The 122,100-nt window shown below is 39.6% G+C and overlaps 1 protein-coding gene across 4 annotated transcripts; it reads left to right on the top strand.

Moving 5' to 3' along the window:
* Nucleotides 1-28,686: 28,686 nt before the first annotated feature.
* DPY19L1 (dpy-19 like C-mannosyltransferase 1) lies at nucleotides 28,687-120,302 on the top strand (the record flags this gene model as incomplete). 4 transcript variants are annotated; one of them, XM_080818197.1, is made up of 23 exons in its annotated part: nucleotides 28,687-28,984; nucleotides 47,397-47,421; nucleotides 48,053-48,140; nucleotides 51,750-51,887; nucleotides 53,839-53,959; nucleotides 54,683-54,776; nucleotides 70,164-70,221; nucleotides 77,950-78,041; nucleotides 79,940-80,039; nucleotides 82,408-82,485; nucleotides 89,650-89,736; nucleotides 91,860-91,919; nucleotides 92,465-92,545; nucleotides 98,363-98,464; nucleotides 102,895-102,966; nucleotides 105,141-105,190; nucleotides 107,619-107,643; nucleotides 108,606-108,725; nucleotides 110,115-110,289; nucleotides 111,049-111,148; nucleotides 112,255-112,380; nucleotides 117,485-117,658; nucleotides 119,046-120,296. In XM_080818197.1, 22 exons carry the CDS (start codon nucleotides 28,687-28,689, stop codon nucleotides 117,639-117,641), a joined length of 2,247 nt encoding a protein of 748 aa, XP_080674323.1. In that variant the 3' UTR covers nucleotides 117,642-117,658; nucleotides 119,046-120,296. The 4 variants fall into 4 exon arrangements, with proteins under 4 accessions (XP_080674323.1, XP_080674322.1, XP_080674321.1 ...); XM_080818196.1 differs by having other exon boundaries at nucleotides 117,485-117,666; XM_080818195.1 differs by having other exon boundaries at nucleotides 117,485-120,302.
* Between the last annotated feature and the right edge of the window lie 1,798 nt (nucleotides 120,303-122,100).

The following is a 122,100-nucleotide window of genomic DNA, read 5'->3' as shown; positions in this document are numbered from 1 at the left end:
AGATGTGAAAAAGTTTTACAGAGACTATTTTAATGGCTACCTAATGGGGGAGGCGACCCTACTGAGCGATTTCCATATTTGCTACTGCATGTATGTGTATGTAGAACAACACTACAATGGATATCTTAGTGCAGTAAGATTTTTAAATTTTCAGATTATTTCCTTAGGATTGTTTCCATAAAGTTAAATTTCATTTAAAAAATGTGGATACCGTTAAAGCCTACAATGCAGTTTACCTCAAATTACCTTTGCAAAAGGATTATACACACCACCCGAAGTCCATGTATGACAATGCTCATTTCACAACACCCTCATTAACATTGGTCAGGCTTATTAAAATTATTTCTTGCTAATTTGTGACACTCAGAGTTATTCATTATTATTTTAATTTACATTTGTTCCATGGCTTCTGAGGTTGGGTACCTATTCACGTCTGTTAAATGGCTGCATTTCCTTTTGTGTATTGCCTCTTTGCATTCATCTGCATTTATATGTGTCTAGCCCAGCGCAGAGATTGTCTGTGTTACAGACACTGATTTTTAGTGAGTCTGTCTTGTCATTGTTTAGTAATGTTGAAGTTGCCGTGTGAGTTAGGTTATTCTTACTACTATGTAGGCTGGAGATTATACTTAAGCTAAAATAGTTTATAATTTGTACCATATTCAATATGTCATATTTAATATTAAATACAAGTCTCAAAGTCTCAGTGCCTTACCTGTTTATTTTATTTTTATTTATTTTTTAAGATTTTATTTATTTATTTGACAAAGACACTGCAAGAGAGGGAACACAGCAGGGGGAGTGAGAGAGGGAGAAACAGGCCTCCCTCTGAGAAGGGAGCCTGATGGGGGCTCGATCCCAGGACCCTGGAATCATGACCTGAGCCAAAGGCAGATGCTTAATGACTGAGCCACCCAGGGGCCCCACCTCACCTGTTTAAATAGATTCAGTGATCATAATTCACGGCCGGATACTGTCAACTTTGTAAGTTATGTATGAAATTTCTTAAACCATTTTATTACTCTAAACTGGGTTGCTTTTTATAGCACATAGAAAGCTGGATTAGTAAATTTTTAACAGTTTTGGCCTCATGTGAACTAGTGGAGTTTCATGTCCAATAAAAACTCCCTATGTTCTTAATCTTTAGAAAGTATATTCTCTGTAGCTCTGTTCATATTCTTTGATAAATCCATTGAGTCTCCTCAAAAGAGGGAGGGTTAGAGATAAGGGGAAGAAAAATCTCTTTTTGAAAATTCCTTTTTAACCATGAGAAGCAAAAGGAAGATTTGAAAAGAATAGGTAAGTATGTAACTTAATGCATAAAAATAAAATTTAGATGGGTCAAGAACTTAGAACTTCTAAAACTTAACTTTGAAGGAAATGGGGAAATGCAATTTAAAACCATATGACAAAATGTATGAGTCTGATAGTAATTGGTGAGAACAGGGAGCAACAGGAACTCATGAAACTGTAGTAGGAGGACAAATTGACACAGCTCTCTTGGAAAATAATTTGTTATTACCTAATTTTAAAAATACGTAGTCCCTGCAACCAACAATTTTACCCTAAAGAAATGCTTGTACAAATATGCAAGGGAAAACAGTTACAGGAATAGTTATGGAAACTGGGTGCCTGGGTGGATCAGTCAGTTAAGTGTCAAACTCTTGATTTTGGCTCAGGTCATGATCGTGGGGTCATGGGATCAGGCTCTGCCTAGGGCTCCACACTCAGCACGAAGTCTGCTTGTCCCTCTCCTTCTGCTCCTCCCCACTGTTCATGCTCCTTCTCTCCTTCTCCCCCTCTCACAAATAAATAAGTAAACATTTTAAATCTTTAAAAAAGAATATTTATAGAGCATTGTTTTTATCTTGGGAGGACAAAAGCTGAAAACAGCCTAAAGGGCCACCAATAGAACAAATAGAGTGGAATATTATACAGGAGTGAAAATAATCTATTCATGTATCAGGAACACTGAATCTCAAATACAGTGTTAAGAATAAAAAACTTAAAAAAAACTAAAAACTTAAAAAAATAAAAAACTAGGTTATCAGGCATGGGACATGTGTGTAAATATGTACACCGCTTATATACAGCCTAAAAGCAAAGATTGATGTATGGCAAAACAAAAACACAGGCATGATTAATGCAGAGCATAGGCTAGTGATCACTTCTAGCAGAGAACGCAATCCAGGAGGGACCCCAGGTGCTTCGACAATCCTGTTCAAGTTCTTGACTGGATGTTAAGTAGGTAAGTGTTCATTTTATAGTTCTTTAAGATCTACATATGCTTCATAATGTTTAATATATTTTATACCCTTCAAAGTAGGGCTCTGATATCACATCAATGGTTCTTAAACATCAGATTCTCTTTCAGTAGCCCTTGTGTGCTTAAACAAGCATCAGGAGTTGTTCTGATGACTGAGGTCTAGCTAGCCAAGCATCGTCAGACTGTAGATTTCATTGAGCTTCCACTCGTGTGTTTTACTAGTCTTGAAATAGCAGATGGTGTGACAGCGTGTGACAGTGCCTTTATTGAACAGCACAAACCTAATAGAAATTTTGATAGAAATTTGATTATTTAAAAGTTTTTTCTATGAAAGGAATTCACGTGCACTAAGGAAAAGTTGGAAAAATCCTGAATAGTAGTGAAAAGAAAATAGATGATTTTCTAATACAGCTTTTTTAAAATTGCCACATCATGGTTCATTGGACTTTGAAGACAGACAGCATTCATAGAAATTTTACTACAATTCATTATTCATTTTGTTGTCAAGACGAGCGATATAATGGCTTTGTCGTGGCCTTAAAATAGCCTCCATAGGATGAGAACTCTGTATTTGCAACCGAGCACAGTGGATTTGATAGCCTATGTCTATTAGACACCCATGTTCTATAATATATAGGAACATTACAAATTGGATTTTTTTTTAATGTCAAGATTTTTACTGTTCAACTTGAAGATGGTACATTGATTAGGACTTCAAATTAGGCTCCCTGTTTCTCTTGAATCATGTTAAATTATTTTTTTACCTCTTCTGGTGATTAAATACCAAAATTAGAAAGAAATACAAAATGTACCTACTTAATAACACACCCATAAAGAGATGTTTTTTTCCAAAAGAAAAAAATTTCTAGCCTGGGTTTCAGTAATATTGAACAGGAGACATTGCTTTTCTTTGAAATGAGGCCTAATCAAGTATCCAGTTTTGAGCTTAGATGCTAACTGATGATAACCATCTCTGACGGACCCCCTGGCACGACCGAAGGGACAGTTGAGCAGACCGTGTCACTTCACAGAAGACTTTCCTCCCACAGATGCTGCTTGATCTGCATCTTAAAGGGAAGGTAAGAAGTAACCAACTCAATGGGATGGGGGAGGGAGAAGGCACCTTTCCAGGAAGGCGAAGCAGCACGTGCAAGAGCCCAGAACCACTGAGGCCCATGGCTCAGTCCAGGACGTGCACTTTGGTTCCGTGAAAGCACGGGCATGCTGAGGTGCCTCCTGTAAACCGGACAGAGACAAGCAGCTCATGCAAGTGGCAGGGTTTAAGGGAAATCCGCCTCCGCCATGGGAAGATGGAGCCCACGCCCTTACTCTCCGGTCTGGCAGCTCCGAGACTCCATTACTCCGGAAACTTTATAATACCTTCCTCCTGGAATCGTGAGGATCCAGCAAGAAACCCCATGTGGGAGTGGGTCATCCAGTAGCATATATAGGGTCCATCTTAACTCCTGAAGACTTCGAGGCAACTTCGAATTGGACGTGCACAGGAGGCGTCTCTGAGAGGTATTAGTAATCCCAAGGGCAAATCACAAGATCCTTTTCATTTGGCTTCGAATCATGTTAGAGGAGCTTTTTCAAACAGAAACAAAGAGAACTCACTTATTAGGCTTAGCTGAGATTAAAATTCATTTGTACCCTTTGAAGGCGTATAGACAATGGCTCTTATTTTTAAAATTCTTCGGAACAGCTGGGCTAACGCATCGATAGATACTGAGATGACTCAGATGAAGCAGCAAAGGCCCTTCATGGAAGACGCTAACTGATTCGAGCCCCAAGGATGTAGGAACTGGCATCTATAGAAAAATCACTCCTCCGCTGCGGGGGGGAAAAGAAAAGCTTAGTCACACAGTGTCATCGGAGAGGCCCAGCGGATACAAAGGGGATCTTAATAAGTCTTTTTAAACTAGTGTTGTGTGGCAGCCACAAAGGCACATCACTGTTGGGACAGTCCTCCAGGGAGGAACTTACTGTCCAGTGGCCGGAGTAGAGTTCACCGACCATCCCCAACCCGAGCCCCGGCAGCTTCTGGCCTGGCCTCAAAGAGGCCCCACTCTTCTGAGCAGTCCTGAGGGGTGACAGCACGGCAGGTGCCAGGGCCTGGCCATTTCCACCCAGGGCTGGACTCCCCAAACAAGGCAGCCTCTTCTTTGGAGCTCCTCACTGAGTCAGCACAGACGTATTCAGGTATCCCTTGCTCCTCCTCTCTGGGGTCTGGGATGGGCCTCGCAGCTGTCAGGCTTCCTCACCCAACTCACTTCCTCTCAGGGCCGTATCTGCCATCAAGCCTCTTGCCCTCCTTTCTCCATCTCAGCTTCTGTTTCCTGGAGGACATTGTTAGGTCCGTGATCAAAGGAGCAAGACTGATAAAAAGCAAAGGTCAAGCAAAGCTTTATTTCACGCCAAGCATCGAGAATTAAACCGACCATTTGGGGCTGCCTCTTAAAGAGAGGGCAACCACCCCCGGCCTCACAGACTAACTTTTATAGAGCAAAGGCCATGTGGTTGGGCCTGGTCACACACAGGTGGCAAATGAGATTGTAACACACAGAGAAAGCTGCACAGTCATGCTAGGTCACACACGGACGGCCAATTGAATTACAATTCACCCCATAGTAGCTATTTGAACTAGCCTATCACCTTGGTCAGAATTGGCGCCCAAAAGGCAGGGCCCACACTCCTTGGTAGCTAGGGAGACAGTACGTGCGCCCCACTGATTGGATGTCTCCACCTGGCCCGACTCATCCCTGCATCCCGGCTCTGTTATCTCCACCTGACCTGACCCACCCTTGTATTTGGGCTCTGTTACCTGGGACTGGTGGACCATATTATACTAGTTTCCCGGACTTGCTTTTAAGTAAGTCCCCTGGGGGGAGGCAGGGTCAGTTTAAGTTTTCTGCATAAACAACAAAATGGCTGTTTAATCCAAGATGGAATTGCTCTGGCTAAATAGGCCCTTACAGACATGAGCTCATCTAGGCAGATTGCTGGCCCACATCCTAGGCAGAGCAAGTTCGGACTTCTGTTTCAGTCTGGCAGGGTGTCTGAGAGATTCTGTCCCTCCCTGTGTATGTGGGGTTTACAAATACAGAGAACCTTACCGGCTGCAGAAAGCCTACTTTCACTCATGCTATTTGGCCATGAATTTTCCTGACCATTCAGAGATGGTGCCACCGAGGAAACGCCTCTCTTTTTAGAACCCTGCTGGGGTGCCCAGGGTAATTCCTAGGAGCTTTTTCACACTGCAGCTATTGTCAAGAGAGGGGACCAGACCTTACGCCTATGCGATGCCCATCTTTTCTCACAGTTCTGGATCCTCATCAGATCTCAGGGTACTCCAAATGGAGAAAAGTCATTTGAGAAAGGTAGAGGCCAGACATTCAAGCCATTAAGGCACAGTACATTCACACTGTGCAGATGAAGAGTTAAATGCTGAAATTTGGTCAGGGTATTAATCTAGCCTAGTCCAGTTATTTTAAATGACGAGCTGGGCTTTGTTAGACTCTCTTTACAATATTGTGAAAAGAAAAACTATCTTAATCTGAAATACAGACTTGTTCCCAACACTTTTCAAAAGGTTTACTGTATTATGAAAACTGGATTAATTTTTTTTAATAAAACCCATTAAAAGTGTGCAGAAACTCATTTTATATATACTTAGTGCCATCTGCTGGCTGTGATGTATCATAACATCTGTCATGAAATTGTTAAGCAGCTAGTTTGCATTTGTTTTAACAAATAACAGGAGAAATTCAGAGAGAAACAGAGAACTCACAGACAGGAATTGCACTTTTAGTTGTGATTGTGTCGGCAAACGGTGATAGAACAGCCATTCCAGGCTCTTCTTTGCCCTACCCCGTGTGCACTATGACTTCGTCTCTCTCCCTCCGCCTCCTGCTTCTGGAGCTTCTCTTTCACTTTCACCCTTGCCTCCCTGTCCAAGAGCACGGGTGCTGCCAACATCACACATTTCACTCCGTGATAACGAACTGTAGAAATCTCCAGCATTTCTTTGTCCCACCTGGGCTCACATCGTCCCTTCAATCTAATAAGGTCTCCCCTGTCCTCTGGCTTCCTCTTGCTGCTCATCTGTCACCTCTCTGCCCAGAAGTCCCTTCCTCTTGGAAGTGGGTCCTGCCCAGCTCCTCCATAGTGTGCTAATACCACGCCACTTGCCATGTTGTCTGATTGCTTAAAAATTATCTGTTTCCCTTCGGAAGCCTCTTATTGAGCTACGCACCACTTACAGGATGTGTGTCTCATTTACTTCTAGGTTCCCCCACCCAGCACCGTACCCAGAACATACGAGATGCTCAGTAAATGTTGCATGAAGTCATAATGTGGAAAATGGTCAGGTTAAAGGGAAAAACAGAGATAGGGTGGTTGGTGATCCCCTTGGATCATTTTTCTTCTATTTTCTGTCTGTACTACATGGCTAACTTATCCAAAAATCATTCAATATATTCTTAATTATTCCTTAGGTAGCCAGCACCATATTGGATGTTCTGAGGAACAAATACAAAATATTAGGATGTGGATTAAGACTGGGTTTGAATTCCTGCTCTATCACTTACTAACTGAGCTATTCATTTGACACTTAAAATTTTTCTCTGTACACACTAAAGGTATTAAGGGGTATCCCTCAAAATGATCTTTTGAAGTAAAAAATGAGATAATACCTATAAAACATATAAAATAGAGTACGTGCCCAGCAGGCTACTTTCTGTTTTTCTTTTTGTCCTTGTTCTTGCTAAAGTCAGATCAGCACAGAGCACCTGCTGACTGGGTTGGGTTTCCAGTCTCCACTCAATACTTTGTTAATTCTTCAGGGACCGTCCGTTCCCTGTAAAGTCTACTACCAACACCTCATGAGGCCAATTAGGGAAGCTTTGCAATGGTGGTGTTTCTCTGATGAGGGCTAACTTAGATCTTTAATTTGAAGAAGCCATTATGCTAGACTCAGAAAATGTACACAGCCTAAATATATGACTATAGCTTATCTGGCAAAACAGCGGATGGCTATAGTATAGTGGTATTTTAAGTTTTAAAATAACTTTGATTTTTCTCAGGTAGTCTTTCCCTCCAAGTATAAAATAAGAAACACGACAACACAACCTTTGGAGTTTGGCTTCTGACAAACTCCTCACCAGTAAAGGCAAAGCAAATTGAAAAAGATAAATGACTGTTTCTCAATCGGAAATGAATCTAAATACTGTCGAGGGAGTTGAGGTTCTGTGCACAAATTTTACCTTATGTCACAGCCTAGTTGCGTGGAGGATGGGGGGAGGTGGCTGTCTCTGTTTACTGTTGGCGGGACTTTGTAAATGCTTCTCTAAATTTCTGTTTTTTACAGCAGATGATTTTACCGTCACAGAATCAGTAAACAAGAAGGCAAACAAAGGCACAGTTTTGTGCCTTGGTTCATTTTCTTAAAAAGATTTTATTTATTTATTTGAAAGAGAGGGAGTGAGAGAGAGAGAGAGAGAGAGCATGAGCAGGGGGAGGGGAGAAGATTTCCCTGCCAAGCAAGGAGTCCTACCTGGGGCTCGGTCCCAGGACCCACTCAGGCGCCCCAGGCTTGGTTCTTTAATAAGTGGTTCTGTTGCTCTTTTTCCTACCTCCTACTCCCACTGCCTGAAACAAGGCGAGAGGGGGAGGAATGCTGAAGAGAGAAGATGTGGAGGGAAAGGGAGGGAAGTGGTGGTTGGCAGACGGTAGGTGTCTGGGTTGTGCCATGTTGGAACAGCTTCCCAGAACCTCTTATTGGGTAGAGCCACGATGCGGACATTTCTAGTAGGACACTTGGGGTTTAAGATCAATCTTTCAGATCATCCACATAGGTTGGAGAGTCAGTCTAGCCTGCCTCAGATTTTCTGCATTCTGCTCTCTGTATTGACCATGGCTTTTACTTACCATAACAGGTGATTCTCTCTGGACAGTATTTTCCCACTACTATCACCACCCAAGAAAAAACAAACTTAAATATCAATTTCAGAATATTTTAGCTAATGCCATGTCTCATATTAGGTGGTTTATAATTATGGATTCACATACACTGCTATAACATAAAATATTCTATGTCAAATACCTTCATACTTTTAAATCTTCACACACACACACACACACACACACACACACACACACATGCCCATACTTCTATTCAATAGGTCCACAGTATGCCAGAAGCAGGGCCATAGAGAAGTAGGAAGAGACCCTCCATGAAGAGACTTTTTGTCAACACCGTTCCCTCCTGCGGGAAAATTAATATAGTCACCATAGTAAAGGCAAGAAATTTGGTGTTATAACAATTTTCTCAACTGAGTCTCTAGATACATCAGACATTAGAAGATAAATATGAGAGTATAGCAAAAGTATAGAGACTCTCTACAACGTCCCCTATTTTGTTCTCCAGATCAGAAAAATAGGCAGGAAGAAAATTTCTGCTTTCTGTTTTAGGTCCCCACTATGCTGATAAAGACTCCCATTGCAGAATCGATGGCATTTTGATGTCTTTACTCTCTACTTACTTTCATTTTCCTTGAGGGTATGAAGTGCGCCTTAATAGGAAAGCAATTTCTTGGCATGCCTGAGACCCAGTTCAATGCCTGGCTTCTCACAAGTACTTGGTAAATGTTTTCAGAATAAATTTCTCATTTCAAACAGATCCCACATGCATGGTTCCCATGGAGAACCAGAACTGGGCAAATAAGGGAAATCAGTGGGGGTCTTGGAATTAAAAGAAGAAAGTAGCTGAGCGTCTTACGGTGTTGCTCTGATGGAGTCCACTCTTTGAGGACACATATCTATCTTTCCTGTTGGCAGCTGCTTCTCTCCTGCCTGACCAGCAGAACACCTTTCTTGCAAGCAACTCGCTCTAGTTTGGATTTCTAAGGGCCTTTCGGCTCTAAAAAAGCCCGTGTTCTGTGTGTGACTCATTGGCACCGACGCTTTTCCTTCAGGGGAGGGGGGAGAGAAGAGAAGCAGCTAAAAACACACAAAAAATGTCAAAATGACCAAAGCTTTTGGATTGGGGGTGGGAAATAATGTGAGCCCTGGAGTTCCAGAGAGGTCTATCAGCACAAGAAATTTGAGGACATAGGTGAAATAATGAAAATACTTATGGTTGATAAATATAAGCAAAAATGGGTAGCAAAGAGACTGGAGGACAGCGTAGGCATCATTTGAAAAGTAGGGAAGTTTCCATTCAGTGTTTTTTCAAGGAAGCTCCAGAAGCTGAAGTGGGTGATTTCTTGACAACACATTCAGACCCCCAATTCAGTCGAGTTTAACTCGGTGAAGTGCTTTGTGAGTACCTCTCACACAGCCAGTGAAAGAAGGAGCAGTGGTAAAGACAGCCTATTAACCACGATTTTTATTTCCTGTATTTTGGCACTTTGATATCGGGGCACCTGCTGACCCTGGAAGGACAGCCGCTCTCCAGGTGAGCTAATTCCTGGAGATGACAGGCATCTACAAGGGCACCTTTCATGTACACACTAACCAATCCCTAGGCCCCCTCCCCAACCACCCACTTTATATGCTCCCACATTCCAGGCCATCACCCACCTGCTCTAACCACCAGAGCCAGGGATCAGGCAACTAGGGACAGCCCCTTTACCCCATGACTGGCTGCAATTATTCAAACTACCAATTCCAAACTTACTTACATTTGCTTACCCATTTCCTCCCATAGAAACCACAGTAAAGCCCCCTTTGCCCACATTTCCCACCACTTTCCTCCACCTCCTGATTGGCCTCGGTACTTCCCATGCAGCGTGGCATGGGGTGCCCCCTCCTCTGGGGAGCCGTGAGCTTTCTTCCTGAAAGTCATCGCCATGGCCGCGTGTCTTCCTGTGCACAGTTAAAAGGAATCCGGAGGCCCAGATATGGGACACTGACCACCGGGTGGGGAAGGAAATGAACAAGGAAGAGCTGGCTGAGAACGAAGGCACTGGCACTCCTGTGATAACTCACAGAAATGGCTAATCGGCAGGGACCTGCAGAGATGTTCACGGAGTCCTGCAGCTCACTGGCCCGGGGCGGGCTCACCAGCAAAGAAGAGGATCCTGCTTCCCGCCCAATGAGCTCAGGTCTCTGCTCTCCAGACTACGGGGATTCCCTGTAACCTCGGCCCCTCTGCCGCCTTGCGTGAAGCCCGAGTCCATGGCCCGGGCTTCTGAAGTGCTTTTTGTTTACAGGCACCCATTTGCTGGAATTTAAGATTCTCTGGAGGAAATCAAACTCCTATCTGAAGCAATTTGGTGACAGTGTGAGCTCTGTGTGTGTGTGTGATTCAGTGTAGTTCCTGAGGGTGTGGAGATGTTCCCAGAGATGTGATAAATGTCTCATTCAGCCAGACAGGGCAGGTGCTCAATTTGGAACATGCAGGTGAATGGCTGATGTGACATCTTGCTGGTACCTCTCGGATGCAGAGCTCCCCAAGTATGGAAAAGCCTTGGAAAATAACATGAAATTGCCTTGCCTGCACTCACACACCAGTAGAATGTAACAGTAGAATGTAAATGCTTTTTTTTTTTACTTAAAAAAACAACAACCACACACACCAATTGAAAGCTTTTGTTCCACCATAGAATGGAAATGCTACAGCAGCGCCGAGCCCAGTGATGTCGGTGAAGCATGGCGCTCCGTGTGCTTGGTTATTAATGCAGTCATAGACACTGAGGAAGGCAGAAAACGTATTCTTAAATGATGTCTTCATGCAAAAGTAAAAGCGAATGACTTGTGAAGGTCTATTGAGCTGTGCCCTATGCAGCTGAGGGAAATTGAAATCAGAACTGCCATTATGAGTCTGGGTTCACTCAGATTCTCCATTTCAGTTTCTTCATGGTGATTAATAATTGTGGGTTGAAGGGAAAGACAACGGACTTCCCGCTGCTTTAGTTTACCTGTCTCTGAAGTAGCCAAGATTCACGGGGACCCTCTCCCGCTCGCTCCAGGACGCTCATGGTTGTGAAGTGTTGACCCTCTCAGGGATGAGCCACTGTCGTCCCAGGCCAGTTCTCAGGGACGCATGGTATATTGTTGTTAGCGGACAGTTTAACAAAACCAGAAAAATACCACTCACTGGCATCACTCATGATGCCAAGAATCAGGAAGTCAATTTTAAGGCAAAGTCAGACAATTAAAAATATTTTTACAATCACATTTCTGCTATGTGCCAGAGACTGGAAGAAGCCTAGAAGGCAGATAAAAATTCTCTGCCCTCAAGGAACCTCTAGGAGGAAACAGACTTACAAACCAACGACACTAAGTATTACGGTTAATGATTGTAGGAGCATAGGGTATGTTTCCAGTATGGGAACCTAAAACTGAGACCCTGGATCATTATGATTCCTGAAAGGTTGAAAGCTACCAGTATGCAAATGAGTCACATGCGGGCTAACAAACAAAGCAAATCATATTCCCTCAAAGTCTCTAAAATCCCCACATAACCAGCATTCCTAATCCAAGTTGTATATAGAATTCACTGTTAGATGTCGAATAGTACTGAGGCTGGCTTCTCTGGCCAAGATGAAGTGAGCCCTCAGCCTATTTTTCCCACAAACTGTAGCTAAAAGCCAATACAAAATACCCCAACTCCTTAAGGAATCTGAAAAGCAAACAGTGGAAGGTAAGTTGGAGAGGAATGATAAAATTTAAGAAAAACCAGTATTGGGATATTTGGGGTTATTTTTCCTCTTTCATGTCACTGTTTTGACCTAATCGTGGCCCCAGTTAATGGAATGGCACACAGGCACAGACATCAGAATTCTGAGAGAAAACTCCTTTCTTGACCAGAGCAGGAAAGGGTCCCCATGAGCTGAAGAGTGTGCCACACACGGACTTTTTTGCTTTTTTTCCCCCTCCCACCTCTCACACAGGAGTGGCCCCAGTCTGGAACTTCACCGCAGTGGCTCTGGGCCTGAGCCCTAAAGCACCGAGGAAAGACTAATCTCTCTTGTCAGAGGAATCTGGCAGAAGGGTGTCCAGTGATCCAAAGAGTATGGAAGAAGTCTCCGTTATTGTTTTCACTCTTTTTTCCCCCTCACCATTTTGCCCAGAATGCAGCACCAGTCATTACAAATTGGATAACAGAGTGGCCTGAATAAGTTCTCAGAAGAACTTGTCCTTCTGGTCAGAAGAACCAGGTACAAGTATTCCTGGGGACCTGAGAGTGGGAGGGAAATCCGGGAGAGGTTAGAATTGGAGGAGGGAAAGGTCTAGTTCTGTGTACAAACCAACACGATGCCTGGGCTAGTGACGAAGCTGCATATGCATGGAAACAGACCCAAAGCAGCGTGACCACCACTCAGATCTGAAGCCTCCGTCCCACAGAACTGATCTGTGTCTAACTAGGCTGATTGCTGCTGAAGCAAGCAAACACACAAAACCAACATTCTCTGGATTTCTCTCTGGAGGAAAAAAAAAAAAAAATCCAACAATTTCTGAAGGATTTTAACAGGACCCAGAGTCTTACAACATCATAATAAGCTGTTTAGAATACAATCAAAAGTGAGTTAGCAAAGAACCAAGAAAATGTGGCCAGTTCTCAAGGGAAAATCTATCAGCCAAAGCCAATCTACTCTAAAACAGCAAAATTCATGTTCTTTTAAAGTGCCTAGATAGGTCAAGTTCTAAGACATTAAATAAACCTTAGATTTTTTTTTAAATTGAAAGCATACCAAGTGTGTTGATAATAATACATATGACTATAACAGAATTAGAAAGAAAAGAAAACAAGAACAGAAAGATATCTAGGACATACCCAAACATTTGCAAATTAAACAAGGCAATTCTAAATAGCCTTCTGGTTATCTAGTGGAAAGAAGTCTCAAGGTAAATAAAGTATTTTTAAATGAATAACAGTGAAAACACAGCTTATTGACCATTGTAGGAAGTGCTTAGAGAAAAAAATACAGCACAAAATGCTCATATTAAAAAAGAAAGTCTCAAATCAATAATCTAAGCTTACATATTAAGAGACTAGAAAAGAATCAACTAAGTAGATAATAAGTAGAAGCAAGAAAATAATGAAGATAAGAGCAAAAATCAATGAAAGAGGAATCAAGAAAGGGAGAGAGAGAGCGAGAGAGAGAGCGCGCCTGTGTGCATGCTCATCAGCTAGCAGTATCAGGAATGAAAGAGAAGATACCGCTAAGAGAAGGAATACCAGGAGACCCTAGTCCTCAGGGGCTGGGTCCCTTAGAGAAACTAGAGGTTCCTTGGAGGAGATTATCAGGACTTTAGACCTCAGGATAAAGAGACACACTCAAGGAGGGGCTGTGGGTAGTTAACTGCAGGCTCAGAATGGTGCCAGAGTGAAGAAAGGGCAGAGCCAGGGTCTGGGGTCAGTTTAAAGGCCATGTAGGAGGAACAAACATGGTGACCAGAACTGTGTTGTCCTGAGTCATGTTCAGCCTAGCTCTTGAGGGCGTTCTACTGTTTCTCATGACACCATGAGGCATGAGTGTTTATAAGCAGAGATTCCCTCAGGGGACACAGAGACAGAGAGTCTATGAGAAGCATGACCTGATTTGGCCAGAGCTGGGTTGGAGGCCAGGAAGAAGTCAGCTCTTGCCACCCCTTTCTTTCTAAGGGGGATCCTAGTATAGTTAGGAGAGAAGGTAGCTACCACAATGGCTGGCATTTAGAAAGTGCTCACGATACACTGGTTTCCTCCCTCCCTCCTCAGCAGCCAAGCTACCTAAGGCCATGTGTCAGAAACATGGCTGAAAGAACCACAGCCCAGCAGGAGCCAGCAGAACCCATGGCCGCCATGGTGGCCAGTCCCTTGAGGAGGACGAGATTTTGAAGAGGTACTCCACAGAACAGGCTGGAAGTGGGGGGAGACGAGTGGACTGGCGGGCAGCCCCGCAGCAGCCTGTTTGCACTCGGGGAAGAACCTCCTAGAGAGGACGCAGGCGAGGCCCACCATGGGGCTCTCTGTAGAGAGCCGCCAAGACCCCCAGGGGAGAAGACCTCTCAAGAGAAGGGGTATGAGGGCAATGAGCTGAGCCCAGTAACAAAGTCTTCACTGCTGAAGGAAGTGGGGATTCCAAGTTCAGGGTGGAGGCATTCACATACCCCTGGCCCAGCCCAGTCTCTGGGAAGTAGGTTCTTGTCTGTTTCCTCTGAAGAGGAAAGACACTATATGTTTCTTTAAAGGGTAGTTCTGTCTGTAAATTTTAACTCAGGGCGGGGGTCACAAGCCAGCCTGGTTGGCATTCCTCCAACAGCCAGTCATGCAGCGCTGGTCCTTCTCTCCCTGTGCCTGAGTGTCACAGGGGGAGCACGGCCCCATTCTCTAGACATCTGCAGGTGGGAGGCAGAAAGGCTGTACCTCCCACCAGAGGAGCTTCTCCGGCCGGGACGGCCTTGCAGACAGGGCTTTCTGGTGACGGACAGGACATATGCAGGCCTGCAGGGCGCAGACAGCAGCCTGATGCTTACCCGTCTGTGACACACCTTCTGGAGTTTCCCAGAAACACTGGGCTGCAACTCACAGGTGGAGGCGGTGTGAAGGTCCTGCAGATGGCGGCCAAGCAGCCAGTGGGTGAAATTTAAATTGTCCTGCTAGTTTGAACTCATTTTTATCTGCTTGGTGGAGAAACCTTGGAAAGATAAGGCAAGAACAGTAATGACCAGTAGTTATCATTCATGGAGCCACTATCTTGGGCCAGAACTATGCTTAATGTTCTAACCATGTTATTTAGTCCTCATCACAATCCTGAAACTCTGCCTCTTTCTTCCCCTCCTCCTCCTCCTTCTTCCTTCCTACATGTACATGCCTTGATTAAAGGAAACCTAGAAAGCAGAAATATAAATTTGGCAATGATTCTTTTCATTGGACTTGGATATTGCAACAGGCAAAAATAAGCAGGTTCTCATTAAAAAAAAAACTATTTAAAAAAGTGAACACCTGGTAAATATTTGTCAGTTCAATTCATGAAACACATAGATGTTAAATGAAAATGCATATGCCCCAGAAATGAAAAAGATGACTTATTTTTGCCTAGCACACAGTACCGCAGCAAGGCTATATCCCAGGTGGCGCCATGCCCATGCTGTTTTTTTTTTAAATTTAAGTGGCGCCCCCTACAGGACAGCCTTGGAACACTAACTGAGGGCAGGCCACCCAGCAGCCCTCAGTTCATTATAAGTGAAAAATGATTTTTATATTTTTATGCCTTTTTACCAATCTCTTTGGAAGAAGCAGATGAACATTTACAATTTTAACAGAGAATGTTTATTTTAGAACAGAGAAGCTCGATTAAAAGATCAGCTGAGGCCCAGAACACACATATTTTTTCTGTAGATGCAGCCAAATGTGAGACCGGGGCCTGCGGCTAATTATCAGAGCCAAGCAACACTCTGCAGGCAGGATGCAGGGCACCCACCTACCTTTGCAACACTGCCTGCTTTCAAATGCAAACACAGCCAGCCAACTCCTCAGAGGAGGCCCAGAGGACTGGAGGGAAAGCCAAGCTGGCAGCAGACTTGACCACTCTTGGAGCCAGAAGCCACCCGCACACGGCGTAGTGCAGAGGAATAGCCATCATGCCCTGGAGCCATTTTCTTCTAGAAACCAGTTGTGGTGGGGCTCACCCCCAGGCGGTCAGAGCTCCTGTGAGGATGAGCTGGAAGGAGGAGGGCCAGATCGTGGAGGGCTGGGGTGGTGCTTTAGTCTTCTGGGCCCCCAGGGCTCACCGCTGTCTGGTGACTACTCCCATTGAATGGAATGCGCTGATTCGAGCCCCAGCTTCACTGGGAGGTTCCTGAAGGATCTGGGAAAGTGACTTCTCTTGGAACCTGCTGAACGACAAACCACCCCAAGCTTAGTAGCATAAAATGAAAATAAGCATTTATATCTTTCATGGTTTGGGTGTCCACAGGGCCCTGCCGGGGAGATTTGGGTCCTTCTGCAATTATCATTACACGGTGGCTGGGCTAGGGTTCTCACGAAAACCTTTCCACTCGCAGGTCTGCTGTCCGGCCTGGTGTGTCCTAAAGAGCTGGGGCTGGAACATCTCGGGCTTGTGGGACACCCATCCCTAGCACAGTGGGGTCCCTCTGTGTGGGCTCTCCCGCACCGTGGCTTCAGGGCAGCTGCACCTCTTACACAAAGGGTGCTTCTTACACAAGGGCACTCGTCCCTGGAGAGAAGCAGGTGGACGGCGGCCGTCTTTTGTGACCCGGCCTCACGGGCCACACAGTGACCGGTCCACGACACTGTTTTCCTGGAGGCCTTTGAAAGTCCTGCTTATGTTCCAGGGGAGGGAATGTAGATCCTGCTTCTTGATGGGAAGAATGTTGAAGAATTTACAGAGATGTTTTGAAAGCTCCACAGAGCCTCAGTTTATCCACGTTAAATAGGATACTATTACTCCTTGGAATAGATCTTTGGGAGGAGGAATGGGAGGATAAAGGGGGCGAATGCAGATTAACTCAGGTGGCAAAAGTTAAGGCACTGTCCAAACAAAGAAGATGAACAATTAGAAAAAGCTGTCTGGTGTTACTAATTTTCAAATTGGACCATATTATAATATTTCAAAGGCTGAAAAGCAAACATAGTTTTCTCACTGACATTCTTCTCTTCAATAAACAGATCACCTAAGCCAAAAGAATATAATTTCTTCCATAGGATCAACAACAAAGCCATTTTGAATGAAAGAGAAATATAGCCTGTAAGCATTTGTGCTTTTTCCTGAATTTGCCCTTGATCAAAATAAGGTTGCCCAACATTGCTATGCATCTTGTTAACCCCATTGTCAAGCTCAATGTCTTGCAAATATGTTGCTGCTGAGTATGAGTGTTTATAAAGGAAAGAATTTAAAAACAAAAACAGAACGGTCATCGGCCTGTTTTTCATGAAATATGATTGTTATTTTTATTCTACATGTAGCAGTAAGACAAGTAAAAAGTTTTCCCTTGATGCAGACGGGCTGAGCCTGAGGACCCAGGGGGTGTCCCTCAGGACCAGCCAAGAGGGCTCTTGGCTTCACACAGGATAGAAATCAAATGCAAGCTGGAGAAAGTGCAAGCATGAGCGACAGAAGAGCAGACAGAGTGTCTGGGAAACTCCGAAAGGAAAGGAGAATGAGTCTCACTCTTGCTTGGGGTTGGGATTTATGTTGAAAGGGGTCTAGTGTATGTGTTCCTCCAGGAATCCAGGGTAGGGTCCAACCAAAGGCAAATGTCAAGTGAACAACAGGTGTTGTTCCTTAAGTCACTGAAGGTAGGACTGTTGACACCAGTGTCAGCCGGGTTGGTTAGCAGAGAACGTGCTGGATCGTGTTTGGGATCCAGCTCTTTCTCGATGTTATCAGGTGTTGGGGGCCTAGGACAGAAGTTAGAGAATGATTCACTTTCTTGCTTCCCCCTTGAAGTGGGAACGCAGCTTCTTTGGCTTATTCAGGGGCAAAATATAGAACACAAGTAAATGGGGCCTGGCAGAAAACCAGCGGAGACAGAGCCATTCTAACACGGAGTCTGCTCTGCTTTCTTACCTCACCTTCGCCCATTTCGGTTGTCATATTAATGACAATCCACTCATTTAGGAGTTAGAACTCTTGGTTGTAAGCATTTAAAAAAAAAAAAAAATGCGAGCAGACGTCACAGAAAGAAGAACTGCAGGGCGCCTACCGCTCCGGAGCCTTGGAACGTGGCCGGCCTTCAGGCAGGGTCTGCGAGCAGCGACTGGTGGGAAGCATGGTTCTTCAGGACCCATTCACTCCTCCATACTCCCCCCCCCCCCGCCCGTTCTCGCACTGTCTGTTGCATTCCGCTCTTCCCGCAGATTGATATCCGTCCTACTTCTCAGTTGACACGAAAAGCAGAAGGAGGCTGCTCCGTCATTTTCTATTTCGAGTCCTCCATTCAGCGGACTTGTCCAAACTAAATTAGACGGAATTTTCGGTGGAGAGGCTATGCTTGGTCCCGTGTAGGTCAACATCCATTCACCTGGGGCAAAGGGTCAAGTCACAGAATGCAGCTGCAAGCTTGCAGGTGTAGGTGGGGGCAGTGGGCATCCCCCATTCTGGTGTACAAGCAATGTGTGCTTTAGAGTCTGTGGGCCAGAGCCAGACTAGCAGGACTTTGCAAAATCTCTTCACTGGAAATGAAAAAGAAAACAACACCGAGGTGGATTACTGGGAGAAGACTGAAGGCAGGAGGAGAATATGCAGTGAAAATCTAGCATTCAAGCTAACCATTCTCAAAGGGAATCAAAAGTCTGCACCAGTCTCATTTTAATCAAATCAACACAGGGTTCTGAGTAAGAAGGGACTTCAGGAAGCACGCATTTTGTACTTTCACAGTAATATTCAGTGACTTGACCAAAGTCACCTCGCTGACCCGAAGCATCGAGGGAGCAAGACATTCGGGCATGCGGACGTCCTGGGAGAAGTGGTTCATTCTTCCCCCAGAGCCTGCCGTTTGCTGTTTTCAAAGGGGAGAACTCTGAGCCAGCAGCGATTTAATCTTACGCAATAAAAGCTGCGGCTTCTGGGACTTGTGTCCTGTAGTCTTGGCAGGCAGCAGGATGGCCTGAAGCTTATCTCTGCAGCTCAACTGCAACACCGTGACGTTTGCTCTTCTGCCAGCTACTTTCCTTGCCCACTTTTCCAGAAAGGCACGAAGCTGGGAGCTCTGACGCAAACTGCTGCTATCTAGTTTCATGCATCTTCCAGCTACCTTTTCCAACTCAGTCATATAAATATCCTTCCATTTAGGTCTATTCGCCAGCCTGGTGCTTCCCAAAATGGTGGTGTTGCAATTCCACACACCCCCCACTCGCCCCCGGGGGTTGCAATGGGCTGTCAGCAGTAAAGCAAGTCATGTCTTACCAAAAATAGAGTCCCAAAGTCTACACACAACTTACTTTACAATACATGAATTAAAGAGAACTCAAGTTAATCCCTGTGATATGTCACACTCAGTCACCCTGAACATACTTTCTTGTGAAAGCCCATAATTGTTGGATGGGTGTGTATAGGCTTTATTTTCAAGGAAGCAATTTTTAGCTCTGAAGGGAAACCACAACTCATGGTGCCTTTCATGAACATTCCTCTTCAAAGAGAGAACAGACTTAAGGATTGCGCAGAGAGTGCCCCCTCCCACCCCCCCCCCCCACAGGTTCATATCCCGGTTCCACCTCTAACCAGCTGCCTGACCTTGGGCAAGTTACTGAGCCTCTCTCTGCTTTCCCCCTAGTAAGCTGGAGAGAATAAAAGTATGCAACTTGCAAGTTGTTGTGAGGATTAAATAATTTGTATGAAAGACACAGAACAGTGCCCAGGATCTGGTAAAGGCAAGTTTTAGAGTAACTGTTGCTATTTATTATTGGGAGGCTTTTGCTTTTCTGAGGATTTTCCTTGATATTTTACCAGTAGTTTGGTCTCTGGGCATGATGAACAAATACATCACACCTGCGCTGAATACTGCCCGCACATAACTTACATAGGGTGCCTCCACCCGGATTTCTTTAGTTTTCAGTATACTTCAAATCCCATGGGCCTCTTCCTCGGCTACCTCCAGAAATATGTCTTGGGCTTGGGTCGCTCCAGGAAAACTGAGATCTGGCACAAGGAGCTGTTCTTCTAAATATTTCGTGACTCTCTTCATTGGCTGCTCACACTCGTACCTTGATTCATTTCTCCTTCCCTACATCCATCACTGGATATTTCTGGCTATTCTGGGAAGGGGGTAGAGAGGAGATTCCTGCTCCGGGCTTTCCAAGCTGTGGCAAAGCTGGGTCTGGGCCAGGGAGAGGAAAAGGAGTCTAGGAGGCAAATCCCTGGCACTCCAAGTTGAAGTTCCCAACTACTTCCCAACCAGCGTGGTGTACTACTGTGTGCTGTGGATTAAGCTGGTGTCTGTGACCAGGTCTAAGTGTTGGAGAGACTGCAGAAGAGAGACTCAAATAGAGATGGTGTCCTGGACAGAAGCCTGCCTCTGATGTGAGAAAGCCACTCTTGGCTTTGAACGGAGTGACATCTTGCATTTCTTCCTACCTCATTGGTTTTTTTGTTTTTTGTTTTTTTCCTTTTACCACAGAGACCCTACGGAAAATAAATTAATATATGTTGAAAGTCTATCATGTAACCAAGGAATACACATAATTTCTTTCTTCCCAAAGGTTGAGGGGTCTCAGTCTCACCATTTGGCAGAATCACCTGGGAGCTTCTAAGAGCTCTGGCCTCTCTTTCTGATTTCATGATTTGGGGTGAGGTCTGGGCACTGGCATTTCTTAAAGGCTCCCCGGTAGTGTTAATGTTGCCAGAGCTCCAGGGATGGGAGCTGGCTGAACTGTGGTATTCACTGAGCGGCTGTGGCCATTCCCCCACGCCTTCTTCCCCCCACCCTTCAGGGTCAGGTGACACCAAAGACATCTCCCACAGAACTCAAAATCATATATCTGTGTAACCTTTTAACAAAGTTTTATAAATAGTACGTGGTCTATTGTTATCTACCTCAGTTTTTTTTTTTTTTGGCAGTATTTTCAAGACCTGTTTCCAAGATCCATCTTAAACTACTAAAGAAGAATTATTAGGGACATTCAAGAGCTATTTCTCCAAAATATGACTCAAAAAAAAAAAAAAGAATGAAGGGTAAACTTTGTGAAAATGTATTTCTATTGCTTTTTCCATTTTTTTTTTCCTACTGGCAAACTCTGTATGCTTCTCCTGAATGTCTCCTTCACAAATGTACAGGTTATTAATAATAAAAGAGGAATTTGAGAAAAATGTTTGTCTTCAAAAAATGAAAAATGGAAGCAAAATCTAGAATAGGTGCCTGTGGTGCGTCAGGCCCTGAGACACCACCACCTGGTGTGGACATGGGTGCCGTGTGTAATGGGGGGTGGGGGGCGGGCGGAGAGGTTGGGGTGGAGGCTGCTGAGGGTTTATTGTTGAGCCTGTCTTCAGGAATTGGGGGATTGTCCTTGGGTGTGCACACTCCATGGAGCTGCCTTGCTCAGTTTTCCCTGTCCCCTCCCCACTGTAAGCAGCTAGCATCCATAGTTGCTGATGTGCGATCAAAGGCTTGTGTCCCTGGCCGCAATCTGGGATGATCTGGAAGGGCCATCCCAGCTCCAGAGCTCCCTGTTGGGCTGGCTGAGGCCTTCACTGCACCTGCGCTGTGGCTCAATTCCTCTTCTGCCCAGTCGAGCTTTCCTCCCTCCCTGCTCCCTTACAGGTTCTGTTCTTGAGAACGCCCCCCAACAAACCACTGGCATGTGCCCTCTCACCTCTGAGTCCACTTCCTGGGCAACGGGACCTACTACAGAGCTTTCCTTCAAGAGACGTATAGTCTAACAGAGAAGGTGGAGCAATAAACAGGCAGAGACTGTGTGGTAAGTAATAGGAAAGAAGGGAGTCTAGGTTACTGGATGTATAGCCCAGGGGGCGGGGAGGGAGGGGGAGGAAAGCTGCTGCAGGAACTGGTTTCTAAGTGAGGTGTGAAGGATGAGTCAGTTGTTCTGGAGAACTGCTAGGGGCTGGGTAGGCAGGAGTGGGACAGTTCAAGAGAAGAGCACATGCATAGGTCCAGGGGGATTGAGGGCAGAGTGTTGGGACAAGGCGGGGATGGGGCTGGAGAAGAAACAGAGGTGGGAGAGCACAGTGTGGCACAGATCATGATGGCCTGCTACGTCATGCTGAGGAATTTGGGAGGGCTGAGTTTTTTACCTTTTTTGTTTTGTTTTTAAGAAGCAACATTGCCAAATTTGCATACTGCATTCTCCGGACGATTGATGGGCAGCAAGAGAAGATGCAAAATCATTAATTTAGGAAGTGCTGCTGAAGGCCATGTGAAAAAGAGTGGTGGATCATGGCCATAAGGATGGAAAGAAAGGAATTTATTTGGGAGACATTCATGAGACAAATCAGTGGGATTCTGTGATTGATGGGATGATGGAAGTGAGAGAGAAGAAATAAGAATGACTTCCTCGATAGGAGGATAGAGGGAATTGTGGTGCCATTTACTGAGATTAGGACACTAGAAATGAAACAGGTTTGGATTTTTTTTTTTTTAAAGATTATTTATTTATTTATTTATTTGGCAGACAGAGATCACAAGTGGGCAGAGAGACAGGCAGAGAGAGAGGGGGAAGCAGGCTCCCTGCTGAGCAGAGACCCTGATGCGGGGCTCGATCCCAGGACCCTGAGACCATGACCTGAGCTGAAGGCAGAGGCTTTAACACACTGAGCCACCCAGGTGTCCCGGGATTTGGGATTTTAAGGTGCCAAAAAGACATGCCAGAGTGATATCGAATGTGCAGTTGTGTATAGGGATCTGAGATTCTGGGAGGAGATCTGGGCTGGAGATGGAAATATTCATCAGAGAGCAGTGAAAATGTTCAGGGAACGTATGTAGTGTAAAAAGGGGGAGAAGTTGGTTTTTGAACCTGGGGGAGATCAACATTTAGTGAATAAGAGGGAATTTTAAGGGAGATTGGAAAAGAACAGCCAAAGAGACACAAAAACCAAGTGTGTGGGTCAGAGAAACCAAAGGAAGGGTGTGGTCAGATGGCAAGATGGAGACTGGGTGGCCTATAAACAACAGAAATTCATTTCTCACAGTTGGAAGCTGGGAAGTCCAAGATCAAGACTCTGATAGGTTTGGTGTCTGGTGAGAGTCTCTTTCCTGGTTTAACAGACACCCTTCTTTACAGCATGTCCTTACATGGAGGAAGATGGAGGAGGAGCATGCTAAGACTCTTTAATAAGGGCACTAATCCCATCCCCAAGGTCTCCGCCCTCATGATCTAACCTCCCAAAGGTCCCACCTCCAAACGCCACCACACTGGGGACTAGGTTTCAATATGTGAATTCTGTTTTAGGGACACTCCTTTGCATTAGTGAACTTTTGCTGCACCTGCTCTGGAAAATGGGACCAGAAGAATATGGAAGGATTTCAGGAAGCACTTAGGGTCCAGCTGCTGAGGGAAACTATGAAATCTAGGGATTACTGCCTTCCACATTGTGGGATTTCTCCAGTGTTCTTCAGCAGCACTGTGTGCAGATCTGAAATTGGACAGTACCATTTTGCCAGGTTGGTGGGAGAGGAGGACATGCAGTAGGGTGGAGATCTTGGCAGACAGAGCTGCAGGGATAGGCCTTGGCACTTGAAATGGAATAACCAAGAGACTTAGAGTCCTTGGAGGTTGGGTTGTTTGAATTTTAAACGTAGAGCAAAGCCAGTCAGGGTGATCACAAGGATCCGGAAGAGCCTTAAGAGTGGGTGGATGACACGGAGTAGGAGTGCAGCTCACCAGAGAGGATGTTGGGGAGCTGAGGGGCTGGGTGTTGTTAGACAGGTGGTGTAGTCCCTCAGAGCACTGGAAGGAACTGAGCAGATTGGAGCCAGCGCTAGAGTAATGCCCATGGAGGACAGCTATGACGAAGGGTAGAGCTGCCTTGGGGTTCGGAGAAGCTCTCCAGGAGGCAGAAAGGAGCTCTGGGGAGAGAAGGGGCGGCCTTGTCAGGAATAAACCTGTTGCAGAAGGGGCCTCTGGAAACAGTGGGAGGTGGAGACTACTGAGAAGAACGGAGTGTATCAGGGATGGACTGATGGCCTCAGGGAGCACAAGGTAAGGTTGGGTAGAGGCAACAGTTTAGGGGTGAAAGGCAAAACTGTGCAATGCATCCAGGTGCTTCCCCTGGAGCCTTGAGACAGGAGTCTAGGTCAGTCCCCTATCTGATTCGTGGCTGGAGGCAGGTGAGAGACTCAATGTTCTGGCTAGGGGTCACCAGAGGCCTGCCAGACGAGAGTAACTCCTGGCCCAAATCAGAGCCTGGGGGTGGAATTCATTGGCTCGCAGTATTTCTAAGGCCCCTGGGTGTGAGGGTTGCTTAGCATCCTTCAGGGAGGAGCCTGGTTGGGTCTAAATAGATCTATGGGGCTTTGAGAGCCAGGAGCCATGTTGGGGTGCTCTGGGCATGTCATACTCTAATCATTACTTCATTTATTCACTCTTTAATCCGTTTATTTATTCCTGATACTTACATTAGCTGTTTCTTCCCTTTCTCACTCTGAAAGGTATTAAGATGTTCCTATTAGTACCTACTATACAGCATATCAGCCACATAGGGTTTCAAAACACGCTATTCCCCACCTGTAATGCCTTCTCCGTGTTTCCTTCTGTTCAAACAAAATCCATTATTCCCACAAGGCCTAGACCCAGTTTCTCCTCCTCCCTGCGAACTCCCCAGTCATGTCAGCCATGGGCTCTTCTCTTTGGAGCTCTTTCAGTACTTACACTCTGGATCACGTACTTTCCTACAGAACTACATTTCGTTCTAGCTTACCCTGTGTCTCTGACTAAGCTGTAAACCCTTTGGGGATGGAGACTTAGTATATGAATTTTTAGTGTCTGTAATATCTACTAAAGCACCGAGGACACAGCAAGCCCTTACCAACAGGACCTGCAGTTTAGGGAAACATGCACCTCAGAGCCCGAGTGGTTCTCCACGATGCCCGGTAAGTAGAACTAATAATGCGCTCCCTAAGTTTCCCGGGAACACTCCATTTGAGCAGAAACAGTTAAAATTACAAGGTCAGCTACCAGAAAGAGGGAAGATAAAATCTGAAAAACAATAAAGTAGCAATTTACATTTGTTCTCCCCAGAGACTAAAGAAATATATTATAACACACTGACAAGTTAATGTTGGAGCTTTGCTGAAAGTTGACTGTTACACAGACTTTGTTGCACCCACCCATTTTAGGCTTCTGGGAAAGTGGGCTGTGATTTCACAGGTTCTTCCTGTTAGGAGCTACTGCTGAGAAATCTAGAACTTGCCCCCAAGACACTTCTCCAGTAAAGAGAGAAGTGACCTAGTCCAAGAAAATGAGAAATAGAGGCCATAGTCAAGATTCTCCCTTTGCTTCACTCTGTGGGCAAGAGAGCAAGTGGGAGGAAATGGGGGAAATCGGAAAGTTTTAAAGGGCCTTTAAAATACCAATGTAGAGATTTAAGGAAACTGGTTCTCAGCATAGTCTTCCCTTGACCAAATTTTTCTTTTCATTGCTTATTTAACAATGTTACCCTGGTTGCTTATTTTAATATTGTTAAGCTTTATTTTAGGGCATTTACTTGTCTTTCTCTTTTATGCTCATTTCCCCTTTTTAATTTCCTCTCTCTCCATCCCCAAAGTCTTTATAAATTATTTTTTTAAGTAAAAGATTTTATTTCAAATGCCCAAAGTGTAGCTTCTAGTGAGAAAGGGACTGGGTTTGCATCCTGGGGACCAGACTGGGGATTCTTCATGAATGGCTGCTCTGTTGGAATCTGTCTGCCTTGGCTCAGTATTTCTATAATGTCCCATAAGGAAGTACCTTCCTGCTGCATCTGTAACTCTTAAAAAGAAAAGCACATTAAAGGTGGCCACTGACTATAAAGCTTAATCCATATTCATTACAATCATGAATTGATTCACGGGATCATCTGTGCACAACAATTTTTAAAATGCAACTTTCAGTTTCTTTTTTTTTTTTATTAAAGCATCCACCACTATGTGGCAGGCACTGGCCTAAAGATACAAATATGAATACAGTGCATTCCGGGCTCTTGTGATAAATGCAAAATGAAATCTGGCATGTAACCTTCCATGACTGTTCTGGTTTCTGCTCTACCACCCACCCTGTGTGAAATATACTTTTTTGGGGGTTGAGATCGAGGGAGGAAGAGCAAGAGGATATGCCTACTGTTTTATCCAGGTTTAATGCCCCACCAATTGGCATCATTTGTAGAGCATGTGTGGAAGCAGGAACCTCAGGGAAGGTCAGCTGCTCAGGTAGCTTAGAAGCTGGAATCACATCCCGTGTACAGCTGGTCCAAAGAGCACACAGCTGTCCTTGCTCTTCTGTGATGTACTCCCCTACCTCCTCACACCCATCGGAAACTGTCAGCCTCTGGGAGGGCAGAGGACCTACCACCCTCCTTACTCACCATCCATTGCTTTGAACACTTACAGACCAATTACTCTGATGGAAGTAATTGTTAGATACTTTACATACATTCTCTAATTTAATTTTTTACAAACCTGTAGGATAGATGTTTTCATTACCCCCATTTTAGGGATGAGGAAATTGGCCAACGCCATAGAGCTGGCACATTTCAGACCAAAGGCTGGAACTTTGGCCTAAAATCACCAGGTTTTCGACCAATATCCCACACTGTGCCTCTCTGGGATTCTCTACATGGTCTCTAAGCAAAGAAGAGGTCTCATCAGCCATGGTGGACTTGATCAAAATCCACTGGCTGGGTCTTAAATATAGGTGTCCTCCATTAATTCAATTCAACAAACTTCCATAGTCAGGCTCTGGGTTAGGTTCTGCAGGTTAGGTTCTATTCAATATGAAATTGAATAGAAAAGACTGTCCTCTAGAAATCTGAGACTGTAGGAGAGAGCTAGAACAAGGTGATTTCAACTGCACTACAGAACACAGGGTTTTGAATCATCATTTGATTATATCATTTCCTGCATTCATTTACTCATTCATTCATTCAACATGTATTTTCTTGGGTGAAATGGTACCAGTTGAAGGGAGGCAGTTCCTGAATCCAGCCTACCAAGTATAGGAGACAGACAAGCAATCCTGTTGTTCAAATACCAAACTTCCTTTTCCAGGTGTTTTTCCAATCATTAAAAACAGTTAGTCAAGAATTATTTGTATTACCTTTAACAGACACTGTAGTAGGGTACTTTTAATCTAATCGATCATCAATTCAAAATTAATCCAAGAGGACAACACTGGATCCATCTGACACATTGTTTCAGAATTCAAGTATTTAAAAAAAAAAAGAATTCAAGTATTCCTTGATTTCACTTGCAATCACTTTTTTGAAAAAGTGTCTAAAAATAGTTGTTCCCTGTTCCAATAAAAACAACAGCTGTAAATCCTAATTCACAAAATACAAAGTATAAGGGATTACCAATTAGCATGGCAACGTTTTTTTTTTCCCCTTTACAAAAGAATTCTCTGTCGCTTAAAAAGGCGTTAACAGCGAATGGATGACTGTATTAACTTCCCTAATAAAGACGTCGCTCAGTGGAGCAACTTAACGGTAGGACCCATAGCCACGTGAAGCCTCTGGAATTATAATGGAAATAATCAAAAGTGACTTGATTTACAAAATTGGGATTTAAAGACAACTTTCTGGAACAAGCCCACTGGACACCGCAAGGTAGGAAAACTTTTAGTTAACCCATAAAGCTGTGGGGCTTTGTGCAAAGAATTTGGGAGTGCGGTGGAATAGAGGGAGGAGGGAAACCGGGGTTTGCCCGGTTTTCTTAACCTTGCTGGGCTTCCTTTACTCACGAATTCCGTGCTCTGTCAGAGAAAATACGTTCTCACTGAAGTTTTGTATTTTATCAGTAAATAAAGTTTCTCTGCTTTAAGTCACGAGATCACAGCAACTTACAGAACATACTTGTTGATAATCTTTTCTTCTCGGGCCGTTCAGTTTGATCACCTTCAACCTGGGTTCCCACCATGGTTTTCACTTTAGGATTGCAACGTCAGGCACACACTTACTTGTGCCTCCACGCTTATCACTTTCCCAGAGATACTCTGCTGCCATTTTAAATCGGGCTGCACCGTCGGTCGCGTAGGTGGAGGGAACTGCCCTGGGCAGCGTCCCCTAGCAGCGAGACCACACACTGTGGAGTCTGCGAGACCACTGACTTTTCTCCGTTCGCCTCCCAGCGGAGGGGCCCCGGAGGCTGCAGAGCGCCGGCACAGCGCCCCCCGTGGTCGTTCCCGAGCGCCTCCTCCCCCGCCCGGTCCACTCCCGCCACGAGCCGCCAGGGCCACGCGGGCTTCGCGGGGCTCCACGCGCACCCTGAATGGGGTCCGAAACTTCGCCGACAGCCCCCGCCCCGAGACGGCCCTTGCTTCCTCCCAACCACTCCCACGGGGAGGGGCGGCCGCTCCCGGAAGGCGTTCAGCGCCCGATCCCCGACAGAATCCCACGCGGGCCCCGAGCAGGGCGGGGGTCGCGGGGCCGCCGCCAGGTCTTACCCCGCCCGCGCCGGAAGTCCGCGCGTGCGCGCTGGCCGGCCGGGAGCGCGCGTCCGGCGCGGAGGGGCGGCGGGGGCGGGGCCGTGGCCGCTCACGGGGTGTCCCCGCCCCCGCCCCCCGGCGTTCCGCGGTCGCCGTGACAACCGGAGCGGCGGCAACGGCGGCGGGCGCGCGAGTCCGGCGCCGCCTCCCGGCCGTACCGCCAAAGCAAGCAGCCGCCGCCCGGCCTTGCTGCTCTCCCCGCCTCCCGGCCCGCGGGGAGGGAACGGCCCGCCCTCCGCCCGCCCGCCGGAGAGTGAGCGGCGCCCGGGCCGCCCCGCCAGCCCGCCGTTCCCCGGCCGCCGTCCGGGCGCGCGCAGCGAGCGGGCGCGACTATGCCAAGATGGTCCTGCAGGCGCGGAACAAGCACCGAGAGGCGGCCCCCAAGCCGCCCCAGCCGCCCCGCGCCTCTCAGTCGCCACTGAGGGGGGCGCCGGACGCCGGCGCCGGGGAGCCCGGGCCCGAGCGCGCGCCCCGGTCCCCCGGGCGCAAGGGCGCCGCGGGCAGGAAGGGGCCCCGAGCCGAGCCAGCCGCGCCGTCCGCCGGGGGCGGGCTCGGGGGGCGCCTGGTGGCCGGGCTGCGCGGGGCGCTGGGCCTGCGGCGCGCGGGGCGCGGCCGGACCTGGACCACGCTCCTGCTAGGTGAGCAGCCCCAGAGCGCGGGCGCCGCCGGGACGCGGAACTTTGAGGCGCGGGCCCCTTTCCCCCTCCCCTAGACTCTCCTCCCACTTCCGCGCCGCCGAGCCCCGCCGCCCGGTCCCCGCCAGTTTGCAGCCCTCTCCGACTTTTCCTGGGACGTCCTCACCTCCTCTTCCCCTCCCCCTTCTCCTGGCTCAGCCTTCCCCGCTCCTTTTCCGTCCGCTTTCCGTCTCCGTTTAAAAAAAAAAAAAAATGGCCCCGAGATCAACAGCTGCCCGGCCTGGCGGCGAACTGACAGGTCTGCGCTAACGAGACTTGGGCGCCGCTGATTGGCGCGGACCGGCCGCTTTCCCGTTATCTCGGCCCCTGCCCGGAGGATGGTTTGCTTTTGGTTGGAAGCGATTCCGTGGAGCTCAAAGCAGAAGCACGTTCCCTGTCCTAGAAAGTTGCTAAACTTATAATTAAATTTTAGCGTGCTTTTTTCTTCTTGGCCGCAAACACCGTCGGTGGTACTTAGTGATTCCTCTCGGCACGTCACTTTCCAGGTTGTGTTGTGTTTTGGGCACTGGAGCTCTAATCCTCTCTGCTGACCTGGGAACATTTGGTGTGAAGGACTTACCTCCTTTTCCGTTGCCATGCACCAAATGGATGATGTGCAGCGATGTGCTGGAAAAAAAAAATAAAGTTGAAACAGTCACAGGTTGTGGACCGACTTTAGGTTTCCTTTGTTTCCTGATTGACATTCCGATAAGGCGAGTTGTAGCAGTTTGGGTAATGGGCCTAATTTTTCTAAGCCAGTAAAATGTAATACTGCCTTTACTATATAATACCATTAATGGACTTTGGCTACTGCATTATTTAACTATTGGTGATTTATGCCTAATTATCCTTTCAAATTCCCTTAGTGGCCCAAAAGAATTTGGATTTCAATATAGGCGAAGGATTAGGACTCAGCAATTCGGCTTCCCCTGACATAACATCCACCACTAGAAGCCGCTCAGTCATAAAAGGCCAGTCATCTCCGTGTGTGTGTGTGTTTTAATGGGCTCAGAAAGGTTGATACTGTTATTTGGATACTTTTATGTATAGTAGATTCAAGCCAAGAAAATTCAGTATTTTCAGTATATTCCTTCTCTTTTCAGTAGCGAGCCTGAAAAACCTTACCAGTGTGCAGGTTAGATAAGTTCACCTTGGGGAGGCAGCATGGTACAATGGATGAGACAAGCTCCAAATCCGGTGCAGAGTGGTGGTTTGGTTTAAGTTTCAAATTATTTCCTCTGTGAGTCCTTCCATCTCTGTGACCTGAGATTATCACCTCCCCTACTTACTGAGTAGAACTAAAAGGGGGTGGCTAATATATGGGAAGGCATTCTGTGTCTAAAACCCTTAAGTTTTAATTGCTGTTATAAAAGCACATGCATAATACTGATTTGTGACAGAATGAAGCTGTATTTTTGTTGAGTGGCTAGTATAAACATTAACCACTTCATAGTGAAATATGGAAGGGGACCACTTCTTTTTCAGGGAGGTTACAGTAACACCCATAGGATAATCGTCTTGCAGTTTCCTTATAATTGCATTTACTTTGAATCTTTTATTGGATGGCTTAGCTTTGGATTTAGTAAGCATTATATTTAATGCTTATACCTAAATGCAGTTTTGTATTAATAGAACATTGTGGCACTTTACTTGACTTCCCTTTTGGGTATTGGTAAGAGGTACAGGGAAGGCGCTGTCTCACATTTTTGGGTATACTGTGGACACTGGTCGTTGGATGGAGGTTGGATGATTTTCTACATTTACAAAAGGCCATCTACCGGATTCTGGAGAATGAACGGACATAGGATGTTTGGTTCTTCCTCTGGCCTTGTACCCTTGGGTCCTGCAGAAAGGAGCAGAGCTTAGACATTTTTGAAAGCTTCCTCATTCCCTCTCTTCTTGCCCTTTGCAGAATGAGTGTGAATTGAGTTGACACCATGCAAGTCTTTAGTGTAGGATTTTGCTATCACAAAAAAGGCTTCATTTCTGTTTGGGAAGAAATTTTACAACTTGAAGCTCCCTGATAGCACACATACTTAAGTGTTAGAAACTGACTAGAGGTTCTCGGTTCGGTTTCTTTCATCTCCTCCATATGTACTAAGCACTGATGAACTCACTGCCTACCACAATGACCCTTTCTGCTGTTGGGCAGTGTTAAGCACTGTTAAAAAAATCTACTTAACAGACACACATGTTTTTCTTATTTTTAGACCTTATTTCTATTTATTTAGTGGTTACAGTCATAAAGAATTATTTTTCAAATGTTTGTGTTTTGAAGTGTCACTCTAATAGCTCCCTTCATCGGTCAAGGGGAGCAGCAATATAGTAAAGAAAAACCATGATGCTGTTTCTCCAACGTTATTGACCATAACTCACAGTAAGCAATACAATGTACATTAAACCTGCTCACACTTCTGGAAGTACAACCCAGTACATATATGCATGTGTCTGTTATTCCATTTAGGTATGTCGGTGTCCTGGTAGGAAACAGATTTAATAAATAGGCTGTTTTCAGAAGTGAACAGTTTTAAGGAACCCATAAAAGACACTGAAACATCCCTGCCTGTCAGCAGTCAGAAGGTGCTACCGCCTCTGGGCCTCCAGGGGAAGGGATGCTTCATCAGGAGCTGACCCCGGGGAGGGCTGTGCTATGGGAGCAGGATCTTCCAGGAAGAGGGACCCCAGATCCTCTCCTCCCACCCTCTGCTCTCCTGCTCATGCCCCTCACTGGCTGACCAACTGGAACCCCTCTGGCAACGGACCCAGCTGAAGCATTCTGTAGGCCTCGGAATAAGGCAGAGAAGGGAGGAGAATGGATTTAGAGAAACAGAAATGTGCGTATACTTGAAACAAGTGTCGTGTAACAATACTTACTTCTGTAATGTGAGGTATACTCTGATTTCCTGTTCTGTCGTTTTTTAAAAAGAAATGCCGTTTACTACTCTTGAGTTTTATGACATAGTATTATAACTTACGGTTTGAAAACACTGCCTTAGAATAACTGTTTTCTGATTCTATACCTGTTTTAAACTAGTTAGGGGCCTGAGGAAAGCGTTTAGCTTCCCTGAGCCTCAGTTTGTGTATAAGTAAAAATGGAAGGTCTGGATTAGACTGGTGGCTCTCAATCTTAGCAAAACTGGACTAGAGTCACCTGGAAGCTTTTAAAAAAAATCCCGATAGCCAAGCCACGCATCAGACCAGTTAAGTCAGAATCTGGGGTAGGGTTAGGTGGAGGGAAGTGTCAGTAATTTTAAAGTCCTATGTCCTGCCTCTACTTAGAAGCAGACTGTCCAGCATCACGGGGCTGACATTCCTACATATCAGCGACCCCCTAGTACTAAGTGCTTCTTGCTTCCCGTCTTTTATTTATTTTTTTAATTTATTTATTTTTAAGATTTCATTTATTGATGACAGAGAGAGATATTGAGAGAGGGAACACAAGCAAGTGGGGAGATGGAGAAGGAGATGGAGAGGGAGAAGCAGGCTCCCTGCTGAGCAGGGAGCCCGATATGGGGCTTGATCTCAGGACTCTGGGATCATGACCTGAGCCAAAGGCAGACGCTTAACTGACAGAACCACCCAGGTGCCCCCCTCTTTTATTTATTGTTTTATTTTATTTTATTTTTTTAAATTAAAAAAAAAAGATTTTATTTATTCATTTGACACAGAGAGTGGTAGGCAGAGAGAGAGGGAGAAGCAGGCTTCCCTCTGAGCAGGGAACCCAGTGCAGGGCTCGATTCCAGAACCCTGGGATCATGACCTGAGCCAAAGACAGATGCTTAACCGAGGGAGCCACCCAGGTGCCCCTCCCCTCTTTTAAGGCAGGGGCACAGACAGTCCAGTTTGCCCATTTCTCCTAGTCTCTGTTGTTTTCCCAAACCTGGGGCTGTAAGTTGCCATTCTTCGTCTGATCTGGCTGTTAGTTTAGAGTTTCTTGTGTCCATGTCTATTATCAAAAGAGGGTAGTAAAAAGGATAGCTGGAGAGGGCTCTGAGAGAAATGGAAGGAGTCCTTTCTTTGGTGGAATTGAAGAATATGCATGTTAAGCACGCAAATAAAGCATGCCTGTGGCGAAAGACTACAAGGTAAGATGTCATCTACAAAACATAATAAAATTGTAACCTGAATACGGAAGTGACAGATAATGAAAACTATTGTTTTTTTCCCCCTCACCTCTGTCCTACTTGACTCATTTGTTACCCGTCTGGTTCCTAAGGTCAGTGGCACCTTCACCCTACTGTAAATGGGTCCTTTATTGGCAAGGCTTCTCATATGCACTGTAAGGACGTTTTGGATTGAGTAATTCTTTGTTTGGATGGAGGCAGGGGAAGCTCTTCTGTGCATTGTGGGGAAGGTTAGCGGCATCACTGGCTTTGAAGTAGCATAGACATTTCCGTACTGACCTGCATCTGAATCTTGTTTCTACACGTAAAAGCTATAGGTCCTTTAATATTTTCTGACTCTTGGCTGCCTCATCTTTAAAATGGGGATGATAAAGGCCCCACATGGTTATGGTAAAGAATAAATAATATATGTAAACTGTAGCTTTACTCGTGTTTACCAATTATTGAATACCTACTACGTCTGATGCTTGTTTAGGGGGATAAGATGGAAGAAAAGACAGCTGTAGCCTCTGTCTCCATGGAACTCCATTCTAAAAGGGTCAGGGACAAATAAAAGTAATAGTACCTTGCAGTAAGTCCAGTGAAGGAAAGAAAAAATGGCTGAGATAGAAAAAAAAACAGGAGACACCTGCTTAAGAATCAGAAAAGTCTTTGGGGAGGTAGCCTTGAAAGTGAGCCCTATAGGCAGAGAAGAAGCGCACTGTCCAGAGGAAGAGAAAGGGCAATGTGGATGTGGCACACAGCATTTGCTGTGGTAGGCCACAGCTTAGCCTATCCAACATGGCAGGGGCACGGACCGGGTCTCCTTAAGGAGCTTGGGTTTTATTCCTCGTATGATGGGAAGCCACTGAGGAGTGTTGAATAGGAGAGTAGCATGATTTAATTTTTGTTTTGAGAAATCTACTCTTGGGAAAATGGGTTGTGGAGCAGAGAGAAACCAGGCAGGGGAGGCTCTGGTGGGGATCTATAAGAGAATCATTGGCTATGATGAAGGGGAGGAGATTTGAAATCTGTTTTGGAGAGAGAAATGGTAGGATTTGCTGATGAATTGGACTTGTATTGAAGGAAAGGGAAGAGTTATAAATCATTTCTAGGTTTTGGTTGCTGTAACCGGGAAAACAAGGTGGCATTCACTGAGATCATGAAGATGAGGGGCATGGGTGAGGGCATAGGTTTGAGAGGAAACTTTGAGAATTCTATCCTGGCTATGGTACCTTTGAGACATTTTGTGAAGTGTCCAAGTAGAACTGTCAAGTGGGCCGTGGGACATAAGAGAAGATGTCAGAATGGAAACACGATAGGGCATTACCAGCAACTGGGTGGTATTAAATTAATGGGAATTGATAATAGCATCTTTTACTGATCCCGGATTTACTCTGTGCCAGGCATAACTCTGAGTGCTTTAGATTAACACATTTATCTTAAACTCATTTCATTGCTAACTCAGTCCTGACCATGACTTTGTGATCCTCATACCCGTTTTATCAGATAGGAGATCTGAGGCACACAGATGTTAAATAACCTGGCCAAGATCATCCCTAGAATGTGGAAGGGTTGGGATTTGAACCCAGGCAATGTGGCTTCAGAGTCCATGCTCTTAACTGCTATGCTGTATTTCACCTTCTCTAGGGTGAGTATAGCAAAAGAAGAAATGAAGCCCCAGGACTCAGTTCAGAGAAACCACCAACTTTAGTGTTCAATAAGTGTTAGCTTTCTTGTTCCTTCCTAGGGGAAATAAAGAAAAGAGGGATCATGCATAGAGATATGGGAATAAGAAGTGGAAAGAGGGCATATTGGGGTGGCATAAGGGGCAAGAAAAACTGAGGAACTATGAAGACACAGGGACCACTGGCCATCTTAGTGGGATGACTTTCAAACAAACACTTAGATACAACAGAGCATCAGCTCTAAGGGTGAAGTAATACATAGATGTTGGGCCAGTACATTTCCCTGGAAAGCCAGTGAATGAAATGGGAATTTGGGATTTAAAGAGTTTCTTCAATGTTTAAAACCAGTTTTTTCTTTCTGAGATAGACTTCTGGTTAACACTAAGGAACTATTTATAATCATTTAAACAGCTTTATTATTAAACTAAACAATTAGAAGAGTTTTGAATATGTTATATTCATGTGTGCTCAAATAATGAATGTAATGAGTTGAGATTGTGTAAATATAAGGATACATGACCAATTTGTGATTGATTTTTGGCCTATAATATGGCATCAATACTAAAAGCAGGTAAAACTTTATTATACACATGCATATTTAGATGTTGCTAAAATTTGAACTATAGCTGTTTTTATAAGTTCTGTACACTTAGCCTGTTAGGCTGTATTAATGTTTCTTGAAGTTTATCTTAATGAGATTTACATTATCATAGAGACTGTAAGTCTGTGTGCCTGTTTCTAAGCCGGGTAGCTTTAGGCTTTATAATTTACATCTTTAGTTCTAAATTCCTGCTTTGCTAGTTTATCTTTTGCCATCAGATTATACTTACCCAAACTGTTAGAACAGTACTCTTCCAGGGATGAGTTTGCTAGTTTTCTTTGGTTACCGTTCTAAAGAGTATTAATCATTGAAGTTGGTAAAAATTACATCTATTTCTAGGTCAAGACCTTTATGCTGCTGTTTAATTCCATAAAAGGCAGTCTCATTTCGTAGGAAAGATCAGTTCTCCATGGATGATCTTTCATAATTCAAGAATCATTGAATAGGAATAAATTTAAAAGTGGAAGAATTGATTTTTAGAGTACATAAATTTACAACTATTGTTAACTTTTTTTCCTGCTTCAGTACTGTTTTTTTTTTAAATTTTTTCAGCATTGTTATTTTTCCCCCCTGAATACATTTCCCCCCGAATACATTCTCCCCTGAATACATAAATGAGCAGCTCACACATCTTCACATTTGTCGGGCATATTCCTTCATGTTTGACTTCCTTTCCAAAGTAACCAATTGCTGGGTGTGTTTTTCAAGTCTGTCACTGCACATGATAATGCTTGGGCAGCATTTTGTAATTTTAACTTCTAGCAGCAAATGTTAACATAATAACCTAGTCACCAAGATCACTCACAGAAGTTCTATTGTGATTCATTGTACTGACCAAGGATGGGGTGAGTTTTTCTTCTAGTTTACGGTAGTACCAACTGTATTTTAAACACAGTTTATAAATTACTCGGCCAATTACTTTTGAAAACTTGCTACCTTGACAAATTTTTAACTTGGGAAGTTTGTTATAATTGAGAAGAGTGAGGCTTTAGTCATATTTTTATACAACTCAACTCAAATTTGCCTAAAATGCTACTGCTCTGCACTGGATTTGTCTATTACTTCCTAACAGTAATCACTGCTTTTTGTAATGCAGCTTTTCAGCGCTTCAGTTGTCAAACCTCAATCTTTTCTCCACATTTTAATAATAATCATAAAGAACTTATATAACTAGCACAGTGCCACTGTTTTCTACTACATTTAAAAGTGGTTTTTTTTTTTAATAAGACTTTATTTCTCATTCTTTTGTCATCTTTGATCTCCATGGAAATATCATTAAAAATCTACAACTGAAATGTTAGTTACTGGAATTTTACATGTGAAGAAAGTAAAGCAGGCCAGGTGAGTGGCCTGACATCATTAGTGAGTTCGCAGGGGGAAGTCTGAGATCGAAGTTAAGGTCTCTTGGCTAGTTGAGCATATCTGTCAAATTGTAGGTTTCAGATCTATAGTTTTAGGCAACTGTCAAAAAACTATCAAAGATACATTAATGCAGGGTGCCTGGGGGTGCTGTCATTTGAGGGTCTGGCTCTTGGTTTCAGCCGGAAATCTCAGGGTCCCCAAGATGAAACCCTGCCTCCGGCTCCGCCCTCAGTGCCTTGTCTGCTTAGGATTCCTCTGCCCTGGTGCCCCCAAACCCCTCCTCTCAAATGAATAAATCAATCTTTTTTTTTTTTTTAAATTAAAGATATACTAATGGGAAGATGACCTCCTATATTCTAAGACCTGATAACTCTCTTGGCAAGAACACTACTTTGCTGGCTTCTGCTTATTTGGGGGAATCACTCTTATATCCTTATGGCCAACCTCTTAGTTTCCATTTTGTTTTTCCTAACTATTTTTTAAAACAACTAGATTCTGAATTATTTTGGATTGGTTGGTTGTTTGGCATTAGTATAAAACAGAGTAAAATAGTAACCAGTGGTATCATGGTTTTCTTAACCATTAAGGAATAGGGTATTTGGGATATCCAAGGGCAGTTTGCAATTTGTGGGGGACTCTATAACCTGAAGATTGGAATGATTTCTTGATTTTTGTTTTTTAAAGATTTTATTTATTTATTTAACACAGAGAGAGATGACCAGTAGGCAGAGAGGCAGGCAGAGAGAGAGGGGGAAGCAAGCTTCTGGTGAGCAGAAAGCCCAATGCGGGTACGATCCCAGGACCCTGAGATCATGACCTGAGCCGAAGGCAGAGGCTTAACCCACTGAGCCACCCAGGTGCCCCGGAATGATTTCTTGATTAATGAACTTGTTAAAATCTCTTGCCTAATGTGATAGAAAAAAAAAAAAAATCTCTTCTAAAGAAGAGATGCAGCTTCTACACTTTTTCCATTAGGTTCACTAAAGTATTGCAGTTTTGCTGTGATTACTCAGAAGCATTTAATGGCCTAGCATTATTTTGGGTCTATATTTATCTAGCTACTTGTACTTAAAACACGGAAATGCCTTTCTTTCAATAAAGAGAAAGCTACTTTGTGAAAATTAGTAATGTAGGTTACTATTTGATTTAGAAATATTTGTGTTCACATTATGTGAGGATAAGATTTTAAAGGAAGTTAGAGTTTATTGCTGTAAAAACCCATACGCTGGGTAATTGTTCTATTAAGTATTCCCTACTTTAATATATGTACATGCATAAATGTTTAAAAATGTGAAAATTTACTTTGTATATTTCTCTGTTTAGAAGCCTAATTATATTCTTTTTGAGGGTGGTGATATACATTTTCTATGCTCTGTTTTCATATATTCATTTTAAAATAAGACTTTGTCCTTGATTTTTAAATTATTTCTAAAGAATTTCCTTCCGTGTGTAAATGCATTCTTTTGGTTAAATGTGCTTATTAACATTTTCATGCCCAAGCTTCTAGTTCAAAGGACATCAGTGGTCAGAGTCACAGAATCCAGGCTTTCCTCCAGGTAATAGTGTGTCCCAATCATGTGACCTTGCACCTCCTAGGAAAATAAGAGTCATATTAGACTCATGAGGACTCCCAGATCATTTTACTTAATATGTGAAAGTGTTCTGTAAACTGCAACTGAAAAACAGATATTAGACATTGTCATTGTAATTGAGAGCTTCCTAGTTTTTTCCATGTGTAAGGTACTGTTTTGGTTAATGCCAAATATATGGAGGAGATTCAAATGAACTAAAAGTCAGCCTTGCAGCCATAATCACATAGACCCCTGAGTTCTAGAACTTAGTAGTAGTGTCTTCATACATGACTGAATTTTAAAGCAGTCATGGTCCTTGGGACTCAATGTCTCTAGTAACAAATTGAGTGCATTTCTTTTTTTCTCCATTGAAAAGAGAAAACAAATTAAAAGGGCCAAACCTGCAAAGACTTTTAGTTTAGGGAGCAGGAAGATCAAAATGAAAACAGAAAATAACCAGGCAGGCATCTTGGAGAGTGTGAAGTCCGATGTATTAGTAGTAATTGTAGCTATACGAGGTCTTTAAGTGCGAGGGAGAGAGATAACAGAGGAAAGAACGCTTATTCGCATTTGGTAAAAATGAGGCTCAGAGAGGCTAAATAACTTATAAGTCTTAAAAAAATACAGGGACCTATTTCTTTTAAGAGTGACTTTCTTGCCAGGGGCAGTAAAGAAGGATTTGATTTTTAGTTTTAATTTTTTCCCTTTCTTTTTTTTTTTTAAATATTTTATTTATTTATTTGATAGAGAGAGATCACAGTAGACAGAGAGGCAGGCAGAGAGAGAGGGAGAGAGGGAAGCAGGCTCCCTGCTGAGCAGAGAGCCCGATGCGGGACTTGATCCCAGGACCCTGAGATTATGACCTGAGCCGAAGGCAGTGGCTTAACACACTGAGCCACCCAGGCGCCCCAATTTTTTCCCTTTCTTAATCATTGTTTTCTGCTCTAGGATTTTGACAATTTCTCCTTCGGAGTATCTTTTTAACTAATATTTGCCTTTTCCTAATAAAAATTGCCAAAAGTGTAGATTTCCAAGCCCCAATTGAAAGCTTTTGAGTCGGGTGTCTTTGAGAGTGGGGGCCCACAAATGCAGTCTTAATATGCCTCTCCTAGATAAACACTCTCAACCCTAGTTGAGAACATTAGAATCACCCCCTGTGCCAAACCTAGCAAATGTTCAAAGCTCCCAGGTGATTTCATTGTGCTGTCAATGTTGACACATTGTCCTTAAAAGAGCTTCTGTATCATCTGAGGGGCCTTGTTAAAATGTACATTTGGAGTCAGGCTTCTGGGATGGGACCCGAGAGTCTGCATTTCTAACAAGCTCTCAGGTGATACAATTACTGCTGGACGACACTTGGAAGACAAAGAGCCAATCTCACATTAAATTTTGTGAACTACCACCTACATTTTGTTCTAGTCATTTTTGTACCAGTGATAATTAACCTTGACTATACACCAGAATCACTTGTGAATTTAAAAAAAAAAAAAAAAAAATTCCTGGGACATGTGGGTGGCTCAGTCCGTTAATCTCTGCCTTCAGCTCAGGTCATGATCCCAGCGTCCTGGGATTGAGCCCTGCATGGGGCTCCCAGCTCAGCGGTGAGTCTGTTTCTCCCTCTCCCTCTGCCCCTCTGCCTGCTCATGCTCTCTCGCTCTCTTGCTCTCTCTCAAATACATAAATAAAATCTTTTAAAAAAGTCCCTGGAGTTTCAGATATAGGGGCTCTGGGTTAATACTCAAGTATCTCTAGTTTTATTTAGTGCCACTGATGATTCTAATGCAATCTCAGGGTTTAGACCACTATGACTCCGTATTACTGCATGGTGATGTAATCTCTGAAACTTGCTTTGGTTCTTTATTGAGTGACTCAGTGCTTCCCAACCTTTTTCATATCATGGCACACATGGAAAATAAGAGTATTTGTGTGGTATGGAGAGGGGAAGTGGTGTCTTCAAAGCCTGGAGGTTCTTGGCCCCCAGGGACCCTAGTTCTCTCATCCTTAGCACTCCAGGCCCCTCTGGTTGAGAAGCTTTGTAAACTGCGTTCCTGGTATTCATGGAGCTCTGAGAGCCCAGCACGCACACTATATATGTATATATGTGTGTGTGTGTATGTGTGTGTGTAGTGAGTAGACCCTCAGTAAATGTTTTCTTGTTATTGTCTTTATCATTTATATTCTGTACTGTGTATTAGTTATGGGAGTTTTTGTTTGTTTGTTTGTTTTGGTTTGGTTTGGTTTTGTTTTTTTTTTTTCCCCATGTTGGAGTCCAGGCCACATGCGGCTTTCCTGTAGCTGTCTTCTTTTCTGGCTACCCACCATAAATCCTCACCTAGATGGTAATCATGTCTTGAGCCCTGTCCCTCCCTCCCATCCCACTTTAATAGACCCTGCCTTGAGAAGGTCACTACTAATCTGCCTTTTCAGATTTTTTACATTTCGTAGACTTTGTGCCCTTTGTTTCAGTGCCTAATGTGTTCTCTCATTATTTTATGTACCTAAATCTTATCTCTCAAAGGTTTTATTTTTAATGTTGGCTAATATTTCTTTAATGTTGTTGGTTTCTAGGAAAATGCGTTATGCATCTAGTTGGCATTTAGATGCTTGTTGACTTTAGAGCACTTATAACTCTCAAAAATTCTGGGTCCTAGAAAGAAGACGGGAGCTGAGCTTGTGTATACATGACTGTTTTCCCTTTTTAAACTGGGTCCTACAGAATGTCTTTTCACTTGTTGCTTCACTACACAGAAACTGGCCTCTGTTTAATTCTAGATACTATAGACTGAAAATATGATTTCTTCGAATATTAATTTTATTGTAACATATATACCTTCATGTAATGTGAACCCTTTGAGCAGTTTGCAATGCTTAGATATTATCTTTAGGAATGTACATTTTTATTTAGTTGAGTACATTCTGTAGTTTCTCTTACACAATGATCATCATTTAACATTTCAACCCAGTGAGGTGCCAGGCATAATGCTAAGGGTGTCGATATTAAGATGAATTAAACACAAGCTCAGCCACAAGGCCTTTGCATTCTAGCAGAGGAAGCTGTTGTGTGCATGAGTAGCTATTTAGGTGCTATAATAAAGGTATTTTAGTTAGGGTGGCAGGATAAGCTTCACAGAATGCCAAGTTTGAATTCCTGTGACTTTGAAGGATGAAATAGTTTACCGGCAGAAGCAAAGGCGTAGCCTCATAAAACACATGGTGTTTTAGGGAATGGTTGTCCAGTGCAGAGGGCAGGAAGGGTGTGTGGTGCGGATTAACTGGAAGCTGACTAGAAAGTGGGCTCCATGGTCTGAGCTATGGAAAGCCATGGAACTTTTCAAAGAGAGGAATGAGACACTTAAACCTGTACACTTAGAAATTGACTTCATTCTCCAGGATGGATTTTTGATGGGGAACAAGGAGACTATTTACTGGTGTCTTTTCCACTTGGAAAGAAACTTTTAGACTCTGAATAGATCCTTGAGAAATAAGAAATGACTAGTAATATTAGGAAGAGGTTGAGTATAGAACTTGTCAAGGTTGACTTGGAAACCTTGTCCAGTAGATTTAAGGGGAGGATCCTTAACCTCTTTTTGTCATTTGTCACTTGAGGGTTAGAAAGGCTAAAACTCTTCAGAATGCTTTAAGTATGGATTAACCTCAATTTAGGAATAAATTATATTAAATTTTGCAAGTCATTTTGGACTTAGAATATGTATTTCCATATAAATATTGTTACAAGATGAGGTCATCAAATGGCCATGTGGGAGAGGAGGCAGTTCTTCCCCAGTGGAAAAAAATGGAGGTTTTGAATTAGAACCATCTGCCTCCAGGTGGTTCTTGCCATTTATTAGCTTTGTGCCTTTGGGGGAAATGACCTCTCAAAGGCCCAGTTTTCCATTTGTAAAATAGGAATAAATACCCCCAAGGCTGTGTGAGAATCAAATGAGAGAGTTGGTGAAGATGCTCTGAATTTCAAGTCAAATACTGGTTAGGAAGTACACACATAAGGACAAAACGTAACCTGGATGGGATAGTGTGGTCCTTATCAGGAATGCCTGTTGCTGGCTGCAGTTGCGGGCGAGTCTCCTCTGGGGTTACCACAGAAGGGCAAAGGGAGAGGCAGCCCCCCTTGGTTTTGTGATTCTTGCTTTCCTCCCTTGAGGAGGAGAAAGGGCAGTGGGTCTCTAGCCCTAGAGTGCATGAAACTGAGTTGGGTATCTTAAAAATGTAAATCACAGGGGGCTCTACTTTCCAGCAATCCTGATGGCAGTGTGCAGGTTATCCACAAAGAAGCCCAAGACTTCAGAGTCATCTTCTTAGGAGGGGCAACTTGAGGGAAGGGAGGATGCTGGGAGAGGAAGTGAATGCAGGCAGGGTTTGGGTGCTAGGTGGAGAGGGAATAAGGTTTAGGAGCCCCTGAAGATGAGTGGAACCTATGGAAAAGCCCCCTCTCCCACTTCTTTACTGTTCCTCCTGTCTTCCCTCCTGCTGCTGACCACTGTGGGCCAGGCATTGGGGTAGGGGCAGGAGGCATCCCCTCCCTATTCTCTCAATGCACTGTACTTGCTGGTGTGGGGCCATCCAGAGGAAAAGAACAAAGGGCAAGACTGGCCTTAGAGAGCTGCAGCTAGAAGGAGGGGTGTCAAAGGGAACTGAGCTGGGGTGGACCTTGGGGACCTCACCTTGGGACGTTGGTCCCACCCTACTGCCAGCTACTGTGCTGGAAGCTGGAAGTTTAGGCACCAGGCTGCTTGGGTAGGGTGGGGGGGGGGTGTCTAATTTGGACTAAGTAAGTGGAGACTTGATTTTGGGGGGAATCCCACAAATCTATTACATACATACAAGTGTGTGTATGTGTATCCATCAATCAAAGCACATTCACCTTGGTTATGTAGACATGATTTAGATTATTTCATTTTCCTCCTTAATTTTATCAGGTTGTATCCATTAATTCAGCAAACATTTGAATTGAGCTCTGTGCTCAGCTTTGTGCTAAATACTGTAGTATAACTTTCCATTAAATATTGTTTCTGTCCTCAGGAAGTTACATTCTAGTTTGTTTAAAGGAGATTCTAATAACAGGAAGAAAACAATTTTCAGTGGAGAGGCTGTTCATCCCATGAAACTGAAAATCGATACATTGTGACATATAATCTGGTACAAATTTCTTTAATCAAAAAGTGGAAGGAGTGTCTGGCTTAGTTTCAGAGTGTTGGTAATTTAGGGGCTTCCAGCAAAAGGTAAGAACCTTTCAGAAATCTCAGCCATAGGATTGCAATCTTTTGAATTAGATTACAGAGCAAACCTTCTTTCCTTGAATGCTTTTTTCTTATGGGATAGGCTTAGATTTTTCAAATTTTGGTGTTGGTTTTTTGTTTTTGTTTTTGGGTTTTTTTTTGTAATGTTCTGATTAAAACAAACAAACAAAAAACATGCTATATTTACCACAGTCCCTTAGAATGACAAAAAATAGCATATGTATTAAAATGGAAAAAGGGATTATCAATTTTATGACACTCACAAAAGACTAGACGGGGTTGATAATCACTGGACTAAATTTAGAGAAAATCGTTTATAATCTTTTCTGTAGGCAAGGAAGCAAGAAAAGCTCTAGGGGTGCCGTTAGGAGTTTTTTGTCATTTTATGTCTTTATGCTTCAATTATATGCTCACAAGGCTGTATCTGCTTTACTGGGGCTTTCGTTTCCAAATGACATATAGATATACACACATGTACTTACTTCAATTTTGAATTAATTAAAGCGTAACTAATACGTTTTTCTCTTTGAGGGGGCAGGGAGAGAGGAGAAGCAGGGCAAAGGGAGAGAGAGAGAATCTTCAGCAGGCTCCATGCTCAGCACGGAGTCCTGTACAGGGCTTGATCTCATGACTCTGAGATCATGACCTGACTCAAAATCTAGAGTAGGACGCTTAACAGACTGAGCCACTCAGGCGCCCCATAACTCCACTTTCTCTCTCTCTCTTTTTTTTTTTTAGAGAGAGAGCATGAGCTGGGGGTAGCAGAGGGAGAAGCAGAATCCCTGCTGAACAGGGAGCCGGATGTGGCACTCAGTCCCAACACCCTGGGGTCATGACCTGAGCTGAAGGCAGACGCTTAACTGACTGAGCCACTGGGGCGCCCCTTTACATTTATATATAAAAACTAGTAGTTTCTGTAAAACATACTGTTTATGTCAATAGATGAATTGCAACTTTCCCTCCCTTTTATCTTAAGGGGGTGGGGAAGAAGGAGGGGAATAAGACACTTTAAGGTAAGGGGAAGCCTGGCTTTTGTCTTACCACCGCCCCCCACCCACCCCATTCTCCTCAAGGGCCCATGCAGTGTAAGGCTTTCTTGTAAGAGTTCTTGTCCTCAACTTCCCTTTCTCTGTCTGCTCACTTTGCTTACACAAGTTAACTCAAGTTAGTTCTGGTAAAGTACTTAAAAAGTATCTGAGATGTAATAAGAATGCAAATGTTAGCTGCTTTATTGTTATTACTACTAAATTGAATGAACAAAGAAATTAAAACTACTGGGCAGGTTATGAATTGACCCTGGAGGTGGTGAAAAAGCCCGGAACTCTGAGAATTGTTTAGTGCTTGACCTATTGAATTAAAGGAAGGCACCAAAAGCCGCTTGGTACCTTTGTTCTTCTGCAGAATTGTGGTATTCTGAGGAACTACAGAGGTGATGGCCTTGAGAAATCCTATTTATCACTCTAGAATTGTGAAGGTTAAAGTCTAATTTAAAAGCATATGTGAAATGCATTGCCCTTGAATTCAGTAGAAGACCTGATGCATTCAGAATTACTTAGTATTATTCTAGAAATGTATTATTGTTTTCAAATGAGAAGAAACCAACAGCAAAATTATAAAATAGGAGCAAAATTATCATTTTTAAATAATGTTCAAAATAGAGGATTGAAGATGATAAACCAAAAAACTGTAAGAATTAATGATAGTTTAGTAAACGGGTAAAACAAGTACATTGCAAAATAAGTACACTTCAAAAATAAATACATTAGCAACTTCTAATAAAGTATAAAAAAAGATTTTATGGATCTTAGTAGAAAAAACGTTAATTAAGCTTACAAGAAAGACTTAAGAAATATGAATTAACTGTAATAACTATATTAATTCTACTGATAAGATTTTTGTCAAGGCAATGGAAAAAGAAGTTGAATAATTGAAGGTATATACCATGTTTATGGTTATATGGATTCATACTGTCAAGTGTAGATTCTTTCCAAATTAATTTATAAATGAAGTCCCAATTATAATCTCAAAAGAATTACCAAAGTATTTGTGTCAAGTGTTATGTATGATAAAGATGGCATTTACATTCTATGAGAGGAGAATGATTTATTCAGAACAGGATAGATTACTGAGAAAATAAAGCCCAAACTTCATTATTGCAGAGTTAAGTCTTTAAAGGCAGAAACCAAAAAGGAAATGGATGGTAAATTTGTCAACAACAACAACAAAAAAAATCAAAATTTTGAAAGCTCAAAGTACCATATATAAGCAAATGTCAAATGACAAACATGGTTAAATATTTGCAGTTGTAGTGATCTAGAAAGAGTAACTTTTGTCTTGTATAACCATTAAGATCTCTTAGGTAGAGTGTATTTTTTAATTTTTAAAAATATAAATACTTCTTGGGCTGCCTGGGTGGCTCAGTGGGTTAATACTTCTGCCTTTGGCTCAGGTCATGATCCCAGGGTTCTGGGATCAGCCCTGCATCAGGCTCTCTGCTCAGCAGGGAGCCTGCTTCTCAGTTCTCTCTCTGCCTGCCTCTCTACCTACTTGTGATCTCTGTCTGTCAAATAAATAAATAAAATCTTTAAAAAAATACATAAATACTTCTTTAAGAATAAGGTAATAAGTTCCAGACTGGTTTTCATTTCTAAGAGCATTTTCATAGTTCAGTTCCTTATTAGTTATTTAATCAGAAGCCTGCAATAAGATGAATCTTGTGGCATAAGAAAATTGGTATTTTCTGGATTATTCTTAGTACATTCTTTTTACTTGGACAGAAAGCAACTATTGATTTTCCTATGAGACTGATTTTATTATTACCTTGTTTTCTCTTCCTTACCTTTTCTTTCTTCCTTTTACCCTGATAAGAGAAAAAACTCTAAGGGCCTGAGATATAAGGGAAGTCATTTTAGATTTCTTTCTAAGTCAGCATGACTATACATAAACTTGGTTTAAACCAAAAGCCTGATTTATGGCCTGCCACGCATACATTATACACCTGCTTTGTAAATGAGTAGCCTAAAGGAAAACCATCTTGTCTTTAAGATATTGATCAGTGCTCCTACTCCCTGCATTCCTTGACATTAAAACTTGTGTTGCCTGCCTGTATGCTAATCTATAATCTTTTGAGCTTTTACAAGATGTAAAAAAGTATATCACAGTAAAAACTGTTTATTTCACAAAGCACTTTCTTCCCTGTGAAGAGTGTGTTTCCTGGCCAGCTGTCCTAACTTGGCCTCTGGTAAAACTCCTACTTTTAGAGATTCTAAAATGTTTGCTTGTTTTGCATCAACAACCCCTCCATCTCTTGTTTTTATTTCATTCTACATTTGTTTACAAAAATAGGAAAGTTTATCATAAAAATCAAGATACTGCAACAATATGCAAAAAGTGGTAAGCTCTCGTTTTATTCATCCCCAGTCCTGTGCCCTGAGGTCACCATATTTCTTTATTCTGGAGTTACCTTTCACTGCTGGTTCTGTCCCTGTGGCAGTGCTATTTGTGGAAGTTTCCATCTGAGGGTTCCTTGTGTAGTTTTTGGCAAATAGTAGGCCCCCATTTTGTTGAATGACTGAATGAATGAAATTTGTAGATATATGCCTAATTCTTTCATAGTCCAGGCTGTTGGATTTTAAGCCTAGCCCTGGGGTTTCTTTCAAAGAGTCACTCTCTTTCCCCAGTTGCTAAGGGCTCAACATCACACATCCCAAATGCTTATCTTTATAATGCTTTTCCATAAAGTGAAAACATTTCTTTATGCTAGCATACTAATTTAAATTTCTTTTTTTTCTTTCAGCTGCCTTTGCAGCAGTGTTGCACTGGTAAGATTGTTTTTTTCCTCTGGTGTATTTTATGCAGATGTTTACAACTCACCAAAGCAATTTCTTGTATATATAAAGAAATAATTTCAGGATAATAAGGGTGAATATATATTATTACATGCAACACAATAGTCTGAAGAAGTAGTTTAATTGATAAATCAAGGTCAGAATAATGTAATTTTTTAATAAAAAAAAAGATCCATTATTAAAGAGGTTATATTTGAGACTCTATTTCACTTAACGTTAATATAGTGTTCAGTTGAGAGGAAGATTAATTTTTTTAATCTTCTGGATAGAGTGAAATATGAATTTCATTAATCAGACATTTCTGAGATGGTAACCCAATGACATTTATAGTTCAATTTATAATTTTATTGTACTTGACTTAAAGTATTGTTATTCTGGTTCATTCTAATTTTAAAATCTCATTTGAATGTGTATTCTATTAGAAATTTTAGTGGAATGTTACAACAGAGTGGAAAAATAGATACGGATACCACTGTATTTGAATTTTATTACAAAATTATATGCAAGTTTCTAGATACATTTATTTTTGCTCTTAGAGTTTCTTTTAAAAATAATACTTAGTATAAGCGTCAACACTTGGTTTGTCACCCTTTTGTTTTTACAGGAGCCATATAACACACCTCTTTGAAAATGATCGTCACTTTTCTCACCTCTCAACATTGGAAAGGGAGATGGCTTTTCGCACTGAAATGGTTAGTTTTTATGTGATATTTTTGGGATCTAAAAACTGTTAAGCATTTTATCATGGAAATTTTCAAAGATGTTCCAAAAAAGAAAGAGTAGACACATCCCCTTGCCCATTCTGCAGCTTCAACAACCGGTGACACAGCCATTTTTCCTTCATATACACCTCCACACATAGGAGACCTCAGACATCATATCATTTCATCAGTAAATACTTTTGTATGTATCTCAAAAGAAAAGAATTTTTTATTACCTACAGTACTATTGGCACACTTGAAAACAATGAACAGTGATCTCTTAATATTGTTAAGTATCAGCCACTGTTTAAATGACCGATTGGCATTTTTTTTTCTTTTTATAGTTGGTGTGTTGGTAGTCTGGAATCAGGATTCAAACCATGTCTGTACATTTCATCTAGTTGATGTTTTTCTTAAGTCTTTTAATCTATAAATTCCACTTCCCGTTTTTATTGTTTTACTATTTAATTATCGAAGAATCCAGGTTATTTGTCTTATAGAATTACCCGTAGTAATTTATGTTATTTATTATGTTCATTGTCCAAAGTTCCCTGAAAATTGATAGATAAAAGACTTGATAGCTGAAGGCTCAATTTTTTTTTTGGCAGGAATATTTAATAAGTGATGTGCATTTATTGTACCATACAAAGATGCACACCACATCTGATTGTCTCACTTTCTGTGATGTCAAGATTGATCAGTGGCTTTAGGTATTGTCATGTTGGTCCTTCTGTTATAGCCTAGCCATCAGCCTAGATCAGGTAATTCATTAAGATTACCAAATGGTGATTATCTATTCTATTATTTTTTCCCCTCCATTTGTTAACTGCAATTCTTCTATAAAGAAGAATTTTCCCATAATATTTTATTTGGTTTCTATGATGTATAGTTCGTACAGGTAAGAGAGGTGAATGCTTGATTTTTTTCTTTTTATTTACCACTTTTTAGAAAAATGAGTTGGTTTCCTAGCATTTTTTTCTGGTAACCAATTGAGTACTTTCTTTCAGATTCTATCATTATGATCTAATGGATTTTAGCATGTTTTGTGAACTACCTGTCTTTAGCTGACGAGAGCCTTTGCAACTGACTCTGTCCTTTTGACGTGACCTCACTAGTATTCTATAGCTTTCTTACTTTCTAGTACTATTAAGACATTTTCTCTATGGACCTGGAATCCTCCCATTTTTCCAAGGAGCCCCAATTCCTTTCAGTGGCAGATGGTATCCAGAGACCACAAATTTGGTGCTAGAGATGTTTATTGCTACTACATTTGACCCTTAGAACAACAAAGGGTTAGAGGTGCTGACCCCCATGCAGTCCAACACCCATGTATAACTTTTGATTCTTCCCAGATTTAACCATTAATGGTGTATTATTGACTAAAAGCTGATACCATAAACAGCCAGTTAACACATATTTTTTATGCTATCTGTATTCTATACTATATTCTTTGAACAAAGTAAGGCAGAGAAAAGAAAATATTAAGAAAATCATAAGGAAGAGAAAATAAATTTATAGTACTGTACTCTATTTATTGAAAAAAGTCAGGGTGTACGTGGAGCTGTGGAGTTCAAACCTGTGTTGTTCTAGGGTCAATTCAAATTTAGGATTAAGTGGTTTTTACTTACTTTGTTTTAAATTTGTATCTACTATTAGCCCAAGAATCTTGGTTTCATATTACTTATTTTTGTGAAATAAAAGTACCAAAGATTATTAAAACTAAGATGATTGAAAACATTTTAAAACTTTCTTGCATTCCTTTTTGACTTTGGGATATGTGCCATTAGGGATGTACAGTAGAATTACTATATCTTAAAGTTACTTGAAATCTTCTTCTAATTTGATAATTAATTTCTCTATCTTTATTTTGATATTTAGGGATTTAAAATTTTTCATTTTACAATTAAATAAGATGTTTACATGATTCCAAAACAAACCTATGAAACAAGATAGGTTGTGGTGGTTTTCTACAGCTGCCATAACAAATGTACCATAAACCAGGTGGGTTAAAGAGCAGAGATTTATTCTTTCAGAGTTCTAGAGGCTAGAAGTCTGAAATCAAAGTGTTGGCAGGGTCATGTTCTCACTGAAGGCTTTAGGGAGAATCCTTCCTTCCTTCTTTCTAGCTTCTTGTGCTTCCTGGCAATCCTTGGTGTGCCCTGCGTGGCATTGGAAATGCTATCACTCCAAGCTGTACCTCTGTCTTCATGGGGGCACTTTTCCCACTGTTTCTGTGTTTAAATTTCCCTCTTACTGTAAGGATACCATTTATATTAGATGACCTCATTTTAATTTGACTACATTTGCCAGAAACTTACTTCACATAGGTTCATATTCCCAGGTTCCCAGTGGATATGAAATTTAGGGAGATATTATTCAACCTAATACAGCTGGAAATATTTTAAAAAATAGTGATAGGAAAGCTAAACACCTTAATATCAAGGACCATTTTTTTCCTTTTCAATAAATATTGGGTATGCAAATCACTTTCATACTGATGAGCCTTAAATCCAGTGTGGAGTTTGACAGCTGATGGGTGCTGGCTACTAGTGCAGCTCTAGGCAACACTGTACAGAAGGTGAAGTTTGTTTCCTGTGTTCATCTGTCGAACCCTGTTCTGCTGCTTACGCCCTCACAAGGGGAGCAAGTACTAGTACTTGCTTATTTTTTTGATCCATGCATTATTCCAATCTTAATATCTGTCTAAATTCCCTCAAAATGAGAGTACCACTACTGCACTCCTCCCCGATTCACACAGCCCCAGTCCTCCAGGGTTTTTACCTTATTCTGAGCTGGAAGGAAGGAAAATAGTCTGTAAAATTAGTTGGCATCTGAATGTAACTTACATGTAATATATTAACATGTAGCCTTCCTAATATATTTGGATTTTTACATGTAAATCTGGAGGAAGGATGACTGATAGCACCATTTTGGGGATTCATATGGGTAGTAGGGGGAAACATTTTTGGCTAGGGGAGATTTCTTGGATCCCGGTAACTTAAGTTCCATAGTAAACCACTCACTTGCCCTGTTCATAAGATAGCCTTTTCTAACACTTAAATTAGTGGGGATATGGAGTTTTCTTAAGTTACATATGTTGTCTGAGTTATGTATATTATTTTAAAAAAAAAAAGATTTTATTTATTTATTTATTTGACAGAGAGAGAGACAGAGACAGAGACAGATCACAAGTAGGCAGAGAAGGCGGCAGAGGGGAAGAGGGATGCAGGCTCTCTGCTAAGCAGAGAGCCCAATGCGGGGCTTGATCCCAGGACTCTGAGATCATGACCTGAGCCGAAGGCAGAGGCTTAACCCACTGAGCCACCCAGATACCCCTGTATATTACTTTTAAATGTTGAAACTATTTTTGAAGATATTTTGAGTTCAATTATTTTAATTAAGACAAGGTTATACTAAAATATGTAGTTCTTTTTTATAAGCCAAGATTCTATTAGTGATCAAACACCTTGAGAATAATTGTAGCTATTATTTGCTTGATTGCTTTGTTTTTCAAAAACAGTGTATTTAATTTTTTTAAGCTGGTAAGAGGCATAGAAATTATGCATTTTTTATTATAACTATAACATATGCTTATTTCAGGGACTGTATTATTCCTACTTTAAGACTATTGTGGAAGCACCTTCATTTTTGAATGGAGTATGGATGATTATGAACGATAAGCTGACTGAATACCCCCTTGTTATTAACACATTAAAAAGGTTCAATCTTTACCCTGAGGTAAGTCACTTTTTCAATTGTGTGGTGTTTGTTTGTTTGTTTGTTTGTTTTGTTTTTTTACTTTTTAAAAGTGTTATTGCATTAAATACTGATTCTAAATGTGAGGTATATTTCAATATATTATATTTCACCTCATTTTTAAAAAAATATGTGTATGTTTTCTGGGAAAGGAATATGGAGAAAAGACTATTATTAATTTTGGTGGGCTTTAACTGATCTCATGGAAACCATTACGATTGCATGGTCTAGAAAATTTGAAAACTATCTAGATTTGGTGTGTTTGTAGAGATTATAGCAAGGAAGCACCATTACATGTCATTTGCCAAATAATGTTTCTTCCCTCTCTGGGATTCTTCACTTAATTCAATGCTCTTTTTTGGGTGGAGTGGGGGAAAGGGGATTCACCCAGGAGGTGAGGGAGGAAGGCAGTGATATCAGTAACTTTTTTGGCCTCTCCTTTACCATCCCTGCCCTAATTTGACACATCCCTACGCATTTCAGGGCCAAGCTGAGAGGTGACTTCTTTACCCAGATTCTCCTTGACTTGATATGAGGGTCATCTGTTAACACACTGTCCCCGTGACTCCCCCTTCTTAGCTTACTGATGTTGCTGGACAGCACATCCTTGTGCCAGGGTGCTGGCAGCCTTGGTCTCTGGGGATCTCAAGCCCAGGCTCAGTACCTCGACTTATCTATCGGGGCTCTCAGGCATTTCCCATTGAATGAGAGAAGTCCTGTTTCCGTCTAGATCAGTGAGTTAGCCGATTGATTAATGAGGAGATGGAGATAGAGGAAATAGAGACAAATAAATAACCACCGAGGTGCAGTATTGGTTCACTAACGTACTGTTTACTGAGTACTTTCTATGACCATGTACACATTTACTGCTACAGAAATGAGATCACACAGCAAATATTTTTTTATAAGTGTTTTTTTGTCTTTTAGAATATTTTTAACAGTCTTGTGTCATCTTTTCTTCCTCAGGATCAGTTTTAGTGGCAATATATACAGTCTTCTCTTGTTTATTTGTCCATCTTTTGTGAAAATGTTCATTGTTTCCAACTTCTGAGATATTCTAGAGCTCCCATAAGCATCTTTGAAGCTAAATCTCTGTACATAGCCTTATGTTTTTTAAACTATAAATTTGTTGATGTGGAACTATATTTAGTTCAACAGAATATATACTTTAATGATTTTGGTATGAGTTGCCAGAATGCTTTCTAGATAGGTTATACTAATCAAAGTTACCGTTGGCAGTGTTTTTGAAAATGCTTATTTCCCTGAATCCCTGCCAATTTGGTAGACAAAAAAATTAAAATCTCATGATATATTTTGTTCATTGCTATATATGTGTGTATATATGTATTTCATTCAATGCTATACATTAAAAATGCATTTGAAATTTTAAAAGTAATTGCTTGCTTATGCCCTTTGTCTATATTTCTATTAAAGTAGAAAGTAAGACCTCATTTATTACATGCTGGATATTAATACCGTGCTATATGGGTAAACATTTTCCCCCCAGCTTTTTGTTTGCCTTTCAACTTTGTGTGTGATCTGTATGTATTCTTTCTGTATAGAAATGCTGTTATCTATTCACCTCTGGAGAAATTAGATCTACTCAAGAAGACAGAGTATTTATTTGTTCAACTCTTCTTTTATGTACCTTACTAGAATTTTATACCTTTTGAAAAATATAAATCTTGTGTGTTTCATGTTATATTTTATTCTTACCCATCGGTGGAGAGTTGAACACTGACCAATGAAGAATCTGTGTAGGGGATTGTGAGGCTTATTTTACTAGGTTTAAAGGGAGCTAAGTAGATGGTAGAGGGAAGGAAAATTTGATAACTATCAAAATATCTCAAAAATAGTCTAGTAATGAAACTGTTGATGATAATATCTTTTTTCTAAAAAAATTTTTAAAAAGTCTTTATTTCTTTTAAAATAGGTAATCTTAGCCAGCTGGTATCGAATTTATACCAAAATAATGGACTTGATTGGTCTTCAAACCAAGATATGTTGGACAGTGACCAGAGGAGAAGGACTCAGTCCTATTGAAAGCTGTGAAGGCAAGTTTCTTTCCTTCTTTCCAGTTTCTTTCCAGTTCTTTGTTGGAGCACGTTAAACTTACTGCAAACTTAGTGATATAAAAAACTATTTTATTGTGCTTATGGATTCTGCAAGTGAGGAATTTGGGCAGGGTATAGTAGGGTTGGTTTGTTTCCACCATGTCAGAGGCTTCTGCTAGATTCAGGTGGCTTGGGAAGACTGAAATTAATTGGAGACTGCTTCACTGACATTCTAGCTCCCGGCTGGGGTCCCTGCGAGGCCGGGCTCAGTTGGGACTGTCAAATGGGACACCTACATGACGCCCTTTTTGCACACCTTGGGCTGTTGTATAGCATGTACCTCAGGGTAGTTAGGCTCTTCATGGGCTCCAGGTTGGACACTCTTGGCCACTTCCAGCCTTAGAAATCCCATGTATGACCTCCAACGTCTTCTGTTGAGGCAGTCACCAACCCAGCCGTCATCAAAAGTAGGAGCAGAGACACCCCCCTCCCTTTACAGGAGGTGTGTCCATGAGTTTGTAGCCCTGTTTAAAAACCAGCGCAGCTCCTGCCGTGTTCTCATCTGTGTTCCGCAGTAGTGTCACGTGTTCGTATGGGAACCAAGGCAACCATTTAATATATCTGTGCCATTTTCAAAATAAGCACATTTCAATATAAATTGCCAGACATACAAAGTAATTTATAGTTAGAACATATGTTTTTTTCTTATTTTTATTTTTAAAGGATTGGGAGATCCTGCTTGCTTTTATGTTGCTGTAATTTTTATTTTAAATGGACTAATGATGGCATTATTCTTCATATATGGCACATATTTAAGGTAAGACCATTCATTGAGAATATTTTGGTATGTGTTATAATACTATGTACTAAAAATAGTGAGATAAAGATTAACTGCAGTTCAGTTTTATAACTATGTTATTTCTAATACGTCTACTTATAGATATAAAATTCTTTCCTATTTGGATGATTTCACCACTGGCATAGTCAGCTAAACTTAAAATAATTTTAGATGCTTAAATAAAGAGAATGGTGGAAATATTGGATAAATTTTAAATATTCACAGGCTTTTGAGCATAAACAGTATATTGTTTACGTAAAATATAAGGACCAGTCATCATCAAATGGTATTAATGACTATTTTGCTGACATTAAGATGGAAGTATATTCTATACAGATATTTAATATCTGACCTGATTAATAACGTCATAGTCCAGCAATATTCCTTAAACTAAAAAGATTGACAAATTTTTTAAGGTTTTTATGTTTCTTCTTTTGATAATTTGTTACATTGTATACTTGTTTAAATATTTAACTTGAGAGTATCTTTAGAATTTTTTTTTTTAATTGCTTACTGATTTCTTGTTAGTACAGAAGTGTGAGCATAGGTATATGATTTTCAATTTGGGTTAATGAGTTTGAATCTACTATTATTCCATTATACTTGCTTTGGAAGTATGGCATTTTCAGTTTAGTACCTCAAAGATCTAGTGCATTCCTAGCTCAGTGTTTGAGCAGATAACGGTTGGTTACTTGTTAAATATTTGTCAAATGAGGAAGTTATTAGAAGATCAATTTAGAGTATATTTGCATATAGATTTAAGATACTTTGATGGTAGTATTTCTGATTTAGCTATAAGAAAGTTCTTTTAATTATGTAACTGGGGAGACAGAAATGAAAATGCATGATTAAAAGATGAGGTGGTAAATTTTGTTTTTGAAACAAGACACAAAGATAACCAAAAGTATACGGTAATCAGAAGAGGAAGCTGACTTGAAAGAAAGCAAGGCCAGTGTGCCTGGTATCATGATGAGCCAAAGGTCTCTACTTTGGCGGGGTGAGGGATGGGGTCTATCATTCTGCTGAGTACTAATGGATAGCTTTTCTACATTTGGGAGATTTGATTTTGAGTAAGAGAAGTTAAAATATGGAAAGTGGCAATGTTGCTAAATCGCTGATCTATATTATGCTATTTTTTGAAAGAAGAATTAAAATTTAAAGAAGAATTTCTAAATGTTTACTAAACATTCAGTATCGTTTTCTTATAGTGCTTGTTATAGCCATCATTTCAAAGGCCAAAGGTACACCGTCTGCTGTGGAGAGCCTGATGTTCTGGTTCTGACTGAGAGGTTCTAGGTGGTTTGGGCCCTGACCTCGGATTTCTCGGTCTTCAGCCCCAACAGTCCCCTGACAGCAGTTTTCTCCCTGCATAGGAGATAAATGTGCATTTGTGTAGTCAACATAAAGTACAGACCAGGTGGCTTCTTTTGGGGATGGTGTGCTTGGGTTTTGAAACCATGTGGTGGGGTGAGGTGGGAGCTGGAGCCGTGCCGGGTGTGTGTCAGTGGGACACAGACAGCAAGGAGAAAGTGCTTATAATGCTGGAGGCAGGAGACATTTATTCTGGGTGGAGGGTTCCTTTAATTGTGCCTTGGAGCATCAGAGCGTTTTAGATAGGTTGGGGAGAAAAGAATCCTAGGGAGAGGCAAAGTGGGCAACCTGGGATGTAGAGAGTGGATCAGTTTTGCTAGGATGCAGATTATTGAGGGCCGTTGTAGAAGATGAAGACTGAAAAAATGGGTTGGGCTGGTTGATGAATGACCTTGGCTGGTCTGAGACTATTCCAGAGCCAGTGAGAGGAATCAAAAATCTGACCAATAGAGGGACAGGATTCAAGCTGAACTATGATCTCGTGAGACCATTCATTTCACCTCTCACCGTGGTTAGCTGGTGACTACTTGAGCATGCTGTCTGCTAAACTGCAGGGTGATTTTAGAATCAGTTTAGTGGGTTTGGCCCAGGACTTTTTTTTTTTTTTTTTTTTACAAGAAAAAGAAAAGATTATAAACATCAATAAGAGAGTACACAACACTTTGTAAGATGGGTGTTATTTAGAGCAACTTCTGTTTGTTGATTGTATATACATGTCTACATGTGCATATGCTGAGTTGTAGTGTAAAGTCTCATTTCTTGTAGTTTGAGTGTAGAAAAAAGATCTGTAGACCACTGCTTAGGATAGCAAGAGGGAGTGACTTTGCTTAAAAGCATTTGAGTCTTGGGGCACCTGGATGGCTCAGTCAGTTAAGCGTTTGACTCTTGATTTTGGGTCAGGTCATGATCTCAGGGTTGTGAGATCGAATCCAGAGTCTGGCTTTGTGCTGGCTAGGTGTGGAGACTGCCTATGATTCTTGCTCTCCCTCTCCCCTCTGCCCCTCCCCTCCTGCTTGTTTAACCCTTGCTCTCTCTCAAAACAAAACAAAACAACAACAAAAACAAAAGGCATTTGAGCTTTTCCAGAGAGCTGTTTTTTGGTTTCTCTTTCTGACTCAGAAGGCTGTGACCTGTTTCAGCTTCACCCACTTGACCGCTCTGGGCCCTGGCTGGCCCCCTTCGGGTGTCCTTGACTCTTAGGCCCCCCAGGGTGCTCTGCCTTATGCTGGTGCTGGGCTGTAGACACTGCAGTAGTAGCACAGGTTTCCATTTCTCTAGCTCTCCCTTTGCTCCATTTGCTAGTGTCTTGTTTTGTTTTAACCCTGGTTATCACTTTAGCTCTATCCAGATACATCCTAAACTCGTTTCCTTCCAGCCCCAAATGAGCATCAGTTCTCCCACATGGTAGAGCCCCTTGTATTCTTGGGAGCCTTGGCTATTGCCCTGTTCCTTGAGGAGGGTGGGTGTGTAAATTAGATTCCAGTGGTGATCCTGCTTTATACTGTGTGGAATAAAGTCTTCTGTCACTTCTTTCATCAGTCTTTTTCATCATTTTTTAAAATGTTCTTGACATGAGTATTTTTAGAGGTCTCAAATTGCTAGGTAGTTCTTATGTTTTCTTCCTTGTTGGTTAGTTTTGTCACCCTTCTAACTTTTAAAGTGGGATGAAGCTGCAGACTTCTTAACATGTGGGTTAAGAATAAAGAGGAGGATATCTATAATTGTGGTTAGAATCTTTTTATAAATTGTATTATATAAATTTACAGGCAGATTGAGTATGACATTTTTACTCCACAAGCATATTTCTTTTAAGATAGTACAGATATAAGTTTTCTGAAGTCAGATAAGCCAATCCATTTCACAGAAAATGAAAGTGGAAGAGAAAATAGAAAACACAGCCAAATGGTGAAGTGGGGCTGGGCTGCCAAGCTCTGACTTGAGGAGATGAAGTCAGATGTTTTTGCAAATACAACTTATTCATGCTGTACCTCTTTTTCTGGAATTCTCAGTATTTTGGTATTTTTAAAAGCAAAACACATTGTTTTTATTATTTTCTAAAAGCCATGTTGTTAATCCATGATTATAGTTATTTATTTTATAAGATGCCCTGACATGTATCAGCTACAGTTTCTGGAGGCCAGTTTCTTAAGACTTGGTGTGTGTAAGTCTCTATTCTGTAGGGAGGAGGGCTCCCGGAGGGAACCTTCGGGGACTGTTAGGAGCTCCGCTGAGCTAGGTAGGATGGGGAGTTCAGCTGCCAGGTACTGGGGTAGTCGTTTAAAGCAATAAGCTAAAAACAAAAGAGTTAAGCCTTCTATTACTTACTGTGATGGTGTAACAAGATTCTAAAACTGGAAAAAACACAGACTCCCTTGGTCCACTTCCCCCTCTGGAGCAGTACCCTGGCTGAGATCGAGGGATTAGTGCAGACATGGGGGTCATCTCGCTGTTGAGGAAGCCCTGAACAAAAGGCTCCAGCATTTTATGGACACTGAGGTAGGAGGGGGGAGGGCGAGGGGAAAATGGCTAGGAATGGAAAAGTACGGGGTACTGAGTCAGACTGGGGAAAAGTGTCTTCAGGGTTGCCCCCTCTTACCCCTCCATAAGTGGACTTCTGCCCAAAGTCTCAGATAAAGAGACCTAGAAATGAAGGTGCTGGGGTTAGGAATGCAAAGATGTGGAGGGCATGACTGGCCAGGGCATCCTGAGTCCTCAGAGACTGCATTGTACTGACCATGAACCATGTGTGTGTGAAGAGGGTAGCTGTCTCAGTGAGGCCTGTCAGGTAAACCTTTGTCATTGTGTATGGTTGGGCCTCAGAAATCATATATAGGTTTTTAATCAGGAGTCCAACTACCTAGGACATTAGTAGGCAAGGTCATGAGCTAGTCCTGGCATGTAGGGCAGCGGGATCTGGAAGAAATGCGGTGTGGGCCTGGTTCCTGAATGTCCCTCAGAAATACTGTGATGGGAAGAGTTGTCCCCTGTTTCCAAATTCACCACTATGTACCCTGGCTCTCAAGAGCATACCAAAGCAGAACAATTTCTGTAGGTGAAATGAGTGTCTTTAGCTGGTGCCAGCAGTAAGGCATGTAGAAGCCAAGACAAAATATAGACAACAATCTGTCCAGGCTCACTGGGGCATTATTCTCAGGTTAAATAAAACATGAGGATCTGGGCATGAGTCAGTACTTGATTCTGGACTGACTGCTTTCTGTTGTTGGTGTACATCTGTCACCTTGGCATTTTCCTTCACTATCCAGAGTTCTTTCACTGCTCTCTCATGATGGGATCTCTTATGCCATATTCTATGTATTCCTCTTTCTTGGTTTATTTTTTCACTCTGGCACATCTTCCATCTTCTAGAAGTTTTTGAGAATGAATTGATGGAAAGTGAATTTTTGAATCCATGTATGTTTGAAAATGCCTTTATTTTGTCTTCATGTTTGATTGATAGTTTTGCTTGAGTATTGAACTCTGGATTGGAAATCATTTTCCTTCAGAATTGTGAAGTCCTCACACTGTTACTGCTTCATGTGGTGCTGTTCAGGCATTCCTAAATTATTCGGATTCCTAAATTTTTGTATGTGACCTTTTCTTCCCTTTTTTTTCCTGAAAAACTGTAGAATCTTCTTACTGTCTCCCTGGTTCTGAAATTTCACAATATGTCTCGCTCTAGATCTGTCTGTTCCCATATTATTTTGGGCATGTGACATGTTGTTTCAGTCTTGCACCTTATGCCCTTAATTTCAGGGAAATTTTCTTGGATTATTTCTTCACTTATTTCAGTCCTTTCGTTTTCTCTTTCAGAACTTTGTGTTATTTGGATCATTTCCTGATCCTCTAATTTTCATGTATTTTCCCATTTTTAATATGATTGCTCTTGTATATTCTGGAAAATTCTGTCAACTTTATTTTTCCAACTCTTCTATCAGTTTTTCATTTGTTATCTTCTAATTTTCAAGAATTTTCATTTGTTCTTTGAATGCTCCTTTTTAAAAAAGATAGTATTTTATTTTTGTTTCATGGATTCAGTATCTTTCTGTCTGAGGATACTAATGATTTTTTTCCTCCCTAAATAATTTGGGATCTTCTAGTTCACTTTTTTAATTCTTTTGGTCTTTACCTACCATGTTAGAAGTTTCCCTTAGCTATCTGGCTATCTTAGGCTGTCATGATCGCTATTGGAGGACAAAAAGCTGTATGGGAGCTCCAGATTGTGGGTGGAACCTGTTAACATTGAGTTTTTATATAATTTGAATAAATGATGTGGGAAGAACTTAGAGTGACTGCCAGTTCTTTGGTTTGCCTTTGGATGTAAAAGAAAATTTAATGTAACAAAGGTTTTTCGGGGTTGTAATAGGGAAATGAAGTGTTTCATAAGTTAACTGGAATACGAAATTATAGAATTTTTAGGAAGCGCCATGGTTGGAGGGAGAACCCCTAAATGAGTTAGGAGACATTGTCTTCTATGTGAGAATATAATAACTTAATGCTTGCAAGTCACTTAGAAGAATGCCTGCTTTCAGAAAGTAGTTTTTAATTGAATGAAGTGAATAAACAAATTATTGGGGAAAAAAAAACCTAAGCCCTTGATTATTATTTACAAAAGACACAAAAATAATATATTATCTGTCACATAAGCTTTGTTAGAATTTTACCAATTTAGGAAATATTTTTTTCAGTGGACTCATCTGAAGCATTTATTCTGCAGATTCCACTTTTTTTTTTTTTAGATTCTAGTCTTAAGATTGTTTATTTACTGAAGAAATATGTATCTAGCACTTTAAGAGGTAACTCTGAGGAAACAGAGTCACAGGAAAGTTACTGATCCTAGAGGTCAGACTTGGGCAGCAAACGGTGCGGTTAAATGTCATTTGCTGAGATAATGACCTAAAAAGGGACAGGTTTTAGAGAAAAGATACCAATATTTTCAACCAATAACTTTCATCAATTTATGCATACTGAGGAGAAATACTTATCTTTTAAATATTCATATACAACTGTTAGACCAAATGATTAAAGATGTGCTAGAAGGCCAAGTTAATAGAACATTCCAACAGCAAAAAACAACGAAACTAAACAACCCACAGCAACATGGAGTTGAAAAAGTTTAAGCGGTGTAATTCATAGCTTACTTAAGACATACTTTTAGCCAAAAATCCAGACTACATAAACAGTAATGCTTGATTTTTTAACGAACCATGAACAACAGACAAATCTCAAATAAAACAATGGAAGCAAAGCTAAATTGGCATAAAGAATAAGAAGTTCAACTTTGCCTTAAAACAGGTACAGGAAGGGGGAGGTGTATATTGATTGATGTAAATAATTGACATGAAAAGCTACTCTGTTCTGCAGCAGAGTCTAAAAAGGACACTGAGTCACTTCATAGATAACTTTGGCTGGATCATGAGAAGAAAATAGACAAACTGGTTATATTAACTATGACTATTCACTCTCACTACTCAGGATAGAAAGGAGAATGTTAGCAAAATTTAAAGGAAGGTTTGGCATGTAGATTAATCTACAATGCCTTCAGGGCTTCTGGAACACATCTACAAATAAAATAGTTAAAAATTCTTCGTGGGGGGGCACCTGGGTGGCTCAGTGCGTTAAAGCCTCTGCCTTCGGCTCAGGTCATGATCCCAGGATCCTGGGATCAAGTCTGTATCTGGCTCTCTGCTAAGTGGGGCCTGCTTCCACCTCTCTCTCTCTGCCTACTTGTGATCTCTGTCAAATAAACAAAATAAATAAAATCTTAAAAAAAATACAGTTAAAAAAAATTCTTTCTGGTATCAAAGAAGCATGAACTTTCAATGACCAAAGAAAATAATAGAGTAGAAAATCAGAAGATGAATACATCATGCTCTGTGACTGGTTGGTTCCTCCTGTGGAAGAAAAGGCATTTTCTGATGACTAGCTATGTCTACAAAAGAATGGGCAGGCTTTTCTGACAAGAGCTGAGAAGCCATGGAGAACAGAGTGGAGACAGAGAAAGGTAAATATTCAAGAGGAGGAAGAGATCAGAGACAGATCAGAGTGGTCACAGTGATACAGAGCAGCAGATATTAAGTCTAGAGAAGCTCATAAAAAGGATCATTAAAAAGTTCTCAAAAAGCCACCTCAGTGCAATAGGGGGAATGGAAAAGAGGAACAAGGGACCCAGTGATGAAGTTCTAGAACCTGGGTGAGGTTCGGTGGGCTGAGGTCCGGAGCCGATGACCAAGAAAGAATTCTTGAGACATCTTTGGTGCAAAATGGTGGTTTATTAAAGCACGGGGACAGGACCCGTGGGCAGGAAGAGCTGCTGCCCCGGGTTGTGAGGGATGGCAGGTTATGTACCCTGCGGTTGGGGAAGGTGAGGGAAATGGAGGTTTGAACGGAGCTTTCATATGTTAAAGGAGGCCTCCGAGGTGCAGGGATACCGGAGGCTTGATCAATGCTGTCTTTTGGCGAGCCATTAACATCAAGATGGTTGGGAGATTCCTGGTGAAATGTCACAATCCTGCTATCAAGCTGTCTTTTGTTAGTGAGAAACTTATCTTCACTTACATTTCCTTCTACCCCAGCCTCCTTCAGTTTTGTTTATGGAGGGGAGGGTGACATTAAGGCTTGAGGAACTGAGTCATTTGCCTCTGGAAATTGTGTTATTGATAATGTAACTTCTTTGTTCATAGATCTCTAGGACATTTGTAAACCAAGGGAGACTCCTGTCTTGCAGGATTGTGAGTTAACTAATTGTTTTGGCAGTCAGGGGTACCTGAGGAATGCCACACACATCACCGAGGGGAGCTGATGGAGAGGGGGTGCAAGGTGCCAGCTTTTGCTTTGTCCTCAGCCAGCCTCCTGCTCCCTCATCACCAGGACCCTGACTCTGTGAGTAAAGACTCTAGACATGCCCTTGACGAAGGAGAACAGCTATGAATTATGGAGAACGAGCTGGAATACTAGGAGAGAACTTCTGTGAGGAGGCAAGTGAGAGAAATGAGCTCAGAGGAGCAGGCTTTCATGAAGGGTCCCAGACGATGCCTGAAAGTAGCAATAGAGGAAGCTTCAGTCTTATCTCTGGGCCTTGAGCCATATAGGTGCACGGTGGCATGAGGAAGGGAAACTTCTTCTCAGAGGAGGGTAAGGTTTCATGGTAGGAGGAGAAGGAAGCATCTGAGTAGAGGCCAAGGGTTCCTGGAAGGAAGTTGTTCCCCATGCAGTGGAGGTTCTTGAGGGCACAGTAGTAGGTCTGGATGGGGAGTCAAGCAGTGTGGTGGTTGGGTCCCAGTAGACACTCCACTGAACCCATGGCTCTGATGATGAGCAGGTAGTGTGTCCAGGCCAGTGTCAAGGATGGCAGTGATGAGAAGTGTGGTGTGTTTGTCTGACAGTGTCCCCTCTCCTCAAAAAGGAATGCCAGCCTACTTTTGGTTAGATAGTTTCTATGTTTTCATTTACTGCTGAGATACCTTTTGACTCTATGCCATAGACAAGGCTCAAGCCCAGTATTAGGCACTGTGCATGCTATGATGATGACCTGGGAAGTTCACAGTCTAGTAAATAAAATCTTCTGTTTCTTGGCCCTGGCGGACAAAGAGTTAAATTAAAGGCCTTAACTAGTTGCCTGGAAGGACTTCATTAGACTGGAAGGACTAAGCTGAGACCTTTTCTTGCCTTCCTGATTGTCATTCTTATTCCTCACCTTTACTCTCTGCGGCTTTCTTTTATGCTCTAGAGAAGCCAGAGGATCCATGTGTAAATTTAGGGGAAGATGCTCAGCTCTCAGCAGGTCTGCTGGGCATTTTTTCATCTGGCTAGCAAGGTGCTTATGCCTTACCTCTCAAACTTGAGACTGGAATTCTCTTAATTCAATTATTTCCACATTATTCTCTCATTTTCTCTTTCATTAGCATTCATGCAGCAGAAGTTATTTAATTTAACTCACTCCAAGAGTTATTTAATAATGTTCTGAATTAACTATGATTACTTTTTCTCCTTGAATGTTGAACTTTGTACATTTTGTCATTTTTTGGTAAATCGAGGTACAAGTATCAGTGATTAACCAAGCCTGCCAAAATATGATGATTGATTTGAATCCATGATACTTAGAGATGTGAGAAAGAAGAGAATTGTAAATTATTAAATGTCAGAATTGAAAATATTTTTAAGCTCTTTTGCCCCTTCATTTTATACCTGAGGAAATTGAGGCTCAAAAGGTGAATGAGATGGATGAGTAAATGTGTAGGCTTAGACTATTTTAAAATTTGCACAATGGGAGCTTTCATATTTTCTGATGGTGGTAATATTGCAGAAGAATCTTCTTTTTTTAACCACTAGGGAATGCTGAAATATCAACTGATGAACTATAATAGAAAAAAAAATCAGTCTTAAGTTTTCTGATTATTACATCTTTTCTGTTTAGCAAAATAAAATGACCTATGTGCTAGTCTATAAGGATTGGAGGGAAAGGAAGTAAATGCTGGGGACGCTATTTTAGAGTTATTTTAAGTCACACCGTTTCAAAATGATTGTAAATCAGATATTTATTTTAGTTAAGCAAATTTTGTTCTCCCCTCCTAGCTATGCAGGGCATGAAAGTGTACCAGAAAATCTGCTTCCCTGGTTAGGTAAGCAAAGCTGTCTGTGTTTGTGGAAGATGCTGGGCCACAACCTATCTGGCAGTTATTTAGTGAAAAGAGAGTGATGTCACACTGATTCTACCATTGGGAAGATGCCCAGTCCCAGAGCTCCACAGATCATATGGCAGTCGAGTATGGATTGAAGACTTCTTGAGCAGACTCCATCATGAGATTTGGTTGGGAAATTGGACTTGGGATTTTTCTGTCCTTGTCCTGTTTTAATCCCTGTCCCTCTCTTTACTCTGCCATTAAAAAATTTTTGATCTTGTGGGGACGCCTGGGTGGCTCAGTGGGTTAAAGCCTCTGCCTTTGGCTCAGGTCATGTTCCCAGGGTCCTGGGATCGAGCCCCACATCAGGCTCTCTGCTCAGCAGGGAGCCTGCTTCCTTCCTCCTCTCTCTCTGCCTACTTATGATCTCTATCTGTCGAATGAATAAATAAAATCTTTAAAAAAAACTTTTTTTTGATCTTGTAAAATTTCAGTTTTGAATCTTTTTCTGTTCAGGGCACTTTTAAAAGGAAATTTTATATTAATTTCCCAAAGTGGTGTTGTTTTTCAGTCTCTGTTGTGTAGGTTGTTTTTGGATTATAACCAGAGAATGAGGAGTCTTTCCAGCCAGGTGTTCCAGATGCTATACAAATCATGTATATTCTCTGTATAGTCAAAGTACTACATAGATTTATAAAATTGAGTTTATTGATGATCTCATTCAAATCCTTAGTATGTTTTCTTTAGCTTATATGACCTGCCAAAGTCTGAAAGTATTAAAATATTATACTATGATCAGATTTTATCATATCCCCATATTTTTAGAAGTTTTAGCTCTAGATATCTGGTGGCTGTATTGCTTCTCCATAATATTTTTATTTAAAGAAATAGAATTGAATAAATGGAGAGAGACATACTATCCAACTGAATGGGCAGAATTACCATCACATAAATGACAGTTCTTCCAAAATTATATGTAAATTTTATGACCTTCTGATCAGAAATCCAGCATTTTTTTGTGTGTGTTTTGTGTGTGAGAGGGGGCACTGGTTAGAATTACCTAAAAAATGTTAGAAAAAAATTAACAAGACAGTAAACAACGCGTGTTGGAGAGGATGTGGAGAAAGGGGAACCCTCTTACACTGTTGATGGGAATGCAAGTTGGTGCAGCCACTTTGGAAAACAGTGTGGAGATTCCTTAAGAAATTAAAAGTAGAGCTTCCCTATGACCCTGCAATCACACTACTGGGTATTTACCCCAAAGGTACAGATGTCGTGAAAAGAGGGGCCATCTGTGTCCCAATGTTCATAGCAGCAATGGCCACAGTCGCCAAACTGTGGAAAGAACCAAGATGCCCTTCGATGGACGAATGGTTAAGGAAGATGTGGTCCATATATATTATGGAGTATTATGCCTCCATCAGAAAGGATGAATATCCAACTTTTGTATCAACATGGATGGGACTGGAAGAGATTATGCTGAGTGAAATAAGTCAAGCAGAGAGGGTCAATTATCATATGGTTTCACTTATTTGTGGAGCATAAGGAATAACCCGGAGAACATGGGGAGATGGAGAAGAGAAGGGAGTTGGGGGAAATTGGAGGGGGAGACAAACCATGAGAGACTGTGGACTCTGAAAAACAATCTGAGGGTTTTGGAGGGGCAGGGGGTAGGATGTTGGGTGAGCCTGGTGGTGGGTATTGCATGGAGCACTGGGTGTGGTGCATAAACAATGAATTTTGGAACACTGAAAAGAAATTTAAAAAATAAATAAAAATTTTAAAAAAATGTTAGATGGAAAGAACCTAGATGTCCATCAACAGATGAATGGATAAAGAAGATGTGGTATATATATACAGTGGAATACTATGCAGCCGTCAAAAGAAATGAAATCTTGCCATTTGTGATGACGTGGATGGAACTAGAGGGTATTATGCTTAGTGATATAAGTCAATCAGAGAAAGACAGTTATCATATGATCTCCCTGATATGAGGAAGTTGAGAAGCAATGTGGGAGGTTTGGGGGTAGGAAAAAAATAAATGAAATAAGATGGGATCGGGAGGGAGACAAACCATAAGAGACTCTTAACCTCAGAAAACAAAACTGAGGGTTGCCGGGAGGAGGGGGATAGGGAGAGGGTGGCGCGGTTATGGACATTGGGGAAGGTATGTGCTGTGGTGAATGCTGTGAAGTGTGTAAACCTGGCGATTCACAGACCTGTACTCCTGGGCTAATAATACATTATATATTAATTAAAAAATAAAAAAATAAAATGTTAGAATACTTAGGGGTAGAGAATTTTCCTTATCATATGTTAATATTACAGTAATGAAAACATTGTGATATAGAAAATATAGAATTAAATCAATTGACTGGAATTAACAGATTCTAGTATTGTGAGAAATTAATGTATGATAAAGGCTGAATTTCATTACACTGGAAAAAGGAATGTTTATTTGATAAATGGTGTTAGCATAATTGGCTGTTTCAAAGAGAACAAAATTAGTGCTTTAGACATACATTTCTGTGTGTGAGAGATTTAAATGTAAAATACAATGATACTAGAAGATTTAGAACACTGTGTCATTTTGAGGTAGGAAAGTTCTTCACAGACAAAACAAGGAATGCAGAAGAAATAAAGGAAAATATTGACATTTAACCACATAAAATTTAAAATTTCTTTTTGGCAGAATACACCATAACTTATATCAAAAGACTTAATCACACATATAACAGTCAAAAAATAGATACCCTTAATCTTTGGATAGGGAAATAACCGATCTGAAGGAAAAATGGACAAGAATGTAAACAGGCAGTTCACAGAAGAGAAAATGCACATTGTCCCCAAAACCCATAAAAACGATGCCCCATACTAGTAGGCAAGAGGTACAAATCAAAATAACAGTGAGAAGAAAGTTTCCGCCTACCCAATGGGCAAAATATAAAAGGGTCTGGGCATATCGGATGCTGTGTTTCGGAGAAGCAGACACCTCATACACTGGGGGGGGGGGGTAGGGTGTGTGGACTGGTATGGCATTTTCTGGTTCACAGTCTTTGACTTGGCAGTCTCACATTTAGGTCTGTCCTGTAGGAATAAAAATACCAATATTTACATGTACAAGGATATTTATTTTAACATGTTTCTGTAATAGTAAGAAATTTAAAAATATCTATATGTTTGATAATAGGGAAAGGTCTGAACAAATTGTAGTACATTTGTCCTATGCAGTGTTTGACATCTATTAATAAGGATGCCTTGAGTTATGTGTATTGATTAGGAATAATCTTTATAGGAGCGCCTGAGAGGCTCAGTGGGTTAAAGCCTCTGCCGTCAGCTCTGGTCATGATCCCTGGGTCCTGGGATCAAGCCCCGCATCGGGCAGGCTCTGCTCAGCAGGGAGCCTGCTTCCCCTCTCTCCCTGCCTGCCTCTCTGCCTACTTGTGATCTCTGTCAAATAAATAAATAAAATCTTTAAAAAAAGGAATAATCTTTATAATGAATTAGAAAAGGAACAAATTTCAAGGAGTTGTTAATAACGTGATCACATTAATATATGGGTATAGAGAAAAAGTTGGGCAGGTGGACACACACACACAAATGTTATTGATTATCTTGGGTGAATAGGATTGAGAGAAGGGTGGCAATGAGGAGAACAATTTTTAAAATATATAGACCTTTGCACTTTTCTGTCTTCTTGGCATAAGTTCAAAACATTACTATTTATTTATTTTAACCCATAACTCACACTTAACTAATTTCTTATGACTTGCCATGAAGCCTGGTGTTGGCCTGTTGGCTGATTTTTTAAGGTGTGCTGGGCCTCTGAGGGGAGAGCCCTGTCTTCTGCTCCCCAGCCTGTATGACTTTCTGACTCCTTTATCTGTCCCTCTTATTTCTGTGGATTCATCACTTCAGCCATTTTCTGGCCAAAATGATGTTTCTTTGCCCCTTTGTATTTCATTTGTGCTGGCCTAGGTTGATAATCAGTAAAGAAAAATCACACAGTTGTTCCATTAGTGTCCTGTAAATTTGTGGTCTTCCAGCTTCCAATGATCCCTTAACACGGCTCTGCAGCCCTTCTGTTTTCCCTTGTTACCTCTGTCCTTAAATGCAGGTGGTATTTCAGACAACCCCTTTCCTTAAACTTCTCGTGCTGCCATCTCTTCTCTAGAGCAGCAACGGGCTGGAGACTCTGTAGGAAAAATGGTAACTCCACAAACCACTCGCTGCTGAACATGCAGACTTACCCCTCGTCTTGTGGGTCAGCTGAGGCTGACCGGCCCCCTGTGCTGGGACTGCCAGCACTCCTGGTCTCCTGGGAGGCCAGGAGGGATGCGGAAGGGGTGTGTGCTCTCTGCATGGGTTAGCCCAGCCATCTCCTCTATCTCCTCCGTGTTTCCTCATTTATACATCCCCTGGAATAAGTAGCATAGCCTAGAATACCTGTGTCTGATTCCTTGTTACCTCCCTGGCTTGTCTATGTTCCACACATGCTTGTGTAGAAAGAAGGAAGGATATTTGGGTAAAATAATGAGAAAACAGCATGAGTTAAAGAGAGTAGAAGATCTCAAGAGCAAAGTGAAAGAAATGACAGAACAAACCTAGAACAGCCTTTCTTTCCTATATCCAGATGCTTCTGGCCAGGGTGGGAGGAGAGTGGGGGACCTGCATTACTCTTACCCAAGCAAATGAAGGTTTATTTGTTAGGACAGCCAAACTATGGCATTGTGATTTCTTAACTAGAGTTAGAAGCCTGATGGTCGTATTTTGATATTTGTGCTCTTTTACACGTTTCTAAAAACAGATGAAAGATGAAACTTTGTAAACTATGTTCTCCAAGCATGTTCTATAGGAAAGTAGCTTGGGATGGGGCTTGGGAGATACCGAATTAATTAAATCTTTAATGTGCTGGCTTGCTTTCTGAATTTCCAAGTGTGGTGTTTTCTACCTTTATGACCACAAAGCCTTTTTCTGCACTTCTGTCCTCTTTCCTGAATGTGTATCACGTGTCCCTAGAAAAGTAGTTTGGGAACTGCGAGAGGACACAAATATGTGGCACTAAAGAAGAAAAAAGAGAAAGAAAAAGGTCAGGTTGCACGATGCCCGGTAACATGACTAGTCACCATTTTTTATTCACTGTCTTTTTTTGGTACATTTTGAAGATGGAAGATGCCTTTTTAAAAATGAAACTTATTTTGACTAATATGATACTATAAAGGAAATAAACTGCTTTGTAAATAAGCATAGTAGAGTTCTAGTGTGGCTAACACTTTGTGTAGAACTAGAAGTTTGTCATATTCTATTATTTTATGGTTTCATTAGGATTGATCTGGATTTTTGTTCTTTGGGTTATGTTCTTTATCTTCTTTTCCAGCGGCAGCCGATTAGGAGGCCTGGTTACAGTGTTGTGCTTCTTTTTCAATCATGGAGAGGTAGGTTGTCAACACCTATTTTCAAAATTGTATTTTTAGAAATACAAGTTTCTTCTTGAAGTAGTAAGTCAAATATTCTTAAAATATTTTAGGAGATTATACTTCTAGAACTACAGGTTTCTTTTTTAATTTTAATTTAAATGTAGTCCATCGTAGCATTCTTTAAAAGTTTGTTCTTATTTTAATTCAAATTTTAACACTAGCACTTATCTTAAGTTAACTTTTCATGAACATTATATCTTTTATGTGATATATCTCTTAGTGATTTGAAGTAATAGTGGGTCTGTGTCAATTCTTTATATAATTTCAAAGTGTGAATGTTCATGTTTAGCTATAAAAGAAATAAGTTGACCATGGATAAAGTTAATTTACTTGTGTGGGAATAACTTTTTTGGTAGGAGCTATATAGTATGTTTCTATTTTAATGCATCTTATTACACTTGGATGTATTTTTAAGTCTCCTTTTCAGACTATTATATTATACCTGTAAACTTGCACATATCCAAGGGTTTTCTAAAGAGAACAGTATTGTAAAAAATACTGACTCTGGATCCAAGCTACCTGTGTTCAAATCCTGGCTTTGCTGTTAGACAGCTCTGCGACCAGAGCAAATCATTAACCTCACCTGCCTTAGTTTCCGCTTTGTAAATGGGTGTAATGATGGTACTTATCTCATGGGATTTTTGAGGAGTTTAAATGAATTCATAAGTGTAAAGTGCCTGGAGCAGTGTTTGGCACATAGTAACCATTATGTGACTGTTACTTTATATTATTATTAATAACTTAATTTAGATAAAATTCTAATAAAAATTCAGAATACCAATGAAATCCTTCCACTGTATCAGTCATAGCTGTAAATGAATTTTTATTAATATATCTCTACCTGGTTTTCTTTCATGGTCAATCTGTGTGAGAGAAAGAGAAGAAAGGTCTTCAGCTTGTTTTGTGTGAAGTAAATTAATCCTTATGCATTTATAAACTCAGTGTGTATACTATTTGAATATGCACATGTCACAAAGCCTAAGAGTAATCATACTAAAACTGAACTGTAAAGTCAAGGTTGAACTTTTTTTTTTTATCCTTCAGTGGATTACTAATGGATATTGAACCAACACATACTTAATATTTAGAATCACAGAAATTTAAAGCTAAAATGGCCTTATAAATTAGAGCATTTGAGACAAATCATTGCCAATATGGCACGGTCTGACTTTTACAGAAAAAAAAAAGATTTTTTTTTTTTTTTTGCCTCTTCTTGACTATGGATGCTTTTGAATGTCGTAGTATGGACACATGACTTGTGGAGGCACAGATCCTGTGAGAATGACCTAAGAAATTGGAAGTAACTTCTTAAGAGTGAAGGAAAGAAGCTTTGAATGTTTGCAATAAGACGTTGGAGGAAAGAGAGAAAAATTTGAAGCCAAGATCTGCAGTTTTAACGACAACTATTTGTTAAGCAGAAAGGTCTGCTGTTTTACCCTCAGTCTAAATTAGAGGCTGTCAATTCCTGATCTTACGTTTTTCTTATAATTTTGATACTCATGTAGCATGAGCATCATTCCTTACAAAGTCTTTTCAGTTTATACCAGTGAAATTTGGACTATTTCAGTTCATTTTTCAGGTTGATAGACTTTTTTTTTGATACCTTTCAGCTATTTGGTCTGTTTATTTTTTTATTTTTTCAAAATCTTTAAACTTTTTATTTTTTTAGGAAATTAAAACAATTTTTTTAATTTTTAAAAATTTTCCCCCTTTTTTTAATTATGTTAATCACCATACAGTACCTCATTAGTTTTTGATGTAGTGTTCCATGATTCATTGTTTGTGTATAACACCCAGTGCTCCATGCAATCTGTGCCCTCCTTAATCCCCATCACTGAGCTAACCCATCCCCCCACCCCCCTCCCTTCTAAAACCCTCAGTTTGTTTCTCAGAGTCCATTGTCTCTCATGGTTCCTCTCCCCCTCTGATTTCCCCCCTTTCATTTTTGCCTTCCTTCTCCTAATGTCCTCCATGCTGTTCCTTATGTTCCACAAATAAGTGAAGCCATGTGGTAATTGACTTTCTCTGCTTGACTTATTTCATTTAGCATGACCTCCTCCAGTCCTATCCATGTTGATGCAAAAGTTGGACATGCTTGCACATCACTTTCTAGTTAGGAGAGGGTAGACTAAATGTGATTAGAACTAGAATTTCAGTTTTACTGAAATAGTCAAGTAGAGAATCATACTTATATCAGTAACTTAGCTTTTGAGTAGAAAAGGGACCATTTGTAAAGACATTAAAATTGAGGGAATAAACTGTAGTTTTGGGTAAAATAAGTTAAGAACTTAAGTAACTAAAATAATTTAATATTTATTTTGGTTTTCAGATTGTGAGATTGAGACCCAATTATTTTCCTGAATTTTAAAAATGTTGCCCCAAGTCTATAATTTTTATATGAGGAAAGTATCTTCTTTGGTAGTACCCATTCCCACATTTAGTGAACTCTGTTCGAGTGTCAGAATGTACTCACTGAAATTGCTGGTGGGTTACTGACTGGTACTTGGCATCCCTCTTTCTTAGGAGAGTTATGCTAATCATGCCAATGAGTGGTTTATGTACCAAAAAATAGTTGTGAGTTGTTACTTGCTTTTAAGTTCTATTTCCATTGTTCAGTTCGCTCTGTATTTGAGTCTAAGATAGACTATGATGTACTTCTGAAAATACTCTTTCACTCAGATGGTTTTACAAGGGAAAATTTTGGCCTCAACAAAAGAACTACAAGATGTGTAATATAAAGGGATTAATTAAATGATTTAAAACAGCAGTTGAAACCTTCAAATCTGGAACCTGTGAAGATGCAAGAAAGAACTCACTGATTGCTCATAGTAATGATCAATAATATTGAGGCTATACATTTCATAATAAAAATTATGTTGATGTTTTCACTTATCAAGCTCTTTTTTATTAAATGTTGACTCTGTCCCTTTTGAGAATAATTGCTGGGAGGAAAGCTAAAAGTTTTGCTCTGCCTTTTAAATCCTTCCTTATTACAAGATCAGATGTATGTTCCATGGCTTGATGCTGTCGGATTTTTATCATGCTGACTGGAAAGCAGTTAGAGGAGTATATGGGGAAAAAATGAGATATAATATTTTTCTTTAATTTTTGACTATTAAAAATTCATTATACGTGCAGTAGTTTTGTTTAACTTTTTCATGATGAGATTTTTAGAAAAGTTATTACCAGGCACGATTGATGGTGTTTTATATAAAATACGCTCACAGATAACAAGACAGGCACATTATGAGGAGGAAAATCCCCCCCTTTTTTGGAAACCTAAGTAAATCTAAGTAGTATATGAAAGATGCGTATTAGAGTCATATCTAATTAACCTCTCTTTGTTACCCATAACATATTTCTGACCCATATTAGTTTCTTAAGTATTTTTTAACTGAACTGAAATAATGTACATGTAATTGTCTGTTTCTAATTAGTTATTGACATATTTATGTTATTTATGTAAGATTTGGAAAACAATTCTTAGAACACTTTGAAGAGAGTCTCATTAATCCTTAGAATGTTCTTGTATGGTAGATAAGTAGTAAATAATAATGTTCCAGTTTGTATAATAATTGGAAGCACTGAAAGGTTAAGTGTTTGAGTCAAGGTTGTGAAGCAGGGGCAGGATTCTAAGTTTCCTGATTAACCAGTAATCTCTCCAAACTTCTCTCAGCACAGATGGTTCTTAGGGAAGCAGGATTTCAAAGATAATACCACAGTTTATCTTTCACATGTGAAAAGTACAGAGATCTTTCCTTGCTAAATTTCTCTTCCCTTTCTCTCTGTTTCTCTTTCTTCTTCTTCCCTCCTTCCCTTTGTCCCTTTCTTTCTTCACTTTCTTGTAGGGTCCCATTTGGACCAGGACATTTATTCTGGCTCTTCTTTTTATTCAACTCAATTAAGACACTGTATACAGAGGGCTCATTGTATGCCAGGTACTTGTAGATGCCTGGGATTTGTTGATAAGTCAGTAAAGCAAAGATCCCTGTCTTTGTAGATAATCATGTGAACTATCTTCTACCTGAGGTGGGGGAATACTGGCTTATTTGGGGAGCAGCAAGGAGGCTTTTGTGACAGGAGCAGAGAGTGGAAGAAATGAGGCCAGTTAATAATGGGAGGTGGGATATGGAAGGAGGCTTTTCTCTAGTCCTTGTTGGTCATCGTAAGTTTCATTTGGAGAAGGTGGAAAGGCCATTGGAGGGTTACATGCAGAAGAGTGATGCGGCTTAAATTATTTTTTACATTAATTTGGAAAATAGTATGAGTGCAAGATGCATTATTTATTCAAGCTATTGAGAGGTGTGCTTATGGATTTGTGAATTTACACTAAACTTGCATTAACTCCAAAAGTCCACACACACACAAAAAAAGTGTGCTGATCTTTGATGAGAATGTATCTATTGCTTAAATGAAAACTGCCTAGAATGTAGTAGAACTAGCCTAGCCTACAGCCCACTTCATGACCTGGCCCCGCTAGGTCTCTCACTGTTATCCAGGCTGTTTTCTTTGCTTCAGTCCCACCGTCCATCCTTCTCTAGTTCCCAGAGATGACTACTCCTTTTCCTTCCTTAGGGCTTTGGTACACACTGTCTCCTTTGCCCTGCATACTTCCCTCCCTTTTTATCACCTAGTCCTTCACATCTGGATATTTGTATTTGGGTTTCAGGAATATTTTTTTGTCCTACTGATCTGGGTTTACATTTGGTATAATTTCTCTTCAGTCTTAAGAACTTTATTTAACATTGTGGTGAAGATCTGTTGCCAACAAGGTCTCTTAGCTTTTGCCTGTCTAAAAATGTCTGTATTTTGCCCTCATATTTTGAAGTGTATTTTTGCTGGATAAGAATTCTAGGTTGGTATCTTTACCTTTCAGCACTTTAAATGTCATTCTATTGTCTTCTGGTTTCCGTTGTTTAATGAGACGTCAGTTATTGTTCTTATTGTCACTCTGCGTGTGGAGTGTCTCTTCTCTGGTGGTTTGAAGACTTTCTTTTTATATTTGTTTTTTATTCGTTTGATGGTAATAAACTTAGATGTGGTCTTCTTTGTATGTGCCCTGTTGACAGCTCACTGAACATCTTTGTTCTGTGGGTTGTTGTTGTTTTTATCAGTTTTGGAAAAATTTTAACCAATATCTTCTCTTCATATATTTTGTTTTTCCCATTTTCTCTCTTTTTTGAAGATTCTAATTCCATGTTGGCCATATATGTTTTTTTGAAAGCATTTGTAAGTGCAAGATTTAACACAGTATTATAGTTAACACTAAGAAATGTAAAGCAGTATTATAACTAATAAGTCTGTGTAGCATTCAGAAGTGGGATAATTTGTTTTAAACCTAAACATTATACCAACAGCAATTTATAACTAATCCTACAAATGTCTCCTCTAGTCAAAACTCTTGGAACAAACCTTAAATATGATCTGTCTGATGCTAACTATAATTTATAATTCAGTAGTTAGTTATACCCCTATTTAGTTTTACATTAAGGAGAGAAGTATATTACATTATGATAGATTTCTAATAGTATAAGTGAGCTATTTTGAAAGTAAAGCTTGACAAATGAAGCTTCCTATTACTAAAATTCCTTGGTTTTTGATTCTCGAGTAAATGATTTAAAACTCAGGCTTTCTAAGGAGACATAGGAGCTTGTTCTTGTCAATATCTAGGCAGTATTATGCCACAGCGTTATTCAGTGCTTTGAAATGTGTGCTAAAAATTATATACTCTAAGAGGACAGTTAAAGGAAAGTCAGATTTTCATTGAGTTCATTTTCACCATTGAGGAATGTCTTGTATTTTGCCTGAGTGCTTCATACAGTGATGTAATGCCTTGTGAAGGAGTTCGCACATTTATTCCCATCTTTAATTCCTAAATTTCAAGATAATGCCTTTAGAAGGCATTGGCGTTCTGAACTGTCCACCTATATAGAGAGCTGTATTATAATTACAATATTTATTTGTTGAAACTTAAGGTATGATTAAAGCAAATCTGTTTACTGTTTTCAGATTACATGGGGTCATCTGGAACAGCATTTATGTTTGTAGCAGATCTAGTGAAGCACGTTGTGTTATTGGAGAAACAATAAGAAGCTTTCACATATTTGCATTCATTCACTCTTAACATTGTAGAGGCGAAAGATCTTGCTCTTTGTTTCAATTCTGTAATTTAGCCTTCTCATCCTATTTTACAAAGGGTGCAATTGAATTTGAGAGAATTGAGTGCCTTCAGCTATTAAAAGAAACAAATTTCTAAGGGATGGCAACATAGTTGAAATTGGGTAACAAAATAATGTGAGTGAACAGTCTGTATGAAGAAAATTCTCTAATTGTACATTATAGGGTTAAAATATTTTCTCTTCTTGGTTTTTGCACAGAGATTGATAACTTTGTAAATTGTGGTTATATATCTCTACTATCAATCATATTGAAATTTCTAGTTAATTTTGTGAACCAACAGATTTTTAATTAGCAATAATCGCGCCTCGGATAAACCTCATTGGCTACGATACTGCCACTGCGCAAAGCTTCCAACAGATTTTTAAAATTGTGTTCCAGTAACAACAAATACACATCAAAAAAGACTTTTTCAATTTTTTTCAGAATTCTCGTGTGTGTATACTTCATTTATAAATATTTATGTTAAATCTCATAGAGGATAGTGAATTTTGGTTAAAAAGGGAAATAAATTGGCTCAAATTTTCTATAGCAATAGTAGAAAGATTTAATAGTCTGAGACAGAGGTAAAATAAAGGAAAGGCTCATTTCCAGTATGGTCTTTGTAATTCCGTATAGTTTTTAACTGCTTGACTTGAAAGATGTTGTGATTTCTTCTAGTGTGACTAGCTTAGTTGGGGTAATATCAGATTATTTATATTTCATCCAGTGCAGTGTTCCTCTAATTGAAAGATAGACTTATTAATTTATTTAGTGTAGTTGCAGAAAAATGGTACACTGCTAAAATTGGGATGGAACATTATTATTATTTTTTTTTTTAATTTTACTTATCTTAGAGCATGCGTGTGTGTAGGGGGAGGGACAGAGGAAGAGAGAGAACGGGATGCAACATTACTTAATTATGCCCGAAGTGAGTTCTTCAGTAGAGATGGTACATGACATTTTTGGACTTGTGTTATTTTGTATTTGAACCCCTCATCCCCTTTTAAATTTTCGCAGCCCAGGGTAGTTTGGGCAAAGGAGAAGTAAAAACAGAAATCGAGTGCTCTTTTTTAGGAGCATTGTGAATAGAAATGCTAACGTTGATGACTGCAAAGAGTTTTCAAGTATTGGTTATGGATATTTTGCTGAAATTCAAGTGGAAGGGCAAAGTAAACTGGTTTATACAGCAATTCCAGTGAAATGTTTTTAGTTTTGGCAGAACATTTTCTGGCTGGTACTTTCCCTACTTTCCTTTTAGGCTCTAGTTAAAATTTTTTGGTATTTGCTGTCGACAATTCATGTTAATATTTCACAAGATCTTATGCCATGTGTGTCTCCTTCTCAATAATGTTTCCTTCTCACTTTTTAGTTTTGCTCTTGGTGGAAAACCTAGCAGCTTGTTTTCCAACATACCATTTAAATTATGTGTGAAAAACTTTTTTGTGTTTATGAATAGCTGCTTTGGATTACTATGTCCTACTTAACAAATTTCACAAAGAGACCATACATTGTGAATTGTGTTTTCAGTGCACTCGTGTGATGTGGACACCACCCCTCCGGGAAAGCTTCTCCTATCCATTCCTCGTACTTCAGATGTTGCTTGTGACTCACATTCTCAGGTAACTTTGGCTCTCCTTAGGTCTTTAGGGTGTTTGTTTTGCACTGAGTAAACTTAAGCTAGGATTTTTTTTAAGTTTTCATAATAAAAACAGTGTAATTAAAAAAAACTAAGATGATGTTGCTAAGTTGAATTCATGGTTATTTTAAGCATGTCACTTCAAAATATTTACTACCAAAAACATTTTCTTCGTCTGCCTTCCAGTCTTCTTCCTTTTTCCTTAGTGGCTCACAGAGCTGCTCAAGGAGCAGCAAATTTGCATTCACTTCTGCCATCTCCACTTTCCTATGTCATTCTCTGCCACCATCACAGCTTCCCAGAAAGTAGGCAGGAGGAAGGGGGAAGACTAATGGCGATAGAGCGTGACCCGTATGATAGAGACCTTCAGAGGAAAGAACAGTTTGTAGAGTAATCGTGGCCGGGTATGTTAACATGTTATTCTTCTTCCTCTATTTGCTTAGCATCCTTGAGCATCAGATAGTAGGCTTAGAAAGAAACCACTCAGTAGACCAGAGCTAAACTAGGAAAACTCCTGCTGGGAATTCAGGATTGCATTGGGTTCTCCCATGTTCATCTGGCCTTCAGCTAGAGACCTTACAGAGATTCGAGCACCATATGAGCGGAAGAGAATAGGACTGAGAACAGTTCGCTCCCCTTTCTGTCGGCAAATACTGAGTTTGGACAGATGCTACCTTGATTCAGAGGGTAAAAATAAAACAAAATGGGGACTATGGAAAAAAATAGAATGAAGCATGATGAGAATCTGAAGATGGCTCAGACTAAGAACTCCCTTTAAGGATCTGCAGAATTTAGGAGAAGCTGGTGGAAGTCTGTTACACCAAACCCTTTGGATGGTCCATTTCCCCCTGTGATGACTTTAGCAGCAGTAGAGCAATTATGTGGATTTGTCTCTTAGGTAGTATTTCTAGACAGGCCTCTCTCTGAATGTGGGATGTACTCACTCCATTAAGACTTTTGGGTTTTTATCTAATAAAGTGATTTCATAGCTCACAAATAGGTGACCTAGATTTTAAAAAGACTTGATTGAGGGACATGATAGAAAGAGTTGGATTAGAATAGCAGAGGGGGATATCCTTGGAGAAGGGATACTTAGGGAAATAAAGAAAGGCATCTTGTGGTGCTTAGTGCCCCATGTAGGTTTATCCTGAGGAGCATTTCTTTAAGGTGCAGACCTAGTAACCTTGAGATGCTGCATATACACTTCACTTTGTGAAGGCGTTAAGTCTGTTGAGGGCTTCACATGAGCTCACCGATTTAGGAGAAAAGTCCTTCTTAAAACTAGCATGGAAGATAAAATTACCTCACCTTTCTAAAAATCCCCTAAACTGCAAGTCAGGACCAAAGAGAGGCCTTGGCTCCAGATTGGCCCCTGGCCTTTGCCGCCTCTTCTCTTTTGTGTGTCCTTCCTGTGCAGGACCCAGCTGTCCCCTCACATCCTCTGCGGAGTCGCCCACTGCTCGGCCCATATTCTCAATTCTCTTTGTCTGCAGAACACTGCTAACACTTAGAGTATGCTGCTTTCTTGCTTTTTTATAGACATTCTCTGTCTCTCCAAAAGAAGCTATTGGATGCAGCATTAAATATGTCCGATTATGAATTTACCAAAATAGAGTTTGACAAAACTCAATGGATGTACTGACCCAGCTGCCCTCTCTGTCTTTGGCAAGCTTTGTTTTTACAGTAATAATGGGCATTTAGTTTTCATGGAAAGTTGTTGTAATTGAGTGTCGGGAAGTATAATTTCGAACCCATTGGTTCATTTTATGTCTGCTTGATGTTATGACGAGGTCATGTTTAGAGATCCTAATTTGCAGCAGTTTGGGCCCATGCTAGAATACCTGTGGTCAAACTTACTGATATTTATTTTCTTTTCCCAAGGGCTACAAAACTTTACAGGGGAAGCTTGATTGCACTCTGCATTTCCAATATATTTTTCATGCTTCCATGGCAGTTTGCTCAGTTTGTACTTCTTACTCAGGTAAGGTACTTGGATTTTTAAGCTGAATTAAGCTTGGTGTATTTGATTTTGTGAACTCATTTGTATAAAATTATAGAACTGAGATCTTATATGATTCTAAGTCCTAAAATGTTTTCAGTTAACACTTCTAAAGACAGTTCAGGGTAGGGAAATACATGAGATTTATTTATTAGTGAATGTTAGTTATTTACTTACTAGTAGAATGCATTTATTGAATTGAAATCAGTGAGAATCCTTTGTTATTCAGTATTGTTAGTGTACTTAAAAGAGGACTAGCGCTATAACTTCAAGCATTTCTCTTAAATAAATGTACTTCTTTTATGACGAATTCTGTGCATTCTTACACATAGGATAAATGCACGTAGGATAACATAGGACAAATAAATAGTTCTTATTTATATAACTCCTCTACCAGTCTGTAATTTGTCATTTTTCTGTGCATTCTGGCCTCCCTCTCCCTTCAAGTAGAGGTGTATGGAGCAAGGTGAAGGTGCCTGCTGAGAGAGCGAGAAAACTGTGTGCCAGGCTCTCCCTGTGCTGTTCCCACCCCCAGCAACTTCTGCTTCCTCGCTCTGCTGGCCATATTCATGTTCACATAAAGCAGCTTGGAGTTGTTCTGCAATCTTCTGGGACATGTCTTGCTTGAGTCCTAACTCTGTCCACTAGCAGTTTGACCTGGACAGACTGCTTAGCTGTGCTTAGGTTTAGTTTTCTCATTGGTGAGATAAAGAAAATAAAAGAATCTGCTTCACTGGGTTAGGATCAGATGAGAGAATGTGTATAAGACTGAATGCAGTGCTGGTACTTAGCAAGATGTCAGGAAGGTTAGCTGCTTTTTTCAGTATTTTTAAAAAAGAATCTATTTGTACTTGATTCTTTCTTTGATCTTACCTTTTAGATTCCTTTGTCTTCTTTAGTGTGGTGACATTTTAAATGTTCCTGGTTAAAAATGTCCCTGAAAAGAAAATGAAACAAAAAAAGTCCCTGAAAGACACTTCTTAAAGATTCTCCCCTTGTAGATCTTCTGTGTATTGCTTGGCCCTGGGGTGGAAAGGGACAGTTCCCATGTCTTCCAGCGAGGGGTGATGACCTGAGTTTTGGGGGGTGAGTGGGAGAAGGTGTTTCATGGAGTGCGGGGCTTATGTCGAGTAACAAGGCACACTTCTTCAGTTACAGTGTCATACGAGTCTCCTCCTTCAGCAATGCAGTGTTCCCCATGGATAAATCTGGGGAAAGGGAAATCTTGTTTTTCTTGCTCATGGGAAAATCTGTCATAGATTGCTTGGAGGTAAAAAAAAAAAAAAAAAAGAATGAATGAAACTTAAGTTGTATCTTTTAGTATTCAGCTGTTTTGCTGCTTATTTATACCATGTTTGTGTAGCAGGGGAAGCATGGGATTTAATCTGAGTTGCTTTCTCCACGCAGAAGGGTGGAGAGGCATTGTGTGGCATAGTAACTACATTTTACTAAGAGATACATCATCATCATTTAATCAATTAATTCACCTAAATAACTCCAGTACTCTTTGAATTCTTGGTCAAAACCTACACAGGTTTCTTCAAAACTCTAAAGAAAGTTAAAAGTAATGAAAATACTCTTTCTAATTTGAAATTTGATAAATTTGATTACAACGAGTACTTGAATGTTTACATAAACGAAAGAACACTAATGGAGATTCTTGTAAAGAGTGACTAATAAGCAGAACTTAATGCATTTTTACACACATGCATTATGCAATTACTTTTGAGTTTAATTTACCTTTCCCAATTATTTATTAATTGTCATCTGTTATAATTAAATTTTTGTATTTCTTGATTGGGCAAAAGCACTTTGTAATTGTACATGTTGGCAGTAGAGTCACCCTGACATTAAAGTGAGTATTGTTTTTGAATAATCCACAAAGTAGATAATTCACAAGGTTAATTGAGAGAGCTGTTCATGGAAGAAAAAAATTCAATCCGTATTTGCTATATTAATATATTGACTATATTCAATAATAATTTGACAGGTCAGAGGAAAATTAAAGAATTCCTTTTGAGGGGCGCCTGGGTGGCTCAGTGGGTTGGGGCCTCTGCCTTCGGCTCGAATCATGGTCCCAGGGTCCTGGGATCGAGTTCCGCGTCGGGCTTTCTGCTCGGCGGGGAGCCTGCTTCTTCCTCTCTCTCTGCCTGCCTCTCTGCCTGCTTGTGATCTCTGTCAAGTAGACAAAGTCTTTAAAAAAAAAAAAAGAGAGAGAGAAAAAAAAGAATTCCTTTTGAATATAAATGCAAATCAGTGTGAGAAAACAATAAAAAATCTTTTTCATTCCTATAGCTATTCGTTACATATGTAATTTTTATTTGTAATTTAACTTCTTTTTAAATTTCAGATTGCTTCATTATTTGCAGTATATGTTGTGGGATACATTGATATATGCAAATTACGGAAGATCATTTATATACACATGGTAATGGTTTAAAATTTTTTTTTCCATTTAGTTTGACCTTAAAACAAACTCCTGATTAGTGTTTGTATTGCACGTGGTCGAAACTAGTTGTGACAGGATTCCATAACTAAAACAAGTGTCATCCAAATGCTGTGATATAATTAAAGGCCATATATTTAAATAGGCCACCCAGAAAATTTTAATTTGGGTCATATTATCTGATTTGAGATTGTTCCTGACTTGCTTTAAGTAAAAGAGATAATTCATGAGAAACAGGGAATGATATATTATCTAAGAGGCTTCTGTTAAAATGAAACAGAATATTCGTTTCCTGTGCACCAACTATCCAGGCGTCATATGGGTGGTACCGCAGAATAGAAATACAAGGATCCCCGCATACATGTTAATCACACTTTGGTAGAGTGGAGGAAGGTGAGAGGACAGAGGATAAATAATAAACACCGTAAATGGGCAACTTATATAGTATGTTAGAAGGCGATAAAGGATGATCAAAAAAAAGAAAAGAACAACTCATGGTACCCCAGGGAGATCAGAAGGGCCAGTATAAGGGGGCAGGGGATTAAGGTAGCAAATGAGGTGGTGAGGGCAGGTCTTACTGAGAAGAGGAGAATGTAGCAAAGGTTGGGGGGAGAGGGGGTAGTTAGCTAAGTAGATGTCATGAGGAAGAATATTCTTGGTACTAAGACTGGATGGTTGATTTTGAGGAATGTTTACCCTTCAAAAACATGTCTTCTTGTTGTCATTAGTTCTACAATTTTGATGTTTTCTTTTTCCTATAATTTTGATGTTATTATAATATGCCACATTATTTTTTATTCTCTAATAATTGATACATATAAAAGGACATTATAATATGTATAGGGAAGTTATGAACAAAATTACCATATGAACAAGCTTGAGCCCCCCCTCTAACTGAACATTAGAACCGTCACTGCTTAGAAGCCCTTGTGTGCCCTGGGGATGTCCCCTCACTTCTCCTAGAGAGAACAGCCATCCTGACCTTTTAAATTATAACTAGCTTGCTTTTCTTTATGACTTTACCATATATGTATTCCTAAATAATACATCTTTATTATTAAATATTAGTATTGTTTTTAAGTTTTGTAAAAATGGTATCTGTTTATCGGACTTACATTTTTACTTAGGTTTCTGAGATTTGGATGTTATGGATTTCAGACATTTTCTTTCCTTTATATTTTTCATTCTATAAATAAAGCACGGTTTATTTGTCCATTTTCTTGTTGAAAGACATTTAGGGTTTTTTCCCCTTTTTTTCTCCTTTGAATAACACTGAATGTTGTCACACATTCCTCCTGAGGCATGAATACTAAGAGTTTCTCTAGGGTCTTTACCTGGTAGTAGAATTCCTGGGTGGTAATTATATACATGTTCATCTTTTTAATTTAATCCTATATTGTTTTTCAAAGATGATTGGACTACCTTGAACAGTAATGTATAATATTTTAGCTCATATTATTGTACATCCTCTTTTATTTTATCATAAAATGGGTGAGTATAAAATGGTATCTTATGGCCTTAATTTGCATTTTCTCTGATTCTCAATAAAGCCAAAGGTCTTTTGATATGTTTATGGATCCTTTGTGTTTCCTTTTTTGTGATATTCCTATTTTTGTGACATTCCTATTCAAATCATTTTACCAGTTTCTCTCTTATATCCAAGAGAAAATGGCATCTGTTTTATTTGCTGCAGTATAATCCACTGTTTTCATTATTTATTTTTATGCTTTTATGCTTGACTTGTTCCTGATTTGGCCAGCTGCTTTAAGCTGGCTTCTTTGTCCTTTTAACATATCCTCAAGCTTTGAGCACTTCTTAAAAGAAATTAATAAAAGCTAAGCTTCCTCAAACACTTTTTCATGTCTGGCTGCGTGATCCTATGTGTTTTTCTCTCTAATATGTTACTGCGGTGAATTATATTAATTGATATTCTGCATTAAGAAAACCTTGCTTTTCTGGGCCAAACACAACTTTTATATATTGCTGGATACACTTTGCTGCTGTTTTGTTGGGATTTTTAAATCTTTGTTCATGAATGGTGTTGGACAGTAATTATCCTTTCTTTACACTTGGCTTATTTTTTCCCCAAACTGTCTAATATGGCTTTTGTTTTTTTCCTTTGCATTGCAGTAAAAAATCAGAATAATTGGTTAGCATTTAGAGGCGGTCAGCCACATGACCACATGGGTAACTGTGGATGAGGTGTTTGATTCAATTACAGTTATAAAAGTACTAACATTACGGAGGTTTCATTTGTAGTAGGTCCTATCTTGGGTGAATGGTTTATGTTTTACGGTATGAGTTACTAACTATGGAACTGGTTTCTTACTGTGGAGTATCTTCTTCCATTATCCCTTTATAAATTTCTAAATCCCTATAGTTACATAAAGGAAAAAAATACGGAATTGTTTCCAAAAAGGAATTTTTTCACATTTTTTTATTGTGGTAAAATACACATAACATTTCTGGTCTTAATCTTTATAAGTGTACATAAGTGTACAGTGGTATTCATTCAGTGTTTACACCCACCACTGCTGTCTCCCAAACTCGTTTCATCTGGTGAAACAGAATCTCTATACCCATTAAATAATAACTCCCTATTCCCCTCCCCGCCCCCAGCTCCTGGAAACCCCCACTCTGCTTTCTATGTCTATGATTTTAACTCTGCTTGGTACCTCATGTAAATGGAATCATACAGTATTTGTCTTTTCCTTAATGTGTTATTTTACTTAGCATACTAATGTGCTCAAGATCCACCCATGTTGATGCAAATTGAAGGATTTCCTATCTTATGGCTGAATAATTTTTGCATCATGTATATATGTGTGTGTATGTATATATACACACACATACCACTGTTTCAAAATCTATTTATTCACTGATGCAAATTTATGTTGTTTCCACGTCTTGGCTCTTGTGAATAATGCTGCAGTGAATATGGGAGCGCGGATATCTCTTTGAAAACTTGTTTTCATTTCTTTGGGATTGCTGGATCTTATAGTAGTTCTAATTTTAATTTCTTAAGGAACCTCCATACTATTTTCCACAGTGGCTGTACCAATTTACATTCCCACCAACAGAGAAAAAGGATTCCTTTTTCTCCACATCCTCCTCAATACTAACCTCTTGTCTTTTTTATAATAGCCATCCTGACAGCTGTGAGGTGACAGCTCATTGTGGTTTGGATTTGCATTTCCCTGATAATGAGTGATGCTGAGCACCTTTTTATGTACCTGTGGGCCATTTTTGTGTTTTCCTTAGAAAAATGTCTTTTCAGGTCCTCTGCCCATCTTTAATTGGATTATATGGGCTTTTGATTGTTTTTTGGCTATCGAGTTGTGAATATTTTGAATATTAACTCTGTCTGCTAGATGGTTTGCAAGTATTTTCCTCCCATCCTGTAGGTTGCTTCTTCCTATTGTGGATCATTTCTTTTGCTGTGCAGAAGCTTTTTCTTTAGGTTGATACAGTCCCGCTTGTTTATTTTGCTTTTGTTGACTGTGCTTTTGAACTTGTGCAGGACTGTCTGCATCTGGGCTGATGTGTGAGGGATGGGCAGCTGCTGTTGAGATAAGAGCTGAAATTCGCTGCAGATAACTCAGTTTCCCATCCAAGCATTCTCCTGGGAGTTGCAAGTCTTGGGAGACTCCCGAGTTCCCATATAGTTCCGTTAAGACAAGTTTGGGCAGCATAGTTGTTGTCTAGGTGAGGAGATAGATTCCTGCCATTTTCCCAAGATCTTCTGGCTACGCTTGACTGATTTGATATCAGATTTATTTTAGCCCTATAGAATTAATTGTAGAGTGCCCTACCTTTCCTTTCTGTGGTAGATTTTGTGTGAGATTAGAAAGAATACTCCCTGAAAGTTTGGTGGCTCTCATCTGCTAAACTATATGGGTCTGTTGTTTTCTTTGTGGACAGATTTTAAATTATTGATCTAACTTATTTCACAATAATAGAACAGTTGAGACTTTTTTCTTGAGTAGTTTTTGGTAACTTCTATTTTGCTAGGAATTATCCCTAAGTTTTAAAGTTCGCTAACAAAAGTCATTCACGGTGTTGTCTTATGTTTTTGAACCTGCTAAAATACAGATATTCAAAAAAGACACAAATACTAAATAATTTGTAATAATCTTGATTCTGTACCTTTTAAGTTCTCAATTTTCTTTATTAATTTTCAATTTACTTCCTTGAATTTAAATTCACTCATGTTTTTGAGCACCCAGTTGTTTGTCAAACATTTCTGAGGTTCTAAGGAAACGGCAGTAATAAAACCAATACAAAGGAAAAAAAACCCTTCCCTCATGGAGCATATATTCTAGAGTACAAAGAAACAAATATATAAGTTAAACAGTTATGTTAAATGTTAGTAGGTATTAGTGAGGAACAAGGAGCGTGGGATTTGCTGAGTATGTAGGGGAGGTCGGAATTGAAAAGGGTGCAAAGACAAGGCCGCTCTGAGAAGTTACATGGGGATAGATTCAGAAGTTGAGGTAGCCAGCCACTAGGGTAAGAGAAACAGCAAGCGGAAGTGCTCAGCCGTGGGGGTGTACCCGCTGTGTTCTAGGATGTGCAAAAGATGGCTGGATTGGAGCGAGATGGGGAAGAATGATGTGAAATGAGGTCCCAGATGTTAGTTACAGTTAGTGGGGTAGGCCCTAGAGGGTCTGGAGGTGTAGGAAAGGCTTTTGGCTTTCCCTTAACTTGAGAATCAAAACCTTTGGAGCGTTTGAGCAGGGCACTGACCAGACTGGCTGCTGAGGTAGGAATGGACCTCAAATCTTTCTCCGGATCTTTAGCACCTGCTTTTTAAATACTGCCTTATATTTTTTCTTGAATACCCTTGGCATTGCTTTACCTGATTCTTGGTTATGAATCTATTTATGCAAAGTGATGTTATTCTGCTAAATTTTGCCAAAATTGATTTGGAAAGTTTAGAGTTTGTCTTAAATTTCAGCACTTATGGGAAAAAGCTATTGTTAAAATTTTGAGGATTTAGTTGCTTACCTGTTCGTAAGCACAGGACAATAACATGCCATGAAAAGTTAAGTTTGTTCCTGGGAATGCAAGAATGATTTGACACCATTAGAAATTATATCACTATAACTTATCCATCAATGTATTTTAAAAAGATCAACAATATGATCATTTCCTTTGATATTATAAAGGCATTTGATAAAAGCCAGTAGCTATTTCTGATTTTAAGATCTCAATCAAATGAAAATAGATGACTGTTTCATTGCAATCTTAAATATATACATATACATCAATTCAAAAGCTAGTAGCATCACACAAAATGATGAATCAATAGTTGTATTCCCATTAATGCCAGAAGCTTGACAAATATGCCACTGCCATGCATATTACTTAGGTTTATTGCAAGAATATTAACTAATACAATTGACTAAAAAATAAGGCTTTTGAAAATTTGAAAGGAAGATGAAGAAATATTGTTTGTAGGTGATATGATTTCAAATACCAAAAAACCGAAATTAATAAACTAATTACTACTAGAAACAATGAATGTGTTCATTTCTGCATATTTAACATGATGTTTCTATATGCAGTCAGAAAATATGAGAGGGGGGTGCCTGAGTGGCTCAGTGGGTTAAAGCCTCTGCCTTCGGCTCAGGTCATGATCCCAGGATCCTGGGATCATGCCCAGCATCAGGCTATCTGCTCAGCAGGGAGCCTGCTTCCCCCCATCTCTTTCTGCCTGCCTCTCTGCCTACTTGTGATCTCTGTCTGTCAAATAAATAAATAAAATCTTTTAAAAAAGGGGAAAAAAAGAAAATATGAGAAAAGATTCCCGATACAATAACAAAAATAATACACTTCGAAATAAATTTAATATGCAGGATCCATACGAGGAAAATTTTACACCCCCCATGAATATAAAGGAACACTTAAATGGCCACAACATGTGCTATTTTTGGATGTAAAGATTCAGCAGTGGACAGATAAAACTCTAAATATGACATGATGTACATTACTGAATAAAGTGGTTCTAATAAATATGTCGGCTTTTGAACCCTAAGCTGATCCTGAAATGCAGATGGAAATTCAAATATATGGATCAAAAATAAAACTTCTAGAAGAAAACATGGATTATTTTATTTTTAAAAGCTTTTCTAATTATAGAAGACCTAAGGGAAATGAATGATAAATTTGACTAACATAAAAATTTGGAAAATAACCGTAATACAGAAATACCACAAAAATAAAAATGAACTCAGAAAAATATTTACAATGTATTTGCCTGATAAGGAATGATATTTTCATAACATATAAAGAGAGCTCTTAAAATAACTAAAACCCAATAGAAAAATGGGTGGTAGGAATAAGCAATTCAGACCCACAACAAAAACAACAAATAGAAGAAAAGATGCTCTGTCCCACCAAGTATTAAAAGAATGGAAAAGTGAAACAATGAGGTGATGTTTTTCTTGGATGAGATGGTCAAACATTTTAAAGAATTGATAAGAGTGTATATCAGCAGTAGCTCTCATGTCCTACTGGTGAAAGAGTAAATTGGTACAGTATTTTTTATGGCAGTTTGTCAATATTTTTTCAGATTTCAAAATGTGTATACCCTTGATCCATCAATTCCACTTATAGTAATTTACCTCATGAGTGTATTAACATGTATATAAGATACACACCTAAGGATGTTTATCATAGTGGTGTTTGTGATAGGGAAAACCATATAACAGCAAAATAAAACTAGAAGGTACTTAGCTGTTCAGCAGTAGTCCTAGGACTGGTCAGTAAATTATGGTATGACTCTAGAGTGGTGTACTTTTTTCAGCTATTCAACAGAATGAATTAGGTTGGTTTGGATTCATACAGAAAGCTCTCTGAAACAGAGTAAAAGCAAGCAGTAGCATCGCTTATGGGCCAAGTTTCCATTTGTAGTTTTTAAAAAATTCAAATTAGACTTTGTACTTGTGAATGTGTTGAGGGATCCACAGGAAATTGTTGATGGTGGCGATCTTTTGGGTTTTAAGTGTGGATAGGACGTGGGCTGTTTTCATGGTATATCCCCTTTTATATGGTTTGAATTTCATGATGGGCATGTGCAATTTTCAGAATAAAAATCCGTGTTCTTTTATGTGCATTAATTATATTTTTCTTGGATTTTTCCAGATTTCTCTTGCACTTTGTTTTGTTTTGATGTTTGGAAACTCAATGTTATTAACTTCTTATTATGCTTCCTCTTTGGTAATTATTTGGGTAAGTGTCTCTTAAGTACATGGCTATTTTTGAAACTAATGGTTCACCAGTTTTTAATCACTGGCTTGGAATTGGTGAGGGATTTTTGATAAGAATTATCTCAGGCGTTTTTACTGATTTTGTATATATGTAATGGAGTGTTCCAGTATTGCCTTCCCCAACAGGAAAGGAACACAAGAGTTAATACCGGAAATACGAACATAGCACCTTGCCTTCTACCCCTACTTTGCCCTTTCTCTTTCCTCGTCTTTTCTGTCACATGAATTTTGGTCCAGGGTTCATTTTAGAAAGGTTTTGTGCTTTCTTCTTTTTCTTGTTTCTTCCCCTTTGCAGTTTTTCTCCTATTTCTGCTCCATTCTCTGACCCCCTTGCCTCCCTGTGGCGTCTCATAGCAGTCTCTCCTGATTTTGCTGTGATCAGAGGCTTGGCGCCTTGGGTTCTCTTAGGTTTTTTTTTACTCTTTGTGTCTATTTGTGTAAAATATTAAGATAGTTTAAATCAGGTGATGATTCAGTTATATTTTGCTAAAGCACTGCAAAGAGCAGATTTCGATTATTGGGAGACTGTCTTCTAGAATCAGAGCAAAAGGTAAAAGGTCATCTAACCTCTGCCACTTTTGGCAGGAGCACTTAAATAAAAGTCTTCCTAAATTTAAGGACTTCCAGAGGTGGGTATGGCTTTTTTATGAATAGGCCTCACCATTACAAGGTTTTGTTAACCTAAAAGGAAAAAAAATATTCCTATATTTCAAGTGCACATGCTTTAGTATTAGGCTGCTTTCCTGAAGACAAAAGTGCATTGTACTGTCTTAATTGAACGGTATTCTGCTTCTCGAATAGTCGTTTAAGTTACCCAGATTATTTTGGCTTTCTTGATTTCTAGAACCCACAAACAACTTGGGAACTTCGTATTTCTTTGTCCCATTTCACAAATCATATTTAAGATCCTGTTTCCCAAGAGTATGCCTCTTCCCAGTCTGGACTGCTTCCCTTTTCAGGTTGTGTGGCTCAAGTATGCTTACTCACAGATGTTAGCAGTTAGCATATGGGCATGTGGGGTTTTCAGCAATGCCAAAAAAATCATTAATGGAGTTGCTGTGCTTTGAGATTAATGATAGTTCTTACAGTCAGTGAATTCTGTTTGTAATCAGGAAATGTAACAGTACACTCAGTTCTATATTTACATGTGTTCACAGGTAAGCCCTGTTATTACTTAAAGTACATGACTCTTGAAACTTGTGTTCAGGTGCCAATGAAATCTAACCTAAGTACATTTGGCAGGAAACTTCAGTCCAGAACCTATAATGTATCAGGTTTTCTTTTAGGTGCTTGACAGTAAGGTGTGTCTTGGGTATGAATTAAGCATATTTATGTTTATTTCATATTTGGGTGTATAAAAATAAATGATGCCAACAGTTACAGCACATAGAGAATGTATGCATATATAAGTATAAACACACATTTGCCTATTTTTATTTGTCGTAATCTCTTTGAAACCTAAATCATAATACTTTTTTGTATTCTCAGATATTCAGAAACTTCTGAAAAGATTTAATTTGAGTTCATGTATTTCTGTTTTGATCTCCAACCTATTTTTGCCAAGTTTGAAGTAGATTTAGTTCCTTATAGGTACAATATGTGGGAGTCTATTAATTTCCTAGAGAGAGAAAAGATTTGGTAGAGAAGTATTTAGTTGATCCATTAAAAACTCACTTGTAGTTTATTCTAAGAGTTGATAATTTTTAACTTAAATCTTACAACTATAAGACACCTGTCTAAAATTACTATATACTGTATATAATAGTACACACACACACATGCGTGCGTGTGTGTGTGTGTGTATGAATGATACTGCTTCTGAGGTAAATCTGAGATGTAAAATCCGTCATAGAAATTTATATTTGGTAATTGTGTTTTCAACTTTACGAAGTCACTAACTGATCTAATCTACATTGGATAAAACAGGGCTATTAAAGTCAGTGAGCTTGTTGTAATGCTATATGGAACATTGACAATGTGCTGAATTTTAGATTCTTGAGAGTCTTATTATTTAGAAATGTTTTTTGGTATTTGAATTTATGTATGTAAGTATTAACTGTATGCTATGTTATTTTCTCCATGAAGGGTATACTGGAAATGAAACCATATTTCCTGAAAATAAATGTATCCGAACTTAGTTTATGGGTAAGAATCAATCTATTTGAATGCATAAATTTTTCCTTTCCTAAAATATATCATCAGTTTTATGTCTTACTTTTAAGGAAATTAGCTATTCTTATGTAATCCAAGAGATCTAACAGCTTTATGACATAATTAGGGCTCGATTTTAATGTGCCATATCACCCTTTTCATGTGGCAAGTTAAAATTAATGTTGGATAGGTGAAGTATTCTGGTTTTACTTATTTTATCACCTATGTTTTTTCTGGGGAGCAGTGCGTGTGTAAGAGACTGTTAGTAGAAGGGGAATGTAATTGCAATTGCTGTGTAAATCTATAAGATATATTAATTTTGATAGTATCATATGTATATATTTTTATTTTTGGTGATGGCCCCTTGATTTTGGATAACATTCTTTTAAGCTACATTTTTTAGCATCTTTTTTGGGGGTATGGAAATATTTATTTCACATGTGATTAAAGCATTAATTTTTTTCTTCCTTGGCTATGTCTAAGGAATGTCTGTATGAAGCATTTGTTTATTTTTGTTTTGTTTTGTTTTCCTTTTTTAGGTTATCCAAGGATGTTTTTGGTTGTTTGGAACCGTTGTGCTCAAGTATTTGACATCTAAAATCTTTGGCATTGCTGATGATGTAAGTACATTTTTGCTTAAAGGAAGACTTGTGAAGAGTCATACAGGCTAAGAATGAATTACTTGAGTTATTAAAGTACCACTATTTAAGCCAAATTCTAATATGAAGTCTATTCACTTATTATTTTATATAGTTATGATAATAGAAAGTAAATATGACTCTGTGTATAGTCTCTATTCTCCAATATTAATTTCCTGACTCAATCCTGTTATTTTAATTGGTCTTTCTGTATCACAAAGATTTTAAAATTTTAAAGCAAGAAAGCTCTAAAGACGAGCTCAAATTTTAAGGTACATACAGTCATTTTTCTCTGGTTTCTTTATAATTCTTTGGTAGCACATCAGTATGCCATCTTCAGATCATATTATAGTCTTATAGTCTTATTTCCCCAAGCCCGTTTCCTGGTCAGTGCTTGTGAAAGATTTATTTATAAGTAATGTAATCCAAGTTAGTCTTATTAAGAGAAGGGTTTTTTGTTGTTGTTTTGTTTTAGTGTCTGGGTAGGAGAGAAAATAAAATAAAGAAAATAAAATGAAAAAATAAAGAAAATAAAATGAGAAGAATTCTGCTTTATAAGTTTAAGGAGTCTTCTCATTCATAATTATTCTTTGCCTATTTTATTTTGGTGTTTTAGTAAACACACTGATTAAATTTAAAAAAAGAAGCAGCACAACAAACAACACAGAAAGAGTAAAGCAAACCACATATTTTTTCTGTAATTTATTTTAATTGGCCATCTTTCCTTCATCCATAATAGATTAAAGCTCCAGTTTTGAAACTGGGTTTTGTGAAGTCCTGGAATTTGCATACTTTCTGTGGGGGTCTGTCTACTTCCCAGCCTCCCTGGCAGCCTTTCACCCAGGGCAGTTTTGCTTTAATTTCTCATACATTGGGCAATTATGAAGCTTTTCATTTGAACAAAGGAATTTTTTGCTTTAAAATGATTGAAAGCAATTGGGTTGTTCATTGGGCGATCTGCAACCTGTGGAAAGTAGAAAACTATAGTCTAAAGTTACTTATTTACTCATTCAGTATGTACCTGGCGATAGAATATATCCTAGAGATACAGAACTGAGTAAGATACGGTCTAGTGGGATTTCGGGACCATACATAGCAGCTCTAATATAATGTAATAAAGGCTGTGATAAAAGCAGGAATGCACAGGAGAAGAGTCAGGGAAGGCTCCTGGAAGTCCGCTGAGAAGAGGAGCGCTCCAAGGTCATTGAGTAGTGAGGCTACAGAGCATAAGTAGGAAGAAAAGAGAGACAGCCCAAGTTCGGGGGGAGTGGAATCTGTCTCCTCACTGGGGAAGATTATCCAGTTATGGTACTGATTCATGGTAAAGTGATGTTGTGATTTCTGTCACACCCTGATGTTGTAGTAAGGACCAAACAAATTAGAAGTAATTCAATTGCAACTTCAGTATTTCTAGAAAGCTGTAACACTGATAAAGGACATCAGCTCATAGATTCTGAATTGTGACATTGGTTAAAGTAAGAGACTGGCAAGGCCACACAGCCTTTAAGAAGCATTTCCGCTCACCCTTCTCTATTAAGATAATCAGACACTGCCCTGTTCTTTAGGAACCACGTGAGCCATTTCTCAGTACATCCTGACTTCCCATCCCTGCTCCTGTCAACACTCTCCTTGGTAGAAGTCTGAGGTTGTTTACCAGGGAAGCTTAATCAGTACTTAGAGACACATAGTTTTTGCTGGGGGCTGGTAACATAGGCACCTTCTGCCTGGCACGTATCAAAATTCCAGACTCCCAGAAGGAATGTGGGTGCTCCGCAGAAACCAGAGTGTTTTAGGTACAGGGAGCCACTACTCCTTCTCACTTAGGCTGGTAGGAGCCATCTGAAATCTAAGTTCCCTGATGCCAGCCAAGTACCAGCTTTGCAAGCAGATTTTTCAAGGATAGCATCGGGCTCACTATGTTAACTCTCATCTGAACATCAAGTTTGCCCCATCTTTTCCTCTCTTCTGCGCCTTCTCTGTCTTCCGTGAATCTGCATACCACCTCCCAGCCAGTTATAGGTTTGTGGAGAAGCTGGGCTCCGGGATCCCTCAGCCTATGTGTGCAGTTTTCCAGGCCACGGGGATGGGAGAATTGGTTTACCCCCTTGTTGGTTTTCCCATTTCCAGAATCTCTGTAAAGTCTCTAGCTCGTCTGCCAGTTGGCTGGCTGTTCACTGCAGGGATGATGCAACATTAGCCTGGCAAAGCATTGCCTGCTGTTTGACACTTTTATTAACAGTGTCTCTGAGCATAGATTTTTTTGCTCCATGCCCCCAAACAAGTCAGTACCCTCCTGTAGCAAAGGTTCTGCTTCTCATAGCCAGCTCCACCCTTGTGGACCTCTTGGGCCTACCAACCTGGGAAAGTGGCGTTGCTGTGGAGGGTGGATGGGAGCCTCCCAGGCACGAATGCTGCTGACACCCACTGTTCCCCTTCGGAATTAATCAGATTTTGTAGGGATGAGTGCTTCTCAATTTGTTTTCTTTTTGGTCACTTTCTAAAATGGGATATGGTTGTTTTTGACAGTTTTTTTTTTCTAATTTTGTAGGTGTTATTGGGGGAGGGGACTTGTCAGTTTCTACCTCTGCCATTAGGAAGTAAAGTCCCCATTTTCATTGATTCTTGAGTGTTGATCTTTGTATTTCTCGGATAACCTCACTTGCTCACGATATATTATTCTTTCTGTAGATTGTTGGATTGGTTGTTAATATTTTTAAGGATTTTTATATAAGGGAGGTTATTAGTCTGTCGTTTTATTTTCTTACAGTGTTTTTGTCTGGCTTTGGTTTCAAGGTAATGCTGTCTTCCTTAAATTCTTGGGAAGTGTTCAATCTCCTATTTCTTTTTTTAAAAATTAATTTATTTACTTTAGAAAGAGAACACGCATGTGTGTGAGTGCAGGCAGGGCAGAGGAGGGGCAGAGGGAGAGAATCTCAAGGGCAGGGGAGGGGCAGAGGGAGAGAATCTTCCCACTGAGTGTGCAGCCGGACATGGGGCTCTATCTCATGACTTAGGGTTAACCCGTAGGGTTAGGGTTAGGATTAGGGTCAGGGTCAGGGTCATGACTGGAGCTAAAATCAACAGTTGGGGGGCACCTGGGTGGCTCAGTGGTAAAGCCTCTGCCTTTGGCTCAGGTCATGATCCCAGGGTCCTGGGATTGAGCCCCACATCGGCTCTCTCTCTGCTCAGGAGGGAGCCTGCTTCCCTTCCTTTCTCTCTGTCTGCCTCTCTGCCTACTTGTGATCTCTGTCTGTCAAATAAATAAATAAAATCTTAAAAAAAAAAAAAAGTTGGTTGCTCAACCAACTGAGCCACCCAGGCACACTCAATCTCCTATTTCAAAGAGAATTTATATAGAGGTGATGCTATTTTTTCCTACAGTGTTTGGTAGAATTTGATAGTGAAGACTTCAGGGCCTGGAGTTTTCTTCATTAGAAAATTTTCTACTACAAATCCACTTCCTTTAGGAAGTTATTGGTTGTTTATGTCTTTAGAGGAAACTCACCTATTTCATATATGTCATCAAATGGATCATGTTTTTTTTTAAAAAAAATTGTTGTAGGTTTCACTTAGTGAAAATTCCTATTAAAATTTTTGCATGTATGTGAAATGGTCTTTTACATTCTTTTATTATCTTCCTTATTTGGATTCAGAATCAAGATTGTGTTAGTCTCCTATAAAGAGCTGGTTTTTGAGGGTTTTTTTGTGTGTGTGCTGTTTTTCCTGCTTTCTATTTACTATATTCATATTTTCAAAGTACCACCCTTTTTTGAGTCTTCTGGTTTTGCCGAATTGCTCTTTGTCACCAAATTGTGTCATCCTTGTTTCTTATGTCTTTGTGCTTGTTCTGTAGCTTTTTCTAATGCTCAGGGGAAAGTGCTTGACTCTTTTGTTTTTAACCTCTTTTCTTTTCTGATAAATGCATTTAGAGCTATAAATATCCCTATTAGTAATATTTTTTTCTGTGTCTTACAAATTAACTGTTTTGAGATTTTCTTTTTAGTCTGAAGGTTATCAAGTTTTATGTTATTTGGTTTCTAGCCAAAAAGATTTTCAAAGCCATTTCTAGTCATCTTACAATTTTATTGCATTTATGATTAGAAAAAAAATAATTTGTATTATATCGATTCTTTGAAATGTATTGTGGTATGGTATATGAACTTTTAAAAAATATTTTACTTATGTTCAAAAGTAACATGTATTCTCTCTTTGTGAAGTTTGTGTTTTCCATGAGCGTATTAATAATAATATTCAGGTGTTATATTAACAGCCATCTGCTTTTTCTATTTTAAAGGGTAATATTTAATATTTCCAGTGACCACGATCAACTTATCCTACTTTCTACAGTTTTTTCAGCTCTTTATACCCTTTGAATCTATACTGTGAACTGCAGATATGTTCATGATACATATGACCTGTCTTTGCTGTTCACTTTATGAATATAGAATGTCATTTGTTGTCTCTTTTCATTTATTTTTTGCTTGAATTCAGTTTTATGAGATGTTAATGATTGCTAACCTAGATTTCTTTGGTTCAATTTTATCTTATTTTGTTGTCCTCTTCCATTTTCAACCTTTCTACATACTATTGTTTTAAACATGTGTCTTGTAGACAATATAAAATTTGAATTTTTTCCCTGAAATCCAGTTTGAGCAACTGTCCTTTAATTTGTGAACTTAAGGTCTTTACATATATGGCAGTCATTGTATTGGGACTTATTTCTTCCATTTTGTTTTAGAGTTTCCAACTATTTTACTTGCTTTTTCAATTCTTTCTCCTTTTGATTGCATGGTTTTCTTATGCTATTTAAGGCACTATATATTCTCCCTTTTGATTTTTTAAACTTATCAGCGTACATTTCTTCCCCAACAAAATAAAGTATTTTGGAATTCTTTAGCACATTCCCACCATCCCTTAGTTCCTACTCTCCCCAGTCCCCTCCTGCTTCATGTACATATCATTTAGGATTTTAGCTATGGTTTGTTTTATGTAATTTCCCTCTTCTTTTTTTTTTTTTTGTTCTTGCTTTTTTAGACAATAATGAATTGAAAATTTGGTAAATGCTTTCTCATTTGGTAATTGCAAATAATCCTACTTTCCTCACATGACTTTTTATGCGAAGTAATGAGATGATGTATGTGAGAGCACTGGGTAGCATATAAAGAATTACACATATAACTGATCATTATTTGAAGGTAGATGTTTTTCCAAAGCCTGCCCATTTTCTACTTCTTTCAAAGTCTTTTTTTTTTAAAAAGTGGGCTCCATGCCCAGCAGGGGGCCTAGTGTGGGTGGGGCTTGAATTTATGACCCCGAGGTGGACCAGAGCTGAGATCAACAGTCAAAGGATTAACTGACTGAGTCGCCCAGGCATCCCTTAATCCTCTTTTCAGAAATCGATATTAATGTTTTCTTTTCTTTCACTCTGTTGCACTCTGTCCCTTAGGATTGACAGAGGTTTGTGTGTGTTACCAAGCCTGCTACCCCTGGTAGGTTCAGGAAAAGGAGGTGTTGTACAGTGTATTTTGTCAGGCTCAGCACACTGAGCCGGGAAAACCCAGGGAAAAAAAGCCTTTGGTCTGCTGGTGATGAATCGTGGAAGGCGGGCGTTGCTGGAGCTATCATTTGCCAGCAAGAGAAGGGGAACCATGAAATTGCAGTGCTTTAACAGAAGCAAGTCTGGCATGGGAACAGCGAGCTCTGCGATATAGAAAGCTGTTTTTAGATACTATGAAGATTAAAGTGCGTTACTACAATATATGGCATAATCTAATGGTACCCCACGTTATTCCTTCCTAGGCTCATATTGGCAACTTATTAACATCAAAATTCTTCAGTTACAAGGATTTTGATACTTTATTGTATACCTGTGCAGCAGAGTTTGACTTTATGGAAAAGGAGGTAAGATGCAATTTCTAGTTTTCCTTCCTCAGGTTTTGGTCCATTCATTTTTCATAAAGGGCGCTCCTCTTATCTTGGACTCCCTTCTGTGCTCTTACCTCAGTGGGAAGGAAAGGAAAGTGATGGCTTGGAGGAGGACATTCCTACTACTGTTAGTATGGTCTTTTCGCATTTTGATAATTGAGAAGCATGCCTTCAGACTAGCAATAGTGTTTTGGATGGGTAAACACGGAGGCATTTCAAGTAGCCTTGTTTCAGGGATGCCGCTCTCGAGCTCTCACATTTCCATTCACTTTGTGGTTGTTGATTTGAATAATCTCATTGCTCTGAAATATCATTGAGTACAACTTTTCCATTCCAACAGTGTTTTTCTTTCTAAAACTGTATTCAGATGTTTAAAAAGAAAGCAGAGAGTAGCGTGGGGGGTTGTGAGATGGAAGTCTGCAAGAGTACTTGAGGTTCTTGGACAAGCAACTCTCGTTTGTTCTTCTGTCATGGCTTACTAGTTCCTAGTGGTATGCTGCGAAAAGATACTGTGAGAAGCAAATGAGATATGTAGAGAAGGATTTTGACATTTTAATGATATTTTGTATAAAATATGTTGTAGCGATCAGTGAGCTGGCTTGGTTCAACAAACATGTATGTATATGTATATATAGTTACAGATATACATATAGATAGAGATATATAGATGTGTGTTTTTTTTTAACACCACCCATGTGGCCCCAATTTATTATATTTTATTATCTATGAGACATTTTCCTTCAAAGCTCTGTGTGTGTATTTTTTGCACACACACAAAAAATACTCTAGCTCCCCTGATCCTGCTAGGTGGCTACGTCTGTGCCCTGAGTTACGGACCAGGGGATGATAGTGTACCCCACTGCACACTCTTACCAACCAGACATTCTGAATTGAGCACGTCCTGCAGATGTACTGTTTGCTCCAGTGACCTGTCAGTCTTCATTCCCAGGTTCTGGCAAATTTTGACACATAATGGCTAATATATAGTGTATGAATGATAGTATTGAGCCCACAGGAAGAAACTAAAGAAGAGTGTCTTGCGAGACATTCAAATACATGTTCACAGAAAATCAAGACTCCTTCAAGCAAGTGGTAAAGGAAGTAGAGGGTAAACATCGACAGAGCGGGAGGATATGGCGGAAGTCCTTTGGTGTTATTGAGGATATTCATACCACTCTAACCTGAGAGTATGCAGCATCAGTGAGGTGATAGAAGAAATTGTTTATTGAGGCATAGCATGACTTCGGTTAATTTGAAGAAAATAGCAAAGCTGTTTGCAGCCTGGTATTCCACATCTCTGTAGGTATCTTCCCAGGGCTGTGCTGTAGAGACAGTATGGTGCCCGTTCCGAGAAGGCATCCATTGTATGATACACCCAAACACTGGGAGAAAGGAAGAGTTTGTCATGATATTATACTGATATGGAAAGACATGTATCATGGAATGAACAAATGGTATGCCCTTATTTACCTATAATTAACATGCATAGAATAAGGTATAAGAGAGCAAAACTTTAACAGTGGTTTTGACTGGAGAGATAATTAATGATTAACTATTTTTGCAATTTGTATCTTTGAAATTTTATGCAGTAGTCATATTTTAATTATATTCTGCTTGAATTTATGACCCTGAGGTTGACCTGAGCTGAGATCAGCAGTCAGACGTTTAACTGACTGAGTAAAAGCAAAGAGGGGGATCTTTCCTTTCTAGATATAGAAATGGTGAGCAACACTATTTAAAGTACAGCAATACTAAGGAACATTTTTATGGCCAAAAATAGGCAATGCTTGGATAGACCCATGTGTATGTACTTAACTGTGTTTATGTGTATGTACTTGATAGGAAATGAAGAGAGAAGCACAGATAAATAGTTAAAATGCATTATTTCATAAATACTTGAAAAATGGGATTTGGGGTGAGGAGTTAGGTTAAAGCCTTGTGTCACATTATGCAATAAACTTCAATTCAGTTAATTAATATGTCAAAATTAAATGAAGCCTGAAAAATAAATTTGAGAGACATTTCAATGAGTATTAGCTTCATTTTTTAATGAGCATAATAGCTGTCCAAAGCACATATGAGAATGATTAATAAATTTGACTGCATGTAACTTAAAACATCTGTACATTAAATATTATAAAAATTAAAAAGCAAAGACTAACTGGAATGACTCTAGCTATAAATATAACAAATGAAACTAGGGATTAATGTAGTGAGTATAGGAGATTGTCCAAATCAGTAAAAATTACCGATGACTCGACCCTTCTCCACCACCAAAAATACATCCTCACTCCCACACACATATGCAGAAATGGGGGAAGGATATGAACAGAAAACTCATTGGGGAAGAAATTCTGGTAACTGATTAAAATGTGAAACTGGTTGTCATCTTTATTTTTTCTGCATTTTTTAATTTTTACAATGAGCATGTATAACTTTTATGCTTAGAATAAAACAAAAAAATTCGTGGAAAAGGAACTTATAATTCTAAAGCTCACACACATGTACACACACACGCCTACTCTTTTCCCTGTGTGGTTTGTTTCCTTTGTATTTGTCCATGTGCCTATACTCTCCCTGATGGATCTTTTGGAATTGAGGAAATTGTATACTTTGTTTCCTTTATATTAATTCTTTTATATACTAACTGGAGTCCCTTCTGTTGGTTTCCTACTGAGAGTTACGCTGAACTTAGTCACTTCTTAACCCCCCATTTCTGATTTATTGTAATACTACAATCAGTGACAATATTTTACTTCCCATATAATTACCAGTGACATTATTTTACATTATTTTACTTCTCCCCTCTGACCCCACTGTAGGAGTCCCACTGCACCTTCAGTATCTGGACATGTAACCACTCATGCTGTTTTCTATCACCTTTGTATCCCTGCCCTTGTCACAGTTCTGTAGGTTGGTGTTTTTAATGCTGCATGTTCTGGGACTGAAGCCTCTCATGCCTATTTCTTGATTGTGTGAAGCTTACTCTCCAGTGGATTCCTCAGGAAGGGCCATAGGGCCCATAATCCCTGAGTTTTCACATGTTCAAATATTTTATCAGTGGCTTTTATATGTGAAGGTCTGGCTAGATACAAAATCTTTGGCTCATGTGTTTTTCCTTGACTGTCTTAAATAAATTACTCCACCATCTTCTGGTCTAAGTGTTGCTGTCAAAGTTTGATGCTAATCTGATTTTTTCATTTTAAGAAAAATATTTAAAAATATTTTAAAAACAAAGTTTTGGGATATAATTTTAAAATTGTTTATTTGTTAAATACTTTAAATGCAATTTTGATACATTGCCTTTTTAAGGTAAACACCTGAATCTCACAACTTTTCTTACAGTTATTGTTAGTTGTTATTAGCAAATGTCTAAATTTTTGAATAATAAAATACTTTTGGTTATATGATTTTTATGAGGTTAAGACAATTAAAAATTTACAAAATAGAAATAAGTATATTTTAAAAGTGTAAGTATTGTGTAAATGTTTATAAAGGTAAATAGTAAAATAAAAACATAAAAAAGTCTCCTTTTAATGAGACTTCTGTGAAGTATGCATTTGGGGGCTAATAAATTATCAAAATTACTTGTGTAATATGGGATAACAAGCCAGAAAAGTGGACTAATGAGGGGGAAAATCAGAAAATACTACTTATATTTTATATTATTAAAATGTAGCAGTGTTTTTAATATGTTGAAACTAGATGTCTCTTGATAAATATATTTGGAAAAGTGTACCTTATTTAACTCAATGATACAGGATGATTTTTGTGAAGGTAAATGGTGGTGGTAAGCAAATCAATTGCAATTTAGAAATTTCATGCCTAGAGTTGTTTAAGACTATGACTTCAAATGATTGTGAAATATATAGGATTGCAGTTGTAGGGGTTTGTTATAAATGTTTCTGTAGTTTTAAGGAAAGGTAAAAATGTTTTTATTTCTCTTGTAAACATGGGTCATTAGTGTGTGTGTGTGTGTGTGTGTGTGTGTGTGTGTGTGTCTTGGAACAATGGTTAAGATTTTTACCCCCCACCAAATGTGCAGGAAAAGCTCATGCCATTTAAAGGAGTTCTGCTGACCATAGGTGAATATTAAGTTGAGTTCTCTAGTTAGAAAAGTAGTGTGCAAAGAAGGAACAATAATCTTTCCAGTCCCAGTCACATTTTATACTTACAAGTGTTTGGGGACTGTATTTGTGTTTTCAACTCAACATTTTGGGGAAGTTTGTTTCTATGGAAATGCATCTTCATTTTTATGATGGGACTCAAGTCAGTGGGTATACTGGATGGACTCAAATGGGTGAAGGCTCTGTTTACACTTTTTAAAATTCATTTTTTTCATTATTGGAAATGAAATTTTGTCTGAAAATAATATTTTCCTCTAACAAAATATCTCTGAATTTCAGACTCCACTGAGGTATACAAAGACATTGTTGCTTCCAGTCGTTCTGGTTGTGTTTATTGCAATCGTTAAAAAGGTAGGTCTATCACATCTATTTCTTAAGAGCTCTTTCTTTTTTTTTTTTTTCTTTTTTATTAGTTTATCTATTTTGGAGAGAGAATGGGCTAGAGGGGGAGGGGCAGAGGGAGAGAGAATCTCAAGCAGACTGCCCCTGAGTGCGGGGCCAGTTGCAGGGCTAGATTGCATGACTCTGAGATCATGACCTGAGCCAAAGCCAAGAGTCAGATGCTCATCTTATTGAGCCATCCAGGTACCTTCAAGAGCTCTTTCTTAAAATAAAATACTTTATTTCTACACAGTAGTTAAGTATCTTAAGTTATATGTTAATGACACAATGTTTTATATGGATTTGTTGAAACATATTCTGTATTTTCTCACTTCTAGCCCTAGATGAACATTTACAAGCCTTAAAAATATTCTACTGTCTACCAGCATAAAATAGACATAGGAAAAGGATGGTTCAAGTTTTGATAGTCATGTATTTTTGAAAGACATGATCAAAGAGACCATATTGACCCAGATACAGTTATTTTTGTCTTTGTAAATTATTACTGACTTTTAGCTTTATGTAATATTTCACTAAAATATTTAAAATATGCCATTCTAAGTCATCCGTGCATTGCTCACAAAGTCCTGGATCGAGTTTATTATTATTGATCAAAAAAATAGAATATTAATAATGTATTACCAACATCGATAAAATTGTTAGACTCCCAACTTGCCTTTGATAATGAAATTCTAAGCCCAGATTTGACAGGTCAGGGAAGTTCCCGTTTTTAGCAAAAAACAGGCATGATATTCTCTTTTTTCTTTTAACATTTGGCAAATTCTGGAACTGCAAGTGTTTTAAGAGAATGAATAAAGATTAATCTGTAATCAAGATAACAGATGATAGACCCTAAAGGTTTTCTGATTTGTAGTTAATGATCTCTGTGTTAACACAGTGTTATGTATTTGTAGAATATTCTGTGCTATAATTATTGTTCACATTATATATTTGTACTCTCCCCAAACATATCCCATGTGTTATTGTACCTGCTTATTTGACAGCCCTGTTGGGGATATTATTATCCCCATTTTGACAGATGCAGCTTTAGAAGATCAGAGAGGTTGTTACCAGACTCACATTGTGCCCATTAAAAAGCAAGGGAAGAGCAAGAATCAGACTCGGCACCTTTCCTGCCTTATTGGGTGCTGTGTTGTGTTCAGCTTTATAGTCTCACAAGCTTTTCAAATCTAATGAGTTTATTGCCAATCACTTTCTGCTCTATGCTGGCCTCTGTGCTTCCTTTGCACTTTTGCATACTTTATGTGTGTGTGCACCCCGTAGGTAATCAAAGAATACCGATGTCGGCAATTCAGAATGCATTAAAAAGACAGCAACCTGGATGGCTAGAGATGATGAAAACAGTTACATCAGGTTAAAAAAAAAAAGCTCAGATGTTTGATTTAAAGAAGAAGGATTCAAAGGGGAAAAGGATAATTATTTTCAAATATTTAAAAGCCTGCCACTTAGAAACAAGAGTATACTCATTTTGGCTCCTTAGAATCATCGCCAATTCTAGGGGGAAGGATTTTTGACCAGAAAAAATCTGGAGACTAGGAAAGCATTGCAAACTCAAGCAGCAGTTGGGTGGTTCTTCCAAGAGGTGGATGAAAACATGTGAGCAGTGTCGTAGAGGACACCCACACTGGGGATAGGATTCAGATTCGATGACCTTCCAGTTGCTGCTAAATATGCAAACTCAGTGTTTGGTTAGTTGTACGTATCAGTCTCCAAGCTCGTTGTCCAGATATGTGTATATATGATTGAGGAGAGGCATTACCAACAACCTTGGCACTGTGTAATTTACTGAATGTGAATTGGAAGCCAGAAGGTCGGGTTTCAGGGCTTCGCAATGCTTTCTAGTTGTTCCACCTTCTGGGAGATCATCTAATCTGTCTGAGTCTCTTTGCTTATTTACAAAATGAGGGTAACACAATCTACCTGAACAGGGTTGTTGGATATTAGAGATGATCGAGTACTGTATAAATGGAAGCGTTTGGTGTTATAATTATTTCCCGAATTATTTCTTATCTCCATACTTCTTACATTTTTAAGTAGATGTTTGAAAGTTTAAAGGATACTTTAGTTGAAATTTTGTTTTTCCCAACACAGCTCTTCTAAAGTGTTAAAAAATCTATTTGCAGATTATTAGTGATATGTGGGGTGTCTTAACTAAACAACAGACACATATAAGGTAAATATGCTATTTAATCATTTTACATTAGTAAGTAGATATTAACAGCGTATTTTTATAGTTGATGTTGCACACTCAGCGTTTGATAACTAGTGTTTTTGATTGTCATTCCTCGTCTTTGCTTTTCTCATTACTCCCTATCAGTGCAGAGCTCAGAATATCACTTATTCATACTTCAGATTCCATCTGTACAATCTGACTGTGGGCCTACTCATACCCTGTACATAAAGGATACAACTTTGTGCTTCAGTTTAGTAGGGAACAAAAATTATTCTGTTAATGTTTTAGGACCAATGGGCTGTCTTTTGAGAGAAGAGCAGGGAAATATAAAACTAATTCCATACTTCATATTTTACACAGAATAAATTCCAGATGGAGCAAAGATTTAAATGTAGGAACAAAATAAAACCTCAATATTAACCAAGAGATTATTTTTAGAGTTTTAGGATTAAAGTCCCCGTTAAGGATGACATAAAACCTGTAAGCTAGAAGGAAAGATTAAAAGGCTGGCCAGATAAATATTTTCGTTTGATAAGATACTGTGAACATTGTTCAGAGAAGAAGGAAAATGGGGGGAAATGCTCACAGTATATGACAGAGGACTAATGACCGGCATGCATAAAGGACTTCTACAAATTAATAGGAAAAATGCTAAAACCCCATTAGAAAAATGAGTGAAAGACACGAAGAGACAACTGAGAGAAAAAGAAATTCTCATTTTCCTCTTTTCCACTGCACTCATATCCCATGGACCTCCTTTCTGCTCTTTAGCTATGGCGGCTGTTTTCTGCCTCTGTGGTTTTGCCCTGGCTGTACCCTAAGGTCATCACTTGGCCCTCTGCTCCCCACAGCCTGGCTCTGTATGTGGCCAACTCCTTTAATTCTTGTGTAAATGTAACCTCCTTCAAGAAGCCTTTCCTGACCATCACTTTTGAGGAGATTCCTTGTCTCCTTGCTTATTATTCTCCATCATCACATGCTTTATCTCTCAGCATTCACCACCATTTACACCTGAACACCGGTGCGCTGCCTGTCTGCCATGGCACCGCAGTTTTCCCCCTACCTCTCTCTTCTCTAGTCATGGTGTCTTTGTAGTTAGCCCATTAAGGACCTTCCCACTATGGGGCTCTGCACTTTCTGTCTGCCTGAGGGATGCTCAATCTCAAACTCTCTCCTTCAGGTCTTGCTCTTGTGTCCCTCAGTTGGTGACCACATGTTTTGACATACACCTTCCCGGTTACCCACACTCCTGGCGTCTTTTGCCCTGTTTCCTTTCTCTCCACAGTACTTACCACCATGTGACATATGCTCATTTGCTTTTTGTTAGTCTCCCTTGACTTTGTGTAAGCTCTGTGAGGGAACAGGTATTTTCTTGTCTTATTTACTGCTGGATCTCCAGTGCCATCAGTGCTCAATGGGATTGAGGGTGGATGGGTTTGTACCCTGTAGTCCTGAGGGGTCAGTTTTAGTAGGGAGAGACAGTTGGTAATCAAGAAACCACTCAATGAACACTTTTGAGGAGATAAAACAGGGAAATGGAATAGGAGTGATTATCAAGAGGGGCACTGAATGTGGGCGTCTCCCTGATGTTTGACGGAGTAAGATTAGTCTAGTGTGATTGAGGCGTGGTGACTGAGGGGGAATGTGGTAGATGATGAGTTTCAAGAATGAGAAGTAGGAAGACCATGTGAAGCATAGTGAGGATTTGAGAGTTTATTCTAATTACAAAAGGAATCCACTGGAGGGTTTTAAGTAAGGATTGGCATGACTAGATTCCCATTTTCAAAATATTGCTGTCATCGCTGTGATGATCATTGAAATGGGATGGTGGGGGGAGGGGGTTGTGGGGTCAGAGGAAGTTGTAGGGAGGGCATATAGGTTTTAAAGCATTTATATTTTCTCAGGAAATTAAAACTGTCAAGCAAAACTAAAGGGGGATTTTGTGGCTATTTGTATATTCCAAAGCCCTTGCTGAAAACATCTTTTTATGTGTGGTTTCCTGAATGATCTCTGTAGCAGTTACAGTTTATGGGGGAGCTCAGAGACCCCATAAACTGTAATGAGAAGCAGGGGTATGGAAGTATGAAGGCTTCAGGCTTCCCTTCAGTTCATTCTCTGTTCTGCCAGAATATCCCCAGGGAGGTATCTGATAGACCATACTGTGCCTTTTGTTGGCCCAGTAATTGTCCATGTAATCAAATGTTCAGAGTATGCAACACTGTCCTTTAAAAAAAAAATCAAATGTCCTTTAAAAGATTGTGGCATCAGTTTCAGTTCATAACTGTTAGTTATTTTTATTTACATATATGTGTCCTTGGAATATTGTATATGCAACTTACAAAACTCGTATTTGTAAGATAATAATGCAAATAATTGAAGTAAGTGCTTCAGTAATGATTCAATAGTAGTATTTCTTACTCCATTTCAGGAAACACCAGTTTGACCACGGAGAGGTAAAGACTCAATATTACTAAAATGTTCTTTATTTTAATGTTTGTGTGTATTTGGACTTTTCTTTCTAGTTCCAGTTTCTAAGTATTGGTAATTGTCATTAATCATCTTCAGAATAGGTCTATATGTGTTTTTATGAGACTATTACAAACACAACCATTCATTTGTTAAAATGGTTAAGTAGGAAACCCATTTGGTCTGCTCTGATCATCCTCATGATGACCCAGCTTATTGTGTGAATAAGCAGCAGCTCCCATCTCTGGTGATTCCACCTGTTTTCCTCCCTCCCTTCCTGCTGCCTTCTCTCCCTCCCTCCTCCTTTCTTTCCCCTTTCCCCATTCCCCCATTCCCCCTTCCTTCCTTTCTGTTTTTTTATTTATTTCTAATAAATGTATGATAGACATTAACATGATATTGGTTTCAGATATACAACATAATTAATCAGATGTGTGTACATTGTGAAATGATCACCATAATAAGTCTAGCTAACATCCATCACCATACACAGTTACAAAAAATCTTTTTTCTTGTGATGAGGACTTTTAAGATCTACTGTCTTAGCAACAATGTAGTGACTATAGTTAATAATACCGTATTGCATATTTCAACCTGGTTTTGATGGCTGCTCCAAGGCAGAGCTCTGGGATCTTAAACAGTACTTATTTTTGTTTACCACTTTCCTGTCTTAATCTGATGGTAGCACCAATGTTGATTCAGAAATGTGGGCTTTATTAACTGCAGGCTTAACTCTGAGCAAAATTCTAAAACCACTTGTGGTACTGACTTATAACTTTAGCTTCTAATAAGATGGAGAAGTTTGAAAGTGAATTTTAAGACTCGTTTATTTCAGAAATCAAAATATTGTTACTAAGAAAAATTGCCCTTTCCTGGATATTCATCTATTTAACAATATATTAAACTTCACAAATAGTAGGAGTGAAAAAATATTTTCTCTTTCTTTCAGCTAGTTTATCATGCATTGCAGCTTTTAGCATATACAGTCCTCGGTATTTTAATTATGAGACTAAAACTCTTCTTGACACCACACATGTGCGTTATGGCTTCCTTGATCTGTTCAAGACAGGTAAGATGGTTATGTTGGAATTATAGTTGCTATGATCACTTTACCCCCACCTTTGTTATTGAATGGCCCTAAAATAATGTTGAATTACTCAAAAGTCTTTAAATTGTTGTAGTGAAAGTTCTTCATGGTTTTGTATTAATTTTTCCTAAAGGGCAAAGGCCAAAAAAGGTCATTTATTCTAAAATAGTGTTTGGCATGCAGTAAATAGTCAAGTCGTGTAGGCTGAATTCATGAGTGATTACTACAGATGTTGATAGAAAACAGAGCTCCATTGTAGAAGTAATTTTTTATTGTTTTAATATTCCTACCCTGAAGAATTCCAGCCGGTGATTTCAAGTTGCAGTTACTTTCCAATAGATGTTCTTTTCGGCATCAAGCTTTAAAAAAACTTTTTTTCACTTGAGTATACATTTGTATGCACATCCCTGACTTGACTTTTTAAAATTTAGTGTAAGCCATTTTGGTTATTTGCTACTTATTTTTCCTGGCTAACTGCCTCCTTGCTCTGTATCCACAGATTTATGCTTCTACACAGTGTCCCCTTTTCATCAGACCATTAGCCAAGGTGCAGAAGTTCTCTTAAATTTACCAAATATTTACTAAGCATCTATAGTATGTTCAAGGGATGAAGGTAGAATGGTAAATAGAGAAATCAAAAAGCAAAAAAACATATATGCCCTCAAAAAACTGGTTCTACAGACATGTAGAGAAATTAAGGAGAGAATGATAGGGACAAAGTGTTATTGAGTGTGGACTATTTAAATGAAAATATCAGCCAGCCTCAAGACTCCCAATCAGAATGGTGGTGTTGTATTAGAGAAGCACTGCTTATCTGAGGCCTGACCTAGGGATGAGGACTTCCTTCCTGACTCCTCCAGGCTGGGGCAGGAAATGAGGTTGATGGGAAACCTTGCCTCTTAAATCCCAACCTGCACCATGACTGAAGATAGAGGACCTTGCCCCAGGCAGGCCTCACAGGTGTGGAACCTCGGCAAACACATGAGGGCCCACCCTCAGAAGGACCCTACACCTACTTGGATGCTCTTCTGTTGTTCTTTTGAACTTCTAAATAATTTTTGAGCAAAAGGCTCCACATTTTCATTTTACACTGGGCCTGGCAAATTATGGAGGTGGTCCTGGCTTTACCTGAACCTGGAATTAGAATAAATTGAGAGAACTGCTTCTTAAATTATATCCCACCTGTGTAAGGCTAATGGCAAAATTCTTTTAATCCCTCTGGACATTGTTTCTAGAACTTTCTCTCAAGATAATTAGTTCTTTATCTGGGACTCTCTTCCAGAGAGTGTGTTCTCTGGGAAGAATTTTTGTTGATTGGATGCAGGCTGCTTTGTACTAACAGTTATCAACGTAGTCTTCATTTGGTTTCAGCTGTTTGGATGGCTCTTTTGCAAAGTACATCCTGGTGCTGTTGTTTTTGCTGTATTAGCAGCAATGTCAATACAAGGTTCAGCAAATCTGCAAACCCAATGGAATATTGTAGGGGAGTTCAGCAATTTGCCACAAGAAGAACTTATAGAATGGATCAAATACAGTACTAAACCAGGTATGTGTTTTCTCCATAGTTTTATAGACCACTGCAAAATCTTAAACCCACATTATTTCCAATGACCTTACTCTTTGTAGGCAGTGCTGCTTCTAGGTTATTCAGAAAAAGAGAGATGTCAATCTTACTTAAATGGTTTGCAAAAGAAATGTTGTATTTTTTTAGTAATCTATTCTGGTTTTTCTTCCCATAGATTCTAATGTTTTTGTTTTTGTTTTTTTTTTCAAAAAGACTTCTGTGGCATGATTTACAATAATTTTTTTGTGCTTATTTTCCGAAAGAGTTTTTAATCTTAGTCCTGCACATTCCTTCTTGAAATAAACTCATGGAATATGACACTTTATTCAAGGGAGATTTTATTGTTATCTGAGTATCAAATGACTGCATTTTAAATCATTTTCCAGAATTCTTGGTGCTATAAAACTTTCCTAGTCCATCTAACACTTCTTTCCTGGAGGCAGGAAAAATGTCTAGGACATTACAAAAATAAACAAACAAGCAAACAGACCCATACCCTAGAAGTCCTCACTGATGAAAGGAGAAGGCTCTAACTTCCAAAGGAAATGGTTTACCCAAACCAGGGGGCTGGTAGCATTTTACCGGCCGGCTGACTTCAGTCTGGGTCTTCCACTGAATCTTTAAAGTCGTGAACCTCGCCGGGCCTCCCCTTTCTCACCTGTGAAGTGACTGCGTTGACCAGAAGGAGACCTTGTAACGCTCACTGAGTGTCTTCCTGAGACTGCCTTTGCTGCTTTGCAGACGCGGTGTTTGCGGGTGCCATGCCCACCATGGCAAGTGTGAAGCTGTCTGCGCTTCGGCCCGTTGTGAACCATCCACACTATGAAGATGCAGGGTTAAGGTTAGTACACAGTTCTCACATCTCCCAAAACAAATTTCTCACACAGATCCCGAGTGAGGAAACTGGTGAAATAATGAGGAGTGTTTCTAGAAGGCTGTGGCGAACGGGGATTTATAGCATTAGGGGAGAAAACAATGCTGAAATAAGAGGGCTGAGTCAGATACAAAACTGTTTATTGGGCAGTAAAACTACAAACTTTGGGGTTCTCTACTCGGCTGCAGAATGAAATCATAGCATGTCCGTCTTCCGCAGGTGAAGAGGGCTGCAAGATGTCAAGGTCCTTATTAGGCATCACTGTCCTTAAGCTCCCCAGAAGATTCATGAACCGCTAGCTTTTATTAAGGTTTCCTTTTGGCTATTTCTCTTGAATTCTGAGGAGTCAGTTGAAATGGAATCCCATTCAAAGAGGGTTTTATTCTGATTTTCACCCATATAGCCTACTAGAATGATCTTGGTTTTTATTCTTAATATTTTTCATAAGTTAGAGTATTGTGTTCTCTTTGAAAAGGACATAGATTTAATTTTCATGCAGTTTCTGGGATAGGTCAAGCTATTCATTTCCTAAGTGATTGGGTGAATCCTATTAATCTGTTCTTTTGTGTAACAGTGAAACTTCTATTTTATAAATAAAAAATCTTTCACTAAAAATTAAATTCAGTATGCTTATTTCCAGAACAATGTGTTGAATAAATTTAGTTTGTTTTTTTGTTTCCTCAATCTAGGAATAAAATGGAAAGCTATTAATGCCAGTTCTGGCTGCTATCGAAGTTGGGACTGCATTGCAGCCTTAACGTAGTCTGGTAGCCGTGTTTGTGTGCATCTGCACACAGTGCGCCATCTTCTCATGTATGATAGGGTCACAGAGAATACAGAACAAAACTAAGCAAGCAAACAATCAGAAAGACTAAGTTTGGAAATGCAGAGATGCTTCTGCTTTTTCTTTTGACCTCCCCAATGCCCCGAAGCAGGAATTCTGTGAAGAATTCTCTTGACATGACTCTTCTGTGGAGTCTTTCGTCTTGTTCCCGTTCAGTGCTTTCTTCCAAATAGATTGATTGCATCCTTTTAATTTTGAAAATCTTCTGCCCAATTATTTTTCTTTAAAGAGCCAGAACGAAAATAGTTTACTCAATGTATAGTCGAAAAGCAGCCGAAGAAGTGAAGCGGGAATTGATAAAGTTACAAGTGAATTATTACATTCTAGAAGAGTCCTGGTGTATAAGAAGATCCAAGTGAGTATTCAACACAGTTAGTATTTTATATTCACAAGACATGAAAAATTAATTCAATCTTTGGCAAGTGCTTTACTCATATGTGTGAGATATATGTAACATTCAGCACAGTATAAGTGGAAAAAAACTTTTTAGATCATTATTTGAATTGGGATTTCTTTCCTTTGTAGTCATTACAAATGTTTCTTTTATAATGATTTGCATGCATACACTACCTTAAAGGTATTATATTGGTACTGACTGACAATTTCCCAAATTTCTCATATTTGCCTTTGGTGTTTTTAAAAACTTTTAACTTAAAGTTGGGTGAATTTTCTTTTAAAAATACTTGCAGAGTCTGCAACCGAATAATGGTGAGTCTCACTATAATGATGTAAGGCAGGCAGCTGAGAGTCGCATGCCACAATTCTGCACTGTGTCTGTGATGGACAGGCCCCCCCTCCCAGCGTCACCTCATAGCGACCCTTCTTTCTTGCTGTTCCACATCTGATTTGAGTGGGGAAATAATTAACTTTACCGTGACCCACATTCTCTTGGGTTTATAGTTTTAAAAACTATTTCCACTCAGAGAAGTCCACTAAGCAGAGGATAGCAAAAGTTAGTAAGATCTTCAAAGCAAATATGAATTTTGAAGTCGACTGTTTAGAAATCTTGCACCTGGGTGACTAGACAGCTGGTGATAGTAGCTTGCTATTAAAATACCAAAGCACTGGCTCCACGAGGAGCACAGGCATGAGTAGTTTCATTACAGATCGAGAGTATTTTATGGAATACTATTATTTTAAAAATTCTCACTACTCTTTAACTAAACAGAGGCCTTTGGTGGTTGCTGTATTTGTGGCTTAGTCATACTTATTCACCATGTGTATCACCCATGTGATACACAAGGGTGTTAAGACAAAATAATTAAATATTGACTCAGGAGTGAGAATCGTTCTGTGATACAGTAGCTGTCCACATTGCCCACAAGGAAACGCACAAAATTGTTGATTATTAAATGATTTTCCTACGAATGGGTCCCAGGTGACTTGAACTTAATCAGGATCTATACAAAATGTTCCTAGAATCGTAGTTCAGAAAATGTTTTAGTTCCTTATGAACAGAAGAATATATTTAAAATTCATATTCCCACTTTTAATTAACTTGGTTATACAAACTCAGGACAAAAAAGTCACAAACATCTCTTATAACAATTTTATGAGAACATCGTAATATAAATGAATGGTGGGCTGACATTTGCAATCAGGAGAACATAGATTGGAGATTTCCACCCACACTGGGATCTTCTTTTATCGCCTTGGGCTTCACTCTCTAGTTCAGTGATCAGCCTGAGACACCTATAGGTTACTGAAACATAAAAATAATGCTTTGTGACCTTTTTGTCCCCAAGCTAATGATGAGTCTTGATTCAAGAGTCTTCATTTTTTTCTTTTTCTAGACGGTGCATAGTGTTTTGAATATGTGGGAATTGCAAAGGCTGGGGCGCTTTATATTCTAAAATGTTGATGCAGCTCCTCGGATTGGCCTCACTGTAGTGGTCTCATGTTCTGATGGGCAGAGCACTGTTTTGTATACCAGAAGGGATGAAAGACAAACTTAGGAAATATGGCAATAAATCTTGTACACTAAACAAGGTCAGCAGTGAATTCACTGACTTTGGATCATTTCCATTTAGCCCTCACTTATGGGCACTAAGACTGAGAGTCTGGGGTGGGAGTGTGTGCTCGATTTCCCCATCTGGACCTTGACTTGCCCCTGTTGTGTTTCCAGCAGGAATGGAGAGGAGGAAGCTAAGGAAGCGACTTTCTCTAATCTGTTTTCCTCAGTAACTAAAAAAACACTCTTCATCTACTGCAAGATTTAAGCCAGACTGATAATAAATCTCAAGAAACCTTGGGCAGGTGCACTTGCTTAAACCTTGAAACAAAACACAAGCTGTACCTTCTGTTCTGCCAGGGAAGCAAGCCGGGGACTGAGGAGAAGAAAAGAAAGAAGGACTAATAGTTAGTGCAGAAGCACAACTGAGTTTCTTGACAGAACTTTCTATCAGAACTAGGATCTTTAATGCTTTGGCCCCCACTGTCCATTTCAGTTATGCCTGAGACATCTATAGGTTACTGGAACAGAAAAGTGTGTCGGAACAGGGGGAACAAATGGGGACTCAGTAGGAGAGGAAAGGGAAGAGAGACTCTGTATATATCTATCACTTAAACTGTGCCCAGCACATTGGTGAGCACTATATTTATGTGATCTCAGTACCAATGGCTTTAATTGTGTGGCTTGATTATTCTTTAAATACTTAATACCCTGTTTTCAAATACAAGTATGAAAATATACTCAAATGCAAGTTGTAGATGGGTTTTTAATTAACTACTTTTTTATTCTTAGTTCTCTGCTTTCTTTCTCATTAATTCCAGTAATAGAGTTGACATAAAATTCAAACACATGAATTCAGAAGAAAATTATTCCCATTTTCCATAATGCTATTTAAAGCTATAGCTGGCTGGCTCCTGGGGGAGCTTCAGGAAACTCAGATAAGGAGAACAGGGTGTTACACTTAGGCCGACAGAGCTCACGAAGGTAGCTCTTAGCCTTTTCTCTCTCCTGAAAGCAGGTGAACTCGGGGGCCAGGCCATTTTCTCTGTGGGGTGTTGTGCTGTCTACCATCCATGGCCAGCAGTATAGTCACAGCTGGGCCTCAGCCTCTGTAAAGAAATTAAGTGGTAGAAAACCCAAGCCCAGTCTTAGTATCATAAGTGCTCAGTGTTTTAGAATCTGATGTCAGGGAGGGTGTGCAGAAAAATGCCCTCTACACTCTTCTTGAGAACACTCATTAGTAAAACCTTCTGGGAGATAATCTGAGAGGGGCAAAGTGAAAATTGTATAGCCTTGTGGTGTAATGATAGTGCTGCTTCTAGAAGTTTAGCTTGCAGAAAGATACCAGCACAAGAAAGTTTATATCAGCATCACTTTACAATGGCAAAATGGGAAACAGAATATCCACCCATAAAAGAGTGGTTCATTAATATGTAGACGTACTAGCAACTATTAAAAAGAATGAAGCAGATATTTAGGTGCTGAGGTGGAAAAATGGCCACATTTTCTTGCCAAGTGAGGAGTCCCAGAATAATCTCATTTTTGTAAAAGCAACCCGGGAGCATCTGTATATATAAATCCGTGCTTACGTTTGTATGCACATGTGTCTGAACTTGGATTAAAAAGGTATTGCAGAATGGGTGCTAGATTGTGCACACAGGCCACCTCTGAAAAAATGGCGTTGGAAGTGACAGTGACTTTTTTTTTTTTTAAATTTTGATAGGCCTATATTTTGACAGTTTTGGAATGGTAGTTACCTTTAAATTAAAGACGTTATTAAGAAGACAAGAACACACGTACTCCTGCCATGGTGCTTGCCTCATGCTGCAGAGCAGGGGAGTGGCTTGCCTTTGGGAATAAAAAGGACATGCTGGAAATGGTTTTCTCTCTTAAAGTGAAGCAACCATGACAAAACATAAACAATTGCCAATTCTCTGTAATTTTCTGTGTTTTGCATTTTTCTTTTCTTTTTTTTTTTTTTAATTTCTCAAATAGCCCATAAGAAATTGTGAACACCCTTTCGCCTTTTTTGTTTTCATTGATATTTTGGAAGAGTTCAGGCTTGTTGTCTTCTAGGAATGTTCCATGTTTGGATTTGTCTAATTCCTTCATCATGACTAGATTGAGTTTAGCAAATTGTGGCAAAAATATTAATTACCCCACAGGGTTTGTCTACAGTCCATAAGTCACTTGGGGAGGTAGAGATCACTTTGTTCTATCATTGATGATGCTTAAGTTTGACCGCTTGATCTATTAAGGGGCAGATCTCCTTCAGAATTAGTAAGAGATCTGTGGAGATCCTTAGAGGCTGTATGTTTGTCCTTTTTCTCGACAGCGTTTCACCAGCTAGCTCTTGCATCCAGTCTTGATTCTTGCCTGAATCAGTTATTCCACTGGTCATTATAAAACAGGTAATATAGATTCGAAAGCACTGTACCAGGTACTGAGTGGTATGGGTAAGGATGGATTTGATAAATAATAATTAATAAATGGACCTAGAACTGTGGGCTATCTCTATGGAAAAAATTAAAATTAAATCTCTACTTCACACCATATGGAAAAAATAATTTCAGATGAGTTATAGGTCTGTGAAAAGCAGAACTCTAAAACTTTCATTAGAAGAACGCACAATGCATATTCTCATGATATCGTGATAGGGAAGAATTCCTTATACAAGACATAAAAATCACCATCCTTAAAAAAGAGTCACATTTTGGAATATAAGAACACAAAGATCTTCAATGTAACAAAAACCAAAAAAAAAAAAAAGGAAAAGAAATTTGTAAACCCTAGTGAAAGCCAACAGTTATATCTAGAACACTGCTTTAGACTGAAAATAAATGTTACAATTATCTGCAGAAGTTATTGAGACAAATATCATACAATACCAATTTCACTTCTGCTATTCTTTATAAAATATATTGCTTTTAAAATTTAATTGTGCATTTAGCTAAGATGTGAGCTGAACACCACTGGATTTTCTTTAAATTGACTCATTCTAGGAGACAGTAGTGGGAAGTTGCATAAATGTGACCTAAGCATATCTACCAATTAGAATTTTTAAGTCAGTGTAATATATTAACCTCTTACCGTGTGCCAGGCACAGCACTAGCTAGATACAGTCTCTCTCTCTCTCTCTCTGTAAGTCCTCATGACACGCCCACAATGGGTATTCCCCATTTGACAAATGTCGGGAGAGACTGCATGAGCTATCCAAAGCCACATTCTTGCTAAGTAGCTGAGGCAGAATTTAAGCAAAATGGTTCTTACCCCACCAACTGAATTCATGTATTTTTGTATGTCTGTTTCTTTCTTTTTTAGTCAACTTTGCTGCATTCACCTTGTTCTAAAGAGAATTTATGGCAGCTTAAATAAATATAAATAACTATAATAGGATTTTTTTAACCAACTTAATTTATATAGAAAAAACAAAATGGGGGCAGGAATCTAAAAAGTGTGCTTTTGCTTCATGTACTTTGATTTCTAATCTGTACCTTCATTTCTCTAGGCCTGGGTGCAGTATGCCTGAAATTTGGGACGTGGAAGATCCTGCTAATGCTGGGAAACCTCCCTTATGTAACCTGTTGGTGAAGGATTCCAAGCCACACTTCACCACTGTATTCCAGAACAGTGTTTACAAAGTCTTAGAAGTTATAGAAGAATGACTGCTGCCCACAGAGAAGTACATCAGTAATGGTTTTAATGTTTTGCTAATAACTCATGCCTTGTTTTTAATTCAGATCCCAAAAACTTTTATAGGTAACTGTTTTCAAATAGAAAACATTTTGTTTGGTCAATTCGAATGTTGTTCTGATTGTAAAAATACTTATACCTTAATCAGTTGGTTACTATTTCAATGCGCCCTTAAAATTTGCTATGCAAATGAGTATATGTTTGTACCTGACTTAAATATTTGTGCTAAAGTGAGTGAGCAAAGCTGCCTGTGTAAGAAATATGATGGGTCATGACAAGAAAGGTATGAAAATATCATGAGTTCTGACCATTGTAGGGGCTAATTTTAGTGTATGGACTCTTAGTGGCCCTTGCTTCCTTTTCTGCCTCTTGTCATTTGGACATCTCCGTGACTGTCATAAGCTCCTCAGTCATGTCGGGCCCCTGTCAACAACTTCCGTAAGAGTAGATGGGGCAGACATGGGTATTTGGTATGTGGAGTTCTCTGTTTCACTTCTTCATGTTCTTTTGTTTATTGTTGCTCTTGTTAATGAAGCATTTCCTGCCCATTACTAATCCAGATTTTTGGATCTAGTGGTCAGGATCAAATTCCTGTAATTACCAACCCTGTGGCATTAGCGTGTCTTCTCTCTCTCCTTTCTCCCTCTTTCTCTCCCAGCATTCTTTGTCAAATAAGTGTTATTTACTCATTTAGTTGCTTAGGAAGTACTTATTCTTGGTTAAAAAAAAATTAATGACAATTGTGTATTTTTCTCATTTTTGGTATTACTCAGATGTTTATATTTTAGTACCTTTAAACCACTGTAAAATTTTTTCATGTTTAATTGTAGTTTTAAGAACAGCTATTTTGAAAGACCCAAATATGATGATGCATCTGCAAACTAGTGTGTATTTGAGTAGACACAAATTACAGTGGAACAGTAGACTGTAGTATGTGTAGTTTTTCTTTTACTATTAAGATACAATAAGACATGACTAATTTTTCTGTCAAAAAAGTAATCCCATAATGAGAAATGAATGGAATTTTTATATTTTATTTTTTAAATTGCCTGTCTTTAGTAAGACAAAGCCTTAAGCCTTACATTATAATTTTGATCCCCAAAACTATCATTTCAGTATGAAGAACGAATATGCTCAACCTTCCTCTTTAAGTTTTTCCTTCTTATTTATTTTTATTTTAAAAGATTCCCAAACCTGCTCTGAATTCCTAGTATGAATTTTTGTTTCTTAGAAGTTAATTTGTGTGAAATGAGATTCTTCAAAACAGTGAATCCTCATAGTTCTGAGAAACGGTTTTAAGATTTTAAATTCTAAGCAGACCATGACTCTGATGGACTACACATTTAATTATACAGTGTTCTCTTTATTAACCACAGGCAGATTAACCTCATTGTGGACTGTCCTTGAGACCTGAGTCCTCAGGGATGGTTTCCGGTGCCCACTCCTGGGAGCCACTGAAGAGCTGTTCCCTTTCTGCCTTCTCACCAGAGCCCAAGGACAAGCCTGGTCTGGGGGAAGCACTAGCTTGCTTAGAGCAGAGAGCTGCAAGGACAGCCTGGGCTGGTGAGTGGGCAGCCCCCAGCCCGCCCCACAGCCCGCACTTCCGCTTCCAGGGAGCCTCCTTCCGGCGGGAGCTGCCGACAGTGTCTTCAGGTGCCAGACCCCTCCTCCTCGCTCGCTGCGTGACTTTTATTTCTTGGGCTTCTGCCAGTTTCAGAAAATAGGGAAGCAGCTGGGGAGTCGTGGATTAGGAGTAGAATTTGAGCAATGATGCAGCAATCCGGAAAAATGGGAAGAGGGCACTTGAGGCCGAGGTGGCTGAGAGTCGCCGTGGGCGGGGGGAGGGAAGCGCGCTCCGCTCTCTGTGCCACTGTTCACGCGACATGGCTGTCTCCTACACACAGCGCTGCCGGTTTTTTAAAAAATGTACTTTTAAAGTCACTGTCTTTTCTCCCCACCCTCCAATCAATTCTTTCCTGATGAGGTCACGTGTAATGACTGGAAATTCTGTATAGGAAAAAACATTAAAATAACCGTTTTGACTGTTTCATATGGTGGGAAAAGTTAAAAGTGGTCAATTTGGGTTGTTCCCCTCCCCATAGGAATCCCTTTTGTAACGGTATTTATTAACGTAACTACACCAGCGAGCTATGAGTGTATTTTAGGCCAGTCAGTTAAGAACAGAGGCCTTGGGCTACACGGCACACTCAGCCTTGGTCCCATCTGGTAGCAGCCGGTGCTGTAGAAGATCAGTATCTTTTATGGGAACATAGAATAGTAGTAGTTTCCATATACATGACAAAACAGTATTAAAGCTCAGTATTCTACTTATTTTTAGCATTTGAAAATATTTTTTTGCTTTAGTATGAGGAAGGTAAGGAGGTGGTAAAGATAGCTCTTGTTGTGGCATATGAAAAAACACAGTGGGGGCAGTATTTCTATACGCAGAAAGCCTCTAAAAACGCTTCACAGAAAAAGTATCGTGTTAAAATAGGACAATGATATTAAGGAGAATGTGAAAGGCTGTATCAGGAATAAAGTGATATCACATGGAAGTATCGTATTTTTATGAATTTTATGCCAGTTTTACATGTACTATGTATGTTCAATAAAAAAGATGATGAAAAATCTAGAACATGGCTTTATTTTGTTATTTTCATTTCTACCTTGACCTTAAAATATGTCCAGGGTCATTCTGTAGTCAGATAACCATGAAGTTGGTGTGTGGCAGGCTGTAGTCCTGAATGGTGGGGAAGAGTTCCAACAGTGGGGTGTATGAAACTGCTTAGTCCTCTTCAGTGGGGCCCTGTAGATACTGGGGTTACCCACACTCTTCTATATTTATGCCATTACACATTTACATTACTTTAGCATTTACATCGAGGGACATAATTATCCTTTAAAGTCATAGTTTGGGGATAATTTTAGAGTTACTGAAAGCTTTTTCTCATAAATTAAACTGTAGTGTGGTCCTATATTTCCTTAATTATATCTCCATGTTTTTGCTTGATAGAAGCATCAGCTTTGTTTATCTACTTATTTATATGCTTGGAGGAAAGACAGTTTAGCTTAGTTCATGCCTGTATAATTAATTCCTTTACACAGTGACACCTTCCTTCTCTGACCTCTTTGGGAGTGAAGCGTTTCTAGTTTAGTGGTTCTCAAATTCAGTGTGCCTCAGAGTCACCTGGAGGGTTTGTTAAAACCCAGGTCACTGCCCCCCACCACAGAGGCTTCTGATTCAGTTCTCTTCAGGTGGTGGGGTGGTCTGAATGCATCCCCCAAGAATTCATATGTTGATATCCTAAACCCCAAGGTGATTGTATTAGGAGATGGGACATTTGGGAAGTGATTAGGTCATGAGGGTAAAGCCCTCACTAATAGGATCGTGCTCATATGAAAGAATCCCAAGCAAGCTCCCTTGGGCCATCCACACTGTGAAGTTAAAACTACAAGGTCCATTTATGAATCAGGAAGAGGGCTCTCACCAGACACTGAATCAGCTGGCACCTTGATCTTGGACTTTCAGTCTCTAGAATTGGGAGAAATAAATTTTTGTTGTCTCTAGGATAGCCCAAATGGACTAAATAGACGGGTCCCAAGAGTTTACATTTCTAACCATGTCTCAAGTAGTGCTCATGCTCTTGGTCCAGGGACCACAGGAGAGCGGCTGCTCTCATGGATTGCAAGACTATGTGGATGGCTGGCCTATAGAGGGCGTTCCCTTCTTGACAGCATTTATCCCACATGATGGGCTACACGGTCCCTCTATTGGAAACTGAATTTTGTAGAGTCCCCTCTTTGTCTTTTGGGGGCATTGCCTCAACGGAACTTGCGAGGAACGAAGAACAGATAAGGTATTTTTTAACCAGAACATTAAAGAAGCTTATTTACATGGTGTTTGCTGAGCAGGTGGCTATGATCATTCAAATACTTTGAAACTGTAAACTAGACTGGGCTTCAAACACTTTCTTTTCAGTTCAGAAATAAAAACGAGAGAAATCCTTTAAAATCGAACTTCCTTTTGTAAAATTACTTTATCTAGAAGAAAATGGATAAATTCAGTGATGTGTGTGGATTTTAAAACTCCATTTTTCACTTTATTACCTTTGTTTGGCCCCAGAAATCTTCAATCTTCTCCCTCTATTAGAGAGCGGCTAAGGACAAGCTTTGAGTCACGGATCACCTGTTTCTCTCTTCTGCCTTCCCTTTTCCTTTCCCCACCACTAGGAGTTTCTAATTTAAATCAGTAAAATTGTTCCCTGTGCAGAGAAAAGAGAAGCTTCTTTTAAACTTCATTACATTCTTGAATTGGTCTTTATTTCACAGTACAATATCGGTGCAAATACAGTTTTACATTTGGAGTTGAAAAGGACATTAAGGCATAGGAAGGTCTTGAAAATTCTTTCCTTTAACCTTTCATTCCATAAG

The sequence above is a fragment of the Martes martes genome, assembly GCF_963455335.1.
Source record: "Martes martes genome assembly, chromosome: 11".
NCBI lineage: Eukaryota > Metazoa > Chordata > Mammalia > Carnivora > Mustelidae > Martes > Martes martes.
Note: the sequence above shows the minus strand (reverse complement) of the source record. Positions and strands in the feature narration are given on the sequence as shown.